We start from the raw sequence: 144,179 nt of genomic DNA, 5'->3' as shown, positions 1-144,179 counted from the left end.
TATTTTAGGACCCCAAATTTTGTGGTAAGCACTTGGAAAAAACAATGTCTCTAGATTGGATAAAAACCGTCCATTTTTAGATGGTGAGATCTAAGTGTTAAAAAGCTTAAATTTCAATTTTTTTTCTTTTAAGAATAATCATCTAGTGATTCTTAAGTGGTTCCCAAAATATCAAATATCTTAAGCAAGTCATTCGACCAAGAGGGTAGAAGTGAACTGTGCTCCTGAAAGAACAAAGTATAAGTGCTCATAGGAAAATGTAACAGACTATTCCAAAAATATAGATGAAACCATTCACACTTACCGGTATCTCACAAGAATACAATGTAGATAATATGATTAAATGGATCTTTCAAATATGACACATTTATAAAGAAAAAGTTTATATAAGGTGTCAACCTTATACCAATTGAATAAAGTGCACTTATTATTATTTTAGTCATAATATCACCTAGTGTCTATCAAATGGCCGGTTGGGATAGCTTTAAGACAAGCTTTCTATGTTTCCCCTACAACATAGAATTTTTATCTTCCCCCTTATCCAACCGTCCACTTATCCAACCGTCCATTCTGAATGGAGGGTTAAGATTGTCCCAATCACAATGTCACGTCTCTACGCTATTTTATTTTTAAGTTTTTTTTATAAACTATGTTGACACCAAATTTTGGACGTCCATTCCTCTATTAATCTCGCATTAGTGAAAATATATATATATAAAAAAAAAATTCAATAAAATAAAATGATCAAAATACCTCTGAAAGTTTCAATGGGTTTTTTGATCATTATAATTTGTCGAAAAATTATTTTTAATATTTTTAATAGGTAGCACGTACCTATTTTAATAGGTAGTACGTACCCAATGAGAAGATAGTATGTACCAAATTTTATATTCGTATAATTTGTATAAAAAAAAACTAAAAATACAATACTTTGAGACGTTGAATCTAAGATCAAACGGTTAGTGGCTCTCTTGATCAAAATTGGACGGCTGGATGGCAGGGCGAGGATAGAACTTCTATGTTGTAGGGAAAGCATAGAAACCTTTCCCTAATCATAATATCACACCTAATATTATTTTATTTTTAGAGAATGGATACAAGGAAAAAGTTTATATAAGGGTGAGGCCCTACATAATCAAATTAAGGCGCACATCAAAATTTTACTAGAAGAAATTATTTTATTGATGAAAAACCCTCAAATTCAATCATCTCGACCTCAAAATGTATAGACATGAGAAAAAATAGATTTCAAGTTTTGTAAATAGTGCATATTGTAATGTTATATCTAGACTATTATTTTTTAAGATTTTAAGTGATCGTAGATCTACTCGATCTAATATTATTTTAAATATTTAAATTTTAGAGTGACTTGTAAAGCACCTTTTAACATTTATTACACTCACATTATTTGACGACCAAAGCTAATATGAAAGGAAATTTTATTAGACTTTTAGCTTAAAAACTTAAAAAGATAACTAAAAAAAACGAGGGAATTTTGAATTTTGGCCAACGACTCTATCCCCTCTTTGACACCCCTCTCCTCTCTCTCCCCCCCTTGCCTTCCCCATTCTCTCTCCCTCTTCTAACTCTCATGCCTTGCCATCCCCCATCTATCTCTCCTTACCATTCTTTGTTAGTGATCCAAAAGCTTCAGGCCTTATGAGAGAGCACCATTTTTACTCACTCTCTCTCCCCCCTTGCCCACTCCATCCCCTCTCTCTCTCTCTCTCTGAGCCTTGCCCTCCCTGATCTTCTCTCTCTCCATTTTTCACAAGATTAAGACGTTGTTGATGTTCTGCTGTTTGGAGGTCTCCTGCAATTGTTGGTTTTCTTATTTTTCACAAGATAAGGGGGTGAGAGTGGAAGATATGATGCTAAAATGAGAGATGGTCATGATACCTAATGGAGCCCCCGGTTAGTATATGAGCATTTTGGATCTTTTCATAAAGCAAATTTTGTTTTTGGTTGCTATTGCTCTTGCCATAGAACCCTATAGAACAACTGACTTTTTCATTTGAAACATATAACCACTAAATCAATTTATTGTTTGATGCATTGTACCCACTTCAATTATTGACTTGTTTGTAAAACTTGGTGAGAAACGATACGTTTGAAAAGTGTTCAATAAAATTTCCAATAGAGCACTAATGGATAAGCACTTCTATAAAAAAAAGAAAAAGAAAAAAAAACTATGTTGATTAATCGTGAAAACATCCTAGATTCTTAAGAAAAGAAAAAAAAGGGCAAAAATTTCCTTGTTTGGGTTTTATATATTACATCCCCATGTCAAAGTACTTTTATGCATTTCGCTTTTATGGTGAAAATGTCATTGTAGCTGTGCACATCAGTTTTCTCGACATTGTGAGAACATGTCTATGTTCATTTGCTTTAAGAGTGCCGATTTGCTTTATGGAAATTGTGAGGAACTCAATATGATAGCATATGCTTTACAATGTGATCTACTTCCATATTTATTCACATAAACTAGTAGCTTATCCATTTTGTATGTTTCTATGAAACATGAACTCTCATGGGAAGTTCAGGAATTTAGACATATTGTTGACATTTTCCTTTTCCTTTTTCTTTATGACGACTTGTGAATGCTTAACATAGTAATAATAAAACAGCTCTGTTTTGGCCCATTTATACTTCTTACAACGGTAAGTAAATTTTGTGGCCTTGTGTTGTATTTTTGCATGTGCTCAAGATTCCTCTTATGTGTCGTTGTTACACCCTCAATCATGGATTTTTTATTTTTTTTCGAAAGGAAAGAACTTGGACATGCATGTCAATGCCATTCTAATGTGGTTTTTGGATGAGGGGCTATTTAATTATTATTTTATACCTAATGTGGTTGTGCACATCAGTTTTCTCGACAATATGAGATCACATCTGTGCTTGTCTAATTCAACAATGTATATTTGCTTTATGAAAATTGTGAGAAAACTAGTAAGATTGTATATATATATTACCAAATTGTGAGGAAACTAGTAAGATTGTATATATATTACAATGTGATATACTTCCCTATTGCAATAACATCTTTATTTAATTCCATAGGATTGGTTTGGCATGAGCAAGATGTTCAATGGTACAGGAGCCATAGAAGAGTTGTCGTGAAAAAGTGATGATGAAGATCTTAGAGTTACAATTAGTATCAAGAAGCCAAAGTGGTGCATTTTGAATCGGGAACAAAGATAGTTTGTATGGGATAACAAGAGTAGGAGGAAGATATGGGGTTTCAAAATCATGAAGTCAAAGGCCCGAGACCTTTAAGCATATGTATTTTCATGGCTAAAAATTCTTTTTGGGAGAGAGAGAGATGGAACAATGTTGTAATCATATTATTTGAATTTTATATGAGCAATGTTAGTGGAGATTTTTCTAGTAATTCATATGGAATTATCACATGCATCTCTCTCTCTCTCTCTCTCTCTCTCTCTCTCTCTATTCTCTTCCTTATTTGATGGGTAAGTTCTGGTTTGAACCTTCAAGTCTCTCTCTATCTCTCTCTCTCAAATTTCAAAAATAATTTGATGTACTTTATCTTTGTGTCCATATAAATAAATCTTTTCTTATTTGATGGCTAAGCTGTGGTTTGAACCCTCAAGTCTCTTACTCTCTCTCTCTTATGCCCATGTAAATTATAGTTAATTAGTTATTGCCCAAGGCGGCAATAGTACTCCAATTATTCTAGTTTGAGTGGCAATGTCACCCAAAGAGAGTGAGAGAGCATAAACAATACCCCAGTGATGTGTTTTGGTTTTGTTTTAATTTTTAAATAGCAATTTTGTGGGTCTTAAATTTCAAATAAAAGAACGAAATACCATGAAACAGGTTTCATGAGTCTCTTAATCACATCCTATGTGCATTTTAAGTGAACTTGTTGCATTTTTGTATTGGTGAATTTGTTTGCTCAATGTTATGTGTGTTGTTTATTGATATTCATGAGTTTTGAGATGTTGTGTTTGCTAATGGGGCAGCTTAAACTCTTTCTCACATATTTTTCAACCCTTCTCCATGATATCTTAAACGTGATTAAGAGATAAAAAAACACCACCCACCTTCAAGTACTCTATTACCATGCTTCTAATATACATTTTACATAAAGTAGAAACTATCCAATCAATCATTCATTGATTTCATTCACCCATGCTGTTATTTTTTGGCTCCTTCCTACTCATTGGGTCAAGCGTGGTAGCTTCTGATTTATCAACATTCTTCGAAGATTTATTTCCCGCTAAACACTGTTGAGAAACAACCTTTTCATCATTTACAGTCTCCTTCAACTTTTGAGTTGCTTCCTTGCAAAGAGGCATGTGATTTTCGTTTACAGTTCAAGAAAGAGTTAAGGAAGGTTCTTTTGGTCAGGGACAAGGGACAGACTCCATATCTAACAAAAGCAAACAACACATTTGCATTGATATAAAAAAAAATAGACCGATTAGAGATTGCAAATTAACCCCAGGTACTTTCAACTTTCAAGAAAAAAAAAAACCTTGAATTTGTACCAAGGTCCCACCATTTTCTACACTGCATTCAACTCCAGGATGCGATTGATGGTATCCCTAAGTGTCTCATTAGGGAGTAGACCATTTGCCATGACATTCGTAGCACCACATACGCACATTGACTTGGAAATGATATAGTCCCTTGTACCTGATAAGGAACATCAGATAAATTGGGTTGATCAAACATTGCTTCCCCAAATGCCTTCAAAAGATACAAAGAGATGGACAAGACCACAATTAAAGAATAAATTTTTTTTTTGACAAATGTTATCAAATTTATTGTCAACTAAAATGCAGTTACATCACTCGCTCATTACATCATTCAAAATAGAAAAAGAATCCATAGCAACACCTTGTTTAGCAAAACCATCAGCAAGATCATTCTATTATCTACAGACATGATGGAACGATAAAGATAATTCCCTTTCCAAATTCACTACTTGAACTCAAAACAATCGTAGCAACTAGGGAACTCTTTATTCCTTTTTGCACCACCTAATCACGTTTTGGGAATCACTTTCGACCATTATACCGTGACCCAAATTCATGGCTTTAATAAGGAGTAATCCTTTGAGCAAGGCTCTAAACACAACTATGTTAGCCGTGGCAGTTCCAATAGGTCTTGCATAGGCAAAAATAATTGACCCAGTCCAATCACGTACCACACCTCTTATCCTTGCATTACCCGGATTATCGAGGGAGCTGCCATCAAAGTTTAACTTTAACCAACCTTGTACCAAGCGTATCCATTTACCAACTGGTCTCGTCTTAACTCTCTTAGAGACCACCAAATAGGCTAGATTAAGCCACACATCGATCTCGCTAACACCTCTCCCATCCTCAATGGCTAACACCCAACACCATATCGTATAAATAATACGCTGGATTAGGCCTTCACATGAAAGACCAATTCCTTCAAAAGTACGTCTGCTCCGTTCTTTCCATAACTCCCAACACATAGCTCCTTTAACAATTTGCCAAATCCTTGCCCCCAATTTTGGTAAAGCTAGAAATACTAACTGAGAAATGATACTCAAGACACTTTGAGGAAGAGCTGTACTGAAGCCTAGCATCCCAAAGAAGTAATACCATATATATATTGCATATTGACAATGAAGAAGCAAGTACGAAATCGATTCCTCATCCTCTTTACACATCAGGCAAACATTTTGAAAGACATTTCCTCTTTTAATGAGATTATCAATGGTAAGAACATTATTTTGCCTAGCCAACCAAATAAAACATTGGACCTTATGAGGAATAGGTCATTCCAGATTTGGGAAATCTGAGGCAACGACCACCTGTGGCGATCATGGAACAAAAGAGAATACATGGCTTTAACGGAAACAATGTCATCCTTATTGTGCTCCCAAATTACCTCATCATCAGTATTATTGGACATTACCACCTCATGTAGCTGTAAAAATAAGCTCGAAACATGCGCCACAAACTGGTCATTTACTCAATTATAAGGAAATTGGATATCCCACACCACCTGCTCTCCAACAACTTGATAAGTTTCACATATCAGAGCATTTGGGGAAGAGGCCTTTGAGAACAATTCAGGGAATGAACTCTTCAAAGGGCAATCCCCTAACCACTTATGGTGCCAGAATGAGACTTGAGTGACATTCCCCACACACCACCTAATATCTATATGGAGATAGGCTTTGAACAGAAAAATATCCTTTCAAAATATAGATCTGGATGTACTTCTTCTACCACCTCCAATCCACACTCCAAATCTATCAACACTGTATTTAGCAGTTAGAATTTTTCACCAGAGTTGATCATTAAACAACAAACTGTGCCACGACCATTATGTCAACAATGCCTCATTCATCAATGCCACTCTTCAAATACCAAAACCTCTTTTACATTTAGGGTTACACACTCTATCTCATCTTAACAAATGATATTTCCTATTCTCCTCAAAAGACCCCCATAGAAAACATCGCGTCATCTCCTCAACTTTCTTAACTATAGCTACTGGATTTTCAGGAGAGACATCTAATAAATGGGTAGGTTTCCAAGCATGATTTAACCAAGGTCACATGTCCCCCAAGCGACAAATACTTTGGCTTCCATAAATCCAATTTAGTTTGAGCTCGTTGAATCACTCTATCCCATACTGAAATAGGAAACCTAGAATCAGAAATAGGAAGCCCCAAATAAATTATGGGGAATTTATCCACTTTGCATCCAAATATTAAAGCAAGTTCCTCTGTCAGTTCACTGCTGCAATTAACCCCCACCATAGAAGTTTTTGCAATATTCACTTTTAACCCCACCGCCACCTCGCAACACCTCAGAAATCTATCAATATATTCAATATACTCCTTGGCCTCCGAAAAGATTAACGTATCATCTGCGTACTGTAGGTGAGAAATATAGGTGAGAAATAGAAGGAGTATCCTGCCCTACCTGGAATCCCATGAAATTGCCCCTATTTACTACATTAGATATCATCAAGCTGAAACACTATGTATAAATGGTGAATAAAAAAGGCGACAATGGGTCCCCTTGACGGAGTCCCCTTGAGGAGTTAAAGAAACCTTTGGGGCAACCATCAATAAGAATAGAGAAATATGTCAAGGAGAGGCAACCATAAATCCATTTACGCCATTTATCACCGAACCCCATACATTTTAAAATTTCAAGCAGGATGTTCCATTCCACTCTATCATACGCCTTTTCCATATCCAGCTTTATAACAACCCCCAGTTCCTTGCTTTCAGTTCTGAAGTGGATGCACTCTTGAGAAGTTAAAACACTATCAGTTATTAGTCTATTCTGAATAAAAGTTGTTTGAGGACCTGAAATAACATTACTCAACACCTTTTTCAGACGCATTGCTAGGACCTATGCAACAATTTTGTACAAGTTGGTCAGTAACGAAATAGGTTTGATAACTAAGAGTTCCTTGACAACTGATTTTTTTGGAGTGAGAGCAATGAAAGTAAAGTTAACACCTCTAAATAATTCACGTCTATCTAAAAAGCTTTGTACCATACCTAGTAGTTTCATCAAGAGCATAGACCAGAATCTATGGAAGAAACACATAGGGAAATCATCAGGTCTTGGTGCCTTATCCCCTACCAGGGAGAACACAACCACTTTCAGCTCCTCCATAGATACCTCAGCTTCTAGTTATGTCGCAGAAGCCTTTGGAAGAATTTTAAAGGGAATACAACTCATGCTAGGAGTAGCGCATACTTCTAATGTGAATGACTTTCAGAAATGTTCATTAATTGCCAAATTAAGGCTATCCACGTCATCCTGCATTACTCCTTGGATAGTAAGCCCTGAGAGATCATTCTGCCGCCTACGTGCATTGGCAATAGAGTGAAAAAACGTTATGTTCAGGTCGCCCTCCTTTAGCCATTTGACTCGAGACCTTTGTATCCAATAAATTTCCTCAGACCGCCGAAGTTCATTCAAAGCATTAATATTTCCAATTCTCTCACTAGCATGTATCTCAGAATACACCCCTCCACTTTGTACAGTTTGGTCGATCCCCTTAATATCCTCCAAAAGACTGTCAATCTTAGCTCCCAACTGATACTTATTTTCTTTCTTCCATTCTAGCAGCTTATGCTTCACATATAGTAACTTTTTGTGTAGCTGGAAATCCGAGCCAAAAGTAATAGAATTTTCCCAAGTCCTCCTTATAAGATCCATCACACCCGCTTCTTCCAACCATCCAATCTCAAGTCTAAAAGGCCTTGAACCTCTAAGAAAAGAACTAGAACAAAGAAGAAGAGGTGCATGGTTCGAGGATATCCTAAGCAAGGCTATCACAGAAGCTAATAGAAACCTCTCCAAAAAATCATTTGAAACCAGGAATCTATCAATTTTAGTCATGATGAGATTCCCAAGACAATTATTGGTCCAAGTAAAAGAAGCTCCTAGCAGAAGTAAATCCACTAGATTGTGGTTTTAGATAAAACCATTAAACAATCTCATCGAAGAGTTAATCTGACCTCCTGAGGAAGAATCATCAGGTCACCAAATTAAACTGAAATCAGCCCCACACAAAAAGGAAGATTCAAACCAAATAAAACCCTCGATAAGTCATTAAGAAAGTCAACTTTGAGTGCTACATTGTTTGGACCATATACATTCACAAGACCCCACGAGAAATTGGGCTTAAGGCCATTGAAAAGTATAGCTAACCCCCTATCCCCTTTTAAAATCTCAAAACTTTGCAGAATCTGAGGATTCCACAAAACCCACTGCCCACCCGAAGCCCCAACAGAATCAATGCCCACAAAACACACCGAACTCGAAACCCAAACTTCTCAAGCACCCACCATAGAAGGGCTGGGAAGTTTGGTCTCTTACAAAATTAGAACATTTGGTTTATACTTCTTAACCAAAAATAAAACATCATTCTTACTACTAGCACCCCCTAAACCTCTAACATTCCAATTTAAAATAAACGTCAGTAAATATTGGAAGAAAAACCTGGACCTTTATCGTGAGGCCCATGTAAAGACGCATCGAACATGGTAGCATCACCATCATCGCCAGAAGACTCATCGGAGCTGCCTACACTCGGAGCATCCACAATTGAACTCAGCTCCATGATCACCACATTAGCGCCTCTGGAATTCAGCGTAATTGAAAAGCTGGAGGGAGCAGCTGACTTCTTTTCTTTAGTTTTGAGCAGCATCGTCTTCTTCCCCTTGCTCTGAGGAACAGTGCCAGGGGGCTTGTCGTAATCTTCAGTCTAAAGCTTTTCCATAGCCTTCGGCTGCGTCGCATTAATTGTCACAGATATAGGCACCTGCGTCTTAATATCAGCCTCCATTTCATCCATTCACATTATTTTTAACGAGCTTTCCCGTCAACTGAAATTCCTGGGCTTCACGCTTCTCTGCTTTCTCCTTTTTCTTCATAACCTGAAGGATCACAGCAATAGGGACCTCATAATCTAATCCCATATCTTCAAGAATTCCCTGATAAAGAGCGTCCTCTCCATCATCGTCAACAACTCCACTCTTTGCTTCCGGAAGAGTAGTAATAGGAATGACAGACTCAACTAGCACCATAGCGGACTTTAGATCAAAAGATTCTGCCACTCCACACTCGTTAGTTGCCCCATCCATAACAGATTGAATCGTCTTCATAGCAAGCTCCCTTGTTTCCTCATCAGACTCCAGTAACAAAATCACCGCCAGTTCATCTACTGCCTGGGGATCAAAGCGCGGCCTCTCCTCTGGGTTAGTCCTCTTCTTCTTACTTCATCAGCAAGGGAGAAACTTCAAACGATCAGCCATGAGTAGTGCACACAACAAGATACCAGTTAGCTGTTTGGAAGCAGCAACGAGCAAATTTTCCGACACCGGCCACGGGGAAAAATACTTCCTTAGGCCCTGCACTTCCACCTTCCCGATGAGGCGTTTTTCAAAGCTTATATTCCCGAAATCTTTCCTGAAATCTTCTTTCATGGTGTCATGTCGTGCCGCCTCAACCGATGCAATTTGTGCCACAGATGGAGCCAGTGTACCTGCAGGGTCCACCGTCATCACAATGTTACCACGCTTCAAAGCATTGGCCGAAGTCAACCCCACTAAAGAAGAAGCCAACTTATAGGAATCTGGGAAACGCCTAACTGGAATCCACCTTTTCCAAACTTTTAATTCACTCGTAATCGTATGCCGTTTCACCACCTAGCTTTGGCGTTCAATATTCTTTCCGGCCCAATTTAAAATTTTGTGGTTGAATTTCACCGGCCTAGCAAAACATGCACCCTTGTTCCAAATTTTCTGGTGAAATTTCACCAGAACCTGTTTTGCAGCCCCCTTACGTATCAGTCCATTCCTCTTCAAGACTCTGTATCTCACATAGCTGAGCCATCTGGTCACTTTTGTGAAAATTATATGTCGTCGTACAATTGCTCTCCAAACACACATCTATCAAGAACAAATTATGGGCCACCTATAGTCTTATATGTCTCATGCAAGGGACTCCCAAGAAACGACTGATTTGAACTCTAACAAAAGAAACATTGGGCCCAACTAAGAGCTTAATATCAACAACACGGTATTCTCCAAAAGGATTGACAATCTTCTTAAAGACATACTCATTCCAAACATGAAGAGGAACACCCCATAAGTGAATCTAGGTAAGTTCCCTCTTCACAAAAGACGAGGGCATCGAAGGGCTCCATTCTAAGAGAGTCATCAACGAACCTCGAACTCTGTAAAATCTTTCCTTCCATGCCCGAGCCACATCTTGGTCGGAGTAGTAAAACAAAAGCAGCCCTACCTTTGCCCAAAGAGAACACTTCAGGCAGATACAACAGACCCCATCCTCGTTTCGCCCAATTATTCAAACTAAAAGTAGCATCTAGCGGGGAACAAAAGGAACCTACTAAAATCTGTTGTGCCTTCCTATCAAGTTCATTCAACCCTCCAAGCTGCACCTTCGGAACATCGGAAAGGGGCCCATCAATTCTAAATGGAAGATGTCTCCCTATCTCCCTCATCTCATCCTTGACGTATCTTACCTCTACAGCTTTCCTTAGGGTTTACTTTTACACTGACAAAAGGCTTCCAAAAAAATCATTTACTCAAGACTTATCAGTTGTTTTGTGTCATGGGACAACCTTGGTCAACTAATCCCTGACCCTTTCTCTCTCTTCAAACTACTCAAGACTTAAGGTCGTCACTCTCTTCATACTACTTTCTCTCTCTTCTCTCTTCCATTTGAAACCTACTCTGCATTCTTATTCCAAGCAATCCACCCACTGCCACCACCCAAAATCCATGCCCGTCGATGATGAAAGACGCCTGTTAAGTACCTTTACATAAGAAGCATCCGAGAAAATGCATCGTTCCTCTGCTCAGATCTACAGCTGGCCTCTCCAAAACTCCAATCTCTGCCCCTTGATCCGCAGTTGCCACTTTCACAGTTAAAGAATAATTACAAACTCCTTTCAAGATGCATTGCCTATGGTATCATAACTGGCCCTACATATCAAGAAAACAAAATTAAAAAGAAAGTAAAATAATTAAAAAAATGCATCGCTTTTGGTATTATAACAGGCCCTTACGTATACGTAGAAAAATCTTAAATAAAAGCAAAATATATAAGACTACTTTGGCAATGGGGATGCAATGTATGAAAATCACTAGGATATTTTTACCATTTTTTTTTATAATTTAGGGTCAACATAAAATCCCACTCGGTAACAATCTTGAGGTAGCTTCTCCAATACTGCCTCTATTAGGAATTTTGTTCAATACTTTGCAAATGTGTTGGATCTCAACAAGATTTACAAACAAGTCAATAATTGCAGCAGCTACTATGAATCAAAAACTAAACTGGGTGATTCTGATTTGAACTCATATTTTTTGGGGGGGATTTTTAAAATTATATATTGACTGAGATAATTCCATTTTATATCAGTCGCTTGGGTTTTTAGCATTGGAGTTACCTAAACAAATATAAATACAGTGAAAAATCAAAATAAAGAGAGAACCCCACACCAAAAAATCAATCAATAAATAGATAAACAGTGTAAATTATAGAAAAAACCCAGGATTCAAATGAAAAAAAAGCACGGTCATCAAGTCCATGTTTTAGTGGACCTATAAATGCATATTTGAGATGAACAATATGCCCTAGAGAGAGGGTAGAGAGAGAGGAATTATTAGCTTTTTAATTCTTCACCAAAAGTGAATATATCTCTTAATTATTAATCCATACCTTATTCAAAATCCAGATTTTGAGAGTAGCTTTGAACTTGAATGAAATAATGGGTTCTCAAAGAGGCAATCCTCCATTCAATCTTCAACCAAAAAAAAGGATGTCTTCCATCATTACCATTACATTCCTAACAGAGGTCTTGAGAGAGAGGGAAGACAAGGCGTGAGAGATTGGTAAGGCTAGAGAGAAAGAGCATGGGATAGTGTCATGCGTTTCCTATGAAAGAGTGTGTGAACCTAAGTTTTTTTTTTTTTTTTTGGAGGGTCGTTAACTCTAGAAAATCCATGTGTGTGAGTGTAAGTTTTAAGGGTATTTTATTTATTTAAATTTATTTTTTTATTTCTTACAAAATATATTATGTTGAGAAATATGGACTCTCAAAATTTGAGCTATATCCTATGTATAGAAAAATGAATAAAAATTTAAAATACGATACGTGCTCTAAAAAATATGGGACAAGAGAATAAATATAAAATATTGAGAACGATTTTAAATTTTGAACAATATAGGGGATACTTATGTGAGTTTCCCTTTTTTTTGTGAAAATTTTCCTTTTAGATCATTTTAAAAAGAAAACCGGACCTGTTTGGTCCGGTAGATTTTTTTTTTTTAAAAAAAACATAGGTAAAAAACCCCCCAATAAAATTTAAAAAAATATATAGAAAAACATACATTAAATATATAATATCTTATAATCTACATTTATCTTTAAAAAAAAAATGAAATAACTTGTTGCTGAAAATCTTCAATCAAGCTTTTAAGTTGTTGAAAATCTAATTTTACCTGTTTTTTTAAAGTTATTATTAGTGGGGTGGTGTTAGTGGTGTAATGAAAACCATAAACCAGCAACTACAGTTTAAAGGTGGTGTTTCAAAATTAACTCTATTGAAATAGTAAATTAGCTTACCCTTTGAATAGAACATCATTTAGACTTCTCCCTCCAAGAAAAGGCACCAAATAATTGGAACACCTCTCATGCAAGAGATAACATCGAAAAGGACATAAATTTGATGGGTCAATATGCCCTAACCACAAGCCAATAGTTCAAACCAGGGTTTTAAAAAACGTCGAGTCAAACCGGACTCGTCCAGTTCGACTCGGGAATCATTCGAGGACGCGTTGGTTCTGCACATAAAATGGGAATCGCCCGTGTCTAGAGAGAACCGGGCGATTCCCAATAGTAGATTCGCGATTCCGTCCGAGTCACCGGGAAGAACACGGGTTGCACAGTGTTCTTCACTGGATTTCGATTTTTTTTGTCATTTTGTGATCGATTTTCAACGTTTTCAGCCTTATGAACGAATCTTACAGGCTTTAATTCAAATTTCGAATCATTTTCACTCGATAAAACGAATTAAAACCACTATTTTTTATCAACAAATTTGGATTGCCGAGTGAGTTTTAGGGTTTCCGCCATTTCAGTGATTTCAATCGAAATAAAGCTTCATTTTTTGTAAAATTTCAGGCTGAGTGATTGTAAGAGTGTTGGTCAGAATTTTGTGTTCATAATTTGTGATTATCTTGGAGGAATACATATCAATTTTGAATTTGAAGGCACGAATGCACGAAGAATAGGTAAAAACTCTGTTTTTTTTTTTTTCCGCCATGCGATTAAATCCAGTCAATATTTTACAAATCATGCATTAAATTTATAGGGTTTTGATTCTTTGTAGTGTTGTTTATCATTACATATATTCAATTTAATTATATTTATTCAATTTGAGTTGCATTATATAGAAAATAAGAGTGATGTCTGTTAAAAAAAAAGTGGACTGTTTTTTTTTTTTTCGCCATTTGATCAAATCCAGTCAATATTTTACAAATCATGTATTAAATTTATAGGGTTTTGATTCTTTGTAGTGTTGTTTATCATTAGATATATTCAATTTGATTATATTTATTCAATTTGAGTTGGATTTTATAGAAAATAAGAGTGATGTCTGTTAAAAAAAAAGTGGACTATTTTTTTTTATTTTTTTTTCCGCCATTTAATCAAATCCAGTCAATATTTTACAAATCATGTATTAAAGTTATAGGTTTTGATTATCTGTAGTGTTGTTTATCATTAGATATATTCAATTTGATTATATTTATTCAATTTGAGTTGGATTTTATAGAAAATAAGAGTGATGTTTGTTAAAAAAAAAGTGGACTGTTTTTTTTTTTTTTTTTTTGCCATTTGATCAAATCCAGTCAATATTTTACAAATCATGTATTAAATTTATAGGGTTTTGATTCTTTGTAGTATTGTTTATCATTAGATATATTCAATTTGATTATATTTATTCAATTTGAGTTGGATTTTATAGAAAATAAGAGTGATGTTTGTTAAAAAAAAAGTGGACTGTTTTTTTTTTTTTTTTTTTGCCATTTGATCAAATCCAGTCAATATTTTACAAATCATGTATTAAATTTATAGGGTTTTGATTCTTTGTAGTATTGTTTATCATTAGATATATTCAATTTGATTATATTTATTCAATTTGAGTTGGATTTTATAGAAAATAAAAGTAATGTCTGTTAAAAAAAAAAGTGGATTGTTTTTTTTTTTTTTTTTCCCGCCATTTTTACAATTTCAGTAAATATTTTGCAAAGAATGTGTTAAATTTATAGGGTTTTGATTCGTTATAGTGTTGTTTATCATCTCATGTATTCAATTTTATCTGATTTATTCAATTTGAGATTGATTTTTGAGATTGAATGACTGATGTTTGTGAATAACTACGCTTTTTTTTTTTTTTCCTCAATTCAATCGATTTTATTTAATATTTTGATAATAATGTGTTAATATCATAGGGCTTTGATTCCTTATAGTGTTATTTATCAAAACATGTATTAAATTTGACGTAATTTATTCAATTTGAGGTGGATTTTTTAGTTGGAATGACTAATGTTAGGTTGGTCTGTGAAGCACTGGTTTTTTTTTTTTTCATGATCAATTTTTTTGAGAAATCGTGATTTTTCGAAAAATTGTTTTTGATTATCATGAGGAATTAAACAATATTTTTAATTTTTATTATTAAATTTCTAGTTCAAAAAATTGCATGTTGATAGATTATTTATGCAAAAAAATACATGTTATTATATTTTTAATGCAAAACTGTATTTTTTAATTTGTTGTTAATGCAAAAAAATACATTAACAAATACATGCTGTTAAACTGTATTATATTTTTAATGCAGTTTTTCATCAAGAAAGAATTTTTAATTTTTAAAATTTTTAATACAAAAAATACATGCTGTTAAACTGTATTATCATGAGGAATTAAAGTGAATATCAGTGTAAAATATCATGTATGATAATTATATTAGCTTGCAATTATCAGTTTTATTATTAAATTTTTAATGCAAAAAATGTATGTTCTTGATAATTGAGTTGTAGGCATGTTTGAAGCTTGCTTTTTTTATTATATTATCTTTCATATTTGTAATTGAGATGTATGAATATTTGGCATATGTGACTTATACAGACTTTTTTTTTTCTTTAATATTGCATAAATATTTTTTTTTTCTCAATAGGAACTAATTCATATTTGTCGAAATGAAGATTTATGACAAGTCCATATGTATTGGCATTGTGAATTACTATACTATTGTAAATATATTTTTATTGATACTATATCAATGTAAATTTATTGTTCTTTATGTAGTGGTTGATATAGGCTATTTTTATCTATAATGTTGCATAAATAAATTATTTTTCCCAGTAGGAATTAAAATATTATTGTCAATAGAAGTATTTTGCATTAAATAACAAATATAACTTCATGAACTACCCCTACATATTATCACTACACATGGTGATTATAACTACCCCTACATATTATCGAATTAACGAATTGTCAAACGAATTGTCAAACGAATTCAATCAATGGCACCAGCGTGATCAAGAAGAAGAATGACGTCGTCTGTCATTTTATTTTTAGATCGTATGTAACTGATTGTATGCTTTATTGTAGTCCATGTACGTTGATATACTTATTCCATGATAATTCTATGTTTATCCTTTTGTGTAATGTAAATTAAATGATAAATAGTAGTTCATGCAGGAAAGGCATATCAATATTCGCATATTCATGGAAAGAAATGAAAATTCTTAATGGAGTACTCTCATTTCTTATTGAATTCCTAAAAAAACAATATTTATAATGAATTTTAAAAAAAAATTCGAATTTTTTTGAAGCTTTAATCTGACCGATTCAGTCGATTCCCAATCCAAATCGTCGATTCATTGATTCGAATCGATTATTGAGGTGCCCGATCCAAGTCACCGATCCGCTCTTTAAACCATTGATTCAAACCCTAAGTTAACCACCTCATGAATAGACGGTGATTAACGCCCGTACAACGGCATGTCTTTTCGATGTAAGCCATCCATCATACAGCACTTTTGAGTTAATGGTGGTACTTCTGCCCCTCGCATTTCATTGTGCATAATAATAAATGATGGGAATAATGGGAAGGAATCAATGAACCAAATAATGATCGGCATTGTATACAATGAGATGGTTTACTTTTAATACAGTAATGTCCCAATTATTTATGACATGGGATGGAATCAATGAACCAAATAATGATCGGCATTGTATACAATGAGATGGTTTACTTTTAATACAGTAATGGCACAATTATTTATAAGCATGTGATGTGAAATCTGATAGTTGGGTAAGTCATGAAATTTAAGAAAATTTATTCTGAAATTTGAGCTTATTCAATGGAATAAATAACGCGACCCAATTTTACATCCAATAGTCAAGATTAGTTGCGACCACTTTGTATCAAAAGTAAATGGCCCCATTCTCTATTTTTCTATAATAATGCTAATAATAATAGAAATTATAATATTTTATTTTTAGAATTTAAAACTATTTGGGTTTTTTTATTACTTAGATCTAACCAGCCAAAAGTTGGACGGTCTCCATGCAATCTTGATATATTATCTTTTTCAAATGAATAGAGAGTGCAATTTGGATTTTTTTTTTTTTTCAATTGAGGTTAGTCCATGGGTTTAAGATTTTACATCCCCAAAATTTTGGGTCTTAAAATCACTCCTATACTTGTTTTTACCTGAGGGCGTAAATGAACATTATACTCCTACAACAACATAAAATATTTTGGCTTTAAAAATAACCCCATTTCAATATTTGATGTTTAAGTTCTACTTTTGGAGAGCATATAATATATTTAAATTTTCTTTTATAAAGGGAAAACGAAGACACAAATGATAGAATGAAACCATATAACATGCCAAAGGACTTATACTCTTGTGGGAGTATATTGTCCATTTACTCCCTTAGGTAAAATATTCTAAGAATAACTTTACGACTCCTTGGGTAAATAACCTCTTCAATTCATAGACCAACCTTAATAAAAAGATATGAAAATTGTTTCATGTGGGTTGGACTACATGATTACATATGCAGTCCAAAATCTTGAAGATGGATGCAAGTACGTATTGTAGGGTTCTCGGGAAACCCTAACTTGCATAATCGGGAATCCTAAATGCCAGGATTCCACCTAAAATTGTATACATGATTGGCTAAATGTGAAGTAGATGAATACTACTATAAATTGAGTGTGAGAAATAAGACAAACAATAAAAGCCACACCACCACAACACATGATTTACGTGGGTCACCCTGTAGAGCTACATCCACAGCCTCAACAAGTCGAAATCCACTATCACAATGAAGAGTACAGTTTTGGGTTACAAGACATAGTAACTATCTTTAAACATTGGTAAAAGATCATCATTGATCTTCTTTTCTAAACTCGCTCTCCCGACCGAGCAACATTGTCAATCAATACTTTTTTTCCTACCGCAATACTACTACCGAAAAGATAATCTTGAGAGCAATTGAGAGACTTTCTCTCTCTAGAAGTGGAAGCCTTAGCCAACCCAAAACTCATAAGAATACTACATCTCCCATGGAAGTGATCTCTCTCTTTCTCCTGAAGACCCATCTCTATATTGGAGATCCATTCTCATAATCCCTAAAGGGATGACTCTCAAAAGGATAAGTATTATGCTTCCTTGATCTCCTCTTATAGAGATCACTTGAGCTTCTTTCTTGCTCCCTAAGAAAGTCCATTTCTTTTTTACAATAATACTCATAATCTTTAGAAAAAAATATGGGTATTGTGATTTGGCTATCACCAAATCCAACAATTTCCACCTTGATAACAAAATCACCATATTTGCCTTGACAATCTTCATTAAATAGATTTCTTGATTTCTTCTCACTTGCCTCCATTATTGAATTTTCACAAACATTTTACCTCCATATTTCTCCACCTCAAGCTATGTATACATCAAACTTCGCCATTCACCTTTTTCTTAATGCAAGCCTTAGCCCCATATACACCTCATACTCTGATACAATTAACCTTATACTCTGATACCAGTTGTAGAGTTCTCAAGAACCCCTAGCTTGCAGAACCGAGAATCTCAAATACCGGGATCCCATCCAAGATCGTATATATGATTGGCTAAATACGAAGTAGATAAATACCATTATAAATCAAGTGCGAAAAATAAAGCAAACATAAAAAAACACATCACCACAACACATGATTTACGTGGTTCACTCCGTATGACTACATCCACGGTCTCGACAACTCAAAATCCACTATCACAATGAAGAGTATAATTTTGGGTTACAAGACATAATATCTATATCTAAACATCGATAAAAGACCATCACTGATCTTCTCTTCTAAACTCGCTCTCCCGACTGAGCGACACTGTCGATCAATACCTTCTTTTCCACCGTAACACCGCTATCCAAAATATAATATTGAGAGCAACCGAAAGACTTTCTTTCTCTAGAAGTAGAAGACTTAGCCAACCCAAAACTCATGAGAATACCGCCTTTCTCTCAGAGGTCATGTCTCTCTTTCTTGGAGACTCATCTCCATATTGGAGATCCATTATCATAACTCTAAAAAGGGTGACCCTCAAAAGGATGAGTATCATGCTTCTTTTATGTCCTTTTATAGACATCATTTGAGCTTCTTTCGTGCCACCCAAGAAAATTCATTTTTTTTTTACGATAATACCCATAATCTTTAGAAGAAAATATGGGTATGATGATTTGGCTATCACCAAACCCAACAGGTGTTCCGTCTAAAAATAATGGAAACTAATGGTCCGAATGTTTTCTTACTAGAATTATTATTTCTAATTTTAAAATTTTATTTATTTTTCATATTCATAATGTCCATATTAGAGATTACATGTCCTTAAAAATTAAGTCCAAAAATCCATCTCAAAATTATATTTGTTAAGAGGCCCGCATTTCTACATATGCGGACGTCGTTGCATAGAAACGGGGATATTCCAAATTGCACTATTTATGTACTTATATGTACCAAGAAAAAGTAAGGTCTCAAGATTGAACACAAACTGTCCAATTTTGGAAAGGTGAGACATGAGTGGTAGAAGAATCAAAATTTAAATTTTTTCTTTTGAAAATAATTATCTAGTGATTCTTAAGTGGTTTTAAAAATTTGAGATCACAAAGATTTTCCTACTAGGTCTTTTAACTAAGGGAATAGATGTACAGTTTACTCCCACAAGAGCATAACATTTGTGCTCAATGACAATTATGTAGTTATTAAAAATATTTTGGATGAAAAGACCCAACTTGGCAATAAGTATGAGAGAACCTAGCTCTCTTTAGTTTTTATGAGAGCTGGAATCTTCCTCTCTTTTGTAGATGGAGGTGTATGATGGGTGTCTCAAAACAATTATAAAAATTTTATTCAACTTAGAAATTTTTCTCAGGTAAAGTTAGGACCTCGACCCGGCTTAAAAAAAAAAATCTCACTCTATTTAATTATATTTAAGTATATTTCATATACTGGGACTAAACAATTATTACTGGATCTGGACCCAAATCCGGATCCAAACTTGAATAATGTTCGGTTCCAAGATTTGGATCCAAACCCAACCGATCAGGCTCAATTTTTGGACACATACCCAGGTAGAGTCCAGGTTCATTGCCACCCCTACTTATAACCAAGACAAAGGTTTTAATCCTAGAGAGAAGCTTGGTTATGCAAGGATTTATGAGGGCTTGGAAGAGAGAGAGATAGATAGAGAGAGAGAGAGAGAGAGAGAGAGAGAGATGGCGCTTCTTAGGTGCTTCTAATTTGTGAGTGTGTGTACATACGCATGTGGCTGGTTTTGGGTCATGGATAAGATTTGGCTTTGGCCCAAATCTTTGCTTGCTAGATCCTTGTTATCTCTTTGGCCACACATTTATAAAGAAGGCGAACATTATGTATTTAAGTCTTCCTAAGTTGGAAAGGGGCTGGGTTGTGGTGGTAGCATCCCCACACTTAGTTACCACATCGTTGTATCTTTTTTTACGGCTGACACCTCCAATTGACACCTTCAAAATATAACTCTCTAACATATTGAAACAATTAACACTTTCAAAATGTAACTCCCAAACCTATTGAAAAAACGGGTAGGGGCCTATCTTCCCCACTGAATTACCCACCTTCAAAATGCAAACCTTCAAAATGTAACTCCCTAATCTATGGAACAAATTACCCACCTTCAAAATGTAACTCCCTAATCTATTGAAAAAACGGGTAGGGGCCTGTCTCCTCTGTTGAATTACCCAAAAATGAAAAAACGGGTAGGGGCGTATCTTCCCTGTTGAATTACCCAAAAAAAAAAATGTCTTTGTAAGCTTTTGGAGTATTTCTCTAAAGTTAAAAAAAAAAAAATTAACGACTTTTACCCATAGTAAAGGATTCTTTCTCTCTCATCATGGCCCAAGTGCTCTACTATGTCCGAGACATATGCCACTCTCTCTTGTTACATCTTGATGCATGATTGCCATATGTCCTCAGCCGTTTCAAAAATTAATAAATTTTTATCGAGATTAACATACTACCCACCGATAAATACCCCTTTCGAGATTTCAAATTATTCCTTCTCTTTACTGGTTCTAACAATAATTCTAAAAGTTGAGCATTTTGTTTTGAACTATGTACATTGCCGTTGGAGGAGACCATTTTGTGGACTTCATGCTCCTTTAAAGAAAAAAACATTTTAAAAAAACGAGCATGAAGTTTTATCTATGAATAGGAAAATTTTTTTCAATTGTGATAAACATCTCAACGACTATTTAAGTGTACCTCAAGAATAAAAGGAGGGTGTGATTTATAAGGGTGTGGTTTCTATAAGGTTGCAACTTTAAACAATCCAATTAAAGCGCACCTTAAAATTTCATCATAACATGTAATTTTGTTTCCAAATTTTTTTATATTATCTTAAAATCTATTTTCATATCTAATTAGAAATTTTTAAATTTAAAAAATAGTTAAAATTAAGTAGATCTATAAATATATGAAAATCTTGAAAGTGGACGGTCTAGATAATGTGTTGCTAGATGCACTTTTTTCGGAACTCAAAAACTTTTTTTTTTGCATATTCATACGTCTCGAAGTCGAGATGATTGATTAGAGGGTTTTTTCAACATTAAAACAACATTTCCAATAGATTTTTAAGGTGCATATGTGATTCTACATTTTAAATTGCAACCTTACATAAACTTTTCTCATAAAAAAAAGAAGAAAAAGTTTGTATAAGGTTACATCTTGTTTGCACAAGCAAGGTTGTAGTAATTTATATTATCAATTTTATTTTTTGACGGTTCATCTTTGACAGTGTTTCAAAAGACATTTTGATAATATCCGAAGAAACCTCCACCCCTCAACTTGATAAACTATAATTATGGGCTCTCCCTCTCTGAGCAAAGCTGGGTTTCTCTCTCAGTCGTAGATGTTTGGGAAAAAGTCCCTTTCCAAAAGTACAGATATAGATTTAGGATCCGAGACGCATCTTAAATCACTTTGGATTTTTTTTCACTTTTTTTTTTTTTTTACCTTCTTTAGGGTGGGCCATTGTGGGAGATGAGCCGTACCCTTGATAGGAATTGAACTAAGGACATAGCGTTGTAAATCGTCAACCGTCAATTAAGCCTAAGCTCCTTTCCTATGCATTTTCACTTCAAATACATGATTGCCCAAATTATAAAAAAAAAATATCTAATGATGTGTGTCAAATTATAAGGAACATTTCAAACATAGAGTTTAAAATAATTTATTTTAATATTTCAAAACTTATTGTCTAAAATTATCAGCCTTCAAAATTAGTCTAAGATTTTGGATTTCTATTGGGCACCACATTTGAAGGGGTGAGTCTAGGGGTGGCAATGGATCGGGACCCGACCAGACCCGACCCGAGACCCGATGGGGGTATACCAAATCTGGGTATGGTATGGGTCTAAAAATTGGACTCGACGCATTGGGTCCAAGTCCAAATTTTGGACCCAAACACTATTCGGGTCCGGGTCCAATAATATTTTTTGGTCTCAATATATGAAATATATTTAAATATAATTAAATATACAAATATTTTAATTTTTAGATCGGTTCCAAATTTGGGACTTATGAATCGGGTCTAGGTTTGGGTCCCATATCATTTTTTCAGGTCCGGCCCCAACCTATTGCCACCTAGGGGGTGGCAACAGGTGGGGTATGGGTCGGGTCCGGCCGGACCCCAGCCCAGACCCGAATGTATTTGGGTCCAGGTTTTGGATCCGTACCTGACCCCGTGGGGTCCAAAAGTTGGGCCATACACATACCCGTCGGGTCCCGGGCCTTGCCACCCTCACTATGAGCTTCCTTTTTTTTTTTTTTTTCCATTTCTTTACCATCATATACCCAAATTATTCGCAACAAGGTTACAGCCCGTCATTAGATTTCAAGCTGTCTTATTTGTTATTTAATAGCTAAAGATGATTATCAATTCTTATTATATACAATCCTTATTGCACCCAAACGAATAGGGCTTGAAGTATTTTATCTCTAACAGTTTACAGGTACTGGCTGGGTCCAACCAAACCCGGACCTGAGTAGCGTTTAGGTCTAGGTTTTAGACCCAAACTCGACCCGCTGGATCCAAATATTGGAACCATATCCGGACCCATTCGGGTGTACCTGGCATGTCCCGATCCATTGCCATCCCTATAATTGAGTCGGTTGATACACTACACGCGTACCATAGATAACTTTTTTATGATATTGAATAGCAATTTCTTTTTTTTTCAATATCATATTGAATAGCATTTCCCACGTTTCATAATTTATAGTTTTATTCATTATTCCGAGTGAATAGCACGTGCAAAATACTTATTTATTTTTTATATAAAATTTATGCCATGACGTGGTTTCTTGAGCCAATTTAAACCTGAAATGCTTGGTTCCAATGATGCAAAAGTTAAAAAGCCTTTATTTTATTTTATTATATAAACGTAATAGTTAAAAAACGTGTATATTGCTAATTCTCTTAAACCTCTGAAAATTTGGCTGCCCCATGCATCTCGCGTGTGACATAGCAAACTACCTACCAAAATGCTAAATAAATAAATAAATAAATAAAAGAAAAGCAATACCCAAGGGTGAACTTATCTACATTGGACTATAACTAGGAATGGGCTGGGCGGCTTAGCCTGTCCTTTTCTGAAAACTAGGGCTTTTTGGCCCACGAGTAGGGCCTGGGCTAGGACAAGGTCAGCCCAGCCTGGCCCGGTAAAGACTGGCCCTTCTTTTCTTTCTTTTTTGAATGTATTATGTCCTACCTGGTAAACAGCGTCGCCGGGCCTGCCCTAGGGCCTCTTCGGCTTGGCAGGCTCAACATATGCCCTATAGAGGCTAGAACCAGGCTTGGGTGGGGCGGGGCAAGCCCAGCCCATGCATAAGCCCATCCCTACAATAGACTACATCAGTAATTTAAAAATCCAAATCTGGATTTGGATGGCTAGAGGTTTTATTCCCAGTTTGCCCTGTTTGGTTCAAGTGACTAGTAAGTCGGATCGGACTATAGTAAATAGAAAATAGCATAATCAAATGGTAGGAGTTTTGAGGCAATTTTGGGGTTCTTTAAGCCAAAAACACCCCTAGCTTCTAATCCCAATTGAATTCCAAGTCAGATTGGGAATTTTTAAGTCATTGGTGGTCTTTTATATACGATTAGGATTATGTGCTGAACTTGTGATGCAAGGGAGTGTGGAAACAAAATAAATAAATTAGAAAATAAAAATAAAATTAAAGAGATAAAAGATTATATCTTTACATGGATATGTAAGGGAGTTTACTCTAGAAAATATATCTTTACAAGACCCAAAAGAAACTCTTTTTCTCCTCTATATATTTTTTAAAATCCAAGAGATATATTTACAAAAGAAAATGACCCAAACACCTAACTTATTCCTTAATAAACCCTAATTAAATCCTAACCCTTTATATATATGCAAGATTTAGCTACCAACTATACCCTCAATTCTCTAATTCTAAAAAAGATAGAAATACCTTAAAAGAAACTAGAAACCTAAAATAATCCCAAATCTAAAATAAAAAAAATAGTAAATAAAAAAATAAAAACATATTGCATCATTCTCTGTGGTTGGGAGAAGTTTGATATTGAGTATCTTGAGGAGTTGGTGATGAAATCCCATCATTCGCTTAGGTACTTTGTCTTCTTCAATACACCAATTATTAAAACACTTCAATGGGCAAATCATAGTGGAACTTAGGGGTGTCGAATGTTACTTTAAATTCTCTTTCACAACTTCTATAGTTTCGGGCAATATATCATCAATTGCAAGAGTAGGTTTTGGTGGCACGATGATTGATGAATCTTGTAAATGTTTGATATTAATTGCTGCAGGGAAAGAGGAGAAAGTAAATAAATAAACCAAAATAAAAAGATGAAAAATTATACCGTTTCTCAATGTCTTCAAGAAAATCCACCCCCAAAAGATCTATTCACAAGACTTAAAACAAGCTCCTAAAAAAGATCTCAAGACTCAAAACAAACTCTTATTTTCATCTCTATATTTTTTTGTAATCCAGAACTTAACATATTTATAAAAGAAAACAAACCTAGAACCTAACTTGAACCCTAAGAAATCCTAATTAAATAATAACCATTTATTCATTTGATAAAATATCCCATATATGCTCAAGCAACTTTCAGTATGATTAAATAATATTTTACAATGATAGAACTGTACAAGGATTGAGGTGATAAAGTACTTCAACATCCTACATCTCGCATGATAATTTAGATTATATCAGAGTGAGCATGAATCGCATATGCTCATTGTGCTTTTTGTGTGTGCTTTTTTTTTATAATTATTTCCTTTTTCTGATAAAGTTAATTTTTTAAATTATTGAGAAATTTGTCAAAATGTACCTAAAATATTAGCTAATAAACATTGTATACATATATTTCGATTTAATTTCAAAATACACAAGATTTTGAGTTAAAATAGTAGAGAAAAAAGAAAACATTAAATATTTAAAAAGAAAATCTATTGCCTAACATGGTAGTAAAGACCTTCAACGAGCTTTGAAATTGGTAGAATTTTAGAGGCTGTTTGGATACCTGGAAATATATTGTTTGTGAAATATATTACGAGCGTAATACATTACTGCACCTGCAAATGGATTGTTACTGTTTGGGTAGTATTTAGATGCAACTTGGGAAATACATTGCTACTGTTTGGCTATGTCCAAAAGAAATATGAGAATATGAAAAATAGGGCTATGTTTGACTAACATGATTAGATTTTGGTTTCAACATGATTTTGGTTTCAACATGATAAGTCATTAGAATAATATGATTGGAATAACATGATTTTATTGTGATAAGCCTTATTATTTATTTTTTATAGAAGACTTTCAAATGTCTCTTTATATATAATTTGAAATAAGCAATAAATTTATGATACCAAAATCAAAATCTTTATGGTGCAAGTTAAAAATAAGAAGAAGTTTGATTAGTAAACTAGAAGGTTTGGGAAGAAGTTTGATTAATAAATTAAAAGGGTTGGTAAATGCACTAAAAAAAAATTTAAGCATTAGAAGAGATTAAAGAGATATATTATTTCAATCGAGCTTTTACTAATCTCTTATGAGGATTATGTTGTGTGAAATTTTTTATTATGATTGTGTTGTGTAATTTCTTATCGATTACTAATTATTATTTTTATTATTTTTCTTTTTATATGAGAGCTCATGGCAGGTTACAATCCAATTTGGAGATAAAAGGACGGACGTAGAAAAGAAAATTTTTTAGTATGATTGTAGTAAAAAATTGTCTCTCATCAAGTTGCACAGTTGTTCTAATCAATTTAGATTTCCCTTTACTTTTACTTACCACTTATTAAAAAATTTTGTTTTTACATGTGAGTTAGATGAGAGCTACAACCCTTGCAGTAGAAAATCGTCCTCGTATACCTATTCAAATCAATTTAGATTCTCTTTTCATATCCCTTATTCTCACTTTCTACTTATCTTAATAATTATGCAATGCGCATAGGGAAATATTTTTTTAAGTGGAGATACGCGAAAGATTTCCAAAGATTACTTGGTAATATATTTTTCACCCCTCACTGGGTCTAATGGATTTCGTAATATTTGGGGAACTATCTAATAATCTCGAGTAATGTTTTCCATTTTTCTTACTATTAAAATGTATCCAAACAATGTAAATGTCATATTTCCTTGCAATTTATTGTCACGTAATAGATTTCCATATACCCAAACCGCCCCTAAATGTGTTTTGCGTAAAGAAATATTTCAACCAGAGGAAAATACTTAAAAATCAAAACTTGAGAGAAAATGGGCTTGGAAATATAACGCTTTAAAATGTCTTTCACCGGTTAAAACTTGCAAGCGTAACAAACCTTAATACTGATTTAGATGCTGTCAATCCATACCCTAATAAACTGGTGCAATGGATTTTTATTTTTAGATTTTAGATTTGAGATTATTTAATGTTTTTAGTTTTTTTTAGGGGTATTTGTATCTTTTTTTAGTTATACAGAATTGAGAAGTATAGGTGGAAGTTCAATATTAAATAGAAGAAAGATTAAGATTTAGTGATAGTTTCTCAAAAAATAAGTTAGGTTTTAGAGTTGTTTTCTTTTGTACTAATGTAATAGATTTTTATAATTTATTTTACTTTTTCTATATTTTAAGTTTGGGTATATCAAACTATGCTATAGTATTATGGGAAAATATGGTCCATACATATTTTTGACAAATTTTAGACAATGCAAAGTGCTTTATGCATCGGGGACAATCGGACACAGTTGCGTCCCTTAAGGTATCTCACATCGATCTTAAAGATGGATGAAAAGGTGGTTGTCCCTTCAAAAAAAGACAAAACATAGTTGGTTTTTAAATTTTTTTTTTAAAATATTATTTTAAATTTATTTGCATATAACAATAATATTCATAATTATATATAAGGTTTATGTTAGGGTGTTAGCACTATAGAACATTTTATAATTGTATTTAATAAAATTTGCGTCCCTTAAGGTATCTCACATCGATCTTAAAGATGGATGAAAAGGTGGTTGTCCCTTCAAAAAAAGACAAAACATACTTGGTTTTTAAATTTTTTTTTTAAAATATTATTTTAAATTTATTTGCATATAACAATAATATTCATAATTATATATAAGGTTTATGTTAGGGTGTTAGCACTATAGAACATTTTATAATTGTATTTAATAAAATTTGGATATTTATATACACTTGTTTTGTGCATGGAGCATATTTGTAGTAAAGATATTTTTCATCATTAAGAGGGATGTGCCATCACCACACAGAGTACATTAATGACATTTAATGCTTCATGTGGGTTATGTCGCACTTCATGTGAATGATATCATACCCCTCTTAATGATCAAGAATACCCTTACTAAAAAATATTATATTACAAAACTTGATACATAAACGTCTAAAATTTGGTGAGTATAATTATAAATTTTTCTATAATGTGAGCATCCTAACATAACCCATATTTGAAAATTAAGTTCAAATCCATCTAAAAAATAAATCATGAAAATTGTCCTTAAAAAAAAGAAAACCGTTTCTTGCGGGTTGGACCGTATGACTACATATACAGTCCAAAAAGTGTAAAGCATCCATCTTAAAGATGGATGCAAGTGGGTGTTCCATCTAAAAACAATGGAAACTAAATGTTCAAATATTTCTTCCTAGAAATATTATTCATAGTTTTTAAAATATTATTTATTAAAAATGTTATTTATGGTTTTTATAATTTATTTATTATTCACATTTATGATCTCTATCTTAGAGATTATATGTCTTTTAAAAATAAGTCCAAAAATCTATCTAAAAAATAGATTTATTATTTAACCCGCATTACTACATATCCGGATTTGGCCGCATAAAAACCGGATGACCGAATGGCCACCGACTACATTGTAAGGGGCCCGTACAAGTGACACACGTGATCCTTACCGTACGTGTCAAAATACGTCTGATGATGATGATGATCGGCCACTAAAATTTCACAAACAGATTTCACCGCTTTCTCTCTAAGCCACACGTCCCTCTCCCTCTCTCTCTTCTTTTAAGCGACCTTCTCTTTCTCTCTCTGCCCACATCTCTCCACAATGCTACTCCTTTCTCTCTCTAGCGACATCTTTCTTTCTCTAGAATGCCTTTTTTTCGTATAAATTCCCAAAAAAGTAACCTTGAAGGGAGAGAAGGTTCGTTCAGGAATTCATGGCTGATCAGTAGTCTTTACATTACTTTTCTCTGTGGTCCCCCTGAGAACACTTATCACACCAGCTGAATCTATGACCTCTTCATTCTCCATTTCATCCGCAATTCGAAGAAACCTCACCCCATATTCTTTATAAAATCCCTTTCTCTCTTTCTCGCTCTAACCTTTTTCTTCTTCTTTTCCCTTTCTCACCACTTCCCTCTCTCTCTCTTAGAGAACCCAGCTTTGCTTTGCAACTCCTCTACGATTCTGGAACCATATCTCCAGAAAAATCTATACATTTTCTGCAATTTTTGTGCAGATCTCTCTCTCTCTCTCTCTCTCTCTCTCTACTTCTCAAGGTTTTATGTTGCACATGAGAAAACCCAGATCTTGAGAGCTCAGAGTTCAACAAATTTTGGAGTGTGACGGGAGGAGCAAGTGATGAGCCAGTGCGTCCCCAGTTGGGACCTCAAGTCGAAGCTCGGCCTCCATGTGGATGAAGATGATTTCCAGAACCTTTACGACCCATTGTACAGTTCGACACTCACTCTCTCTCTATACTTTCATCATATTTTTTAGAGAGAGAGAGAGAGTGATTCTGACATGGTTTCTGAGTATTTACGAATGTATGTGCGTGTAAGAGAAAAGTGGCCTTGCAGACTAGAGAGAGAGAGAGATCTTCTCACGTGTGATTCTCATAATTTGTGTGAACTTGTGTGTGTGAGGGTGAGAGAGTAGTTAAGAATTATATAGAGAGAGAGAGTGGTTGAGAAGATCTGCATGTGGGATTAGGGAAAACCTTTTTTTAATCATTTTTTGCTTTTTTGATTGAATAAAATAAGATTTGTACCTTTTACCTTGGTTTGTTGTGAAGTCTTCTTATGATAAAAAGCAAAGACGCCTTTTTTAGAACGGAAGTAAACCTAGAAAGATCTATTTTTGCCCCTCATCATGAGGATGCTCCAAATATGGTTCCGATCTAGAAGATTATTGAGTATCCGTGGTTTAGAACAGTATTTGCAAAAACTTGGCCGGTTTAACTTAGAACTAGCCGGTTCAAAGGAGCCACGCACTTGCCGTTTTTTTGTTTGGCCAGTTTTTGGAGGTTCAGCATTGCATTTAATAAATATATATATATATAAAATGTTCCTATAGGACCCTCCCTCATCGTTGTGTATAAGTCTAAATGATCATGGTACCTATCTTTATAAAAGTTATCAAATAAAAGTGAGACTTTACTTTTCTATAGGTTCCAATTTAATGACATCTTTTGGTTCTTTTATATATATATATATATATAAAAAGTGTTTTGGTCATGAATATTTATTTTTATATTTTTTTATTTTTTATTTAGAAAATATCAAAAGCAACCTAGGCGCAAACCTATTTTTTAGAATGTATTTTTCATTAATTTTGAACTTCATTTGGACTTACTTTGTTTAATCAGGTTTTAAATGTACTTTTCATATTTTTTAGTTATGTTTTATATTTTTTATTTTTTAACACTTTTTTTTTACCAGCCTAGATTTGCCCGGTTGGGCCCGTCGACCGGCCGATTTACCCCTTACTCAGAACCAGCCATTGATCGGTTTTTGAGTCCGGCTTGATGTTTCCGACTATAGTTTGAATAATGTATTACAAGAATTGCCTCTTTTAGGGCTTGAAATTCATTTTTTTACACTGAAACCAATATAATCATTTCGAGGGTATTTCAGCATTCTCAACTATGATTTTGAGTGAAATAGCCGTGAGTGCTTGTATTAACCTTCTCCTTTACTGTATTGTGGAAAGGCAGAGTGAAGTTTGGCAAATGTGTGGTATTTGCTAAGATGGTTTAGGCCTTAGAGGGACGATGAAATTGGTCTGAGATATTTGTTTGAGCAGTGGTTCTAGTGGTGACTGGTCCTAATCATTCTAAAATCCAAAATGGCTATCTCTCTCTCTAATGGTGCATCTTGGTTGTGTCCTTACTTTTTAGGGTTTGTGCAGTAGTGGTGGTAGTGGAAATGATTCCAAGATATCCAACAGGAGAAGTGCATGTACATAATATAGCATGTAAATGGTATCTATGACCTCTACAATGCGTTTTCAACGGTGATGGAGAAGACCTTTATTTGTGCGATGCATATGAATCGTTCATTTGATTGCAATCATTCATTATCATTCAAGCAAAAGAAGGATTCATCTCCACAACTTTATAGTGGAGATAAAAGATTACTATTCTAAAGATTTTGATCCCTCTATATCTCTCCATGTGCTTGCCTGTGGATATGAATGACTATGTAATTTTGGTAATCGGGGTCGGGGTCGGGGTCGGGGAGTAGTTGACTATAAACATAATCTAGAATTTCTAAAATCAGAAATTGTGTTTCTGTATCTGAATTCCTATGTCATCTTACTGCAGGTTAGAATCGGACTACCAAGTCGCAGAATTAACATGGGAGAACGGGCATCTGACAATGCACGGGCTTGGCCCTCCAAAGCCCCCCATCAAGCCAGTCCAGCGGTGTACATGGGAAAAACCCCAATCCGGTGGTGGCGGAGGTGGTGGCAGTGGCGGTAGCGGTGGCGGTGGCGGTGGCGGTAGTGGTGGCGGTGGAGGTGGAGGTGGCGGTGGCGGTGGCACACTAGAATGCGTGGTTAATCAAGCCAAACGTGCGTCCCATGGCACCCTTGTAACCGTTGAGGAGCCTACGACCCTTGCCCCTTGGTCAGTGGATGCCCTTGTACCGTGCTCTGACCCGAAAGGCCCGGCACGCGCATGTGCAATAGATCACGCATCTGCCACATGTGCGAACGTGCCTGCAGTTCCAGGGCTCACGCCCAGCCAAAGAGGGCCAGGCACGTGTGTGGCATCATGTTCGTATCCCAACATCGTGCCTTCTCATTTCCAAACTCTTTTAAAGGCCGACGAGGGGACCTCGAAAAGAAAGAGGGCGAGAAGCATGCACGTGTGTGAGCCAATGTACACACGTGTGAGCGGACAAGGGATTGATGATAGCAAGAACAGGAGCATGCGCATGGGCACGTGCGAGAGGAGCTTTGATCTTGGGCTAGCCTCAACATCGATGGGATCACAAGACAAGACTAGCTCTGCAAGGCGTCTTGCAACTGAGGACCACGATAGTGCTAGCCACAGTAGACCACAGGTAAGTGTTCACCTTAGAGGGTGTGTCTGGTGCAGTTGGCAATTTTTTTTTGTTACTAAAAGATTTTATGCTTGTGGGAGCATATTGTAGATGCAGTTCGTGGCGGAACCCTAATTAGAAGAATTTCTATAACCCCAAGTTTTAGGCATCAAATCACTACAACCAAAGGACCAACCTCAAATAAATAAAAAAATGAAAAGAAAAAAAAATCACTAGAAGTAGTTTTACAACCCAAAATTTGGGGATGTAACTACCGCAACTTGGAGAAAAAGGAAAGTCACTACCTTATGTGACTGCAAAAAATAATGTCTTAATATTGAATAAAAAACGGTCTAATTCTCGAACGTTTCGCTCAGTGTTAAACAAACTTGAAATTCAATTTTTTAAATACTTATTTGTAATTTTAGTTTGGGACATGGTTGGAAGTAGTGAAAAAAGATATAAGAACTTATAGCCTCCATGAAAGTACGATTCGAAAGATGAATCACGATTGTGGCCAACCCCAATTAGTTAAAAAAGATTTTGACAATATTTGAAAAAAGCTTTGACGACAATGATGATGTTTGCAAGTTTAGTTTGGATTCCAAAAACATATGATCGAAAAGGTCCTATTCATGGTTTTGCCCTAGGCTGTATATGTACAATGTCTTCTGTCGTATGGAAGGGTCCTTGAACTTTTCTATTCAATTCTATACCTTTTTCCTTTTTGTTTTTTTGGGTACCTGTGTCTGTACATTTTATTTGGTGAATAACTTACATGTTTGCTTTTGTGTAATTTTCTTTATTGGGAAATGAAGAGGGAGGACGATGGTGAACACGATGAGAAAAGGAAATGCCAAGGAGAGAGATCCTCCGTTTCCACAAAGAGGAGTAGGGCTGCAGCCGTACACAGCCAGTCTGAACGTGTAAGAAACAAAACTCATCATTTACTAGGAAAAATATATAAAGAGACCATTTACGGTTACAATGACTCTTATTCGTCATATTTCAAATCGGGTAGTTTTAAGTGTGTCATAAACTGCTAGACTCAAAATTCAAGAACTTTTTTTTCGAACTTTGTAACGTACCACAAGCCATCTAATTTGACATCTAATTATTAAGAGTAAATGTGACGTTTTTGTAACAAAAGATAAATAGTCTCATAGTATACAATTCCATTTATTAAAATTGGTATTCATAATTGGTATCAATTCACCATTATGAATTTATCAGTTTTATTGGCATCAATGTAGGACAAAAAAAAATTTGGACCTAATTTTTCAGGTATATATAACCTCTAGCATGGAACTCATGAATGTGTAAAAAATAAAAGAATTTTAATAAAAGAATTTTTTCGAAAGAAACTCTTAAATAATTAATTTTCTCTTTTATAGAGGGATCACAACCATCAATGAGAGAGTAATTCAAATAAGTTCAGTATTTTTGGAGGTGACCCAAAACCCATGTTTCTTGAAAATGGAAGAAAGCCCCTTTGAGAGGAAAACCCTACTACTAAAAAAATGCATGAAAGATCTATCACATGTATGATGCCTCAAGGGATGCAAAATGGAGTTATGTATCCCCTACACATAAACAACTTTTCCATTAATTTATCATGACTTTATCACTCCATCAATTTATTGCTATCATATCAACATTAACTAATCAATTTTTTTTGTTATCAAAGTATCATTGTATAATCATGAATTCATGGAGGGGGAAATTATTTGCAGAAAAGGAGGGACCGAATCAACCAAAAGATGAAAGCCTTACAAAAGTTGGTGCCCAACTCTAGCAAGGTCTCCCCCCACTCTCTCTTGAACTAATCGAATGCATGTTGCTTTTATTTTGGGAACACCATCTCTCTTATTTGCCTGACTTCAAATCAGGTGATTAGGAGTATATCATTCACTAGACTCTTAATTTCAAAAGAAAATATCTTGAACTTTGTATCACACCTCAAACAATCTAACTGGACATAGTAATTATGACCTTCTTGTAATAAAATAAATAGTCAATCTTTTATGTTTTAGGTGGATTAAGCATTAAATGCAAAATAAAAATTATAGATTATATATATATATATATATATATATATATATATATATATATATATATATATATATATATAGAGAGAGAGAGAGAGAGAGAGAGCACAAATTTATAGAGTTTGGGTATCTCTCCCTTGAGTCCTTGACTCTCTTTTCAAATTATTCTCATATTAGATTTTGGAAGATTTGCATTAATTTTTTTTAAGATGTGATTAGGTTAATAGCCCTTAAGATTTCTCTAGAAATCTCTCTTGTACTATTTCTACATTTGGCTTTGATTTGAGCATTAAAACCTAGATTGGTTGGATAGATTGTTCACCTAAAAATATGTATCGGATTGTTGGATCAACAATCTGAATCAGGTCTGGATCGGTCTGAATGAAATAAAAATAAAACTAGGGATTTATGGGGTGAGGAAGGGACCTATGAAAATATTAGGCAAGTTACAAAAAAAAGAAAAAAATATTATAACAGGCGAGTTTTAGGGAGAATCGCGTCGTGACTTATACCATTCTAAAACTGATTCCCGTTTGAACTAATTCCCATCTAGATTTGCGATCTTGGAAAGAAATTGCTAGAATTTAAAACACTAGATTAGAAAAAGGGTATGAAGAAAAATCTCTCTCTTTCTAGGTCACCTAGCTGGGGTTCAATTTTCATTGAATAACATGTGTCCTACACTTAATGCCACATGAGATTTCCAATGTCCCCCCTTCAAAGGGCAGTTTGATATATGTACATGTAATATATTTGTTGATTAGTACTACGTTTAATGTCACATGACATTTCCAATGGCCCCTTCAAATGGCGGTTTGATATTTGTACATGTAATATCTATGTGGAGTATGTAATATCTATGTGGAGTATCTATGTGGAGTAGTAATAAAATGGGTAGGCGTTGTCATCCCATTGATTTGCCCCCAAAAAAATTAAAAAAAAAAAAAAATTGTGGATCTCCATATACTGAACGAAAATAATATTAAAAATCAAACTCTAACACAACATGCTGGCGGTCCATATTGATCAGATTCTCATAGGTCATCTAGTCTTGTTCCATAGGGCAGGTGGCTCTCCAATAAATACCTATTTCTAGGAAAAATACATAATACTTCATCTAGTCTCGTTCCATAGGGCAGGTGGTTCTCCAATGAATATCTATTTCTAGGCAAAATACATAATATTGAAAATGTATATAATGAGGCCATTGGCCACAATTATCATTGACCGTTAGATTTGAGATCGAGTGATTGATGGTGTATCATTGTGGTGCACAATGTGCAGGACAAAATTATTTGAATGTTGTGACCCAATTTCATCTTTTCGATTTCACATCCAATAGTAAAAAATGATTGTGACTTCTTTGTACAAAAAAATAAATGGTCTCATAGCATACAATTTCAACTATCCGGGTCCAACCTTATTCTCGAGCACTAACTCTGTCCGTTTTTTTCATTATTTGATTTTATTTTTTTTGCAGACTGATAAAGCATCCATGTTGGACGAGGTGATAGAATACCTTAAGCAGTTGCAAGCTCAAGTACACATGATCAGTAGGATGAACATGTCCCAAATGATGATGCCCATAACCATGCAACAGCTTCAAATGGCCATGATGGCCCAAATGGGCATGGGCATGAGCATGGGCATGGGTATGGGCATGGGCATGGACATCAACTCAGCCATGAGACCAGCTGCAATCCCCAATGGCATGCCCCCCATCATCCATCCAGCATTCCTCCCGTTTCCCATGTCGTGGGATAATTCCGGCGATCGTCTCCCGGCTTCCGGCAATGTCATGGAGGATCCTTTCTCAGCCTTCCTTGCATGTCATCCACAAGTATGCATAAAAGTTCCTTAATTTTCTTTGTTTTTATTTTTTATTTGTTTTTTTCTATTTTTATTTTTATGGTTTTTTAATATACAACTTTTTGTTAATTTTGTTTCTGGGCGAGTAGGATGGGATGCAAACTTGGTTTTTCCATATTCTTTTTGTTCATTTGTTTTTAAGCTAATTCTTTTTGTTCATTTGTTTTTAAGCTAATTTTGAATTACAACATTCACATGCATTTATATAAGGGTGCGGTTTGTATAGAGCTTAGGCTCTAAACAATCAAATTAGAGTCTACCTTCAAATTAGAGCCTACCTTCAAATAGTGTCAAGAAATATGATTTCAATATTAGAAATTTTGATAGCCTTAAAATATATTTTCATCTTTATTTATAAATTTTAAAGCTTCAAAAATAGTGTAGATCGAGAGATCTATGAAAACTTGAAAATCTTGAAAATTGACGGCTCAAAAATGCCTTACAAAATACACTATTTCCAAAAATTGAAATGTATTTTTTTCTCATAGCCATGTATCTTGATATCGAGATAATCATTTTGAGGATTTGGGCATCAAAACAACGTGGTGAAATTTTTGAGGCAGGTTATAATTTGATTGTTTTGAGCTTCAGCTCTATGTAAATTTTGAACTTCAGCTCTATGTAAACTTTTTCGTAAAGTACATGACCATTTAGCTTTGGTACACGAACGTTATAATCATCATTAGCTATCAAATATATAATGTAACATTAACGGGAAGGCCCGAAAAAACCTTCCTCAAACCCTGTATAGAGAAACACCCTAGCCCTCCAATTTTACATCTGATTGCTTAAGCCGCTTAGGACCATTATGTAACAGTCTCATTGTATACAATCCCAAAACATTCTTGCCTTTCAGGAACAAATGGCAGTGAAATTATCGTTTAGAAATACTGGACGTTTTTTGTGTAGATAATTCTCATAAAATTATCGTTTAGAAAATTTCCAAATTTACTTCTTATTAGTTTTAAACAATAAAAATTTTATCTTCATTTATAAATTTTATTATCATTTTTAAAATTTTCCAACTTTATTTCTTATTAAATTTATAAAACTAAAATTTTATCTCCATTTACAATTTTGTATATCAATTTTTCTTTGTTGTTTGTTTTGCAGTCGATGACTATGGATGCATATGGTAAAATGGCTGCCTTGTACCAACATCTCCATCAACAGCAGACACCACCAAACACCAGTGTCTCTCGTGACTAGAAAGAAAATATATTTTAGTAAATGAAGTTTTAATAAATGCTATATTTTGTTTCACTCTTTGTATAGTTTATTTGTAATTAAATTTAGGCCAGTATATTTTTTTTTGGCACATGCATGTATGTATAGTGCACGAAGCATTGAATATGTTTTAGATGATTTTTCATGGAGCGGAGTATCCGTAGATAATGTCTTAGCTTTTTTGAACATTGTAGTCAAAAGAGAAATTTGTTCGTGTATATATATATATATGTTGCAATTAAAAAAAAAATCCTTTTTTTGTATATTACATACATCTCTTTTTTGTCCTCATTTTTTTCTTTTCTCAATTGTACCCTAATTCTGTCACAAATCACTTTGGATTTTCAATATCCATAATCATATTATTATTTTTTCAAAATTTTCAAGATAAATTTAGAAATAAAAAAATAAAGTCAAGGATATTGAAAATCCAAAGTGAATTTCAAATTTTGGATATCCAATATCCAAAATTGTATGGAAATAGATTTCTTTGCAATTTTGAATAACCAAAATCCAGAGGCCAAAAAGTGAGTTCTTGATTTTCAATATCTGAAGTGACTTCAAATTTTACCTAATAAATGTATTTTACATGAAGGACAATTACATCGTAAGATATTTCACTTTTTTTACGTTTAGCATGAAAATGTCTTAATCACCCCTAGATGTAAAATCTAGAGGTGAGGGATGTATCAATGATTATGCTCAAAGTCTGAAAAAAAAATTTCAAATCTTTTTGACAAAACCCATCCACCCAATTTTACATATGACGGTTAAAATAGTTTGCAACATCACAACATGTCGCCCATTCTTTTATGTCCTATGTTACATGTATCAGTTAACATGTATGCTACATGTTAACGGCAACTTCTATTGCAAGCAACGTATGGTTAGGATGAAATTTTCATCTACCCAGCGATTGACAAATAGATAATTTATTAGTTTACGTTACTCTTTGTATTAGATGGTTCGAGTTGTATCTCTTCAATTGGCTTCTGGAGAATTTTAGAAGCTTATGAAGGCACGTAAAAAAAGCCCCTACGATATACCATTTACTATAATTAAATGAAAAAAAGAAAGACCTTATGACATTTTTATTTGTTATTTAATCAAGAGGAATCTATCAAAATGGGTATCGACCATTTAACAATTTATCTTTTTTTAATTATTTCGTGTATTTTGATGGGTTTATGAAATTTTAAAAAAAAAAAGAAAAATGTGTTTATATTATTTTTTAATATTAACATTATTTCTCATACTCTACTACGTTCTTATTTCTTTATTTAATTGTGTTTTTGAATGTGAAGCTTCTTTTTTATTAGTTCTTTAAAATTTTTACGAAAATTTTTTTTAATTCTTTGTTTTTCGAGTAATTCGGTAGGCAAGACATGCTCTTACCTATTTTTTCAAATAACTTAATAGTTAATTTATTGAAAGTGTTAGCAAGGTGATGTCAGTGAAAATGAAAATTACATGCCGCTGACCAGACTGTGGAGGTGCTACACCATGATGCTGAGAACTGAGTTCACGACAACGTTGAGAACTGCGTTCTAAACTCGATTGAACTAAGTTGGGTGAGGACCCACGCAATTATTGATTTTCTTTCCTCCCATCTTTTGTCAATGTCAAGGGTCCTTTCATTATTTAATTCCTGTCTTTATCAGCTTCATTGACTAATTCCATTCAGGTGGACCACACTATACAAATTTCATATGCCAAAAAAAGTCTGGTTGTTTTGAGTTTGATGGGTAACATGGTGTGTCCACAAAAAGCTAAACAATTGATATGACGTTCGCCAAACAAGGACTAAATCTTCACCACAAACTCTAGTTGCCAAGTGATCACATAAGTGGATCTTTTTTCCCTCTTGGCACCAATCATTATTCATTGGGAGGAGATAAGTGAAACACAACATGTTGTCATGCACACATACATCATCTTGTTTGGACCCTTCTTTGAGTGGTGTCATTCAATTAAGTCACAAGAGATTAACATGTATCATAAGGCCTGTCATTTGATTGGAAGGGTGTTCTCCTTTTGTTTTGTGGGGTGAACTGAGTTTTGAAGCTTGCACTACATGATTAAGGCCCTTGAGTCATGATCAATGATCAAGAGGTGTTCTAGGACAATTATAATCCCTTTTCTTCCTCTAATTTATTGAAGGGGAAATTTTTTTATTGTGGTCCTTTTCAAAAAATCTACAAATGGATTTAGACATATGGATATAGAAAAAACAATGAAGGATTTCTAATCCTTAAAAGAGTGGATCATCTAGCACGTTATTTGGGTCGTCCATTTTCTTGAGTGTCAAATTTTTTATATTTGCTCAATCTCCATCATTTTTGGAGGTTTAAATTTCATAATTAAGGGTAAAAATAGGTTTTTAGGCCATCACATGGGTTTTTGGCGCCAGAACTACATTTTACACTAAGGTTTGGAGGTGTGATTTAGATTGTTTAAGGCTTCAGCCTTAAACAACCAAAGTAAGGTGCACCTCAAAAACATGTTGAAAGATGCAATTTCGATGTATGATGGTTTGAATGCCTATTTTTACCCTTTATTATGAAATTTAAAGCTCCAGAACTTGTGAATATCGAGTAAATCTATAAACCCCTGAAAATCGTGAAAATGTATGATCTAGATAATGTTGTTACAAGAGGCACTACATGTAGGACTGGTAATATTTTTTTACAAAAATATACATACATCTCAAATAATCAATTGGAGGGTTTTTCAGCATACAAACAATAGTTTTCAGAGGGATTTTGAGGTTCACCTCACTTTTATAGTATAAGGTGACCCACTATATAAATTTTTTCCTATGTATTTATATTTGGCTAGCTAAATACCATAATCTATTTCTTTTGTTTCTATTTATTATCTCTTTTTGCTTTTATAAAAGTTAGATTTGAAAAATCAGTGAGATATTTTAATGAAAGAGTGATATGACTTTTGTTCTTTACACACATTTGAAAGTCTTTGGGGTATTTTATATTATAAATTAACTATTTGTATTTTTTAACATATGCACTATAGTAATTGCTAAATTTGAGCTTAATCAAGTTTGGTAGAAAACAAAATGAAAAGAAATTAGAATACATACACTCTATCATCCAATCAAGATTAAATGAATGAAATTTTTGTTTTTAAATAAAAAACAGTAGTTCTGACGTCCAATGTTTGAACTGCTCACTTGGACTAAATAAAAGGACAAGGCGCACGGTTAAGACATAAGATGTACGAAACTACCCACACGTGTCATTCATACACGTGTCGATGGTATGGATATTGGTGTCCAATGTTTGAAACACTCACTCTTTAAGTGAAATAATGGTTCTACAACCCAGTTACGAAAAAAGGGATTTAGACATCCAATTTGAGAACTGCTTTCCATTTAAACCCAAAAGGTAAGAATAATCTTGATGTCGAAACTGGGGGTATGATAGAAAATAAAAAAACATAAAATAGGTAAGACTTGAGTATAAAATATAACTTACATGAAATAAATTTTAAATTTTGATATTTATAAGAGAACGTATTTTTAATATTCACTTACGATTTAATAAAACGAAAACCGTTAGGGGAGACTATCATTAAAAGAGGACGACTAACATCTCGTGGATTTGTTACATTGAGCCAGAATCAGTTGAAATTTTTGGTGAGTCATGGGAACGCTTTCTATGTCACCTCACACACATATATAATATATGTGATCTCTAGTCTCAGTCATCAGATCTAAGTAGATGGCTAAGATGGCTTGAGTCACAATATCACAAATTGACTTTTAACCATCAGATTTTGATCGGACAGTTCAGAGTTTTTATTTTTTATTTTTATTATATAAATCATTTTAAAACAAAATTTGGGGGATGCATAAATCTGACATGGATGCACATGATAAAAATAACAATAAAATATTTTTTACAATGAAAAGTTACCAAAATACCCTTAAAATGTTAGGAGCATTTTGGTCATTTATTTTTATAAAAAATATTTATTTCTTTATTTTTTACCAAGTTCGCCCTAATTTTATGAAGGGACGTCCAAAATTTTATCCAAAAATATTTTGTAAAAAAAAAAAGATAAAAAATAAAACAGTATTAGGTGTGACATTAAGGTATGACAAGCTTTCGATTCAAAACGAACGGCTAAGAAGTGGGGCCACATGTAACTTATATGTTGTTGGGGCCACATAGAAACATTTCCCGTGAGTCATAGTGGCTAAAATCCTAGAACTAAGCATAGAGATTCAAGTCTTGCATTTGCCATGATCTAATGAGATTTCGATAGCATAGCGAAAAAATGTACCCTCCATGTCAATGTCAGCATTTAAAAATCGGATTCGGGACCTAAACATCAATTTTGGTATAGACTCAGCCGGTCCAACCCGGTCAATTTATGAGACGAGTTATGCAACAGTAAATAAATAAAATTACAAAAACAGAGAAACCAGGAGAATCAGGGCAATTCTGGGGTTCTACCACCCAACTGTTAATTCTTATCTAGATTGGGTAATATCAAATTGGATCAGCGATTTCCTCTGTATTGCAAGCCATTTCAAAGAAGACAATAACAGGGTCGTGTGCCGAGATTTGCCTGGGCCAAGGAACTCACCCCCACCCCCTAGCCGAGGCGAGTTACTCGCTGTATATGGACGAAAGGCCCTCAATAAATCGAAAAAAATTCAAAAAAACATAAAAATATATTACACGCAGAATACGTAATACCAATTAATTTACCAATAAATCAGTTCCTTTCTACAAACATTTCATTTAGTACCTCTTTATTATTTCCAAAAAAACATGCCCAAATCCTCCATTCCATATTTGAACCTCAATAAGAGAAGGCATTTTGGTCAATATTCTATTTAATCAAGCCAAATTAACATGTACTTTTTAGTAACAAATTTTGTTATCCGAAACAAGTAAGGGTGTTTTCATCTTTGAGCTAGAGTGACTTATTTAAGGCAAGTTTACCAAAATATTGATGCTTGTTATGGGTTGAAACTCAAAGAAGTAGTTTCTTAATGAAAAGGCATATCTTGAGTTTGTAGCCCAGAATAAGTAATGTTACTTGCCCCATTTGGCAAAAGTGACTTAATTATGTCAAAATTTTTAATTATCCTCACTTGTTTAGAATTACAAACTTCAAATGAGGGCAATTTGAGCAATTTTTAACAAAAATTTTGTAGATGTACCTAACTGGAAGAGTTTTTCAGAAACAACTACATTATTAAGAATTGATTAATTTTACCACCTCATTGAATTGCCATAAAAGATGAACAATTTAAAACCTTACCCACATATTTTGATGTAATTCCAAATACCTATAAAAATAAGTAAATAAATATTAAATAAGGGTGCGGTTTGTATAGAGCCTAGGCTCTAAACAATCAAATTATAGCCTACCTTCAAGTTGTGTCGAGAATTGTAGTTTCAATACTGGAAATCTTTGTGATAGCCTTAAAATATATTTGCATCTTTATTTATAAAGTGTAACGCTTCAAAAATAGTGCAAATCAACAGATCAATGAAAATTTGAATATCTTGAAAATTGATGGTCCAAAAATACGTCACAAAATACATTATTTTCAAAACTTGAAATCTATTTTTTTCTCATGTCTATGCATCTTGATGTCGAGATAATCAATTTGAGGATATTTGAGCATCAAAACAACATCTTCTAGTGAGATTTTTGAGGTAGGCGGTAATTTGATTGTTTAGAACTTCAACTCTATATAAACTTTTCCTATTAAATACTGAAATTGTATACTATAAGACCACTTATCCTTCTTATAAGGATATAATTATTTCTTCCTATTAGATATCACATTTGATGGGTTTGGGATTTTTTTTAAAACGATTTTTTAACTTCGAGTCTAGTCAATCAATGACACACTTATAATGACTAAATTTGAAATTTGAGAGACAAAATGATTGTATCCTTCTTATACTAAATGTAAGTGGTCTCTTTGTGTACTTTTCTTTAAAGAATTCATCTATTATCATTATTGTGATGAACTTATCACTCAGTAGTGCCCTTTTCTTGAGCCAAACTCTCTTGAAACACCTACCATGAATATCCTTTTCATATTTATTAATGATAACAATATATTAGAAAATGCAAAGCCTGTCTTTTATCATCTTTTGAGAAGCCATGTCTATTTTCCATGTGTCCAACTGCATCGATCTCATCCTTAGATTTTAGAGTTCAGCAAAGGTTCCACGTTACATGGAAATATACAACGCAACAAGTGAGGCTTTTCATTGGTCATTTAATTTTTGGTCCCTTCCTTCTTCATTGCTTTGAAGGTCCATTTTGAGTTTTGGTCCCAAACATCATTTTCATGCCTCTGTTTGGATAGACACGGAAATGATTGGAAGCCCTTCCAACGCTTGGAGTTAGAGCTATCCACAGATAAAAAAGGAAATGCTATCCAAAATTATTATTATTAAAAAAAAAAAGATTTTATAACTATAAACGGTTGGCAGCGTGTGGTAGGTGGGAATGATCTGACTTGGCACAAAGGGTATGATTAATTGCAACCAAAGTTCTATAGAATATTTAAAAAAAAAAAAAAAATTAGTTTCTTATTTCATATTCTACCAAAACATAATTTATCATTAATACGTGTGCATATGTGGTGGGGAAGTAGTGGGTTTTTTTTGGCTAAGATAATACTGGACTCAGAAAGGCCACTAAAAAAACCACAAGGGGTTTGTTGGTCCAATCTCCAAAGCCATTAATGGATATTTTATTTTATAGAAACTGGCTCTCAAAACTCAAAGCTGCCTTAAATAGGTTAGAAATGTATGGAATTAAGGTAAGATGCATGTGAAATGCCCTAATTCCTTCTCATTCTGAAGAGAAGGTAACTATGTCTGTTTTGACTGCTAGTTAGTCATAAAAGGAACTAGCTGTCAAAACATGGCATGCAAAAACAATGCTCAGATGAGTACAGAACTCTTTCTATGGCATGAAATTCAGATGAAAACTAAAGAAGTTCAGTTTTCACCTGTTTCGGTAGCGCACCAATCCCAAAAACCACAATAAATACACAAATTATGTTGATGGACTATTCAATGGCCCCGGGGATCAACTCCGAAAGGCCAAGGGATCTTGTGGATAACAATAAACCCTCAAATTTCCAATTTAAATATGTTTAATTTGGAATACATTTGAGCTGTTGGAATTGAAATACATTTGTCGTGGATCACAAAATCTTGACGATCTTCTCTATCTAATCAATGGAAGAGTCCTTTTGAAATGGTCCATCTCGCACCCACCCGAGTATATAATTCAACAGGGCATTACACAAGGCTAAATTGATACCATAGGAATGGATCTGTCCATCTGTAATGGGGATCACATTGGTGGGGATATAGGCCAATACATCTCCAGCTTGTGTTTCAATGATGGGTAATGCGGATGAGCTACCCGCACCTGCCTGGTTTGATCATTTTGCGGCTCTTTCTAAGAGACAGGAAATGTAAATGGAAAACATCCCTTGGGAAAGCGTCACGGCCTAGTAGTTGGCATTAATAAAATAATTATACTCTGACTAATTTTATTACATAAATATAATTGTACAATTATAAATATTTAATATATATTTTAAGTTCCTGCCAAACATTAGTTAAGTATATTTAAAAAATTGTTTTTACTTTTTAAAAAACATTAGTTAAGTATATTTAAAAAATTAGTTTTTACCGATAAAAGTAAGTCCTCTTTTTTCATAAAACTTCATAAATGATGTGTACAACGAGTAAGATGTAAAAAAATAACAAGATTAGACTAACGTCTACACCTTCAAATTTATTTGTTTATTTATGGGTAAGTCAGTCCGGAAGAAGGCTTCCTACCCATTTTTCATTACTAAAATATAAAGGAGAAAACATGTCACTACTTTATAACCCCCACAATAGGACAGTTGTACCAAATCATGAAGTAAAGTTGAAGCCTAAAGTTTCACTATACACTTTATCGCTTTGAACCCAACACGGATCAGTGCCCTAGATTGGGCACCCAAAAAACCCATCCAAATCGGTGAATCGGCGTTTTGGATCCAGAATCAACCGAATCGGTCGGATTCGGCCTTAAAAAAAATTTAAAAAAAAATAAATCATTATAAATCCAATAAAAAATTGGGGTACTACATTAAGAACTTTTATTTTTTATAAGATTAAAAATAATATTATCCTATATAAAGTGATATTAGTATCCAATAAAACATTTATTAATTCTTTTTACTAGTCCACAATTATCACAATCTAACTAGCAATAATATTATACATTTAAATTGAAATGATTGGGTTATATTTTATAATAATTTTACTATTCATATGAGAATAAATTGGAAATTTGTCTTGTAATATTATATAATTTTAAAATCTAATTTACAACTATAACAAAAAGATACTAAATTATATAATTTATAATAAAAATATATTAATAAATAACAAATAAGATTTTGTTATCAATATAACTAGTATAATTATTAATTATAATATTATACTAAACGTGATTCAAAAAACAAGATGGCTCTTGTATGTATATTTTGAATTGCTTGTATATTTTTTATAATAAATGTAATTTATTATAAAAGCCTCGCTCTATTAAATAAATATTTTTTTATAATAAACATAATTATTAAAAGATCTATTTTATTAATTTAATAAATACTTTTTATAATAAACTGCATTCCATAAGAGTTAATGGTTATAAGCGTATGGTTTAATTGCTATTAATGGTTTGCATGCTAATATGTTTGTTCTCAAGCTGCTACAACGGGAATTGTCCAACATCAAAACTTCAAGGGGATTTCACATCTATAAAAGGCCTGAGGACCATCGTATTACTTGATGACGAATGAATGGGACAAGGGGCCGCGTGATTGTCTATGTGGTGACATCAGCTCAGCATGGTAAAGTTCTCTTATTTTGAAATATAATATCCCAATTGCCCTTGCAAAATTTGAAAATAAATGTATTGTTGAGACAATGTGACGTGTCCGGTTTTCTAGCAAAACTCGTTGATATATGACATCATACTATGTAAAAACGTCAAGTCATGACATCACCTACCGATTCTGTACATTGACTCGAGCGGTTCACTGTAGAAAATCGCCTGCTTTTCTCTATAACTGGGCGATATAACATTTTTTACTGGAATCGATAATGGGTTATCGATTCCCGTGTTGACTCGTCTGAGTCCGTGCTGACTGAATGATTTTTAAATCACTGATTGGAAGTATTATAGCCTCAATGTATTATTCCCTATCTCATTGCTCTGATATCCCTTGTAATAATGCCTGATTAATTGCAAAACCATCAATTTTAAACCCCTCTTGACTAGCACATGTACCGCACCATTCCTCTCTATATTTTGATGAGTCGAAAAGTAACATCCTTATCATTAAATGTCTGGTGAAATTCATCCATTACATATCTTCAAGCCCAATGTTTATTCTCTATTCTTCTAATATCACATAATCACATTTGATGATTCCCTTCAATACTAATTTAGCAAGGAACCTGACCTTGTGGTAGACTTCCCATGCTTACCGGACCTGGGTTCCCTTTTTTAAGAGTTTCACCCACATGATAGAGGAGGCCCCCAAACACTTGATTTCACTCTTTATCTTTGCACTTGCTCCCTCATGCATTTCACTCTTTATCTGTGCACTTGCTCCCTCATGTAAAATACATATTTCAGAGGGTTTTCTTGAACCTAAATGATAGGGTAAGCAAATGGTAATTCCAAAAATATAAATAAAAAAATTGATGCCCTTAGAACCCCTAGTTCAAACTTCGGACCGTCCAAAAATGGGATCGTCCATGTTCAATCTAGTGGTGTGATTTTTCATCATATTCAAATTCTTTTTCCTTTTTTGGGGTTGGTGGCTAGTTTCAATAGGTTAAATCTCCAATATGGATCTAAAAAAAATTCCTAGTCAGGGTTTTGCCCATAGGAACAACTATACAGTTTGCTTAATCTTATTCCAACTTCTTAGTTCTAGTATACAAGGTACTGTTGATTTTGACACGGTTTCTATAAGTCCATGTAGAAACGAGTACCCTCTTAAAAATCTATTTTTGAGATGGATTTTTGGACCCAATTTTTTAAGAATATATAATCTCTAATATGGAGATCATGAATATGAAAAAATAAATACTTTTAAAATTAAAATTAATAATTTTATGAAGAAAACATTTGGACCGTTAGTTTTAATTGTTTTTAGATAGACCACCCATTTGCAACCGTCTTTAAGATGGATGCTTGGGGGACACAAATATAGAAATGCGCAAATTAGGTGGGGCCCATTATGTGCCACAAAGGGTGGCACGCCCCACCTAGGTGGCTTTCTATTTTGAAAGAGCATAAGCTCTTGACTTGAAAGATAAGGAACTTGTGTTTTTGGAAAGCTTGAGCCTTGTGGTAATTTTGAATCAAATTTTAGTATGTATGAGAAGGCTTGAGCACAAAATAAAAAAAGATAATATTATCATAGATTAATTTCTTATTTGAATTAATTGATAGGAAAATGGTTTAAGAAGTGAGGGATAATGGTTCTAGCACCTACATGGAATAATTGTCCTTTTGATTTTTGTAACTCACTAAGCTTAGGACCAAATTTCAAGTTTAGTTGCTTTAGTAAATGAGGATACTTCCATCCTTTTAACTAGGGTTTGAAAACTCGGCGAGTCGAACTGGACTCGCCTAGTTCAACTCGAAAACCGGTACACCCGTGTCGGTTCCACTGCAATACCAGGAATCGCTCGTGTCTATAGAGAACCGGGCGATTCCCAACAGTGAATCGCCTAGTCGGGCCGGTTCTCAATAGTGACTCGCCCAAGAATACGGGCTGCACAGTGTTCTTCATGATTTTCATGGTTTTTTGTCATTTTCTTATCATTTTTCATCTTTTTCAGCTTTACAATCGAATCTTACAAGCTTTAATTTAAAATTTTCAGCCATTTCAATCAATAAAAGGTAATAAAAATCACCGATTTTGATCACAAAAATTTGGATCTGTGAAGAACGAAGCGTAAGTTTTAGGGTTCCGCCATTTCTCCGATTTCAAGCAAAAGAAGGCATCATTTTTTGTAAAATTTGAGGGTTATTGATCGTAAGAGTGTTGTTCAGAAGTTTTGTTCAAAATTTATGAGTATTTTGGATGATTACATATCAAATTTGAATTTGAAGCTACGGGTGCACGAAAAATAGGTAAGAACTGCGTTTTTTTTTTTCCTGCTATTCTATCAAATATTTTGCAAATAATGTGTTAAATTTATAGGGTTTTGATTCCTTATAGTGTTGTTTATTATCACATGTATTCAATTTGATTTTATTTATTCCATTTGAGCTTGATTTTTGAGAAAAAAAGACTGATGTCTGTGAAGAAAAAATGAACTACGATTTTTTTTTTTTTTCCGCCATTTTATCAATTTTTCTTAATATTTTACAAATAATGTGTTAAATTTATAGGGTTTTGATTCCTTATAGTGTTGTTTATTATCACATGTATTCAATTTGATTTTATTTACTCAATTTGAGCTCGATTTTTGAGAAAAAAAAAGACTAATGTCTATGAAGAAAGAATGAACTGCGGTTTTCTTTCTTCTTTTTTTTTTTTTTTTTTCCATTCGATCAATTCTACTCAATATTTTGCAAATAATATGTTAAATTTATAGGGTTTGATTTCTTATAATGTTGTTTATCTTCACATGTATTCAATTTGAGCTTGATTTTTGAGATTGAATGACTGATATCTGTGAAGAACTGCTCTTTTTTTTTTCCTCAATTCAATCGATTTTATTTAATTTTTTGATAAAAATATTTTAATAATATAGGGCTTTGATTCCTTATAGTGTTGTTTATCATAACATGTATTCAATTTGATGTAATTTATTCGATCTAAGGCGGATTTTTGAGTTGGAATGACTGATATTAGGTGGGTCTGTGAAGAACTGCGTTTTTTTTTAAAAAAAAATTGATGATCAATTTTTTTGAAAAATTGTAATTTTTCAAAAAATTGTGAAAATCATGACCAGGTTTTGATTATCGTGAGGAATTAAACAATATTTTTAATTTTTATTGTTAAATTTTTAGTGCAAAAAATTGCATGTTGATAGATTATTTATGTAAAAAAATACATGTTATTAAATTTTTAATGCAAAACTGTATTTTTTAATTTGTTGTTAATGCAATAAAATACATTAACAAATACATGTTGTTAAACTGTATTATAATGCAATTTTGCATTAGAAAAGTATTTTTAATTTTTTAAATTTTTAATGCAAAAAATACATGTTGTTAAATTGTATTATCATGAGGAATTAAAGTGAATATCATTGTTAAAAAATCGTGGCATATTTGATAATTATATTGTCTTGCATTTTTCAATTTTATTTTTAAATTTTTAATGCAAAAAATGTATGTTGATACATAAATTGTATATATATTCTTGATAATTGAGTTGTAGCCATGTTTAGAGCTTGCAATGTAAGAAAGCAGATGACGATAATTGAGTTGTAGCCATGTCTCTAGTAATGTAAGAAAGCAGATGACGATATTTCTCAAGGCTACCAAAGGTAAAAAAATTGCAAAGCAGAGGATGAATGAGGAGATAACTAGTTTATTTATGCCATCAAGTGGGAATGATCCAAAAGAGCAATATAATAATGACTTGAAAATGGCCACAAGAATAAGTTTACAGGAAACATACCAGAGGGAACGCGAGTTTAAAATGCCGGGTGGTTATGATATGGGCATGCATGGTGGGCCTAGCTCAGACATGCATGGCAGGCCCAGCTCGAGCATGTATGGCGGGCCCAGCTCAAATATGTATGGAGGGGCTGGTAGCAATATGTATCAAGATGAATCAGACGTTGAAGAAATTGTTTCTAGCTTATCTAGGAGTGCCAGTATTGCAAGTCATGGTCGTATAGACTCATTTCTCTTAAAGCCTAAGTCACAACAGATGACCCTTAAAGGCATGGTGAAAAGTACGAGGAACATGTTGGACAGATATGTTGGTAAATGGTTCTACGATAAAGGGATCTCTTTTGATGCAGCCAATAGCCCATATTTTCCACCTATGGTCAACGCAATCTAGAGAGTTGGGCTCGGGATAAAGCCCCCGGCAGCATATGAGCTCAGTGGGCCAATCTTAGATGAAGAGGTGGAGGAAGTTAGAAAGTGGATTGAAGAATATAAACAGAATTGGCCACGAACAGGCATTACTCTCATGAGTGATGGTTGGTTGAATAAAGTTACAAAAAAGAGTTTTTAAACTTCTTGACCCATTCCCCAAAATGTACAACTTTTTTGTCTAGCAAAGACGTATCAAGGATAAGGAAGGATGCAAACTTCTTGGTACGACTACATGATCAGATAGTGGAGGAGGTGGGAGATAAGCATGTAGTCCAGTTTATTATGGACAATGTGCGTGCATGTGTTTCTGCGGGCAGCAAGTTGATGGATAAGAGGAAGCATCTAGTACGGATCCCGTGTGCTGTGCACAACATCGAGCTTATGTTAAAGGAGATCGGTGATATCAAAATTCTGAAGGAGACTCTACAGGAAGCGAGGTTGGTGTCAAGATTTATATATAACCATTCTAAAATTTTATTTTTGTTCAGGAAACAGTCTAAGAAAAAAGAGATAATCAGGCCTGCCATAACCCGCTTTGCGACAAATTACTTGACTGTGGACTCCATTCGAGAATCTAAAGGTGCAGTAAAGAGATTGTTTACCAGTGACGAGTGGTTAAATGACCGCCTCTCGAAGTTCAGTACCGGGCTAAAAGTGGACAGCATAGTATCAAATAGGAGGTTCTGGTCTTGATGTTCCAGTGTCGTAGAGGCCACTGCCCCTTTGGTCACGGTGTTAAGAATGGTGGATGCTAACAAGAAAGCTACCATGGACATCCTTTACGAAGGTATCGAGAGGGCCAAATCAGCTTTTGAGGAGAAGTGTAGTTTTGTTAGTAAAGTGATCGAGATTATAGAAAAAAGATGAAATGCCAAATTTGGAGGTATAATTCATTATGCAGGTAAATATATATTTATATTATTAGAATGTTTCATTCTGTATATTTTCTAGGTTACTACTTCAACCCAAATTTTTTCTATTTGACACCTGAACATCCTCACAAGATTATGAAAGGGGATACATTATTGCCAGGTTGGAGAGAAGCCATTGAAACCAGGTAGCAACAATATGAGAGGCATTATTTAATATTTCGGTAAAAACTAGATTGAGTTGTTATATTTGTGAGGAATAAAGCACTAAAACAAAATATTTTGTTTTAGCTTGCTATATATAGGGATGTTATAGGATCCTTCGGAACTAGACTTACCAAGAATTCTCGAACTAAGATGGATCCAAGTTATCCCCTAACTAATATTTTGTTCATTCATATATTAAATCTTATGAATTGTTCTTGTCCTTACAATGCTTTTTGCATTTTAATCCAGCTGAATGGTGGGAGATATATGGTAGTGACGCAGCTCACCTAAAGAGGATAACAATCAAGGTACTCTCCCAGACATGTTCTGCTACTGGGTGTGAGCGAAATAGGAGTACGTTCCAACGGTTGCACACTACTAGGAGGAATCGACTCGCTTCGGAGAAGCTTCATAAACAACTTAAATCTCCGAGAGACAAATAAGAAAAAAGCTTGAAGACTATGAGCCGATAGACTTTGACACAATATTTGTCACAGACACAGCAGAATAATAGGTAGTAGAATAAGATGAGCAAGTGTTGCACAAGAGAGCATTCATTGAGGCTATCGGTGAGGAAGATCTTGAAGAAGGTGATGAGCAGCATGAAAGAGGAAGTGGCGCGCCAACATATCCACAATTAGCCGGAGATGTCGGTGATATTGCACCTAATGAGGGAGAGTGGGAAGGAGGTCTAAGGGAAAATGAGAGAGATGATGATTCAGAGGCCACCTAATCCCAGCCAAATTATTCACATATCGAGTCCCAACAACAAGAGGATAGGGACGAGCACGACAGTGTAGGTGAACATGAAGGATGGACAAGCTTCGAGGATTTTGGATTAGGACCACAACAAAACACTAACACTCAGGGATTTGGGTATAATCAGGTGCCCTCTAATTTGGATGATTCATTTTAGAACGAGTCAATGAATTGTCACGTGAGCAAGATGAAGAACGACGTCGTCTGTCATTTTATTTCTAGGTCGTATGGCACGAATTGTATGCCTTATTGTAGTCTATGTATGATGATATACTTAATCCATGATAATTCTATGTTTATCCTTTTGTGTGATGTAAATTAAACGGTAAATAGTAGTTCATGCAGGGAAAGAACATATCAATATTCGCATACTCATGCAAAGAAATGAAAATTCTTAATGGAGTACCCTCCTTTCTTATTGAATTCCTAAAAAACAACATTTATAATGAATTTTAATAATTTTTTCAGATTTTTTTTAAAGCTTAATCCAATCGATTTGGCCGATTCCTCGATCTGGATCGCCGATTCACCGATCCGGATGGGTTTTTGAGGTGCCTGATCAGGGTCACCGATCCACTTTTTAATCCACTGCTTTTAATTAAGTCCAACAGTTAGAAAAAATACCGTGCATATCATAGTTTTGGGATAGACCACTTGCTAGTGACATCAGCTAGTAACCCATGTTGAAGGGAAAAAAAGAAAATAGACCAAATAAACCCACTCTTTGCAAAACCTTCTCTCTCTCCTTTGCAACACCCTGTCTCTTTTCTTTATGAAACCTTCTCTCTCCTCCATGCCTTAGTATAGGGGTGGCAATGGACTTGACTTGGGAGCCGAGGGGGTAGACCCGATCTGGATCTGTGTATAGGTCCAAAAATTAGGTCCTACGGGCCGGGTTTGGGTCCAAATCTTTGACCCGAACACTATTTGGTTCCAAGTCTGGTAAAATTTTTCGGGTCCCAATATATGAAATATATTCAAATATAATTAAATACATAAATATTTTTAATTTTTGGGTCAGGTCGGTCGTCCTACACTATATTTTTAGGTCCGGCGAATTCAGGTCCGATCGGGTATGGGTCCCGCCAGATCTGACCCAACCCGTTGTTACCCCTACCTCAGTTTATAAGAAGCTATAGCTGGGACTTGGTACCTAACAAATGAGAAAGCGGTTTTTCGGGGAGAAAGTTGGTTTTTGGTGAAGTATTTCGACAAAAATTGATTATTCGGCAGTGAAGAGCTGTAACATAACATACTGTGATGAGCTACACAAGATTTTTGTAGGCAAAAGTTGGATTTCGGCAAAAAAAAACAAAGGAAGCCATCTTTTGCCCAAGAGGGAGAGAATTTGGCCAATAAAACCCCTTTATTTTTTAATAGAGATTTTTTGTTTTTTTGGGTAATTCAGTGGGGAAGACAGACCCCTACCTTTTGTTTTAATTAGTTAGTGGTTTTTGAAGCTGTTAGTGGAAATGGAAGCTACAACATACAACTGAGGTATGGAGTGTGCTACAACCATGACCTCAGCCCCTTTCCCGAAAAAGTGGTAAGTCAGTGGGGATTTGGACCTCTACCCTTTGGTGAGAATGAAGTTTGAGACCTCACTATAGGGCTCAACAATACTACAACCATTAGAGAAATTTATGATAAAAACATATGAATTTTCAGGCAAAAAAAGTGCCACACAAAATAAAACTACTGGATTACATTTTCAGGTGAAAAACAAGTTGTCTAACTAATCGTATCATTTGGGTTAAATTACCCATTTCCCCATAAAAGCATTGTAGACACCCCATTTTGGATAAGGAATTCATAAGTGCATGATACCTAAACTTATGACCTAAACCCTAGAATTGCTTACTCAAAATCCAGAGATTACCAGGATTTCAAAAGGAACCCGGTTTTTATGTGGCTAAGCCCACATACGTAGAAATGCGGGCCTCTAAATAATTCTATTTTTTAGATGGATTTTAAGACTTGATTTGAGGACATGTAATCTCTAACATGGAGATCATGAATATGAAAAATAAATAAATTTTAAAAATTAGAAATAACAATTCTAGTAAGAAAACATTTATACCGCTAGTTTCCATTGTTTTTAGATGGAACACCTACTTGCATCCATCTTTAATATAGATGCTTTACACTTTTTGGATCGCATATATATTTATGCGGTCCAGCCCGCATGATACAAATTTCCTTTCAGAATTCGAAACTTATAACCTAAACACTTCAATTGAACAAAATAAGATCAAGAGTGGGGCAAAACCCCAAAAACTTCATAGCTTAGATTTTTCAGATATATTCATATAGTTATGACAAAAGATTGACTCAAAAATAACATGCCTCCATCATCCAGAAATCGTTGGAAAACAGGAGAGAAATAGGAAAATGCTGGATTGGGCACGAAAAAATAGAAAAAATATCTAAAGTTTGTACCTTTGATTTCATCAATTTGGGCAAATATTATGTACATAGCTCATAGAGGATTCAAAATAAAGAGAACCTCTCTCAATCTCATTGAAACTCCTTTTTATGCAAAATACGACATGTCACCGATTCCCCGAGAGACAAACTTGCTACCCATTCCAATATCAAAGCTTCTCAGGTGATTTCGATTCAGCTCAGCGATACCTAAAACACCGATGATAATAATATGTCAAGTTTGCCACTGCTTAATGTGATTGATGGAGCGGCAATATGAATTAAGATAGAACTAGCCAAACACCGAAGGAAAATTTTCTGTATTTTTTTTTTTAAAGAAAATTCTCTGTACTGTCCGTAAAATAAGAAAAGTTTTAATCATTGAAGATTCCATTTACTATGCTACTGGATAATACAATAAATTGAGTTTGATGACAGCCAAATGAAAGTTTCATTTAACATGAATAAGAGCACCTAGAAACATGTCAAGGACTATTAGAAAAATACAAGGAAAAAGTTTATATAAGGCTGCAACCTTAAAATGTAGAAATAAAGATGCATCTAAAAAATCCATCGGAAAAGGTTGTTTTAATGTTGAAAAACCTTCTAATTGATCATCCCGACATCAAGATGTATGAATATGAAAAAAAAAAAGATTTTGTGCCTTAGAAATAGTGCATCTTGCAACATGTTATCTAGATCGTCCATTTTCAAGATTTTCATATGTTTATAGATCTACTTGATTTTAACTATTTTTTAAGTTTAAAATTTTATAAATAGATACAAAATTAGATTTTCAGATTATCCTAAGAATTTTTTACATTAAAATTACATGTTTTGATAAAATTTGGAGGTGTGCCTTAATTGGATTGTTTAAGGTTGCAACCTTACAGAAACCACACCTAAAATATAAATATGGTTGCAATTGGGATCAAAGGGAATTAAAAAAACAAAAGATCTGGTTTATAAAAGTCACCCACTTTAAACAATACACACCTCCAAATCCTGCGAGAGGATATAAGTTTGGTGCCGAAAACTCATAGGAATTCTTAAAAATTTATTTGAAAATAAATTTAAAGCCTAAAACCTTGTGCAAATTAAACGGATCTATAAACAATTTTGAAGATGGAATTTTCAAATAATATGTTATAAGATGCACTATTTTTAAGATTTGATTTTGTTTTTTCATATCCATACATCTCGAAGTTGAGATGGCTCACTGGGGAGTTTTCCAGCATTAAAACAATAGTTTTGTGTGTTTTTTAGATGCACCTCCCTTCTATGGTATAATGTTGATGCCTTATGTAAGCTTTTTCTAAAAATTAAAAATAATGTCTTATTCGATATCAGATTGTGAAAAGGGAAAGCTTGCTAAAATGTGCAAAGTTTTTTTTTACAATAATATTAATATGAAATGGCTTTACAAGAGGTGAAATGGACTTTTTGGGATATAATTAGTTAGGTATCATTCATTCTAAAAGATATTATACTTCCACGGAAATATAATTTCTATCATTGCCTCAGGCAAAAGCTGGCTTAGGATTAATTTTAGGACCCCAATATAACCTTTTCAACCCATATATTACCTTTAATAAAAAATATCCTAATTGTATCCTCTAAGCATGTGGAAAAAACGTTTCAAAATTGAATAGAGATGATCCGATCGTTAGAGGGTGAGATGCAAGTGTTAAAAAACTCAATTTTCAATTTTTTCTATTGAGAATAATCGTCTAATGATTCTTGTAGTTCCCAAAATTTCAAATTGAAAAAAATCCTCCAAAGACAGTCTTCTGACCAAGGAGTAAATATAAATTGTGCTCCTGCGTGAATATAATGTATATGCTCATCATTTACTATATTTAAGCAACAATGTAAAAAAAAAAAAAAAAAAAACAAAAACAAAAACAAAAACGAAAACAAAAAAGACCCAACCTGCCATCCTCTCCAAATCTCCTTCCAATACAAATCAACTAATTAAAATCACAAAATTCTCAATCGAAAATAAAAGAAATGATTAACTGAATCAAACCCACATCCCAATAAACCTAAACACCCATATTTTTCACCTCCACTGATTTGAAGCTCAAAAACATGCAAAACTTAGAAAAAATAATTTAAAAAAGGCCAAAAAATCACACCTTTATGCAACCTATTGTTGATTTGCTTTTATTTGATGGGGACATTTGTTAGGAAACCTTCCTAGTCGCTGATTTTGATCAAATAAACAAAAGCTTCTTAATTTAGCAAAACACGGGAAATTTATCAATTTAACAAAATATCCATGAGATATGAAGTATTTAATAATTCGCCTATTTTAGCTATTCCAACTCATAAAATATGTCTTTTCATGGAGTTTTGAAAATAAATTAAAAGATATGGATATATTGTTAAAGATTGTGGTTGTAGTTTACATAACTAACATGTCAAAATTAAAGGATCAAAGTAAGATGCGCGACAAAAGTCTATCAATAGTTGTAATTTAGGTGGTCAAAACCCTTTGGATGGCTTAAATATCTAATTTTAAAGCTAATTATAGAATTTAAAACTTAAAAAAAGTATAGATTGAGTATATCTATAAACATTTGGAAATCTTGAAAATAATTGTAGTATTTTTTTAGACTTCAAAGCTATTTTTTACTATCTTTATACATCTCCAGGTCAGGTTAAGATGATAAGGGTTTTTCAACGTCAACAAAAAATTTATTATTTGAGGTACACATTATAAAAAAAGTGTGATTTGTATAAGGCCGAGGCCCTAAACAATCAGAATAAGGTGCACCTTCAAATAGTATCGAAAGATGTTGTTTCAGTACTAGAAAACATTATGATGGCCTAAAACTTTATTTTCATTTTTAATTATAAAATTTAAAACTTCAAAAATAGTGTATATCAAGCTGATCTATGAAAGCTTAAAAATTCTTGAAAATTGACGGTCTAAAAAATGCATTAGTAGATACACTATTTCTAAGACTTGAAATCAATTTTTTCTCATGTCTATACATCTTGAGATCGAGATAATCGATTTGACGATTTTTACGCACCAGAACCTCCTCTTTAGTGAATTTTATAGATGCACACTATTTCCTTATAAATTTGATGCGTTATCTAACCTATATTGTTAAATAGTTCATCTCCTCCCCAAAGTCCGCAAAAGGAGGGAGTGACTATCTTATGATCCTATAGGAGTACAGTGTACAATAACTCCCTAGAGTAAACAAGCTACCGGATAGACATCTTTTGATCCAAATTTGTAATTCTTCCAAATATCATAAGATGATCATTTTCAAGGAAAAGAAAATGGTGTTTGAGTTTTTAAAAACCTTGCTTTTTCTCTCTAAAAATTGGATGGTCCTTGATCAATCTTGAGACATCATCTTTTTGAGACCGAAATATTTTATTTATTTATTTTTGGACACGGTTTCTATGAGTCCATGTAGAAATGAGTCGCCTCTTAAAAATCTATGTTTGAGATAGATTTTTGGACTTAAGTTTTAAGGACATGCAATCCCTAACATGGAGATCATGAATATGAAAAAATAAATAAATTTAACATTAAAAATAATAATTATATTAAAAAAATATTTTGACCGTTAGTTTCAATTGTTTTTAGATGGACTACTTATTTGCATCCATCTTTAAAATGGATGCCTTATACTTTGGGACCGCATATGTAGAAATATCCAGCCTGCATGAAACAATTGTTCTTTCTTTTTTGGATCAGTTGTTAGGCGTCCTAATACCCCCAGAATTTGGATATTCGGAAGCCGAAGTATTTGTCAAAGGGAAGGAGGGTGACTCTTTTACGTTCATGTTCGGCAAACTTACCTATCTATCAGATGTCACTGCTAAAAATGCCCCAAGAATGTGGTTAAAAAGATAGAGCATATGATGTGTAATTTTTTATGGGGTCCATTTTTAGATGGTAAGAACTATCATCTTCTTAGGTGTGATAGAGTTTGCACTCTGAAGAAGGAAGGTGGTTTAGGGATTAGAAGGCTTGCTCTAATGAATGATGTTTTTCTCTGTAAGTAGTGGTGGAGAAGTTTTAAGTCAAGGGATTAGCTTTGGTGTCTTGTTCTAGGTGCTAAATATGATTTGGATCGATTTGGTCTATGGATTGGAGGGGGGAGTGAAAGATTGATATCTATTTTTCTGAAGGATATTTTTCTTTGTAAGAATCTGGTTCAAGGAACATTAGGTGGGTGGTTGGAGTGCGTGCTGAAGTTTCCTTTTGGCCTCACAGGTGGATTGGAGATGTAGCACTTAAACTGTCTTTCTCGGAGTTTTTCGAAAAAGGTGGTAAATCCAAAGGCAATTGTTGCTGAGGTCTATGATGTTGTAAGATATAATTATTTGGGATGTTGAAATGGATGGCCAGTTCACAGTTAAATCAATTTATTCTCTCCTTTTTCATGACAGGTCCATACCTCAAATAACTTTAGAGTGGAGATGGCCAATTTCACACAAGGTGCAGGTCTTCATATGGTTGGTTGCCCAAGAGAAGGTGCTAACAGTTGATAACCTTATTAAGCGAGGTAAAATTCTGCCCAATATCGGTTTATTCTGTAAAATGGATGGAGAGTCATGCTCTCACTTATTTGTTCACTGCCCTTTTAGTACAAAGATATGGAATGTATTTTTGAGTCGTTTGGTTATTAGTGCAGCTCTACCTCAACATATTGAGGGCATTGTGACTCACCTAGCTTTTCATTGCTTGTCAAGTGTTGGTGGTCTAACATGAAAAGTGGCGAGAGGGGCATTTCTTTGGGAATTTTGGAAGGAAGGAAATAGTAGAATATTTGAAAGGCTTGTCTTACCTCTTGATAGAGTACTAAATAACATCTTTCATTCTATTTGGAGCTGGTTGAGTGTTACCAAAGAGTGCCAAGGTATTACTCAGACAAATATTTGGTTAAACCTCCACAATCCTATCCATCAAAAGGCTATCAAGAGTAGACTGTTGGGTAGATGGGTACCACCTATACATGGTTCTTTCAAATTGAACTTTGATGGGAGTTCTTATGGAAACCTACGCGAAGCAGGGATCAGGGGTATTGTCATGACCCCGCCCCTAACCCCCATTCCGTACTCGACGGAGGATGATCGGGTGCGGGTTCGTGAACTCTATGTAGCGTACGTCACTCAGGTAGGAGTGAGCTCAACGCTTTTATAATACGGTAAACGGAGCAAATCATGAAAAAGAACTAAAACAATCATACAAAGGCAGATGAACATAGAAAATCCCATACACCAAAAATCCACTATATAAAATTCTTCCAAAATATTACACTTCAGTTTGAGACATCTAGGCCCAATATTACATATTTCCACAATAAACAAAAACTCAGGTCTAAACTGCCTAAATACATACAAGATCTAAGCACCTTCCTCAATAAATCTGCTTCGACTCCCAGCTGCAAAATACTAACTCCAGGCCCTGAACCTGTTGCTATCAATCTACAAGGAGGAGAGAAATAGTGAAATGAGCTATAAAGCCCAGTAAGTAGGTCTAGGTACAATGCATCATTATTGAGTCTATCCATGTATCAATAAATTGTTTTCTCAATGATAAGTTATCACAGTATAACTATCATATAAACCATAAATTTCATCAATGCATCTATCACATGCGTCATTTCAAGTATCGGAATTCTCATTCAATCAATACACATCATTCACATTCACAATGCAGATATTAAATATCATAAGAATTAGCAGTTCAGAAAACCCTTCCTTTGTGAACACCATCATAATTCATAGCAGCCATGCATTGCACACTATCGCGTATATATCTATAACTGAACATGGTTCATGACAATGTTCTTATCACAACAGAGTATACCCTCATTTTATCATAGAGCATATTATCATTTCACAACAATCACAAGGTTAGGTCACACAATACGCCAAAGCATGCACCGTACTGGTATCAATCACATAGGCAAGTCTTGCTATACTATCAAAGCAGGTATCCCCCAACATCAATGTTTGGTCATACGATACGCCCAAAGCATGCCAAAGAGTTCTCATAGCATCTATCACTTCAGTCGCACTACCAATGGGTGTCCCAGTACGTAGTGGTCAATATCACAGTATCATAACGGAACAGTACCCATTACCATTGGGTGGCCCATTGCGTAGTGGTCAATATTACTGTATCATGACAGAACAGTTCACACTACCAATGGGTGGCCCATTGTGTAGCGGACAATATCACAATATTATAATAAAACAGTCAAGCATTAATTTTTCTCGTACTTAGTCAGTACCTTATGACGACAATTCCAGTCTTATGGAAAAATCCAAGCCTTATTCAAAAATATACAACTGCCATGTACACTATGCTCCTTAACATGAAACATCCATCATAAGAGAGCTATCCCATGGCGCTTACACTTATCATTTAGCATTCATAATACTTTATTACATCAACGCCACAGCATTTACCACGTAGCATTTATCATAGAGCTATCACATGACATTTGTACTTATCGGTCATCATTCATTGCACGATCACATAGCATTGTGCACATAGCATCATGGCACTTGACATGCAGCATTCATCACATGAAAACTATCACGTAACATTATATTTAGCAATTATCACTTGTAACACTTGTCGTTCAGGTTGATTAGTAAACTATTCAATTAAAAGAGTGTACAATTTCACTACATTCATCACCAGGGTATTCTTATGGCAAAAAAGCGTCATTATCAAACCGTGGAGGGTTCCAGTGTGGTTTTAAAACCAATTTCGGAATAGACTTACTCATGATTCATATAAAAGTGATTTGAACACAATTGGGAAGGGTTTTAGCATAAAACAATTTATTTCTCAAGACAGGTACAAAGCTAAAAATCTTGGTCACGAGTGGCAGTGATGTACCATCTTCTTAGGGGCATAACTCCCAATTAGGGAGAATTTCAAAAATATTAAAGCACACAACTTTAAGTTTAAACATGGATCTTTAAAATTGTGGTAGTTTGAAGATGTTTGGATGATATTTGATGGGGTCAAAAGCTTGGCACAAAGTGAGTGAGAGTTGCTGGAATTTCTTGCAACTGTGATCAGTGATAGACCCTCACATTTTGGGGCATAATTCTCAGTCTACAAGGAATTTCAAAAAGAGTTCAACATGTAACTTTTCGTACACATAGATCTTTCAAATAACAGTGTTTTGGGAGCATTCAGACTCTGTTTGGTCAGTCAAAACTTATGACAATAGAGGTACCAGTTGTGAAATCCAGCGAAATTTGCTAACAGTAACATATATGCATCATTTAAAACATAGCTCATTATTTAAGAAGAATTTGGGCAAGGTTAAAACATAAACATCATAGTAGACACATGTATTTATTAAATGGCGGTGATTTGAGAGCATTCGATAGGCCAAAAGTTTGGTACAAAAAGAGTGACAGCCCAAAAATTTTCTGCAATATTTTAACAGTGATATACTCACACATTTTGAAGCATAATTTCAAATCCATGGGGAATTTCAAGATAATGTAAAACACAAAGTTGAAGTAGACAACTATATCTTTCAATCAAAACTGGCTTGGGTCTATTTGGACGCCGTCTGGTCATTGAAAGATCCGATGCAAAAACAATTATAGTTCTGGAAATTATCATTCTCAAATTTAACATGCTTTAAAAAACACTTAATGATTCACAACCCATTACAAATCTTCATACAAAACCTTGTTCATATTAAACTAGTATTACAAGTAATTTATTTCACAAATTCTACCACTAACAAGATCATTTACATTGCTCAAACAATCATGGCACATAGAGGCACAAATCTGGAATTTCAAGCTCATTTTAACGCATTCACATCTATACATCATCCTACCCTTTTACCCACTTCCAATACGTCAAATTGATTTCTCCAACATTTGTTGGTGCATAGATGCTAAACCTACTTAGGTGATGCTCATGACGCCTTCAAATCTCTACTCATAGACCACTTCAAGCTCCAAGCAATGGCGTTCCAATGGCAGCAGTAAAGAACTCTAACCTTGGGTTCTAGAGAGAGAAAGTATGAGAGAAGAAAAGAGGCAAAATCGCCGTGAGATGGAAGGGGATAGGGCTTTAAGTACCTAAGAGGTGGGTGGGATCCACTGTGGCTGACCGGTTCGGTGGAGATCACTATAGCTGACATGCACGACACTGACAAGTGCGGCACTGACACATACGACAACAATACGTCTTTTCCTTTTTTCTCTCTTTCTTCACTGCCACGCGCACTCCACCGCACGTGCTTTTCATTTCCATTTTTTCTCTCTTATGCCGTGCACACTTCTCTCTTCACTGCCGCACGCTCTTCTCTCTTGACTACCTCACGTTCTCTTCACTGCTGTGGGCGTTTTCCATTTCTTCCTCTTCACTGCCACACGCACTCCGCCGCGCGTGCTTTTCTTCACCTCTCTCTTCACTACCGCATGCACTCTGCTGCGTGCACTTTTCTTCTTCTTATCTCTCTTCTACACACATGGCGCTAGGCCTCTTCTACACCCTATTGTCGTGCGCGTCTCACACCCAGGAAAATTTGTAGTCCTTACAGGTATAGTGAGAGATTCATTTGGAATGGTAAATTTTGGTTTTTCAGGGCCTCTTGGTCATGTTATTGCCAACCATGCTGAACTAGCTGCACTTTTATAAGGGCTAAAGCTTTTCAAGTCCAAAAATTTAGGCTTGTCTTGTGTAGTAGAGGGTGATTCATGAAATGCAACCAAATGGTGCACAAATGAGCAACGAGTGCCATGGTCCTTAAAACGTCTGTAGTGCGAGATCCTTGATCCGGCCGGAGGGTTGATGGTGTCATTTCAACACGTCTACCGGGAAGCAAATGTTTAGGCTGATTATTTAGCTAAGAGAGGAGTGAACTTGGCTTTCCTTTTGGTCATGACGATGTTAATCAAGTCTAATCCTCCTTTAGATCGATAAAGTTATTGACATTGGTTAAAAAAATCCCTAGAATATGGGTCCAAAAAGTAGATGGAGTTGAATAATACTTTAGGTAGCAAATACACAGAATGCTCACGTGAGAGCAGAAAATCTTTGGCCCCCTCTGCTCCCCGTAAAAACAGACCTCGGTCTCATGGGTGGCTCTGCGGAACAGGGAAGCCCAGGAGCATCAGCCGCGAAGTAAGAGAGAGGGAAGCTTTGAAGCAGCAGCGACGAAATCAGGGGGAGATAGAGAGAGGGGGTAGAGAGAGAGAGAGAGGGGGTAGAGAGAGAGAGAGAGAGAGGGAGGGTAGAGAGAGAGGGGGAGGGTAGTGTCGGAGCAGTAGTGACGCAAACTCTGAGCAGCGGAATGAAGAAGGGAAAAGGAGTCCAAGTTCGTAGTCCTCCTCCTCCTCCTCCTCCTCCTCCTCCTCATCACTCCCCAACCGTTGATTTTGATCACAACGACGACGATTTTCCTCTCCCCACCGCGCGATTTGCTTCCCGAAACGCTTCTTCCAAATACGATTTCGTCAAGGTCAGGATTTCACAGAGAGAGAGGTTTTTTGGGGTTCCTTTTCTTTTGTAGATCACTTTAATGCTTAAAAATTTATAGTCGATTGATTTTATTAAATATTGATTCAGGTACGAGTATGGCTCGGCGATAATGCAGATCATTACTATGTATTATCCAGATTTCTCCTCAGTCGAATGCTAACTGTCACTAAGGTGAGTATTGAATTGATTCTTTAGTTTTCTTGCTCTTATCTTTTTTTTCTATGTAATTATTCGTACGTTTCTTTTCTGTTATTTCTCTAATACATGTAAATATAAGTTCATGTTATCGTATTTGTCTCTATGATGATTGCACCTACTTGTTCCAATTGATTGACTGCAAGAATTAGTCGCTGTGATCTTTATGGAAAATGCAGGAAAAACGTTAACGAGCTACTTTATTTGTAGAAATACTTATTAATTATTAGTGACATTGGTTTACTTTCTCTTTATTGTTGTTGTTATGGTGGTTTATGCTCAAGCATATATTCTCAATGAACAATATGAATTTTTCTTTTTGGGATATCCTTTCAATGTTGGGTATTATTTTTATGAGAAAGTTGAATTGATTATATGGGTTGTTTCAGATTCCCAATCATGTTGCCATCAAAATCGCTCTTGAACTCAAGAAGCTCCTTATAGACAATAGCCTTCTAGATGTGTATGTTCTCTTCTCTCGAGCTTTCTCTTTTCAATCACCTTTTCGATTCGTTGTGTTTATATCTTAATTCTTTCTAATTGTTTGGCTTTGATATGTTTGTGAATTTAAAGTTGTTGGAGAACTCCTTAGTATCGTTTACTCATTACTTGGTGGGTTGATTATGTGCAGTTCTCAGTCAGATTTGGAGGCCAATTTATTTAAGGTATCATTGATTCAATAGAATTTCATCTTATTGATTGTTATAAGCATTAAATGATTTTTTTCTATGTATTTTTCGTACTCTTATGCTTAATGATTATAAGCATTTTATGAGATAAATTTTATTTTCCTCCTAGAAATGATTTGTTTCGAATATTTATCAGTTCAATTTCATGTTACTTCTTTTAATAATGTACTCATCCTTTCCTGCCCATGATTTCCTTCGGTAACTTTGGTTTCAAAAATTAAAATTGGTTCACACAAAAATATCAACATCCCATTTTCTGCCAATTCTTTATGCTGACCCTAGATCTGTGTATTGGTCCTAAGTGTGAAGTGGCTTTCATTGAAGCATTTGAGTCCTCAATTACTCACTTGGTGGAGAACCCAACTGACTTTTCTTATTCTTGTGAAGCTATGAGAATTCCTTTGGTTTTTATCATTAGGAAGATGATTACATGATGTCTTCTTTTCGTTTTGATATATAAGATTTAGTTTGCAGCTAATGGAGCGGCGTGGCTATGGAGAGGAGTATATAAATCGTTATAAGATGATGACCAGGTTAGCATTTACTTTGTCACAAATAAAAATGTTAAAACTTATTTGAGTATGATATACCTGTCTGCAATTTCTTTGGACTTTTTGGCATGTAAATCTTCGCAATCTCTAGGGAAAACAAGAAAATAAAATATTCACAATCATGACATTCATGTATACCATGTGGAAAGTGTATGGAATGCAAAGATGAGCATTGAAGCTGCTAGAAGCTAAAAAGGAAATGATCTTATTGAAGGTCCAATTGTTGTAGAATATTACTCGTAGTGATTGACTGAAAAGCAACTTCTGGGTAAAAGAGACCTGTGGAAATAGCTTATAAACAAAGGGAAACATGCTTAATTTTTTATGATAGCAAAAAAAGAACATGCTTTACAATATGAACATCATCATCATCATCCAAGCCTTATCCCAATTATTTGGGGGTTGGCAACATGAATCATGTTCCTCCATTCTTCTCTATCAAGGGCCATACCCTGAATAAGAGCATGCTTTACAATGTGAACATGCTAGAAAATATTTTTAACTGTCTAATGATGTTCTTTGTTGGTCTGACATTAGTCAACTCATTAGCCTATTGATTTGGATCAGTGTAATATTTCCTTTTCCCAATAATATTGGTTTTTGATGCTCTACAAAGAAAGAAAAAAAGGAATCCAATAGTTCCTTAAGTTCTTCTAGGACAAGTTGTATCCTCTCCATGGGTACACCAAGTTCTAGGACAAGTTGTATTCTTATTTAAATTGTCCTGTTATTTCTAAAGTAATCAGAAGCAGGAAGCTGAATTTCCTACAGGACGCCAAGGTTGGATTAGTGTTTTTTTTTTGTTTAGAAAACTGTTACAATATATTACTCATATAGAGTTTACAATTTTCTCATGAGAGTTGAGTCTCGAGCATCCGACAAGCCAGGGGCTCTGCACAAAAATAATATGCTAAAAAAATGGTATATTGCGGGCCCCAACATGGGTGCTTCAACCTCATGAGACCAAAAAAGATAAGGTCGCAACCTATAATTCGGGTGCTCAAACCTCAAGAGACAAAAAACAAAGGCTGCACCCCACTAGCTGGGTGCTCAAGCCTCCTATAACAGAGGAGTAGATGGCAGCCCACAAAATGGTTGCTTAAAAACTCCAAACCTTATCAGAGAAAGGAGAAGAAATGAGAGTGTTCTATGATAAGTATTCCATGATGAGAACTTTCTCAAAAAAATAGAAAGTATTCTATGATGAGAATGTTGAGATTGTTATCTATCCTACATGATAGCAGGAGGCATGTGTGATGCGTGTTCTATTATTGTGATTATCATCTCAAGCTGTTAAAACTGCATAATTTTATTTAAGAAAAATAAAATCACTAAAAAAATTGAGGATTAGGGATTAGGTTTAAGTAAACAGTCATCAAAATAGGACAGGATCTCTCTTTGTGTTGGAACATCCAAAATATTTGCTCCTATGTTTGGAAAAATATAAATATTTATTAAAGGGAGAATTTCATACACCATTTACATTTCTTATTATATATTTCAATTCAATCATCAATGGGTGCATTTATTGTAGGAAGAAATTGAGATTGAATTAGATAAGAAAGTAATTTACGCTAAACTCCCAGTTTTTATGGCTCTCCTTAATAGATATCTTACCTTAAAGCCTCTCCAAATGGTGTTACTCTAGTTGAATGTTATGTGTCCCTACCCTTGTCTATGGCTTAATATGCTTATATTATATATTAAGCTACAGTTGAGGGTAGGTACGCTCAGCATTGAACTAAAGTAGGACCCTTTGGAGAGAGAGGCATTAGGGTAGAAGGTTAGGTTAATGTACCTCCTAATCCAATTCAATCTCTATATCTTCCTGTAATAAATAGTTCCTCTAGTAATTTAATTGGAGATATATAATTCAAAATGTAATTGGAAAAGGAAACTCGCCTTTTAATAAATACTTTATTTTTATCTGAACTTAGAATTAGTTTGGATGTATGTACACATAAAGAGAGATTCTTTTCTATTTGATGATTATGAACTTTGTTGAAAGCCTAATCCTAGTTGTTAAGTTTTGTGATATTGTTTATTGGAAAAGAACTATGCAGTTTTACCATCTTGAGATTGTAATAACAATAATAGAATCATGCATCGCATGTACCACTTGCTATTGCTTATTGGAGTGTCTCTATTCTATTGATGTGATATGGGTGGAGGCTTAGCCTCTCCTTATGGCAGATTTGAATTTTTGACAAGCAAGTTCAATTAGCCCATGGTCATCATGGAAGAGCCATCCAAAAATTACTTGTTGGGCCAAGGAGGATTGTCCCTTTTTTTTTTTGTAATTGTGATTTGATGGCATTATAGATGAGAGCATAATTTGTTACTCAAATAATGCTCTACATGTACTTCGAAATTGGGAAATGGAACCATCCAAACATCATTTGTTAGGCCAAGAAGGAATATCCCATTTCTGTGTAATTGTTGGGCATGGGGGTGTTTAGTCAGAAGCTGAAGTTTCTATTGCACTGTAGTATTTCCTGGTTTGGCAATTGGGAAACTAGGAACTCAACAGTACAAACTTCTCATTTTCTGATAAGTGCACAGTTCTCATTTCAATAGTAGTCAAACTCACCTAGATTTACATGAACAATTTATTTATTTTTAATTTATAAAAATCAGAATGAGATAAAAATTTGAAGTTGTGTTCACCTCATTGGGGTACATTTGTGAAATTAACTGAGGAAAAATAAACTGACCAAAATATCCCTAAAAGATATAAGGTATTTTGGTTATTTTTAATTAATTTTTGTTTTTATTACTTTTACTGGTACGTAGGCTGAGAAGTATATGTGTCCAAAATTTTAGCTCAATCTAATAAATAGAAAAGATGAAAATGGACATACTTTAACACGTTCTTAACCATCGGGTAAAGATTGGAGAGTTGGGATTGATGGAGTTGTACTCGTGAAACATAACCACATTGAGGTGGTAAACAATTACCGCAGTTTTTATTTTGCCAAAAGTTATTATACTCCCATGGGAGTATACTGTCCCTTTACTCCCTCAGGAAAAACCCCACCTAGGATTAATTTTAGGACCCCAAATTTTGGGGACACAACCTCTGCAACCCATAGATTAACCTCAATAAAGAAAAAGTTCCTAATTGCACTCCCTACACACTTGCAAAAAATAATGTCTCAAGATTGAATAGAGACCGTCAAATTTTTAGAGGGTGAGATCTAAGTGTTAGAAAACTCAAATTTCAAAATTTTCCTTTTGAAAATAATCATCTAGTGATTCTTAGGTGGTTCCCAAAATTTCTAATTGAAAAAATCTCCTAAGTAGTTCTTCTGATTGAAGGAATAAATGTAGCATGTTGTTTTCTTTTTATGTGATCTGAACCATCCCATTTGTTAGACCTACTATGAGTGAGCTATGATTTCAAAATCTCATAAATTTAACAAATATTGCTCTGTCATCAATGAAAGCCACAATGAATGGTCAAAATGAGTGAATTTCCAGTCTTCCCGTTTACAACATTCCAAGTTCAATTAAACATAGTTTTCCAGACCCTTACTAGTACTACTTTTGAGTATTTCAAATGTGTAACTGCCTCTAAATGTGAAGCTTGTGAAGCATGCATAAACTGGCTAACCCTGCTATCTTCATAAGTGATATCAGGTCATGTAATGGTTGGATACATGAGGGGAGCAACTAACCTCTAGTAATGCCCACATCACTGAGGTCCTCTCTTAAAGTTGCATCCAACATGATATTAGGTTCAAGTGGATAAGAGGTTTAGCTGTTGTTTTCCTGATTTTCTATCAGATATCAAGGGTATATTTTTGCTACAAAATAAATATCTCGTGCTTGGAAGTCACAACGTCTATGCCTAGGAAATACTTAAGAGGCCCCAAAATCCTTGATGTCAAATTCTTGGTGAAGGTGCTTCTTGAGGGATAATACGCTGTCCTTAATACCCCCTGTTGCTACAATATCAGCTTGGAGGGTAAGTACCTTGAGGTCTTCTCTTTACAATGAAGGGAAAAAAAAATAGAACTGCTCCTGTGGAATCCAATGGCAATCGTTGCCTTACCGAGTTGATTGGACCACACTCGCGGTGACTGCTTTTGGCCATAAAAGCATTTGATGCTCAAAGTCTTTTGTACCTGTAAACCCGAATTTGGCCTTATCCTCATAGACTTGTTAGGCCAGTCACTTTAAACCCTGGACTCTTTGTAAACCCTAGACCAGTCCTGCCCTCTGAAGGAGACTTCCACAACAAAGCCATTCTCTCTCTCTTTTAATTGGACCTCTTGTTATGGTCCTTTCTTGTGGCTCTTTGACATGGAGAAATGATTTTTCCGCTACCATGTTTGAAGGACTAACTTCTCTTTATTCTTCTAATGGCCTCATTGTACTTAATGAATATGTACTACTTTGCACAAATGGTGACTGGTTTCTAGGAATTCTTCTGCAGTTGAGGAGCAATTGCTGGATCTTGATCTGTTACAATTGGCTTCAGTTGGTTTCCATTCATCAGCTCAAGCTATTTATCAAATAAATCATTTATTGTTGTGAAGCAACAATCCTAAAGATATGGTATTAAAATGAGGTTTTACTCTAAAAATTGTGGCAGAAGGCATCCCATATGTTTTTTTCCCTCTAATCATTGGCTAAAAATTTACTACAAAGGTCAAGAGATGTCAAGACAACATATCAAGATTTGAACAACATAGAGTGATTCAAGAAGAACCCCTTCATTGGCATGGGCATCAGCTCCTGGTTGACTCTCCTAATAATGTGCATAAAGGCTGTGATACAAATGTCGAAGATCTCACCTTATATCATAACAACCCCATGGAATAGAGGACTCTTCGGAGGCCCATCTTATGTCATTGAGATAATCCCCTCCTACTATCGGTTGACTCTTTAAATGGAAGAGATAGATCCCTAGAACTGTAAGACATGCACGAGCCTTTGCTAATGTATAATCACATATCCTAGTGGGCCTGAATAGCTTTTAAGCTTCCTACCTTCTTCATGTTTAAAAATCCGAGCCATACCTGCTGGTCTCAAGTTATCCTATTCGCATCCATCAAAATATAGCTTTCTAGTACCCTCCACCAGAGCAACTCAATGTAAGGTCAAGGGTGGAGAAGGCCAAAATCTGCCAAACTGACCTAATGCACCCAAAAATATCCATAATGCTCAATTGCTAGAGCACTTGACCCTAGGTAGGATTCTCACAAACCTCACCATATGGTCCTTCCAAGAAGCATGGGTCACTTGTTGCATGCCAAAGAGAATATTGGTCCCCATGGTCATAGAATACCTACAATGACTAAGAAGGTGGCTTGCCATTTCGTCTTCCGCTTGGCATAAAATACACATGTTGGGAATCTTCATAGCCTGCCTTTGAAGGCGGTCAAATCATTAATATATCCCTCCGATAGAACAACCATCCAAAAGCTCAGACCTGTGTAGGAGCATAGACCCTCCAAACAACCCTCAGACTAGATAAGTAGCCATCAGCACTTGATAGAATCATGTAAAAAGGGTCTAGCAGGAAAGTATCTTTGACTGTCCCAACTCCACACCTCCCTATTTACCCCTTCCATTGACACATAAACATCTTCCAACGCAGATAAAAATCCCTCTATAACTCTTCCACCTCATCATCTCGAAGATCCCTACAGAAAGCCAGACCTTGTCACTGTACCCACCTAACCCCTGGAAACAATCAATCACCCTGTCAGGGGGTCACTAATGCCTGATATCTGATCCTTGGTGTGGTATCCCCTTACCAAATGTTTGGCCAAAATCGTTTTGGTGCTCAGTTCCCATCACAGTCTAACATGTGTAGTTAGTGGATACTCCATAATCACATGCCTAACTGCAGAAACCCTACGTGTCTAATTGTATCCTTGGATCTCTACCTAACTCAGATAAGCCATATTCGCATCAAATAGCCTCTCTACATAATCCTTAACTCTCCTAAACTAATTGCCAGAGCTACTTGGCCAAAAGGGCCTAATTGGCCCACCTAATCTTCCACGTACCTAATTCCTGTATCATGTTGGTTGACATAGCTATTCCCAACGAGGAATGTGAAACCTATGCTTCTCACTACTCCCCCTACAAAGGAATTTTTGTTGCAATATCTCCAGCCTATTGGTCACATTGTTCGGGATATGGAAAGAGGCATTGCCAACATGGCTTTAAGAGTGTAATCCTCGTCACAAAGGATAGCAGTTTGTCTTTCCATGTTGTCAAACCTCTCCACCACATGGCCTCATAAACTCTTACTTGGCTGTCCACTGCAAAGTCGAAGGCCCAAATATTTTCGAAGCGAAATGGAAACTGAACCCCTAGTCTATCTGCCAAGAGTAACATTTCGTCCTACCTTATAGCAACCTCCATCAGTGAACTCTTGTCCAAGTTAATTTTAAGAACAATTACAATATTATAACATCACAATATGAACCAAAATCTATCAAATTGATCCATAGATGCATCACAAAATACAAGTATATCAACACTTGAGAGTAATTGTGATATGCTAGGCCCACCATGAAACACGAAAGTCAGAAATCTCTCCACAATCCAATACTCTTTTGGAGTAACTTGCTGAAAACCTCTGCAACCATTATAAACAAAAAAGGTAGTTAGGGATCACCTTCCCTAAAACCTGTAGGTACTCGAAAGAATCCTTGTGGCGACCCATTCACCACCACTAACAACTGAGGATGGATCAAATATGTTGAAATCCTTCTCCTCCATCTCTCCGCTAATCATATTCTCCTCTTTGCATTATCCAAAAAGCCCCAGTTAACATGACCTTAGGCTCCTTCATGACAACTTTACATACAATCCTAGGTGCACATCCCCCGTATCCTGAATCAATAGTCAATGCACTCATGGGCAATGGGTGCGTTGTCCAAAATGTGCCTACCCCTCGCAAAAAGATCCCCACTCTGGTGAGATAACATGTCCCAGAACCTCTCTCAATCTAGATGCCAACACAATTGCTAATAACTTGTAAAGGCTTCCCACTAAACTAATTGGCTAATGATCCTTTATCCAATGGGCTTGCTACCTTCGGAATCAAAGTCATGAAAAGTTTCTCTCATTCCCTAGTGAATTGTGGTTCTGTCATGCGACTCATTAAACTTAAGAACCAAATCCCCCTACACGAACTCCCATAAGTATTAAAGAAAGGCATGGTGGAACGATCGGGACCTGGTGCAGTTTCAGACCCCATAGCAATGACTGCTGCCTTTCTCATCCTCAATAAAAGGAATTCGAAACTATGTCATCTCCTCGTGTAAATGGTCAAACTCCAAGCGATTGATCCTTTGTTGAGAGAAGGGAACTCTTAGTTTAAGTGGTGTCAAATATTATCACACCCCAAAAGTACTTGTACAAAATTCATGACCGACCATCACTCCACTGGATATTAGTCAAGTGGCCTTTTTCAATGACCTGACTGTTATATACGAAGGATGGATTCTTCATATGCATATGATTAAAAAATTCATCAAAACCTGTGCTTCTCTATTTTAATTTTGATTTCTTTCGAGTACCATATATATGATTTTGATGGTCTTGCTCCAATCCCAACGTTGCTTGGTTGACCTGCCGACTTGCATTAAATATCCATCATTCTGGGGGATGGTTACCCGAGTTGAATCATACACATTTATAATTATGTGGATTACATAATGTCTTATTTTTATTTTATTTTTGATAATTGTGTGAATTCTAGAATGTTATGATGTGTCCATAGGAGATATACTTTCTTTGGTGTCTTGAGGATGATGCTGCTTCTTTATGCAACTCATAATACATCCACTGGTATTCTCTCTTAGCTTACAACTTGTCCTTGCATCCAACCCTCATTTGCACCTCCGTTGCTTGTCATGTTTCTTTTCATGTTTACCATGCTTTGACATACAAATTTTCAGGTGATAACTAAGATGTCTTTCCTTGATAATGAATGTACCCCGTTGAACATGAGCCTTGCACAATTGGCATATTCAGTAATCAGTATAATATATATATATTGAGAATGTTAACCTTAAATTGATGAAAGGGGTAGAGTATACAGAGGAAATTGGTAAGGGTAATTAGTATAATATTTAAGTTCACTTTTTTTGGATTATACCCTCATGTGGGTCATTGCTTCCACCTTTAGTAATGACAAGCTCCTCCATTAGAGGATTAACCTTCTCCAGTGAACAATCATTAATTTGCATCCATGGTTGTATTCTCTTATACCTTTTAACCTTTGAATGAGATAATTACATAATTTAATTTCAAGATAAAACATTAAAAAGTGCATTACATTGAAAGTTGTGGGAAGGTTACTAGGTATGCACAGATGTAGCAAGCAGATTCAAATTCATGCTCTAAAAACAATCATGGCGACACAGGGATTTAGAAAACGGATTAGTGACCCAAATCGAGCACCCTCAAAACCGGTCCGGAGCACCGTTTTACTGTAGAGAATCGTCGTTTTATTGTGCGGAATCGCAGGTTCCTTTCTAGACTCAACCATTTTCCTATATATATACGTAGAATCGGAATGGGGTGACCGTTTTCAGGGTTGGATCGGGCAATTCCATGCCGACCCAGTGTTTTTTAAATCACTGCATAACACTATATTAAGTCCTAAGTGAATAGAATAATAAAAAACTGAGACATCTGATATCTCAATTGGCAGTCCAATACTTTGTAAGAAAGTAAACATCAAAAGAATGCATTACACAATGTTTACAACAATGAATGCTACTAACTAAAAAGAAATACCTAGCCAAAAAAGTTGATCTAAAATATTTTGAATTCTTTTATTTTGTTATTTGTTTCGAAATATTATACAACAAGGTAGCCCCTCATACATATTGGAGCTCAAAATCAACTAAGAAATAATAACAAAGAGGGATCTTTGAAGCTTCAAGAGCTCATAACTTTATTAAAGAAAAAAAAAAGAAGGCTTGAAATGCTCATTTCCCGTATTTGTCAAAATAAAATCAGCAAAATATTTGGTATTCACGATCAAATTGTACATGTGGTCCCATGGGACGTTAACCATCTAATTATATGGATGGTCAAGTGTCCATGTGAAAGAAGCTACTTTGGGAAGGGAAGCAACCTTTTCTCACCAGTAAATTTATGTGTTTATGTGCCTGTGCTTGTATACTGTTTTATAGTGTTATGAGCCATGCCTAACACAATTGTGAACCATTTTAGATGTTTTACAAGGTACAACTTTATAAACCACTACAGTTTATACTTGGAATTGCATATGAGCTGCTTACTGACGTCTTTCTATGTTTAATTGTTTTATGATTAGGCCCTCGTTTTTAAATTTTAATCTTTGGTTGAGTATTTATTGCTATTGGTGAATGAAATTATGATCGACTTTTTTTTTTCCAATGGTTAACCATTCGCATTTGAACATCAGATACCTTTTTTTTTCTACAATTGTTTGCCTCTTAATTGTTTAAACTGTATTTGTTATACTTATTGTAGGTTTCACCACCAGAGAGTTCCTTTGGTAGTTCTTGTGTGTGGGACGGCATGCTCTGGGAAGAGTACAATTGCCACCCAACTTGCTCAGCGTTTGAACTTACCGAATGTTTTGCAAGTGAGACATTTTTATTTCATATCTCAAAACTTTGTGTTTACTTTTAATTTTCAGTCATCTTCTTTGCTTTCATATTTACTGTATGATTTGTGAAACCATTATGCAGACAGACATGGTCTATGAGTTGTTACGCACGTCTACCGAGTAAGTTTGTATCTGCGCCTATCTTTTTCTTTGTTCCTTGTGGAGATTTAGTCATAATTTTACCTAATAATTATATTGCAATTTACAAGACAATGAACTAATGGCAGCACTGATAGATAATCTGTGTGTCAAACCTTATGATTGTAGGGAAATTTCATGGGTTGCTATTCATATTTTCTATAGTGCGTATGTATCTTAAAGTGAGAAATGTTGTTATATTTGATAAGTTAGCAAGTTGACACTTAATGAGTTTTTTTACCCTTAATTTCCTGTGGAACAAAGTGGTAGAGCAGGCAATGTACGTTGGTATCATCTATAGAAATTCCACTCTAAGATGCAGTTTAAACTGTGCCCTAGACTCAACTATGATCTATCTGTTGTTATCTCACCATCTAGGGATGATGGTTGGAGCTAGACAGTAAACAGAGTTACTTTTAGATCCCTTTTCCAAGATCTAACCATACTGGAATATGCATGTATCAATGGGTGAACATACATGACAGATTAGTCCTTTACCTGGATTACTTTTATTTAATGCATATGCCATCAAATATTGTTAGTTGAGGTTTGGGGGGAAAATTGAAGTCATTTGTTGAGGAGTCTAATGCATGTAACAACTGTGCTTAATACTTAAAGTTCTGTTGACTTCTTGCACCTAACGCACAGCAAATCATGACATATGCAGTTAAACAAATTTTAAATTGTACATGTGGCATGTTATGAGGGTGGTCTAGCATATCTGTATGTAGGAATAGGACCATGGGCATTTTCGTGGCATGTGGGAGGAGTGTTTTTTAGTATGATTTTACCACGAGCTGTGGTATTTTTTGTCATTTAGTAAAGTCCCTTATTGTCAAACAGTAATTCCACGTTGAATATATCAATTCCCAAATTCTCAAGATGCCTTCAAATGATAAGTGACCAATACATTAGCAACGGCAATGACCAAATTGCAAGGCCTTGATGCGAGGTAAGAAACTTAAGTTGTAAATTGACTGGACTCTCTTTGCACAATGCATGCATATCTGTGTGCATTCCATATAAATCATATTGGATGGGATGCAACTATTTGTTGAGCGGGTATTTATCATCATCATCATCATTGAAGCCCTAACCCAATTATTTAGGGTAATATATGCCTTTTATAAATGACCAAGGGCTAGCATGGGCCATACCTTGCAACATGTGTTTGTAAGTTGGAAGTGAATTTGTGCTAAATGGACATGTGGAGTTGGATGACTTCAAATAATGCCTTCCCTTGGTGGTATGATGAGAGTAGCGAAGGAAAGAATGGGAGCAAGATACTGAGGACATTACTATGTATTTGTCAGACTGAAATATTGGTAGTGGCTAAATGACCTGTTTTAGGAGTTAGGGTGGGTGAGCTTGTTGAAGTTTTGGGTGTGTTTGTATGTGTGTGGTCACTTACATATACTTTCCTTTACTGAAGCCCATTTTGGAATATGGATCCTATATTGGACACGTTTGTAATTGAACGTTTGCCAAAGGGCATATTTCTCATTCTTTGATGTTCACTTGTATGGGCCTCTGAGCACTATGAAAGAATATGCTAGAAGATTACTGAAGCCTTTGTCATTCTTTTGCTCAACCCCCAAGCATCAGTGTAGCTGTTTGATAATTGGAGGACCTATTAAGCTTGGAGATGTTAAGATAAGGCTCAGATGATGATGATGACGGCGACGATGATGATGATGACTAAGCTCCGAGGCATCCAGAGTGCGGGAGTCTTGGCTCCCTTCTTGAGTTTGGTTTACCTTAAGCTAGTTCTGATAGACAAATGTAATTCTCTACTTATGTTAGGAATGGTGCTGGGTCTGTGATATGGTTGTTTAGAGGAGTGCAGGTTTGGTTATACTTTGTATTGCAAATTTTTTTGCAATCATGGATTCTAGAAGAGTCGAAATGTTGGCTTTGAAAAATTCCCTTTTGTCTTTGTCTTAGCGAATTTCTTAATTCCTTAGACCTGAGGTCTCTTTACGTGATTCAGGGTGTATAGTCTATGTCTCTTGTGTTGGAGCTCAGGAGCGGCCCTGACCATGGGTCCTTGTTCATGTCATTGGGAATTTTTCAGCCCTTGTTGTTGTTCTCATCAATCTCTTGGTAGAGCAATTTCTTCTGCACTTTTTGTATCGAAGCCTCTATGGGCTCAAAAGAACAGAAAGACAGTTAACTAATTATCAACTATTATAACACACACAGTGCCTCATCAAAAATTTACCTGTGATGCTGATGCGTCAATGTTGCAAATGGGTATGCCAGTAATTGAATATTATTACCTCTTTGACAACAAGAATTCATTCATTTAAGCAGTTTTCAGAACTCTTGCACGAAATTTGGCTGACATTAGGTACCTCATAGACAACATCAGTGATGTCATGCGTCAGAAAGATTATTTATCATATTGTTAATTTTATTTGCAGTGCTCCATTGACTTCAACTCCAGTATGGGCCAGAGATTTCGAGTCCTCTGAGGAACTCGTAACTGAATTTTGTAGAGAATGCAGAATTGTCCGGAAAGGTATGTATTGATTTTCTGTCATTCTTTGAATTTGATTACTGGCTATTTTTCTCTAATTAAAGCTAGTTATTAATTGTCTCTTAACACGATCTTTATGTTGCTTTTTGAATAATTTGGTTAGGTTTGGCTGGGGATTTAAAAAAAGCAATGAAAGATGGGAAACCTATTATAATCGAGGTATGGTTTGAGCAATTTAGTCTGTGATATATGTGTTTGAGCTTGTTACTGGCAATTTACTCCTTTGGAAGATCAAATGTGCATGGAAATGTGCTGTGGGGTTCAATTTCCCTGGTAATTTTCAGATCTTGTAATTCAAGCATTCAGCCTCTTGTAAATTACTTATCCAAATGAATGGAATGAAATATAGACTAAAATTTCATTCATCCTACAATCGAGCCTTAAGGCATATTTCTTAATCTCATGCATCTTAAGTGAACAGAACTTTGTAGTTCTATGCATCGACTAGCATTTACCATTCCACATTGAGACTTTGTCAGGTGTAACAGAACTTTCCTTCTACTCTCTCTCTCTCTCTCTCTCTCTCTCTCTCTCACATGCGCGCACTCACTAGCTCTCTCGGTCTCTCTCTCTCTCTCTCTCCTCCATTTCCTTCTTTCTTCCCCTTTTTGTCCTTTTTATTCATTGAGTTAGGACCTTGGACAATCTTGGTTTGCACTTTTCAGTTATATAGCTTGAGCAATGGTCTACTTTTACAGGGAATCCATTTGGATCCGAGTATTTACTTAATGGATGAGGAAAATCAGGAGATCAATGTGAATACAAATGGTAATTGTGCAAACAATGTATCAGAAGATATCTCTGCAGCTACAAATGGAAGTGTTCCAGGAGTTGCTTCTGACGTCCAAAATGTTAGTGAGGCAGAGAGTGAGAAGCCCTTGCCAGAGACTTTGCGCACAGAAGGAAAATTGTCTGACCAGGTTTCAGAAGTTATGGGCAATCTTGAATCTCTTGAAATTGTGGAAAACTCATTTGAATGCCAAGGTTAATTATTTGGTACTGGATTTTCTTTTGTTTTTCTTTTTTCCTCTACTTTCTCATGTGTCTGATAGTTGTTTGTTGCCTGTGATAACCTTAAGGATGCCTTCTAAAGATATTAGGAAGAACAACTTGATGTCAAATAAAAAATATGATTATTCAAAAAGACATTGCAAGATTTTCGAATGCACATTAGAAAAAAAATTGAAGTATTTATTTATTTATTTTTTGTGTTTGGAACTCTTAAATAGTTGGTTGTGTTTTCTAAAAGTCTTTTTTTAGAATCCCCCTCAACCCCATCGAAAACGTCTTCTTGTTTCCATTGAATCTTTCTCTGTAAAACCACATAAGAAACATCCACAAATTCCCCAAAAAATAAAATGCCACCCCAATTCAGTGAGGCAAGGCATGGCTCTTGCCAAACCCATATATATATATATATATATATATATATATATATATAGAGAGAGAGAGAGAGAGAGAGAGAGAGAGAGAGAGAGAGAGAGAGAGAGAAAGAGAGAGAGAGAGATGGCCATGGCCATACCCTTAGACATATATGGCATCCGCTTCTTTGCTTCCTTGTCCTCACATTGCTCGATCTTTCTTTTCACCCTTCTCACTCCCTCGTCCCTATCTAACTCCTTTGTGTTTCCTTTTTTCTCTACTTCTTTTGTTTCCGTCCCTTCTTTTTCTTCAGCCTGGTTTATCTGCATCCATGGCCGTGGCCGTGGCAAGAACCGATCGAGTTCGTTTTCGTTGCACCTGTCCTGCAAAATCAAGATCTCAAACCCTTCTCAAAGTCTGGATTCAGAAAGAGCATTTGGTTTTCATTCAAGTACACCTCTGGTTCACAAAAATCCATTCTCACTTTAGGGTCTTAATCCATTTGCCCCATGGCTTCGATACTGGGCTCTCTGGTTCTATCAATGTCTTCTCCCTTCTCTCTCCACCAAAATTTTGGGTCATGGCTACAAAGTGTGTGATCAAACTAGTGTGCATGAATCTGGTTAGTATGCAGTTATAGGCTATAACAGGTTGGTCCATTCAGCTAACTGAATGGATGATGGGACTAGGGTTTCATATGGAAGAATCCTGTGAAAGGGGAAGTTGTGATGAAGGTTGTCTTCAATAATGCCATTAAAGATGGTGGTGCTATTTCTAAACTTTTTCTCATGGTAGTTGTAGAGAATTCATTAAATAATCACAATGCAAACCTAGTGTTGAGGATATATTAGGGTTTTAAGTGGACCATGGAGATTCGTAAACAAGGATTCAGGTGCAATGGGCAGAGAGATAGAGTGCATGCCATGTAGATTTAGAGGATTTTTTTTTTTTTTTGGGGAGAGAGAGAGAGCACATGGTATGTGTTTGGTCCTCAAGGGTCATCTGAAAAAATTCAAGTGTGACTTGAATATTTTCATGTGAGATGTTTCCTTAGTAGGAAACCCTTCTAGATCCCAATCTGAAAAACTTGCTATTGTCCAAACTGCCCAAATTGCTTATCACTTGATTTTTGGACTATAATCCAAAAATCTGCTGGTTTTGGGTTCATTCAAACTAGCAATTTGCAGTGCCTGGAGAAACTTGCGTAAATCAAGCTGGTGCTCCATAAACATGATTGTCAAACAGTGACTGTAATTTTCTCTTCTTTTTTTTTTTTAATTACTATTTTAGTGAAATCTCACTTGCGTGACATTTCTAATACCATATCAGGAACAAAATTGTTCTTTAGGGAAAAAATTGATGGATCCCTCATTGTTCTGGGATGCCATGTTTCTAAAGCATGTGTACTATTTCTGCAGGTTTCCAGGATTTGTTTTGAAACTTCCCAATACATTATAATGTTTTACTTATTGAGATTTCAATGTGATAATGTTCTCTAGGGTTTGTAGCTGACACAGCAAGGGTTCAGGAATCAAAAACAGAAAAGTCAGGAAAGAATGGAAAGCCAGCTGCTGAGCCAGTAATCATCCCCATAGTATTAAAGATGGCTGATTTTGATCACAAGGTCAAGTATTGCATGCGTGGATATGTTTTCAGCTCTTCTCCTTTACCTGTCCTAATTGACTGGGAGCATCATTATTGTTTTTCTGATTTAATTAGCACACTGACTCGGGCTTGGACGCGGGTAGGGCCAGAGACCAAGCTCTGCCGAGTTTATACAGGGATTGTCTGAGTCTATGAAAAATTAACACAGTAATCCCATGAATTGTGAAACTTGGTGCCTTGCAGAGTCTAAGTGACTCACGTGAGCCCGAGTTCGCGAGTTGTTATTCGCTGGTTCATGATATATAATCTATTATGAGAAGAGATTTGATTTTGCACCATAGGAAATACTCTTTTTAGTATGATGGGAAGGGTGTTAGGGAATTTTCCAGCAATTGATGTATCCAGCAATTTTTTGGCATAAGCATCTAACAGGGCCATGGAAACTCATGCTCTTGGAAAATCAACACCATTTTTTGTCCAATTTAGAGCTAGTTTGGGGAAATTGAGTTATAGATAGCACCAGGGCTGTCCTGAAAGTGGTCATGCTTTCGCGTATCTTGTATGACCTACAAACATCACCACGTGTTTATTTTCCATTGTTGATTGTGTTCCCTCTGGTCCAAGTCATCTATGTTGTATGCTTCCTCTTGACATCACAGGATATGATGTGAAGCCAGTGGACCAGTGTTTTTTATCTATTTCATTAATACATAATTTAATTTTTTGCTTTACTTGTAGGCATTGCTTGAGGAATGGATATCCGCTCGAACATTTGGGGACAAAGGTCTAGCTCAGGTATGACATTGACAGGAACCTATTCAGTTGGCTTAAGAAGAATGTCTGCACTTAACTAATGGTGCTAAATTATGATTTTCACAAAGCGCTTTTTTTGTATATATCTTTGATAGTGGTAATCTGGTCGCATTATCAAAAAAAAAAAAAAAGTTGGGGTGATTTGATGGAGACCTTTCTAGTTTTCTTATACTTCCATTTTATACTGTAACTTCATATCTTGGTGATCTTGAGAATTGCACCTGTCGTATGCTTATTAACAAGTATCATACCGCCAACTTGTCCAGGGTGACCTTATGAAGCTGATTAGATACTTGGGATAAAATGTGTAATGGACCTATAAGTCTATACTGCTCTTGGATTACCAAATGTTGTACTATAGTTTCTATTAGAACAATTTATATAATATTTAAACTTGTTTTTCTCTGCTTAGTGCCCCTTATATGCAATTAGATGTCCGGCAGTGTCCGACTTGATTATGTAATATTCTTTTTTTGGAAAATGTGACTGTATTTATGTATTTGGAATAAGAAATTTACATAATTTTTTAAAAAATTATGGAAGAATTTGTATACAATGTCAACCTTATCATACTATAAAAGTAAGGCACACCTCAAAAAACCACCAGAAAAGGTTATTATGACGTGGAAAACCCCAATTGATCATCTCAACCTCGAGATGTGCAGAAATTGGGAAAAAAATAAAAATAAAAATTCAAATCCTAGAAATAGTGCATCTTGTAACACATTACGTGACTTTCCATTTGCAAGTTTTTCAAGTATTGATAAATATGCTCGATCTACACCATTTATGGAGCATTGAATTTCATAATTAAGGGTTGAAATAGATATCTAGGACATCATAGGGGTTGTTGGCACTGGAACTGCATCTTTTGGCAAGGCCTGGAGGTGCGTCTTACCTTGATTTTTTAAGGTTGATGCATTACATAAACCCCACCAAAAAATTATATAGTATTCTTTTATGATTTAAAAATGGGGTAACGTTCTTTCATTGTCATTTTTTCAGGACCCGGATGTTCTTATAAGCAATTTGAAAACTATTCAGGACTACCTCTGTTCATTTGAATCACGGGCAAGCATTTTTATTTGCTTATTTAGTGTCACAAATTGAAGTTCCAACCTAGACCTTTTTTTATCAAGAATAAGTGTGATAAAAATGCTAATTCCCAGGCTTTTGGCGTTTCCCTTATTTATTTGGCCCGAGTTGTGGTTGCAGGGTATGACAGTGGTCAACATTTCTGCAACAACTTTTCCTCAAACATTGGATTGGCTGCATGGCTATCTTTTACAGGTAATATTCTAAATCTTTCTTTTATTTTGATGAAAGAGAAAAAGGGAAAAATGATATCTTAGGCATACTTCTTGAGATTATTTGGGCTCATTTGCCTATATCGGAATAGGAAGGGAAAGGAAAGTTGTAAACCACACTCTACTTAGATGTATAATATATCATATAACCAATTTGCACTGCTGGTCGTTTGTGGCGACTGACAGAGGAGACTAACTGGCTGGATGAATGTTTAATAGGACCCATCTAGTTAATCTCTACTGCTCATGCTTAGGGAATGGATGGCTGATGTGTGGTTAACATCATTCTATCAAATGCTTTGGTTTTTATATGATATCATTTTTCTGTCGGTTTTGGGATTCTAGCCCTCATTCTTCTTTGGTCCTTGTAAACGTTTTTACATTCATATGGGAAAAAAAAGGAATGGTTTTTTTTAAGATTCTGACTATTAACCTTCTTCAGAGTGGAGCAAATTTCTTTGTTTATGGTCAGACTTGGGTTGTTTTTGTCCTCTAGAAACATGCTTGTTTGTGTGCTTGTGCACCCACAGGAGACACACACACATATGGTTGGGCGGGTTTATTATTATTATTTTTTTGGTGGTGGGGAAGGGGGGGAAGAGTGGACTTTGTGTTTGTGTGAGAGAAATAGTGTATATAAGATTTTTCTACATTGGGTTCTGGTACTGCTAAGGGCATATTGTTTCTTTAACTATCAATTTCTGTGGCAACCCCCCGCCCCAAGAACCCCAAAAGAAAATATCACCCAACCTTTATCTTGGCAGTCCCAAAACCTGTCCAATGCTCCTCTTAGACTTTCTTGTTTGACATAATATTTTCTTCTTTGGATCTTCCCCAACTCGTTCAGTTTTTTCTTTTTGGTTTGTATTCTGCTTTCGTTATGTTAACCTATCTTTCTCCATGCATTTATTTGGAAAGAAAAACAACAACTAATTTATTGGTGCAGCGCATCGAACAGGGTATTTCTCATGCTTCTTCTGATAGAAACCCGGTATCTGAAGCCCATTGATAGTGAAGCCATGCAACATGAGTTTTTCATCAAAAGTGATACGATGTTGAATATTCAGGTAACAGTTATTCAGTGTAACATTTAATTGTCATGGTGAAACCCTAATTATCACTTAATAAAGAAAAAACATTTGTAACAAATGGCTCCTTGCTGCTTATCACTTAAAAAGGGAAAAATAAGGACTATATAGAGGAGATAGTGAACTAGAAGAAGCAAGAGCTATTGTAGTGTGAGCTGCTGGATATTCATAGGGTAGGCATCAGATTGGGGTCCAAAAAATGACCTTTCTGCAACTACCCTGTAAAGAGCCTCGGTGGGGTGGAAGCCATCCCAAAATGCGTAAGAATTCCGGTTTGCACAGGGAATTGACGATGGTACACAGCTGATCTGTCCCTTTCCTTCTCCGACCTCACAACAACTTTTCAGTGTCACTGAGAACCCTGTGAATATAATTAATTTTCAACCCCATAAGCACAATAAAGGAGATATATATCATGGTTAGCACTAGCTAATGTTACCATTTGTATTAGGGGAGATATACTATGATCCGAATGAGGTGGTAACAGTTTGCACCTGAAGTCCATCACTGTCTGATCAATGGGTTGGATGGTTATGTATCATGAGCTAAGTGTTACCATGATCATATGGATCATTTTATATTTTTGCTTGCCTATTCTTTCAGGGAAAATAAGAAAATCTTGGGAAAGATTCTACAAGAGGGTTCTGGTTGGGTTTCTACGAACTACCATGTTGAATACTACTGCTGGTATTACCACCACCACCTTGTGTATGTTACATGGTAGTCAAGTGAAGCATTCAGTGTCCATTCTCCATGGTGAGCAATGGAGATGAACCATGGTTCATCTTCACGGACTTCACCATAATCTTGAGATTGGATGGTACATTTCCTACCTGTGTATGACATCTTGTGTCACCCGCGGTGTTCCTTGATCAGGATGTGTATAGTATACGTTCCCTAATTATTTGTAAAAAGCATGGGCACTTTCATACTATATACATACCATAGAGGTAGGGGTTGATGAGGATGTCAGACATGATGCCAAAAACATCAACAAAAACAAAATTTGCGGAGGGAAGGCGAGAATTGAGGTTGATGAGGAGGGTGCGGAGGGCAGAGTTGAAAAGGACGACCATTTCGTTCACCCTCTCCACACATTGGGCCCCTCCACTGGAGTGCACTTGGCTTGGGGTGCACCCTAGGGGCCCCACCGAAGACACCACCAGCTTCCTTGCTCCCATATAGAACAGAGCCTGATGAGAAACTGTCAAGGAAAAGAACAGTTTGTATACTACAGTAAGAGTATGTATACTGTAGTATCTGTTTAGTCTCAAAACATTACACTAGCAGCTCTACGACTGTCTGATATCGACAAGATGACAATGGAGTGCCATTCCAAGTCTGTCGAATTCAATCAGAGTGACACATCTTGAGCGTCCATTGTTTGTATCAGATTGAGGAGCAGTAAGTGTGCTGTTTGAAGACGTACAAATACTACACTACACTTTTTCCAAAGAAAATAGCTGAACTTCTTGACCAAGTGTGAGCATGGTGCTAATACACCCTAAATTACGAGTGGGCAGTGTCCCTTGTTGTGTGGTGCCCCTATTCCTAAATTATACTTAAATAAGAAATGGGCAAGCTTTTTATGCTTCCCCTGCAACTTAAAACTTAATGTATTTCCCCTTATCAAAATATTCCTCCAATCACATTGTCACCTCTGTATACCATTTTATTTTAAATTTTTTTCTATAAACTGTTTAGGCACGAAATTTTGTGTGTCCAATCCTCTATCAAACTTGCACTAGCGAAAAATATATATAAAAAAAGAATTTCTAATAAAATAAAATGATCAAAATACCCCTGAAAATTTCAAAAGGTATTTTAGTCATTATAATTTATCGAAAAATTATTTTTAATATTTTTTATAGGTGCACCCCAATGAGAAGATGGCATGTACCAAATTTCATATTCATACAATTTGTATAAAAAAAATTAAAAATAATATACTTTGAGACATCGGATTTAAGATCAAACGGTGAAATCAAAATTGGATGGCTGGATGGTATGGGAAGTATAGATCTTCTATGCCGTAGGGATAGTATAGAAACTTTTCCCATAAGAAATTATAAATATTGTAGATGTATGAAATTGATAGGAAAATCTATATATATTGTTTTCAGGATGCTGTTTTTATAAGTCCTAGGACTCATATGTAGACATGCGATCCTTCTTCATGATCTATTTTGAGATGGATTTTAGACTAAACGTTTTAGGTATATGTAATCTCTAACACGGAGATCACTAGTACGTATAAAAAAAAAATTAAAAATTAAAATTAAAATTGGACATGATAATTATTCGAGAAAATCTTTCTAGTGATGGTTAAAGATTGGATGTCTGATGCCTCGGGGGATGCAAATATAGTTACGTGCCCCCTGACACATATAACACTTCTCCTTGTTTATATGGCTTTTCTATTTATTTTCACTAAAAATAGAAATGTAGGGAGGATATTGTAAGTATTGTGTAGGGAACCTACTGACCTACAGTTGACAGCAGTGATTCAAAAATCAGAATTGTATTCCCATTTTTTCTATCCAACTTGGGCAATACCTAAAGTTGGACGAGGCTATATTAAATGAATAGATTCTTTAAAAAAAAAAAAAGTAGAAAACCCTGAGATTCAGGCGATTCCATGGTTTCTCTGATTGGAATCGCCAGCCGCCTGATTTTATGTTACTCTGGTGATTACTAACTCAGAAATGTCAATCAATGTCTGTTCTGTCCAATGGTCTAAACCTTCGACAATCCACACTATACTTGTGGGATACCTTTTTTTTTTTTTTTGACAGAGCAAAAGTTATATTAGATCAAAAGGAAATTACAAAGTCAGAGACAAAATTCCGCCCCCTTTAGAAAGGGAATCCGTATACTTGTTGGATACTTCCTGTCCATATTAGAAGGTCCACAATCCATGAGAGGGAGCTACAATGTCATCCTTTAGGTTTGCTTTTGGTTCCCTTCGTTGTTCTCATAAGTTTGCATGAGATAAAGAGACGGACCATCCATGAACTTGCACGCAGAGTTTATGGGGATTCTTTAGGGGGAAAATCAATTATATCATTTTGGATCCCAGAGGATATTCTTCTTAGTCCTCTTTTTTAAATAGAAAATTGTTGTATACACCCCCCCCCCCCCCCCCCCGCACCCACCCCAAAGCATAAAACATCCATCTTAAAAAAATGGATGCAAACGGGTGGTCTCTTAAAAAACAACAGTTCAAACCAATGGTCTAAATGTTTTCTTCATAAAATTAGCATTTTCATTTTTTAAAACCTATTCATATTTGCATATTCACAATCTCTATATTAGAGATTATATATTCCTTAAAAATTAGGTAAAAAATCCATCTCAAAAATGTATTTTTACCAGGAGCCTTTCTACATAGGTTTACTAGGACTCACAGAAACCGCGTCCTTGTCCTTGTCCTTTTTAATTTCCAAGCCACCCAATATTAATTAATATGGGAAAAGTTTATATAGAGCCGAGGCACTAAACAATAAAATTCGAGCCTACCTCAAAACTTTCAATAGAAGAGGTCGTTTTAACGTCTAAATATCTTCAAATTGATTATCTCGATATCAAGATGCATGGACATAAGAAAAAAATGGATTTTAAGTTTTGAAAATAGTGTATTTTGTAATGTATATTTGGACTGTCAATTTTAAAAGTTTTCAAGTTTTCATAGATCTCGTGATATACACCATTGTTTGAAGCTTTAAACTTTATAAATAAATATGAAAATATATTTTAAGGTTATCAAAAAATATTTTCTGTATTGAAACCACATTCAAAGCTTTAAACTTTGAATGAAGGAAGGTTCTAATTGAGTTGTTTGGAGCCTAGGTTCTACTCAAAGCGCAGCCAATTAATATCAACGGTATTAAATACCAACCGATCTCATTTATGATAGATGCATTATAAAATAAAATTCAAAATTCAAAATATGGGATGACAATCAAATAAAGTAAGGTCCGTTTGGGATGGGTCAATATAAATGCTTGTGAAAGTGCGCTGGAGAAGCAGAGGCACCGAGTTTCTAAGTACACCATTGAAAGGACAGAAATGCCCCTCGGAATAAAATTGAGCAAACTATCCTTAGTTCCTTACTTTCTTTAAGTATTGGTGGCAACAGATGGGGTCGGGCTGGACTTGGACCCGACCGATGACAAAAGAAATTAAAATATCAATGTATTTAATTATATTTAAATATATTTCATATATTGGGATTTGAAAAATATTCTTGGACCCGGACCTAGACTCGGACCCAAATAGCGTTCGGGTCTCATATTTGGACTTGGACTTGACCCACTGAGTGCACTCATACCCAGAGTTGGATCGGGTCTACCCCTCGTGTCTCGGGTCAGGTCCAAGTCCATTGCCACCCCTATCAATAAGGGAAAAGAAAAATTAAATGAGGTCCTATTCCCCTTTCCAACTGTGTATCTTAGAGGGTTGGGTCGGGATCCATTGCCACCACTATCCATAATGGAAAAGAAAAGTTAAATGATGTCCTATTCCCCTTTCCAACTATACATTTTAGAGATGGATATATGTTTGGATTCATATTTTTGTTTTGGGATCTTATATTAGATTCTTTATTTTTGGTATAAAGATGTGACAATCGTTTTTAGTGTCATTGGACATAAAATCCTTTATAACATTTGAGAAAATTTATTTTCGATTTTGTGCCAAAATGACAACACATCTTTAACCACATCATTTAAAACTTAATGATCAATGATGATTGTGAGTTCTCTATATCAAAAGTAAATGGCCCAAGACTTTGGCGGTAGTATTGCCGGCAAGACTTTGGCGGTAGTATTGCCGAGCTCTGTATGGAAGTGTTTGACTCTATTCTCACCAAAGGATAAGGGCCCAAATCGCCGCTACGGACAAACCACTTTGTGATTCACCCAAAAAAAATAAAAGAATAATTGAAGATCTGATTTTGCAACTCAAAAAAGCAGCGGAGATCCGATGATCGGTAAAAATTTAAAGAAAGCAGCCAAAGCTATATTTGAAATAATCTATTTTTAAGGCTTATTATGCATTTTTTTTCATTTTCATGGTCGCGATGGTTGATGTTATCGACTTGTAAAATTGTAGCCCCAAAACCATTTTTGAGATAGATTTTTGAAGGAGACCGCAGATGCACCAAAGCCCTAGTCCTTTACGCTACAGAACTAACAAATGCATTTAAAAATTTAAATGGAGCTGGAGAAATTACCAAAATACCCACCATGAGCTGTTGGGCGAGCTGCCGCACTAGCATGTCGCTGAAGGCTAACGGCGTAAACTGTGCGCTCGACGAATATAGCTCCGGCAGGAGGTAGTTGTTCATGTAGTCGTTGCTTCCGATGGCTATGATGAACACGGACTTAGCGAGATGGGCCGAGAGGGTGGTCGTGTTCTGGTTCACTATGGCCAGCATGTTTCCGATGCTCTCTCGAAAATTTTCAATCTGTTTGTTCATGGGGATTCTAGCAATCTATCATGCAGCAGAAATGTGAAATTTTCAGTATGCATGATCATGTGTTTGAATGTACATATCAGTCTCTAGTGAGACAAATGCTTGAACCCCGGAATCATCCATATTCTTGAGTTTCTACCATCTTTTTTTAATTCGTTTACTAAATTAGGGCTGCCCTTTTACCTGGCGTAAGCTTTAATTTTTTAGGGCTTATTCATCATCATCAAATTCTTTTTCCAACTAATTGAAGTCGACTACATGAATCCTGATCCACTAATGTAGATTCAAAATTCACGAATAGTTTTGACAAAATTTCATGTTGGCTGCCGACCTTATCACAACCCACCTCTTTTACTTAAGATTTGGACGGGTTAAAGAGAAAGTTTAAGATGCCTATCATTTTTAGACCAATTAAATTTAGGAAAAATTTAAAGTCCTCACCCCCCAATTAAGTCTAGGGCTCATTGCTATCCATAATTAAATATAACTACTTCACCCTTAAAAAAATCTTGGGAATTTTAAGCACTTATAACATACGGAGAATCCATGAATTATTGAAAATTTTAGCGAATATGTAGGCATTATATGAGAGACAATGCGGTACGCACTAGGGAAAGTACTATAGCAATGCATTAAATAGTTATATATTGGGGTTGGATGGTGATTGGACCGATATCTCCCCAGTGAGATCGGATTGTTACTAAGTTATGATCCCTCGGGTCCAATCTCTAATGTCCAGCGAAAGTGTGGATGGTGGATGCTCATCATGGGTCATTTTGACAGAGAGAGAGAGAGAGAGATGTTACATAGTGCTGGCCAGAGAGAGAGAGAGATTACATAGTGCTGGCCGGTCTGGTCGAGAATTCCGGCAGCTGCGGATGCATAGTTAAGCCCTTGTAGGATCTTAGGTCCAACGGTGGCCGGGTCGGTGTATGGTGGAGGATAAGGCAGTCCTACGAACTCCGCTGTTCAAAATAATGTGTGTGAGAGAGAGATGGTGTCCAGAAAAGAAAGGAGTGTGGTATTCATGTATGTATGAGAGAGAGAGAGAGAGAGAGAGAGAGAGAGAGAGAGAGACCTAGGAGGTCTGGGGGGAGCTTTCCATTGGAGAATCGACCTGTGGGGCCTTGGGGGAAGTCGAGACCATAAGGAGGGAAGTTGGACTTCGCCATTGAAGGAATGTAGTTGTTGTTTCCACTATCCAACAAATCGTCTCCAAACACAAATACCGCTCCTGTGCTGCTCCCACTCCCAACCCCAACCAACAACACCACACTCACAACCCCCATCACCAACCCCTCTCTCTCTCTCATCCCTCTGTTTTTCGAATGATACCACTCTCTCTCTCTCTCTCTCTAAGAGATCCACACAAAGCGTATGCTAGAGAGAGATTGACAGAGAAGGGGAGAAGGAGAGAGGTCTTCACATTAAAGGGGAGAGAGAGAGAGAGAGAGGTCTTCACATTTCAGGGGAATGCTTTTCAGTTTCGAGTAAAAATTTGGTCGTTTATTTTAAGCCAAAAATAACGTTTATTTTAAGCCAAAAATATTTTTTACTTCCACATGAGATACTTTCCACTTACTCTCCCAATAATAACTTTGTAAGCCAAAATTTTAAGATTTAATCTCTACAATATCAACACAGATAAGCCTAGGTCTAAGCACTTTATATTTTTCCTTAACCCGTCCAAAGTCAAGATAAAAAAAGTGGGTTGTATCGACTAGATAGATAGTCACTTGTAAAACTTTGCCCAACTTTCTATGAATCTTAAATTAACATTATCTTGCTTATGTTGGTAGGACATTCCCCACAAAAAACCACATATGTTGCGGTAGGGCATTCCCAATGCACTGCGGTACACCCAATAAGTGATAAAAGACATGGGGACTTGTGACTCATTGAGGGTATGACTTTTGATAGAGCAAGACCAAAATTCGTGTAGCTAACCTAATACAACTAGAAAAATACTCTATGATGATGAATCCAGTGGCAAACCTCAATCAAAATTATTTCCAAATTATACTTTATAACAAACCTCAATCAAAATTATTTCCAAATTACACTTTATACATTTTCTTAGGTGGTTCTAAAATTTCATGTAAAAAAACATTTCTTCCTGAATAGGCCTTCTGATTGAGGGAATAGTTGTGCAGCTGAATATGTGTACAGTTTGCTCCATTAAATGAACGGCCTCGATCAAAGGTCGAAAAGCCACTAGGGGCCTAAGGGATTACACGGACCGTACATCGGATCCATTTGTGTTGTATTTATCGGCTCCATTCAATGTGATGAGTCAGACATATTTAAGACGCAAACGCATGGACGGCTAAAGTGCCACTCATTTTGGTACTCCTCTGTCCCCTTATTATACTCCCGTGGGAGCATAATATTCACATACTCTTTTGGGGCGATTTTTTTTTTTTCTTTCATTCTTGAAAACATCTAAAAACCATTGTCATCATCATAACTTTTTTCTAATTAATTGGAGTCTGCTACATCAATCCTGGTCTATTATTATGCTCTATTTAAAGTTATACTCTCACCGAGGTCATATATCTCCATATCTTTTCCGACTATTTCCAACTAATCAACCCCTCATTTTTAACCTACCCTTTGCTTTTTTCAATCTACTTAAACTAATTCGCATCTCCTAACAAGTATTGTATTGGGTCGATGCTACATATGGCCAGTCAACTTAAGTCTATTCTCTTTCATTTTATTGATTATTAATTTCACACCTAAACTTTTTCAAATATATTCATTTCGGATCCGATCCCTTGTTGTCTTGCCACTCGTCCATCTCAATATCCGCATATTTGCTATACTCATTTTATGAATATATTATTTTTTGTCTGCCCAACATTTTACCCCATAAAGAGGGAGCCACCTAAGAATCACCGGATGCTTATTTCTAAAAGAAAAAAAATGAAATTCTAAGTTTTCTAATACTTAGATCTCACTATAGAAAATTGGACATCATGTTTTCAATCAAGTGCATATAAAATGCAAATTACAAAACCTTTTTTTTGTTTATTCATTGGAGTTAGTTTATGAGTTGAAGAGGTTACAACCCCAAAATTTGGATCCTGAATTTCCTCCTAAATTGGGTACTAACCGAAGGAGTAAATGAGCAGCATGCGACCATTTAGCATTAGCGGAAAAATATTTAGTCCTTAAAAATGCCCTTACACACTCCTTATATTATTATGCCGGTATTTGTATGATATAAACTTTCACACGCGCCCTTTTCATCCAACGATTATTCTCAAGAAGAAGAAGAACAAAAAAAAAAGATTTTTGTACACGAGAAAATGTCCAATTGAGAGTGTTACTTAGACAACGAATTTAAGGCCATCATTTGGTGGATATTTAGAACTAGCCTTTTCTTAAAAATCCATTTTTGAGATGGATTTAGGACTTAAATTTTCAAAGATCATGAATATATAAAAGTAAATAAGTTTTAAAAATTAAAAATGATAATTTTATAGGGTGCGATTTCTATAAGGTTGCGACCTTCAACAATCCAATTAAGGTGTGCCTCCAAATTTTATCATAACATGTAATTTTGTTATAAAAAATGCTTAAGATTATTTTAAAATCTATTTTCATATCTGATTAGAAAATTTTAAAACTCCAAAAATGGTTAAAATCAAGGAGATCTATAAACATAGGAAAATCTTCAAAATAGACGGTCTAGATAATATGTTGCAAGAGGCACTATTTCTGAGACACAAAAACTTTATATATATATATATATATATATATATATATATATATACATCTCGATGTCGAGATGATCAAATAGAGAAAACAACCTTTCCAATAGATTTTTGAGGTGTATATGTAATTCTACATTTTAAGGTTGTGACCTTCTATAAACTTTTCCCAATTTTATAAGAGAAATATGTAAATAATTGGTTTTAACTTTTTTTTTTTTTAGAAGGACCGCACACATGCATCCATCTTTAAGCTGGATGTTTTATGCCTTGGGGAAGGGAGATGACGCGAATGTAGAGGTAAAAAAGAGTCCCCAAGGCCTAGATCTAATCATCCTAACAAAAATTGCCGATCCAATCCTGAATCGAACGATCTGGATCAAGTATCGGTGTACCGCTCCCTCCAATGCAGTATCAGTAAAACCGGGCCCGTTCGAACGATCTGGATCGAGTATCGTTGATACCGCTCCCTCCAATGCAGTATCGGTAAAACCAAGCGCGGTTCGTTTTTTATTTTCAAACCGGGCGCGGTTCCTACTTTTTTTTAATTTTCAATCGGGCTTTCTTTTTATGCACCCAACCTTGGTTTTTTTGAAACGTGAATGACAAATTTTCATGCCAGCTGGCAGCCCTTACTCCCCTTACTTCCCACACGTGATTGCCACCTTAAAAAAGCTTCCACGTGCAATACGCACGCTTCACATGGCCTAAAAACATTCAACGTAATCGGATCATTGGGTTTTTTTATAGTATTCATTCTTCTCACATCGCTTCGATGTGAGATATATATGTGACGCTGGCAAATATTATTAGCTTGGGATAAATTACAGTGAGATGGTGTATGCGCGATGGTGTATGCACGATAGTGTATCCTCGTCATGAATAAGAAAGTTGTATGTCCGATTGTGGCAATGAAATTTGATGATAAAAAAATAAAAAAATTATTAAAAATAATAATTAGGTGCCCATCACCACTATCTTTCACCAAAAAAATTAAATTTACTTACCAAAAAATATAAAAACTCTATTAAGCTATTATATCATGGTATTATTTCATTATATGAGTAATAATTGATTAATTAGTTAATTAGGATTAAAAAATTAGTACTAGCTCATAGGATAATAATAATAATAATAATACCAATTCTAATCTATTGGATATTAAAAAAATAATAATTTAGAGGATATTTTAAGATAGAAAAATAACACTAATTCTTACCACTTTAGAATTTATTTCAAGTAACTTTATCAATTATCCCACATTGCAAATATAATTTTTTTAATTTATTAATAACCAAAAAATGTATATTATTTATTAATTTATTTATATTATAAATTTTATAATATATTATTTTTTGTAATTAAGATCTTTTTAATTAGGTGATATATAAGACATTTTATATTTTTATTTGTATAGTAAAATAATTATAAAATTTAAAGTTATAAACTAACAACCTCAATGTCCATATATATTATTATAGTTAGTTAAGTTGTAATAATTTTGGATAAGTAAAACAAATTAATAAATGTTTGATACTTTGATGTGATACTAATTTATATGCGAAATTAATTTTTTTAATCTTCTAATATGAAACTGTTTGTAACTAGTTACCTGACATTGCAAGTATGAATTTATTTATTTACTTTTTAATTTTATTAAAATATTATTGTAAATTTATATTTCTAAATTCTATATTTCTATCCAAACTAATTGTTATATATTAGATTTATTTATTTGTAAGGGTCATACCATTGTTTTTTGAATCACGTTTATTATAATATTGTAATTAATAATTATACTAATTACAATGGTAATTAAGTTTTATATTTTATTTATTAATTTATTTATTTTAATTATACAAACATCCAGATAGAAAAACAGCGTCTCAATAATCACCTATTTTTACAAAGTAATGAAAATGCATAATGCACCACTCCTAAATTCATTTACAAATGAAAATAATATTATTTTTAGAGATTTATAGTGATTTTTTAAAGATTTTTTGAGACAAAAATCGTCGATTCTGCCCGATTCCTTATCCGAAACGCCGATTCACTGGTCCGGATGGGTTTTTGTGGTGCCTGATCCGAGGCACCGATCCATATTTTAAACCACTGGTCTAAAGATATGTGTAAAAAACAAATTTCCTAATATAGTTTTTGAAGGTGTGGTTTCATTATATTACTATGAAATTGCTAAATAGCTAAAATACCCTCGTTGTTTAGGGTTAGAAGTATGGAACTAGGGGTATTTGTAGTCATAATAGTTCCATATTCACAACTTGAACAATAATAAGTGTCTTTGCAATTTGGCTCGATCTACTTAACTAGGCAAAATTATCGAAATATCCCTGATTGCTCAGCATTTCCAATCTTGAATATGAGTAATTTATTTTTTGAACAAATATTTTGATGAGGTACCTTAATAATGACTTCGTAAATAATTTGAACATCGAAGAAGAATAGGAGAGGACCCTCCATTAATATAACGGGTGTGGTTTACTTCAAGAACCCACCTAAAACAATCAAATGAAGCCGCACCTCGTAGGCGGAAAATTTTTGCGATGACCTCAAAATCGATTTCGACTATTAACTGTAAAATTCAAAGCTTGAAAAATGGGACAGATCAAGCGGATCTATAAGCATTTGAAAAATTTGAAAATAGTTGGTCCAAATATTTTATTACAAGATGTGAATTCTAAAACTTGAAATCGTTTTTTTCATATCCTAGATCTTGAGGTCAAAATGATTAATTGGAGAATTTTCTAGCATCATAACCAAATTTTTAATTGCCTCCATGCTGTAATATAAGATTGAAACAATTTTTTTGTTTGCTTTTATAAAAAGGTGCGTATAAGGCGCCCATCTTAAACATCAAAATACGGCAAACACCTAGTTCAATGTTGGGAACTCTTAGGATGGCTTGAAAATCTGTTTCGACCCATAATTATGAAATTTATAATTGAAAATCTTGAAAATGGACGGTCCAGATAATATGTTTGAAGATGCACTTATTTTAAGATTTAAAATTCTTTCATTTATATCAAATATCTTAAGGCTAAGATGATCAACTGGAGAGTTTTTTGCCATTAGAATAACCTTTTTTTTTTTAACCATCAGAATAACCTTTTCCGATGGATATTTGAAGTGTTTTTCACTTTTATAGCATAATTATGTTGTATAAGGTTGATACCTTTTATAATTTTTTTTTGAATTTATCTTTATTTTTAAGAAAACTATACAAAGAGACCATTTACTTTTAATACAAATAGGTCACAACTATTTTTGTCCATCAAATTTCAAATCAGATGGTTGTAAGAGTACTTGTGACTAATCTCAAAGCACAACAAAAAATTTATTAAACTTCGTGATACACTCCAAACCATCCAATCGAACATCTAATGGCTAGGGCTAGTTGTTACCACCTTGTACTAAAGATAAATGGTCTCATAGTATACAATCCCTTATTTTTAAAGGTTTGTATAGAACCTACCTTCAAATAGTGTCGATAAATGTGGCTTCAATACTCAAAATATTTGTGATAGCCCTTAAATACATTTTAATTTTTATTTATAAAGTTTTAAGCATAAAAAATAGTGTAATCGACAGATCTATGAAAACTTGAAAATCTTGAAAATTGACTATCTAAAAATGCATTACAAAATACTCTATTTTCAAAACTTGAAATCTATTTTTTTTCTCATGTCCATGCATCTTGACGTCGAGCTGATCAATTTGAGGATATTTGGGCGTTAAAACGACCTCTTTCAGAAAAGTTTTTGAGGTAGGCTTCAATTTGATGGATTAGTGCCTGGCTCTATATACACTATTCCTTATTTTTCTAAGGGTGCGGTTTGTATAGAGACAAGGCTCTAAACAATCAAATTACAGCCCACCTTCAAATAGTATCGAGAAATATGGTTTCAATACTGGAAAGTTTTGTGATAGCTTTAAATTATATTTTCATCTTTAGTTATAAAATTTAAAGCCTAAAAAATAGTGTAGATCGACCAACTTAATAAAAAATTGAAAATCTTGAAAATTGACGGTCCAAAAATGTGTTATAAGATGCACTATTTCCAAAACTTGAAATCCATTTTTTTCTCATGTCCATGCATCTTGATGTTGAGATGATCAATTTTATGATATTTGGGCATCAAAACAACCTCATCTAGTGAAAGTTTTGAGATAGGCTCTATTTGATTGTTTAGAGCCTAGGTTCTATATAAACTTTTCCCTTTACTTAACATCTTTTATGGACTTTAATATATGGAAAAGTAGTTTACATAAAGCATCCACCTAGAGATAGATGTAAGTGATGGTCCCTCCAAGAAAAAGGTATAATCAATGGCTCAAATATTTCTTAATAAAAAATCATTTTTTTTGTTACACATTAATGATCTCCATGTTAGGTTTTGGTTATTCATTAAAAATAAGAGTCCTAATTTATTTTAAAAATGGAGTATTAAGAGGGGCTACATTTCTACATATAAGTATGGAGACTTATAGAAACCGTGCCCTTGATATCTCTATTTGGTTGACTCGCTCGCTTTTTAAACCTTGGGAGACTTGTTATAATAATGGACCTACCAAAAATTCTATAAAGCATGCTTGTTCCCTTGACATAAGGGTTAGGATAGGTTGATCCTCACCATTGCCTACGCCAAGTGGGAGGTCAACTTATGTGATAGTTTACCAAGGAGTAATTCCATGTCCTTATAAATTTGAAATAAAATTAGGGGTTTAATTAGAGTCTAAGATAAAGTTACGATGGACAAAGAGGATATATCAACGACTAGCATGGGTGATCAGGTTGGTGGGTGCGACAACATAACATCTTGAATTCTATTGTTAAAAGCAATGGATTCTATTGTAGGAAATGGATTCAAGGCATTAGTAATCAGGATAGTGGGTGCGACAGCATGACATCTTGAATTTCATTTTAGTCATGGGTAGAAGACTCTATTCCCAACTATCCACCATTTTTTTTTTTCAAGTACTTTTTGTTGTAAGGTTTTTAGCTAATTTTAGTATTTTATAGAACCCAATACATCATAAAAATAGAAATAATTATTGCTTCATTGTCCATCCAAAGAGGCCAAAGGACATTGATATTTAAGAAAAGCAAGTGAAACGTCGAGACCTTGGGTGTAGGGCTAGTGCAACACCATATCTTTTTCTTAATCCAAAACGTATATCGAATAATTTATTAGAATGATCCCCCTAATCATCTAGGTTAAGATTTATTTCTCCTAATTTAAAAACCAATACTGGAGTAACTTATATAAAGATGATCCCTAATAATCTAGGTTAGGGATATTCAAATCACCAATTTCGTAGGTGGGGAAGAGGGGCACTAGGATTGGTTTTTCACATGCACATATGGTCTATAGGGTCAAACCTACGGTCCTAATGTCCTTTTGATTTCTCATGGATTCTTCTTCATTTTATATTAACCATCAGATTGTGTATCTTTGTGAATCATATGAATTTGGTTATGGCTTCGTACTTTTCCAACTCATAAGTTTGTCATTTGGTAGGGTTTTAATACAAGAAGATCTTATTGTACTTTCCAAAGCATTTGCTGTATAAAAGAATGCCTTTGTCTCTTTTATTGAACAACCATTTTCGATCCAACCGTACTTGTCATGTTGACCTACATGGGGGAGGGCATTTTGCTAATTTATACTTCAATCATCAAGATGGTCCAGACCTAGGTAGGGAGGGGCAACGTGTCGGGGTCAGGTCCGACCACGGACCAGAAAATGAATTTATGGGACCCGGACCTGGACCAACTGGAACAAGTTATTGGACCCGGACTCAGACCTGACTGAAACGAAGTTATCGGACCCAGATGCATACCTGTTTGAACCCGACCCAAAAATAAGAAATATCTGTATTTTGAATATTTAAATATGGGAAAAGTTTATATAGAGCCACGGCTCTAAACAATCAAATTTGAACCTACCTCAAAAATTTCACTAGAAGAGTTCTGTTTTGATGCCCAAATATTTTCAAATTGATCATCGCGACATCAAAATACATGGACATGAGAAATAAATAGATTTCAAGTTTTGAAAATAATATATTTTGTAACACAATTTTGGACCGTCAATTTTTAAGATTTTCAAGTTTTGATAAATCTGTCAATCTACACTATTTTTTAAGCTTTAAACTTTATAAATAAATATAAAAATATATCTTAAGGCTATAACAAAGATTTCCAATATTAAAACCACATTTCTCGATACTATTTGAAGGTAGGCACTAATTGATTGTTTAGAGCCTAAGCTCTATACAAACCGCACGTTTTAAATATTATGTGAAATATATACATGTATTATTCAAATATCATAACTAAACGTATATAGCTATATTCATTTAAATATTATTTAAATACTACTAAAATATTATATATTAAATATTATTTAAATAATAACACTATTCGGGTAGTGTTCAGGTTGGGTCCATATGGATTCAGACTTGAACAACCAGGTCCAATTTTGGGACCCATACCCAGACCCGACCCGTGGTCGGATCTAGGTCCATTTCCACCCCTAATGTAACTAACATGGACATGCGTGTCCATAGTTTTGATGCGTCTCAACATACTACGGTATGTTTTTCCTATTTTAAAAAGAAAAACACTAAACATATATCCTTGATCATTTTTTTGTTTATGTGATATTGGAATATTTAGAAATGTTGTAAATTTAGAGGATTCATGAGAAATGGGTAGCCCAGAAATTTGTATAACTGGATAAATCATTTTCAGAGTTTGAAATCTATTTTTTTTATATTCACAAATCCTATCGTCGAGATGATTTATTTAAAGGTTTTTGAATTCGAAAACTACATTTTATTTCAAGATTTGAGACAGATTTATAAAGCCCCTTATGTTATATTTAATGAAATCTCTTTGGTAAGATCTGATGATGCGTCTTATGGGTTGTACTTAAACGTATGTCCTTTTTTTCTTGAATTAAACGTTAACAAATATTAGCTGTGATGTCATATCCAAACGATAACTATGCACGTTCTAAAAAATGTGTACCAATCCGTTATTTATTTGTGAAGCAAAAAAACTTAGGCAGTTTGCTTTCATTGGCTGCCCCATTTTTTATTGGACCGGCCAAAATCTAATTAAAAAAAGGCCATGCTTCTTTAGGAGCATAGTTTATTTTTACTTCTTCGGTTAGAGAACTTGGAATAAATTTTTTTGATCTGAAAATTTTGAAAACACTTGGAATTATTAGATGAATATCCTCAAAAAAAATATGAGATTTGAAGTTTCTAACACTTATATCTCACCATCTAAAAATTGGACAGTCTATGTTCAATCTTAAGACATTATTTTTATTCTAGTGCATAGAGGATACAATTTGGAGAATATTTTTATTGAGGTCAATGTATGGGTTGAACAGATTAAATCCCTAAATTTTGGGGTGTTAAAATTAATTATAGACTGGAATTTACCCAAAGTAGTAAATGAGAGTATCTTTTGGCATAAAAAGGTAAGTAAAGATGTGAAATTGAAAAGAATAGAGTATATGATCTAATAAAAAATAAGCAAAGGAAAAAGAAATGAGTAATTGATTTAATAAAAAATAAGTGAATATGTTGAATGGACAAGAAAGAAAAGAGTATGTGATCCTAGCCAGCTCCAAAGACCAAAACAGGATCTTCTCCTTGGTTACAACCAAAATCAAAGGCTTCACATGTGAGAGAGAGAGAGAGAGAGAGAGAGAGAGGCATGAATCTGATGGAGAGGAGTAAAGGTAACATATAAGACGACCCACACATGGTGACATTCAATATGTTGCTTATTCTATCCTTCCATATCCATCATATATCCCTAAGGAGATCCTCTAATGCCTCGATTTTCATTTATAAAATCAATCATCCACTACCACACACATGCCTCTCTATCTCTCTCTCTCTCTCTAGCACATATATGCCCCTCTCTCTCTACCACACACATGCCTCTCTCTCTCTAGCACATACATGCTCCTCTCTCTCTCTACCACACACATGCCTCTCTCTCTCTCTAGCACACACATGCCTCTATCTCTATAACCCATCTTCCACATGCCCCTCTCTCTCTCTCCCTCTCTCATTTAGAAGACTCGTCTCTCTCTCTACCATTTGGCATAGGATATCTCTCTCTCCCTCTCATTTAGAAAACTCATCTCTCTGTCTCTCTCTTTTAGAAGACCCATCTCTCTCTCTCTACTTTGTTTAAGTCCTGGAAACTTGGGCTAGGGTTTGTCAAACGATTTCCCATGCAAAAATTCCAAATCCTGTTAGTGCCCAGTAGATACCGAGCGCATTCCAAATATTGTTGGTACCCAATAGATACCAAGACCACCATCTCCTTTATTACTATTTTAATCAACCCTCGCACATCATTTTTGTAGTATATAAATATGAGGCCATGACAGTGTGGGAGTGAGTCTCAATATGAAGGCTCCTGCTGTGAGGCTCAGTTCAGGAAGGAAACTACCCCTCATTGCCCTTGGAACAGCAGGGATCCCCTATCACTCTCAACAAATTCAAACCTCCATTTCCCTTGCGCTCAAGGTAACCCACTTCTATTTTATTATCCATAAAAACCCCGACTTCACGGCCCGGAACACAATCCATGTGAACCGCCCCACTCCCATTGTCTCCATCATTTTTTTTTTTTTTTTTTTTTTTGAGAAATTTATATACGGACAATGCATTTGTCGGGCGGTTTTTTTTTTTTTTTTTCCAATTTAACTCTTGTCCGGTAAATCGAACACAGCTTATATTTAATACGGTAATTGAGAAGGCGGTACCCTTCCCCTTGCCCTTAAGCGTTTTTTTCCCAACTTAACCCTTGTCCGGCAAACACGTATACACTTGACGTGGTGACTGAAAAAAAAGAAGCTCTAACGGATAAAAAAAACAAAGTTTTTTTTGGGGGGGGGGGGGGGGGGGGGGGGGGGGGGGGGGGGGGGGGGGGGGGAAAAACCCGAATTAGAGGGCTTGCGTCTTTAGGGCAAAGCTTGGCCCATGAGGGGTTTGAAGCAACAAAGAAGTGAGTTTGGTTGATAAATGTAGAAGAAGCCATCACCATTGTTGCTTTTCTCTCTCTAAGTGCCGTCCCTAAGAACGAAGCCATTGTTGCGTTTCTCTCTCTACCTCTTTTTCTCTCTCTAAGTGCCGTCCCTAAAAACCAAGCCATTGTTGTGTTTCTCTCTCTACCTCCTTTTCTCTCCCTAAGAACTAGGCCATCGTTGCTTTTCTATCTCTATTCTCTACTTCCTTTTCTCTCTCTAACTGCCCTCCTTAAGAAATAGGAAAGAATAGTCAAGTGTCAGTTTCTTTAACAAGGGTTAACTCGGAAAAAATCCTTTTGCAAAGTGGGGGTGCTGTCGGTAAATTGGGATAAATGTGTTCCCATTTTGAAATTAATGGTATATAAATTTGTTTAATTTTTTATAAAATATTTTACCGACCGCAATTGATTAAAAAAATACTACAATAATGACGACAAAAACTTGACCAAGTCTCTAAGAGTCTCATCCGAGTCCGATTGCCTGACTTGGGCTCGAAACTCTTAGGAACGTGGACCTGAATTCTTGCTTTCTGGTCACTGTTGTTATTACTGTCTAGCTATCTGACCAACTGTAGACTGCACTTGTAGCAAAACTTGTGGCTTCGTCTATCTTTTTCGCGACCTTCTATCATCTGACTGGATGGTGATTTAATTATGCAACAATATTCTATGTCATTTATATAAGATGCCAATCTTAATATGTAGAAGTAAATTGCACCACAAAAATCTATCTGAAAAGGTTGTTTTAGCCCTACAATTCTTTATCTCAACTTTGATGTATATCTATATATATATAAGTATTAAAAAATAGTACATCTTGTAATATATTATCTAGAAGATCTATTTTCAAAATTTTAAATATTTGTAGATTTACTCTATTTACACTATCTTCGAAGTTTTAAATCTTATGATTTGAGTTGAAAACAGATTTTTAGGCCATCTTTTAACAAGATTTAGAGGTGTATCTTAATTTGATTGCTCAACACCTTACACAAACCGTACTCTTTGGTTATTGATTATTATTTTTCAAATATTTCATTATGGAAGCAATTCTTTTTTCTTTTTTTTCTTTTTTTTTTTGCAATTTAAGATCGGGTATCGGCATTTCGACACTGCAAAAATCTACGGTTCAGAGCCAGCAATAGGGAAGGCCCTCAATGAAGCATTTGATGAAGGCATTGTGAAGAGAGAGGAAGTCTTTGTTACATCCAAGCTGTGGTGTAGTGACCACCATGATCCAGGGGCTGCACTCAAGAGGACTCTCCAGTGAGTAAATTATGGTCTAGTTTTCTTTCTAAAAAAAAATGGAAGATAAAAGTGAATAAGTAAACGATATATGATCGTTCATTTTGTTTAAGAAAGAATTTTTTTAAAAGGAATCTCTTGCTTTTTTTAGTAGAGAAGAATATCAAATTCAGTAATTAGATTAAGATACTATAGAAACTTAACAGAGGTACATGGGACAGTATTGCCATTTTATAAATAGTGTTGGAGGTCTATGTGGTGATCCCATGGGACAAAAAGGTGTCCTTGGTCCTGAAAACCTCCTCAAGAATTTTAATTTTATTTATTTTTTGACAAAAACTTAAGAATTTTAATCTAGAATCTAAACTTGCTGTCCTTCACCCAGTCACCGATTTTCAAAAGAAAAAAAAAAAAACTTTCGAGTTCTTAAAACTCTAAATTTGTCTTGCACTCCACTAAAGTGAACTCCTCGAAATCAATTTTAGAAGAAGAAATGATTTGGAGTGCCCTTTTCAGCTCCATATCATTTGTTTCTTGTTAGATTGAAATGGTTTTGAGAGTTCTGGAGTTAATAAGAATCCCTTAACACAAGTGTTCTGCCTCCACGACTAACTGTCCAATTTGGTCCTGCAGGATTACTAAATCTTTTTCCATGATTATTATCTCCCTTCTTCTTCAAACCCCAAATTTTGGGAATGTGCCCTACCCATCCCAGTAATTAATCCTCAAGAGAAATTAGAAATAATAATAGAAATTAGTTTACACTCTATATAATTCCTAACCCAAAAGTTAAAATAAATTATCCATTTTCTGGAAAGCCAAATGAGAGTCTTATAGAACTCTTTATATTTTCTTTTAATAATTATTCTAGCAACTTTTTTTTTTGACTTGAACTAATTACTTGTGTCCTTTGGGTTGCAAAGTAATTTGAAGCTGGAGTACTTGGATCTATACCTGGTGCATTGGCCTGTAAGGTTCAAGGAAGGGGTGTGTTATGCTGTGCCAAAGGAGGATGACTTTGAAAGGCTTGACATGGAGCAGACATGGCATGCCATGGAGAAATGTGTGGAGTTGGGATTGTGCCATTCCATTGGTATAAGCAACTTCTCCTCCAAAAAGATTGAAGACTTACTCTCTCATGCTTCAATCCCTCCAGCTGTGAACCAGGTATATACGCCCTTGGCATGACTCATAACCAGTGTTTCAAAAATCGCCTGTTTTACAGCCTAAATCAAGAGGCTGGTTATTCCTCGCCGGGTAACTCAGAATCACCTAAGCCTTCCAATTTTTCAATATTCTTTTAATTGTAATTGTTAAAAATTCCTGGCCTGACTTGAGCTCGCTCGAGTCAGGGGAACTTGGGCTTAGACCGGTTGGGAGTCAACGCCCGCCCGATTGCGATTGTTTAAACATGGGTCATCATCATTGTCTTTTTTGTTATATCATTAAAAAATATTCACCTTTTCATTTTCCTTTCCTTTTTTCTTTGTTGTGTGGCTTTTCATTAGTAACTTCAAATTGAATCCACAACGTCAATGTTGCAGAAAGAATCACCTTTGAAACATTAGATTTGGTTGTCATTTCATATTTCTATTAGTATCAATTTTTTTCTTTTCCTCCTATTTTTTGTGCATTTATGTTTTTAGTTTGGCGCCATCATAGTTTTCGAAATCAGTCAAGACGACCAGGTTTCACCAATGAGACCGTTGATTTGTGCCTTAGTCGGTTTAGTCTAAAACGATAACGTGGTATGGTAAAGAACCATTAAAAATTTTAAGCTGAATTTGGACAATCAAACTATCCAGTTTTGACCAATTCGATGAGTTAAATAAAGTTGATAATTTTACTTTTTAATATATTTCATATTTTTAAATTACTAGTCTTATTTTTTTATACTTTTTTCAAAATGCATTTCAAATGATCTGGGTGATATTGAACCAATTTTAATTGGACTAGATCTCTCAATGATTCAGTACCAGGCTTGATCGCTATAAATATCTCTGGTGTGTTGTGTGTGCCAATTGTTCACTGCAATAAGAATAGTCTAGCACACAAAAACACATTGGTAGACATAGGTTAGGTGGAAAAAAAATTAGGAAAGTATTAATTCCAATTCTTTCCATTTTTTGATATTTGCGGGTTTCCCTTATTTAGTTATTTTCCCCCTTTCTTACTGTAATATAAGGTGGAGCTGCACCCACTATGGAGACAACATAAACTTAGAGAATTTTGTGCTGAAAGGAAGATCCATTTAAGTGCATATTCTCCATTGGGTGGTCCCGGGAGTCCATGGGGTTCAAAGGCTGTGATCAAGAACCCAACCATTGTTTCCATAGCTCATAAGCACCAAAGAACTCCAGCACAGGTGAATTCTCCACTCGCTATTTGAGAATTGTCTTCCACTTTTTTATTTTCTCCAAATATTTTAATGAAAGTTTTGGTATTATGCTCTTTAGTAGATCCAAATAAGGACCATGAAATCACAAAATTGTTTTGAAAGATCCTTTTAGTGGGAACCAAGATGGGCCATGAGACTATTTAAAAGTTTCTTTTCAGCAAGGGATTAGTTCCTGCACCACAAACAATTATTGCAAGATAAAGAAAAAGCAAGGGATTAGTTCCTACACCACAAACAATTATTGCAAGATAAGGAAAAAGTATACAAAGAGATCATTTACTTTTAGCATAAGGAGGTCATAATCACTTTTATCTTTTAAATTTCAAATTGGGTGGTTGTGAGCAAGTCATTGATTTGACTCAAAGTTACAAAAAAAATATTTTGCAATTTTATGACACACTCTCAATCATCCGATTTGATATCTAATGGCTATGAGTAATTGTGGCATATTTGGAAGAAAGATAAAATGGTTTCATAGTCTACTAGCCCATATTGACAATCTCTTGCTTTATTATTATATTATTGATGTGTGACCTCCTAGTCTTTTTAAAGATAACATAAAAGATTATATTCTCTTGCAAGGGTAAATTGTGCACTTGTCCTGTTGCGAAACTTTTATTTTTTACTATTTCATCATCATCATCATAGTTTTTTTTTAATTAATTGAGATTAACTACATAAATCATGGTTTGCTATTCAGCTCTTTTTTTAATGTTTTTAAAACAAAAATCTACTTAGAAGTATGTTGGACCTCACTTTTGAGTGACATAACTCAAGCATTCTGATGAACGAACTAAAAGAAGAACGTCAAATTAGATTCCAAAACTGACTGGAAAAAAATTTATTGCGAGAGTGGATACAAACTATCTAAGAAATTCAGGTAGTCAACTCTAGGACTTTTACAATCCTTATTTTTATTTTTTGTGATTATTCATCAAAAAAATGCTCATCTGGGTGTTTTTCCTATTTTTTGTGATTATTCATCAAAAAAATGCTCATCTGGGTGTTTTTCCCTAAGGAGCCCATGTACAATTTATTTTAGAGAGAGTAAGCCATACAAACCCTAAACATAATAAGATTTTCCACATCAAAACTGAGCTCTAATAGCTAACACTAATGATAAAGCTTTATAGAAAAAGAGATGTCATTACGTGGGATTGTTATAGAATGAGACCATTTACCTTTGATACAAGGTGGTCACAATTACTTATAGCAAAAATATAAAATGAGACCATTTTACCTTTGTTATAAGGAGGTCAGAACTAATCTTGACTATTGGATGTAAAATTAGGTGGCTTCATTTATTCTATTGACTAGACTCAAACTTCAAATGAATTTGTTTTGAACTTCGTGATACATCAGAGGGTTACAAATAATTATGACCTTCTTGTATTAAAGGTAAATGGTCACATCCCGTACTTATAACCATTTGAAATCTGATGGATTGGATGCATCATAAAGTTCTAGAAAATGTCCTTTGAACGTTACGCTTGGTCAATGCAATGATCCTATATATATATATATATATATATATAGGAAAGTATTCTCATGGGCTTAGATATGCTTAGTGCATCTGGATCGTCGAGTCTCGTGGACAATCTAGTCAAGTGATGCATGGATGGGGACCCACATCCAAGCAATGTATGGGCCTTTCCCTTATTTGAAGAACCCTAGAGACCTTTAACGCAAAGAAGTGACCATCCTAGTGTCCCTGCTACTGCACAGAAGGGCCCATCCTTCTACTCTGTATAAGTACATTGCTGGTAATCTGACCCAACATCGAGTTATCCACAATTGTAACTTCTTCAACCTTTAGATTAACCCCAATAAAAAGTTTCCAAAACATACTTTTTAGGCACTTGAATTTTTTATTTTTTTCAATATTGATCAAGGATCGTCCAACTTTTTAAGGATGAGATCTAGTTTTTAGAAAAATCCAAATTCAAACTTTCTCTTTTGAAAATAATCATCTGGTGATTCTTAAGTAGTTTCCAATGTTACATATTGAAAAAATCCTCTCAAATAAGTCATCTGACCGAGGGAATAAGTGTGTAATGTATGCTCCAGTGGAAGCATAGTATACGCCTTCTTTAATCATACACACCCTAAGAAATGAAGATTTTAAAACTCAGCATCCACTCATAATTTGTTGGAACACAAACGGGTCTCTAACCCACTGTTTAAGAAATAGTAGTTGGGTACTAATTTGGGCACTAGATGATCTTAGTAGGCTTGTCGATTCAGTGGGCCCGGCCCTAAACAATGACAAAAATAATAATAAAAAGCAAAACAACTCACCTGGGGCTCATGACTTGCCTGAGTCCCTACAGTAAATCCGGTGGTTCATCACACCTGGTTTTGAACAATTAAGTGCGATTCAAGACCATCCGATCCCCCAAACCAATCCGACTCACCAACTTTTCATCCACCTCCGATAATGAATACGTGAAAAGACAAAATATGCGAATTAATTAATAAAAAGGCAAGAAAATGACCCTCAAACATGTGCCTAATGCATCGCACGTGGGACCAGATAGCTCTACGATGGGCCTTAGAGAGCGGGGTGAGCGTGGTGGCGAAAAGCTTTAACGAGGAGAGGATGCAGGAGAACTGGGGTGTGTCAGACTGGGTGCTCGACGCAGAGGACCACTGCAAGATCAATGATCTCTCTCAGATGAAGTTCATGAGAGGAGACTTCTTGGTTAACAACACCACAAGTCCATATAAGACCATTGAGGAGCTTTGGGATGGTGAGATCTAAGTAAATCAAGAGCATTTGGAACAGGAAATATGTATTTTTTTTTCTTTTTCTAAAAAAAGAATATGTTTTTTATAATTTCTTTTGTGTGTGTTATTAGTTGATTTTATGCATGGTAAGAGTGGCTGGTTATGTCTTTCTTTAACTCTTTGTTTATTGTAATTATTAGATTATTGAAAAAGCAAAGTATGATAATTCTTTTCGTAGTCCACAGTTTTCTATGAAACGGCGAATTTTTCAAGTGAATGGATATTCTCTAAAATACACTAATAAATTCTTGAAACAATAACATCCTAGGATGGAATGGATGTTCTCTAATATTTAGACTATCATATCCAAGTGATCAAGAACTAAAAATCACTTTTTCCTTTAAAATTACTGATCTAAGTTTCTAGAGTGGATTTTAAATTTTCATATAGAAAAAATACTAGTACAAAGGTTTTTACTAGTAAAGTAGCAGTAAAATGTAATCCACAAGTAAAGTTTAAAGCTTCAAAAATAGTGTAGATCGATAGATCTATGAAAACTTGATAATCTTGAAAATTGATGGTCCAAAAATGTGTTACAAAATACACTAGTTCCAAAACTTAAAATCCATTTTTTCTCATGTCCATGCATCTTGATGGCGAGACAATCAATTTGAGGATATTTGGGCATCGAAACAACCTCTTCTAGTGAAAATTTTGAGGTAGGCTATAACTTGATTGTTTAGAGCCTTAGATCTATATAAACTTTTCCCTTAAAAGATAAAGGAAAATTGTTTCATGCAAGCTCGATTGCATTTCTACATATGTGGTCCCGAGGCATAAATTTTCTATCTTAAAGATGGACGCAAATAGGTTTTATTATTAGTCACATAATAGGCTGATGATACTTTGATCCTTTTGGAGGCAATTGATACTAATGTTCATAATATTGGTTGTTCCTCAAGCTTTACGAATTGATCTCTAGGGCCAGAGTTAACCTGGATAATCCAAACTCCCGGGTATTAATTACTCTACTCTTGAAGTTCAAGATTGCGCCTCCTGGCTTAAGTGTGATGTGGATGTGTTTCCTTTGAAGTATCTAGGGCTGGTACTCCTTAATTGCAGTGCTCCTAGGTCTTTATGGGATTGCCTCATTCAAAGGGCTCAAGTGATTCTGGATGGTTGGAAAGCCTGTTAGTTATCCTTTGTTGGCAGAACGACTCTCATTAATGCAACCCTGTCTAACTTTCCTATTTATTTCTTTTCTCTTTTTCAAACTCCTGCGATAGTTATTGCTAAGCTTGAATCTTTAATGAGCAATTTTCTTTAGAGTCCATCCGGTCAAGTGGGACTCTGTTTTTCAAACAAAAAATGATGGGGGCTTGGGTATTCATCGCCTCAGGGAAGTTAACAAGTCCCTGCTTACTACGTGGTGGTGGAGACTTTCCATTCATAGATATCAGCTTTGGGCTAAGGTGATTATCGATAAATATGAAAAGATTCATGATGGTCCATATGCGAGGAGATGCCCTAGGTTGGTTAAACTTTATGTGGTTTGGCAAGCCATTCAAGGTGTTAGACCCCTTTTTTTTTGGTCTATTCCAGGATGCTTGTGGGTGATGGTCATCTGACTAGATTCTGGCAGGCAAAATGGTTGGGGGATTACCCGCTCAAGCTTCTTTACCTAGATCTTTATAATAAGATAACAAGAAAAATAGCCATGGTGGCTAATTTGATTTCTTTCGTGGATGGCAAACTTGTCTAGGATATTACACTTTCCACTAAAAGGGTGGATCGGGCGGTGGAGATTCAGTTTGGGGCCTTGCTGGAGAGTCTCTACTCCTTTTGTTTCTACCCTTGCAAACAAGACTTTAACTGATTTGGTGCTTGGAACCTAGGGAATGTTTTTATACAAGGTCTATCTATAATGAGATTTGGAGAGATAGATATTTTGAAAACAAAAAGCATCTCGCTAAGTTTTGGAAGTGTAGGGCTCTTTCTCGTGTGGCTCCTTGCTTATAAGAGATTGCTCATAGTCGATCAGCTCAAAAGGAGGGGGATAATTATTACCAACGTGTGCCTTTTTTGCAAGTAGGATGAGCAGACTATTGATGATATCTTCCTCAGATGCAATTATGCTATTGAGTTATGGGGCTAGCTTCTCAAGCAAACTGATATGGCCATTGGTCCCAGGATGTTCACACCTTGCTTCATCAATTCTAGAATCCTCTTTTTGATTCATTGGGGCTGAACTTGTGGAGAATCACGGTTGCTGCTTCTCTCTTAGACTATTTGGAAACAGAAAAGCCTGAGAACTTTTTAGGATAAATCTGGAGATGTCCTAACGTTTTGGTCTGTGATTCAGCGCACTATTGTTTCTTGGGCTTACGTCTTTCTTCCTCTTACGTTTGTGTTGAGCTTACTGTTCTTTTCGCAGTTTAGAGAATTTCTACTTCTCATGAAGCATTGCCTCACTATTCATCGTGTTTGGACTAAGCCCCTACTAACATGTTGGTCCAAATTAAACTTTGATGGCAGCGTTAGGAGTGCTCGGTCTGGTTGTGGGGGCATTTTGCGTGCTCAGTCTGGAACTGCTATCTGGTCTTATATTGGGAGTTTACACCATTACGAGATTAATGAGGTAGAGCTCTGGGATTTAAAAATGGGGATCTCTCTCCTTGATCATTCCCGGTCCAAGGTGATCATTGAAGGAGACTCGGCTATTGTTATTTTGTGGTGTATTCACCCTGCTCTTGTTTCGTTAAGACTCAGTACAATCTTGAATGAAATCCTGTGGACCCTTAAGAACCGTGAGATTTCCTTCCTTCATGTTCATCGGGGAGATAATTCTGATACAAATTATTTGGCTAAACGTGCTATTTGCTCCCTAGCGTGTTCTTCTTATTCATTCTTGTTGTTCGTACTTGCTCCCTTGTCCCTTTATTTTTCCTTTCCCTTCTGCCTTCTTTCTTTTCTTTCTTTTTCCTTTTTTCTGTTCCCGTGTATCTTCATTATCTTAATGAATATTACATTTTTTCAAAAAAAAATAGGGACCAGAGAGAAAATAGGGATGAGAGATAAAATAAAGAAAAGTACATAGAAGTGAAAGATAATTATCTTAGTGGGTTTTTTTCTTCTAAAGCTTATTTAAATGGAGATGTCCATTCTTTGTAAAAGAACAAATAACGAGAATTGAGTAAATTTGATATTGTGAAAAGACTGTTTTTGGGGGTAGATTCCCTTGCATACCTCGAGAGAGGTATATTTTTTCAACCATTTTTTTTATTTTATTTTTATTGTTCGAGATTTATTTTCTCCCTGCATGAGTTGGTATTTTTGTTTGAGTACTATAAGAATTGAAGAAAAAGTGTTAAGGCGTGATGGGACTATATCTCCAACTTTCGAGAAGGCCTCTAAAATATTTAAATTCTATAAGCTCAAGGTCGAGCTTCTCCTAACCCAGGAAGAATGATGTAAATAAAATTGGGGTTGATTTAATATTTTTTAATTATTCTTTTTATTTATTTTCCTTAGGAATAGGAAGAATGATAAGTTAAAGTGGGAGGAGGGAAATTTTGGTGTGCAACTTTGTGTTAAGTGGGAGAAGTTGCGTGAGTTAAAGAGAATTTTGGGTATTAGATAAATCTTAGAAAGGTAATCTTGGTATGAGAATTAGTTAGATTTAAATAGAGAAGAATTTAGATAGGAGAAAGATAATGGACTTAGATATGGGGAAGATCAACCATGATAAAGATTGAAAAATATGGATGGCACGTGGAAGAGAAAAAGTGAGAAAAAAATAGGAACGATAAGTGGGAGAGAAAAAATAATGAGGAGAGATAAAATAGGAGAAAGTAAGTAGAAGAGAAAAAATTATCTGTGGTTCTTTTTTCTAAAGTTTATTTAAAAGGAGATATGTCCCTTGTTTGTAAAAGAACAAAACATGAAAATTGAGTAAATTTGATCTTTTGAAAATATCGTTTTTTTAATGGATTCCCTTGCAAACTTTAAGAGAGAGTATATTCTTTCAATCTTTTTCTTTGTTATTTTTATTATTGGAGTTTTATTTTCTTCCTTCATCATGTATTGATTTGTATGCTTATATGGTCCTTACCAATTAATCTTTTCTTTAAATTTGAAATTAGAAATAGAAATTTAATGTGTCTCAAATAAATTGAAATTTCCAATATTACATCTTTTATATATTTACATTTAAAATTTTTTATGTTTCGTATTTTCATTTATGATTCAATTTTTTTTTTTTTTTTTGAGAACTTATAAAACACAAAAATTGATTTTATTTTTTTTAGCAAATTTTACATGTTCTGAAAAATAGTTTATAGTCAATTTCCAAATATCGAAGCACGAATTTCTATAAACACTACAGGCTTCATGACTAATACTTTGGCATAGTTTTATGGAATATAAAATAGCGAGAGATATAAAGAGAGATAAAAGGTTTAGATTCTGGGTCCTAAGTAGAAAAAGCATGTATGCTAGAGATGGGTCTAAATAAAATATATATACTCTCCATTGCATATTACGCATTTATTAAATAAAATATATATACTCTCCATTGCATATTACGCATTTATTTCCTTTATCGGTTATTTATTTTTACGTGCAACGCACCTAATCCCACTACTAGTAAGAAGTAAAAAAAAAAGTATTTTAGGAGGCAACAGACTCACTAGCCGCTGACTCACAAACGTTTATCTTAACATGGCTATCCAGAACTAGAGATTCCTATCCAATAAATAGAAAAATATTTTAAAACTTTATTTTATGTATTTATGATCATTATAGTGTAGATCATGGATCTCAACAAATTTGGATCCAAGATGGATAACAAAAATAGGCGGTAGCAGGAGCCCGCATGAGAATACTACGAGTCGGGAGACTCATAAAAACCGAGTCCCAAAGCCTTTTATGTATTTTTTTTAAATTTTTCTAAAAGAAAATTATTTCATGCAAGTAGGTGTTCCATCTAAAAACAATGGAAACTAACCGTCCGAATGTTTTTTTATTAGAATTATTACTTCTAACTTCTAAAATTTATTTATTTATTCATATTCATGATCTCCATGTTAGAGATTACATGTTGTAAAAATTAAGTCTCAAAATCTATCTCAAAAATAGATTTATTGAGAGACCCACATTTCTACATATGCAAGCTAGGCCACATAGAAATCGGATCCTTTTCTAAAATTGTGGTTTGTATAGAGCTCAGGCTCTAAACAATCTAAGCTGAGCCTACCTTTCAATGGTGTTAAAAAATATGGTTTCAATACTGAAAATCTTTGTGATAGTTTTAAAATGTATCTTCATCTCTAATTATTAAATTTAAAATTTCAAAAATAATACAGATAAAAGATATTTATGAAAACTAAAAAATCTTGAAAATTGAAGATCCAAAAATGTATTACAAGATGCACTATTTCCAAAACTTGAAATTCATTTTTTTATCCCGTCCATCTTGATACTAAGATGATCAATTTGAGGGTATTTGGGCATCAAAAAACCTCTTCTAGTAAAATTTATAGTAAAGAGCCTCGGCTCCATAACTTTTTCTAAACGGTCTTTTTTAGAGTGAGAAAATGAGAGGTTGACACTTCTAAGAAAGAGAGACAGAGAGAGAGAGAGAAAGAGGGAGAGCGAATGCGTGGGGCTCAAAACCATTCGATCAAGAATCAGAGTTAGAGAGAGAGAGAGAAATTTAAGAGTGATTCCGGCTAGAAAGAGAGAAAAACAATTCGATCAAGAATCAGCGTTACAGAGAGAGAGAGAGAGAATGACGGTTGATAGAGAAACAGGGTTTGAGCATCTCTCACCTTGCCAAAGCAGCAACGAAGCGCATCTGCATAGAAGGAGAAGGCTTCTGTTTTCACCATCCAACATCCCAAAACAAGCAGAGGAGAGAGAGAGAAACGAAGTGAATGTAGAGAGAGAAAGTGTGGTTAACATGTTTTGTAAGAGAGATGAAGCTGAGATTACGACCAAGAAGAGGGATTCCACCGCGAGCTGTGCGGCTTTCAGATTGGGTTCTTCTCTCATGAAGAATCCCCCTGCTTCTACCGCTCCAATTTGTAGCCCCCAAAGCTCCATTACTCGCTCGTCATCTAGTGATGAGCTTTACTACTCTCAGGCTTCAACTGATTTCCCTTGCGATGATGAGGCAAGAAGCAAGACGGTCCTCTCTCTCTCTCTCTCTCTCTCTCTCTCTCTCTTCCATTCTCAAGTTCTTGTTCTTGTCTGCGTTCTTTACTTTTGATATTTGTGCTCAAAGACTCTTTGAGACTGTGAAAAGAACACCCATGAGGCGAATTCATGGTTTGGGCTCTCTCCCCGTTCCAAGAAACAGGAATTGTTTTCCTTTCTTTGGCATTAAATGATGATTCTTGTACATTGGAGTACATTGGGTACTCAAGTTTCTCTCTCTCTCTCTCTCTCTCCGTTGCAAGAAACAAGAATTGTTTTATTTCCTTTGGCATTAATGGTGATTCTTGTACATTGGATTAGGGCGGTACCCTACTTTTACTTAAACCGCAAAAGACGAAAAACTGGTGTTTCTCTTTCCCTGCCATGCAGTCAATACTCGGTACTGTAAAATGAAACCACCTCTTTCTCTGTTTGTCTCTCTAAAAAGGGTGATCTTGATTCTTGCTGTATGTCATTGATTGATGAAACCGATATCTTTCTCTCTCTGAAATGGATGGACTTGGCTCCTGTTATAGGATGGAATAATGAAACCAACTGTCTCTCTCTGAAATTCTCGTTATAAAATGGAATTAATTTATGTAATTTGGTTATTTTCTCTCACTAAACTGTAAATGATTTCTGAATTTTCAATTGTAGGAGTCTCCTGCTTCTTCAATGGCTGAGGGAATGAAACCAGAATTGTGTGAAGAAGAAGAAGAAGAGGGAAGTGAAGAAGAAGAAGAGAGGAGAGAGATGGTTGAAATTCTGCATCAGCAAATATTGGGAAAAACTGTCTCAATGAAGAGATTTGGTGGGAGGTCTCTCTCTCTCTCTTTCTAAAAAAGTGATTGACATAGCTCTTATATATGTTTTTGTTTTGGTTTATGAAGAGGGTGAAGAGGCAAAGCAAAATCTAATTTGGAGGTGCAAATCAAAAATGGCCAACTTTGTTTTTAATTTTGAAGAAGAAGAAGATGCTGATTATGATGAGATGATGATGCTGAGGAAAAGTTTGGAGAGGGCACACGTGAGGGTGTGGGGTCCTTCTACCAATTTTGACAACACTCCTCAACAACACCACAAAAAACCAGTGCCTGCCCCTGCTGAAGATGCCCATCTTCTTCACAATCCCCACTCTCTAGAGGTCTCATCAGGTCTCTCTCTCAGACAAACACATTTATGTAAAGTGAATAAAGGATCATTATATGTAGATAACGAAAGTTTAATGAAATTTGTAAAGTGATGTTTATGAGCGGATTGCAGGTTATTTGGCAAGCAATGACAGCATATGTGAGGCATCTGAGAGTACAAGTGCGAGATACAATCACAATTCCAAAGCCGAGAATGGCACATTGGACAACACAGAATGCGGCCAGATGGACATAAAACTATGTGCATGGAAGGAGTACGAAATCATGAAAATCTTCGCCAAGTAAATCTCTCTCTCTCTCTCTCTCTTGGGGTGAACCAATATCCATAAAGCCATGGTAAACCTGGGAGCATTTATGTGCAGATTAAACAGAAAGGAGAATAAAATCAATGATTGGGAATGTAAAAAGAAGACTCAAGCCCGAAACCGGTTCAATAAAGTTCAGGTATGACTTATACACAACTCGTACTTAAGACTCTCTCTCTCTCTACTTTTAAGTATTTGAGGTATAACTATTTGCTTATTGCAGATGAACTTGGATATTAAGAGACAAAAAGCATTGGAGGCCATGGAGAAGAGGACAGCTAAAATCGAGAAGAGAGCTGACGTGAAGAGGGTTAGAGAGAGAAGTAGGAGCATGCGAAAGACGTCAAGAATTGAAGCCGTCACGGGTAGTATTAGAACCACTGGAAATATCCCATGGAAGCTCTGGCTCTTCTAAGTTCACTTATGCCCCCAAGCTTTCTTTATATTCATTTTGGTTCTTTTGTGCCAAATTTTTCCTCCGATGGTAAACACTGTAACGGCATTTAGTACTGTGCAAATGAAAGAAAATTGTGTTGACCAGATACTGTAGTGTTCTTTAATGTTTCAATATTAGAGAAACTGAGCCTCTCACTCTCTTCCTCTCTGAACTAAAGAAACTAGAATCTAAGGAAAATTATCAAATAACCTATGCAATTCAACACTTTACCATCTATTTATAACAAGGTGATAGTACTCTACACTATCGATTGTAGATTTAACAAATCTTTTTAAACAATGTCAATACATGACACGTCTTTTTAGATAACGTCCAAAATAAATCTTGCAACCTTTTTTTTTTTGAACAAATAAAATTGCAACCTTATATAAACTTTTTCCATAGACATAAGTAAACAAAACTGCCGTCTCTCTCTCTCTAAACTCTCAACCGGTGGCATGCAGCAGCGTACTTTTTAAGTTTCAATATTGAATAAACTAACCTGCTCACCCTCTCTCCCAACCACGGCATCTCTCTCAGAAACGCTAACCGATTATCGAATACATGAATTATATTGACAAAAAAGGCATTTCAATGCACATTTCTTTCAAGAATATGACCAATAATAGCATCAGTAATGTCTATAACCCAGGGATAAACAAGAATGGTGCCAAGGCATGAAGAATGAGATACATAATGTGTTGAGTTAGCGGTTGGCCTCCGGTATTGAGCCAGGCATAATCCCACCACCCATGGCCTAGTTCTGAGGTACAAATCACGATCTCGCCACTGAATCAAAGACCCTCTATCTCCAGTGCAATCTTTAAGAAAAGATGGCTCCAGATATTGTAGCGAGGATTATGTGAACATAACAACCCATTAAATTAGTGATCCATGTATAAATGAGAAATTAGTGACCCACGTATAAATGAGAGAGAGCAAGTATGTATATGAGGTTCATATAAATAATTGGAGAAACCACACAAAAATGGATCTATATGATAGAGTGGCAGAAGGTTAGAGAGAGCAGCAAAAACGAATCATGAGAAATGGAACGCAACTCACTAACGACAGATCTATATTAGAGATATTGGTGGAGAGAGAGAAAAGGCCATGACATTTAGAACCAACTGGAAGCAAATTCACGAACGGTAAATTCGAAGTTCCAGAATAACTTTAAATTGAAGTGCCTGAAGAAGTTATGTGTTTGATAAACTCCATGGAAAGTTAAGAAGTTCTTGGCTTCCGTGTTTGATAACCACCTGGGAAGTTAAGAATAACCCGTAAACTACCTCATGGGAAGTTAAGAATAACCCGTAAACTACTTACATTCAGCACTGATGCATCTGTATCCCAGCCTAAAAAATATACACCATTCATAATTCAAAAATATATGTCATTCACAAGTCATGCACACAACATTTGTGTGCTCTCTCTCTCTCACTCGCTAAGATTATAATGGCCCACAGCGTTTGTGTGCTCTCTCTCTCTCTCTCGCTAAGTTTATAATGGCCACAACATTTGTGTGCTCTCGCTCTCTCTCTAAGATGCAAAAACAATAATTTTACAGCCCAAATATTGACATTTGAATAGAAAATGAGATAAGCATACCAAAGAGATAATGGTGGGCCACACGCATGGAGATCCCCATTTACTAAGACCACCATTGAAATTACGATTTGCATATGGTGCAAGGCATCAGATAACAATTTTTTTTGGGTATTACAGACAATAAAAATTTAGCGTACCATTCACAAAAATCACCACTACGAAAACACTATGCTTCTCTGGTAAAAAGGTTCCTTGTAAATCAATAAATATACCAAATGTATTTGCGACAAAGCAGGAACAGTTGTCCAAGATAATATAGAGCAGTTAGGACAAGCCTGAATGGCTTTTATATCGATGCATAACATACCATACAGATTTCTCGAATAATACCCATTATAGAGAGCAAGAAGGGAACTTAGAATAAAAATTTCGAAAGATAAACACCCTTGTATAAGAACAAAAAAAGCACGGAAAAAGAACACAAATCAGTAGGTAATAAAAATACACACAAAAGAAGTACAAACATAAGGATGTTTTCCATATATCAGACAATTATTGAAAGGGGCTGATACAAAACCACTAAACAAAATGGTATGCAAAAATCATAAAAATAAATCAAAATCACCGTAAAGCATAGATTTTCAACCAAATAAATTGAAAGGTGCATTTTTCTATCAAAATAGGGGCTTCAATCTTCCCCTAAGGAAAAGGGGAAAAGAAGAATGTGAGGATTTCTCCCACAGATGATAAACCAAATCAAGCATTTTTTGCACTAAAAAAACGATACCAACCAATATCACAGGATCTTAAAAGATCTTCACACAGAGAAACCCTAATTTTTCGAGCAAAAGAAATAGGTATATAAAAAATAAAAAATAAAAAACCATACCTGTTAATGGACGGTGGGAGGTTGGTGACTCGAAAAAGGCCAGAATGGAGCTTGACCTACTGATGATTCCCCCAAAAACTAGATTTTTTGAGCTCTTTGCGTGAGAGATGGCGAAGAGAGGGCTCTTTGAGAACTGCTTCTCAGAGAGGAACTAGGACTGCCTCTCAGAGATGGCAGAGAGAGAGCGCTTTGTGTGAGAGATGGCAGAGAGGGCACTTTGTGTGAGAGAGGGCGGAGAGATGGCGGAGAGAGGGCTTCTCAGAGATGGCTCTTGTGAGAGATGGAGAAGGGTGGACTCTGCGTGCAAACTGCTTCTTTAAGAAAAGAGGAACTAGGGTTATCGGGGGGGGGGTATCATAAAACAAGTTCTAGTTTTAAGTTCCGACCCTTGGGTCGGAACTTTTTTTAATGCGACATTGGAACATGAACCGAGCCTTGAAGTTTAGTTATGAAGTTCCATTTTTTATCAAACACAAATCTTGAATAGTATTAAGAAGTTCTCAACTTCCAGAAGATACTTCTTGTTATCAAACAGGCCCTTATAGTACCCTTCAATAGCTCAATGAAAGTAATGAGCAAACCCCATGGATGAGGCCGGCTGACAATCAGGCGTTCCATTAGAACTCTAGTTATCTACTCTTAAATAATGTCCTGCAAATTTTGGAAAAGTAAAACTCAATGTTCCGCAACATGAATCAATCATCCATTCGAGAATGGAGCTGGGGTCGTGGTGGTAGTACCACCTGAGCCCCAGTTAAAGGCCACGGCCTCAATTCTCACTAATACTTTCAAAAAATTGACTCTTTTAGAAAATGGGTAGGTACCTGTAATCCCCAATAATTAACTATATAATCTAGGCCATCTATTGTCAATATTTTCATGTGTTTATAGATTTACTTGATTTGAACTATTTTTGGAGTTCAAAATTTTATAATTAGATATGAAAGTAGATTCTCAAGCCATCCTAAGCATTTTTGGCACCAAAATTACATATATGATAAAATCTGGAGGTGCGCTTTAATTTGATTGTTTAAAGTTGCAATCTTATGTAAACCACACTCATATATATATATATATATATATATATATATATATATGAAAATGCTGAGATTAGCCCACTAGCTCAGGCAAGAAACCTTCCTTGGCACATTTTAAAATATCTGGATGTGTGTGTTATGTACATAATCAAACTGTTGATAAATTAAGTGTAAGAGCAAAGAGGTGTGTTTTCATTGGATATAGCCCCTACTCAAAAGGCATACAAATGTTATGATGTTGTGAATCAAAAAGTTATTATTCTCGTGATGTTGTTTTTAGAGAAAATGAACCTTATTTTCCTCCAAATAAGGAAAATCAGGTTTAGGGGGAGAATGTTATCTTGCCCAACATCACTATTGATAGTTCTGATGTACTACTTATAATGGTGAAAACAACAATCCTGACTATGAGAATGAAGGTGAAGATGCTGAAATTACTCAACAACCTCAAGCTGAACCTCACCCAATTCAGTCTCTCATGGCTCCTCCTTCCCCTGCTGCTAGCCGACCTAGTCGAAACACTCGACCTTCGAGTACGTATGATGATTTCTATCCTTACTACGCTTCCACTCATCCTATTGAAAATTTTGATGATTATTCAAATGTTTCTCAAGAATATTTTTCATTTCTCCGTTCTGTTTCTGCTAATCTAGAACCTACCAACTTCCAAGAGGCTTCTTCCATACCCGTTTTGGAAAAATGCTATAAAAGAATAACTTATGGGACTTGACAAGAATCATACTTGGGAACTAGTCAAGTTACCCCAAGGGAAGAAAGTTGTTGTTAATAAATCGATTTATAAAATCAAATATAAGAGTGATGGAACTATTGAAAGACATAAGACCAGGCTGGTTGCAAAGGGATTTACCCAAACCTATGGCGAAGACTATAAAGAAACCTTTGCACCTGTATCCAAAATGAATTCCATCAGAGTTCTAATGGAGATTCCACAAGGACATCCTAGGAAAGATTTTGGTCTGGTATGTAAATTAAAAAAGGAAATCTATGGCCCAAAGCAATCTCCTAGAGCCTGGTATGCCAAGTTGAGCTCTGCTCTGTGACTTAATGGCTTTATTAGGAGTTCGGCAGACTCTTCTCTGTTTATTAAAAGAAACTCAACTGGAATTGTTGTTGTTTTAGCATATGTTGATGACATTAGTCACCGGAAACAATGTTCAAGGGATCACTCAATTAAACAAATATCTTCATCATGTGTTTGATATTAAGGATTTGAGAAAATTAAGGTACTTTCTAGGAATCGAAATTGCTTATTCTAAAAAAGGTATCTTCCTTTCTCAAAGGAAATACGCTTTAGATCTCTTAAGGGAAACGAGCAAAAATGGTGCCAAACCGGTTGACACTCCCGTTGAATTAAACAATAAAATCACTGTTGACGATGGTGAACCCCTTCAAGCCATTGCACAATATCAAAGAATTGTTGGAAAATTGATTTATTTAACTATTATCAGGCCAAATATCACTTATGTTGTGAGTATGGTGAGTCAATTCATGCATGCTCCCAGAACATCTCACATGCATGCCGTTGACAGAATCTTAAGATATTTAAAATCTACTCCAGGACATGGAATATGGATGAAGAAAAATGGGCATGAAAATATAGAGTGTTATACTGATGCTGATTGGGCAGGTAATCCCTCAGATGGAAAATCTACAACAGGTTTTTGTACCTTTGTTAGCGGAAACCTTGTTACCTGGAAAAGTAAAAAACAAAATGTGGTGGCCAAATCTAGTGATGAGGCTGAATACCGTGCCATGGCTTCTACCACATGTGAACTTATTTGGTTGAAATCTCTTCTCCAAGACTTGAGCTTCAAGACAACTAAGCCAATTTAGTTATTTTGTGATAACCAAGCTGCTATCCACATGGCCACTAATCTCGTTTTTCATGAAAGAACTAAACATATTGAAGTTGATTGTCAGGGAAAAGGTCCAAGACAAAGTTATTTGTACCCCTTATGTTACAAGAGAAATTCAGTTTGCATATATCTTCACCAAAGCTCTTGGGAAAGACAAGTTTCTCTTTGATCTTAGCAAGTTGGGCACCCTCAATCTCTATGCACCAACTTGAGGGGGAGTGTTGAACGGGTCATGTGAGCTGGATTGCTTATCATCAAGGGTCTGTGCTGGAATGCCTATCATCAAAGGATAATTACACGCATTCAAGGATGTCCTTCCTATTGTACTCCCCTGTATATGGCATGTATTTGACTCTTATTTATATATATTGTAAGGGAGGTATTGAGAAGAGGATATAATAAAAAGGATACAACTCCTTTCACCGTGGATGTAGACCCTTTTCTGGCCGAACCACGTTAAATCGCTCTCCTTAACTTTCTTCCTTGATCCTTAATAATAAAGAGGATGAGAATAGATCATACCAATAGAGGATTAGAAAAGAAAGTCCAAAATACCCAATAAGCCTATGAGTATTGGAGGTACCACCACAAAAGAAAAATTCGAGCTATGTAAGAGGCAAGTTGATGCCTAAAAAAAAAACTTTCAGTGATGCTCTGGAAGAGCATAAGATGAGCAGCGCGAGAGAAGATCAAGTTTCGTTTACACAACCTTTCTCTCTCTAAAAGTAATTAGAGGAGTTCTCAAACATGACAGCGAGATTTGTAAAAAAAGAGTCCTGGTGGAAAAATCTGCGATTTGGTGGTAGTCAGAACAAGAACTTTTAATCGTCGAAAAAAATTTCCGGTGTTCAAGGATGTGGAACCTGGCTTTGATACCATATTAAGGACTGAGGAAGAAAGTCAATGAGAGCGATTTAACATGGTTCGGCCAGAAAAGGGCCTACATCAACGGTGAAGGAAGTTGTATCCTTTTTATTATATCCTCCTCTCAATACCTCCCATAGAAATATGAGTCCAATACATGCCATATACAGAAGAGTACAAATAGGAAGGAAATCCTAAAATGCGCATAATTATCCCTTGTGTAATTATCCCTTGATCATAGGCAATCCAGCACACACCCTTGATGATAGGCAATCCAGCTCACATGACCCAAATATTGATAGAAATAACTACACATTCCTCTCTCTTTAGATAAAAGTTAAGCATCTTTTACATTTTTCTTGTACATGTGACAATAATAGAGCAATTTTAAAACCCCACCTCACGAAATAACCCTCTCTCTCTCTCTCTCTCTCTCTCTCTCTCTCTCTCTCTCTCTCTCTCTCTCTCTCTCTCTCATGATTGAGAAAAACTGAATTCAAGACATCCATTACCCTCAAATTTCAGATAAAGAATACACTTTTTACATCATCACAAGAAAACAACACAATTTACATCACCTACCTTATACGATTTTTTTCATTGAAATAACCAGTACCACAAGTATTAAGGAAAACAACAAAAGAGAAACATAAACAATCAATATTACACTGAACATGAAGAATGGAATGAAAAAAATCCAGTAAAAATAATTTCCAAGAAAAATAAATTATCAGAGCATGAAATATCGTACCTGGATAAGCTCGTTCAGAACCGACTCATAGTTCGATTCATTCAAGTCACTGATCAAGAAGCCTATCAGGCTTATCACACTGGAAGCGAAAGGAATGATGATGCGGAATTTCAGAAATGACTTAGGGTTAAATTTTCGCAATAATTAGGGTTAAGGTTTTCAGAGAGCGAGGGTTTGGTATTCGCAGAGGAGCAAAGATTAATCGGCTCTCACTCTCTCTCTCTCTCATGCCAGCTCCTGGAACAAGGGTAAAGCAAGCACCCCTATTATATAGTCATGATCTTTCCTGTAATGCCAAAATTACCCTCTCAGCCACTTCGCCTTCTCAATTCTCATTTCCAAAAGCAAAAGTTCAATCTCGCGGGATCATATAGTCCATTCACTACCTTGGGTAAAACCCGTTGAAGTTTCGTGGGAAAGTTTGGGATATATTACTCGATCCAGCAACTCAGCTCAAAAGAATTAATTAAAACAAAATAGGTTGTATACTATGAGATGATTTATCAGTATTATAAAGACACCACAATCACTCATAACCATTAAATGTCAAATTTGATAGCTTAAGTAATATTACGAACTCAAGATTATTATTATTATTATTATTATTATTAACTTTAAGTCTAGTCATAACACATTTACAATCAACCGATTTAATTTTTGACGAAAAATAATGATTGTGACATTCTTATACTAAAAGTAAATGGTCTATTTATACATTTATTCATTTTAAAAAAGGAAAATCAAACACTATTTATGATCTCAAAAAATAAGATCGTGATATTGAAACAAATATCATTTATAAGCTTTTTTTAAATCATCTATAAACCTTTTTGATAACCAAAGAATAAAAATAAAAATAAAATAAAAAGTATATCATTAGACTTTTTATCATTGGTACAAGGTCATAAAATCACATTTAATAATAATTCTAAAATCATATCATCATAAAATAAACACAATTAAATTCATTAGAGATGGGATAAGGATCCATATGTTCTAGGAATAAATATTTTGGGGGACTCCACCTTCAACCGTGGACTACGGTCCACACTTGCTTTATCAACCGATCTAGTATTTCCCATGACCCATAGTCCAGGTAAGGGCTCATTAGTGGGTCACCAAAGTCTGATTGATGAGCCATGGGATTGTAATCTCAGATTGTGGATTTTAAGTTCTCTCCTAGAAAAGTACCAAGGTCACTTGGACTTGATGCAACCACAACTCATATGGCGCATAAGAGTATCTGTTGCACATGCATAAGCTTCATCCTAAAAGGTACATATATGAAGTTTTGGTCCCCGTCTCTAAAGGCCACCATCAAAAACAAAAGTCATACAATCCCCCGACTCACTCATCTGATTATATTTCGACCTCATAAAGGGTTGACATATTAGAACCCTTATCGGATAGTTTTCTATGCTCAGATAACATAGGTTTTTTCCAACCGACTAGCATAGACCGTCAAGCACAGTTCGGTATCAGCAAATATTATTTGCTTAGTATGGTCCACGAGGGACCACACTACCACTGAATTCATGTTCCATTATATTAAATGTTTCATTACAAGCACTAATAAAGCCTCAATGGCACACTTACCCAACATCTCTTACTTGGCCTTTGAATCATTACATTCTCTCTTTCTCACTTTCTCTCATCCACATCTCTCTCGCATGTCTTAACAAAACATTAGAGGCAACTCCTTCGGTTAAAGGATCTGCAATTATTAGATTTATGGATATATAGCTAATCTTGATCTCTCTCAGTCTCACCTCATTCCCCAAGTGTAGAAATATAGTTTTATGTACCTGGATTTCTTATGAAAATGTAGCTTATTTGATACGTAAATTGCCACCGTGTTGTCGCATAAAATCATTATTGTCTCACAACGAACGGGATAAAAATTGAGTTGATTAAGAAACTCATTAATCCATAAGGTCTCCTCGACCGCCAAACAACATGTCACATATTCTGCCTCCATGGTGGACAATGCCACCACATCATATATCTTTGAGTTTCAAGAAACTCCACTCCCTCCAAGCATAAACATATATCTAAATGTGGCTTTCACATTATCTAGATCCGCAAGATAACTTGCATCTGAATACCCATCAATTGCTATTTCAATTCCGCCTTTGTATGTAAGCACATAATTTATGGTTCTTTTTAAATATCTGAGGATTCTCTTAACCGCTCTCCAATGCTCCTCTCCAGGATTGTATTGGAATCGGCAAATCATGCTTATGATGAAAAACAAGTCAAGCATTGTTCCAGTCATGACGTATATAAGGGACCTAACTATGCTCCTATAAGGCACTCTCTCCATCGCACTTGTATCAATATCTTCAGTATGACACATCTTAGTATGAAGCTTCGTATTTTTTGGTATTGGGGTAGACATGGGTTTACACTTATCTATATTAAACTTTTTCAATATCCTTTTACAGTAGATTGCTTGAGAAAGTTTGATAGTTCTCTCATTTCTGTTTCTTAGTATCTTGATACCCAACACATATGAAGCTTATCTAAGATCCTTCATATCGAAGTGTTGTGCAATTATAGTTTTAGTCTCTACTACTAGGGCAATCGAGTTACTAACAATTAGTATATCATCCACATACAATAAAATAAATACCACATCACTCACACTAATCTTTTGATAGATACAGTGGTCCTCATTATTTATACAGAACCCCACAAGAGTTAGGGTCTCTTGAAAATTTATATACCATTGACGCGATGTTTGTTTTAGGTCATAGAGGGATTTGTTAAATTCACATACTAGGTTTCCCTTTCTTTTTCCTCAAATCCCTCGGTGACTCATGTAGATTTCTTCTTCTAAATCTCCATTTAGGAAGGCTCTTTGACATCCATCTGATGAACCTCAAAAATAAAATAAGCAACTATAGCTATTAGGATTCTGATGGATAGAAATTTGGCAACTAGGGAAAATGTCTCATCATAATCTGTCCCTTCCTTTTGGGTGAATCCCTTTGCAACTAGCCTAGCTTTGTATTCTTTCGTTTTCCCTTCCAAGTTTAACTTCTTTTTGAAAATCCACTTACATGCTATAGCCTTACGTTTCTGAAGGTAGTGACGCTAATTCTCAAGCATAGTTTTGGTTAATGAAAGCATGTTCGTCCTTCATGGCTTCTATCCAATAGTCTTTTTCAGGACAAGCAAGGGTTCATGGTAACTTTTGGGTTCAGAATATGGATCATCCCCAATTCTATCATAGTGTTCTCTTAGGTAGACATAGTATTCTAGGTATAAAGGTGGTCTACTGATTCGGTTGCTTCGTCTCGGTTCAAGTTCAGGCTCATTTTGAATTGAGGGTTTAGGTTCAGGCTTAAGTCTATTTGAAGTTTCAGGTTCGGGTTCTCTAAGCACATCCTTGTTTCTTACCTCCTTAAAGAGGTCAGCTTGTTTGTGACTCAATCTTGCTTCAAGGAATTCTTCCTCGAAGAAATGAGCACCGCGGCTCTCAATAACTGTCGTGGTTTCAAAGTTGTATAATCGATATCCCTTACCATTGTCTGGGAAGTCAATGAAAATGGTTTTTACAGTTTTGGGTTGAAGTTTGGTCTTATTTTGGTGTATGATTAGGACATGGGCTGAGCAACGCCAAACTATTAGATGATCAAGGGAATGAGCACGACCAGTGAATATTTCTTGAGGAGTAAATGATGTGGCTTTTATGGGAGTCTGATTAAGGATAAAACATGTCGTCAACACGGCTTCTCCCCAAAAATCCAAGGAGAGCATAGCGGGCCCCATCATCTTCTTACCATTTCAACGAAATTCATATTTCGTCTCTCAACAACACCATTTTGTTCGGGAGTATAAGGCATGGTGTATTGATGACTGATTTTGTTTTCAACACAAAGTTCTTTGAAAAGTTCGAATGAATATTTTCCTCTTATATTGGTTTTAAGGACTTTCATTTTTAAGTCAGTTTGATTGTCTACATTGGCTTTATATTCTTTAAACTTTTCTAAAGCTTCGGATTTCATGTGTATTATGTACACATAGCCATATCGCAAGTGGTCATCTATAAAAGGGATGAAATATCTTTTCTGGCCTTTGGTAGCTACATTCATAGGATCACATATGTCATTATGAATGATTTTTAAAACGTTAGTAGCTCTTTTTGCCCCGGTGGTAATTTTTCTTATTAGTTTTCCTTACGTACAATACTCACACACTTTCGATAAATCACCCTTATAATTTTGAAAAATACCATCCTTTTTCAATGTTTCCTTTCTTCAATGTTTCCTTTCTTTTGTAATTAATGTGTCATAACTTCATATACCATAGGATAGTATCCAAATCTTTAGAGGACGAGAATCATTAGGGGACGAGATATAAGCAACGCTATCTTTCATTTCAATAGTAAATAAATCATTCACAAGACATCCAATCATAACAACATTATTACGTATCTTGACTATCACCTTCTCTCTAATGAAAGTGGTCATAAATCCCACTAGAGTCATCTTAGGAACCGAAATCAAGACTTCCTCATATCATGAGCATAAAGTGCTTGCTTTAGGATCAAGACGCTTACACTCTTCAATTTAAGCTCAAAATCCCCAACTCTAAGCAATCGGTCTTCTGGTTTCTTCTCATACATATATGTTGCTCTTCCGGCCCCATAAGAGTAACAGAGCGGAAGCCTTTTTTGGTGTTTGTGATATGAGCAGTAGCACTCGAGTCAAGATACCAAAAAGCTCCCTTGGGGTCTGCTAGCAAAGTCTCAAATACCATACAAGCAAGTTCTTTGTTGGTCCCACCAAATTTATTGGATCAACAATACTTAGCTATGTAGCCCACCTTCTTACAAATAAACAAGTCCTAGTCTCTATCTTTCCTCTTTTATTTCCAAAATTATTTCTACTCTTTCCTTTCTTAGGTTTAAAAGATATGAAATTTTACTATGTGTACAACATCCCTTGAAGTTGATGTTAGTACATGCTTTGAGTTCCTCCTTTATTCTTCTCCTTTGATTGTCGTGATGAGCTCCTCCAACTTTAGGGCCTTCCTTCTAGTAGAAAGAGAAGACACAAAAGTTTCCCATGAGTTAGGAAGTGAATTCATGAGATAAATCACATGATTTCAATATATTTGATGCCGATGTCTTCCATTTCTCGGACTAGCGCATGAAAGGTGTGTACATGATCCGATAATTTAGTTCCCTCTGTCATCTTTAACTCATTGTATTTTTTTCATAGTCTGTTTCATGAGAGAGGGATCCGTATACTCTCTCTCAAGGCTATCATCTATTCCACTTATGATAAAAATTGATTCATACCTGGAAGCATATAAGTCGGTCATAATGCACAAAATGATGTGTTTATATCTCAAGTTCCTTCTCTTCTAAGTATCATACTCATTTTTTATTGCTTGAGATGAATCGTTACTTGGACGATGAGGACGACACTCATAGAGCATCTCATGCAAGTGTTCCTCATAAAGGACATATCTAATCTTTTTTTTCCAAGAGGTATAATTGGTCCCATCAAACCTTTCAATTTTTAGGATCTTCGAGATGAAAGTACGGGCAATTATATCTTTTATTCCCAAGCTAGTTCTAGACTCAATAAAGAGAAAAGACTCTTAATGGCAATAAGTAACTATGCTCTAATACCAATGAAAAAATGACCAACATGATCTTGTTGGGGAATATATATATTTTTATTATATTTTTCACCACTTTTTTTTAGCGACGATTACTTACAAGTGGTCTTGTTACAATAATTATTGCTTCAATAAAAATAAAAGTAAAACCAACAAATCCAAGATCTTAAAACATTGATGTCATTAATCTAATTTTCTTTAAACAAAGAAAATGACCACTACTTCTCATGCTTGGGAATGTAAAGACAATAAACTTGAAAAGGCAAGAAATAAAAAAGAACAAATGTCAGAAATTACCTCAACCGGGCTTATTACCACATCGAGTCACCACCATCCGATGGTGCGGGATCAACGATCAACCTTCAATCTCAATAGGAAAGCAAGTTTCAAGGCAAACCCTCTTATGGAACTATGGACTCCTCTTGATCACAAAATTTGACTTAGGTACAACTCATAAGACCTAGTTTAAGCAAGATAACATCTATTTGCTACTATCAAACCCTTTGGTTCATCAAAGTCATATGAGAGAGATAGAACACCATCTAGGTGGGGCGTGCCCCTTAGGTCAACCTAAAGAGAGACATAATCCAATAGGTGGGGCGTGCCCCTTAGTATGATCTAGAGAGAGAGACTTCTAGTGTTGGGTGTGCCCCCTATTGCTACCAAAGAGAGAGAGAGAGAGAGAGAGAGAGAGAGAGAGAGAGAGAAATATTTAGAGAGAAGAGAGATATTAGTGTGTAGAGACTTATGGGCAAGGGATCCTTTTTTTATATTGCAAAAATAGGATAAGGGTTTCTTAAGATTTCTATGGTTTTCCTTTTTCTTGTGGATTAAATATGAACCATTGATCATAGGTGACTTGTGGGGTGAGAGATTTGAGCCGTCCATTCTATAGATGAATCGTCAACGTGCTATGGAAGGTGCTAGAACCTTTATATCCTTTTTTTCTTTGATTATTATCCCATCAATAGAAATTAAATAAGATAACATTAATTATAATATTATGCTTTATCCAAAATATGCATAAGCCTTATCAAGGTTTTAAAGTTTCATTCAAATCTTCCTCAAGCCAAATCACATTTCCAAATATCATAATATTTGCAGGGACAAAATTATTACTCATATCAATTCAACCCTATAAAATAGGAAAATCTCTAAAAGTGGGGCGTGCCACCCATAGGGATAGCAAGCCCCTAAAATTGTGGCGTGCCACTCATGAGGTGGCTTTGTTGGCCCCACCAATTTAGGCCATGGTGGGCTCATATACACAATGGGCCCCCAATGCTATTTTAAATTTTTTAAAAATTAATAAAATATTATAGAATTACTTTAAATATTTAAATTATTGAAAAATCAAATTTTAGAATTATTATTTGAATTTTTTTAAATCTCTCGATATTTTATTTATAAAATTTGGATTTATAGAAACAAAGATATTGATTTTTCAATATTTTAAATATTCAAATTAATTCTAAAATATTTTATTAAGTTTTAAAATATTCAAAATAGCATTGAGGGCCCATTGTGCACATGGGCCCACAATGGCTTAAATTGGTGGGGCCAATACTGCTACCTCATGGGTGGCACGCCCCAATTTTAAGGCCCTCCTATCCCCATGGGTGGCACGCCCCACTTTTAGGGGTTTTCCTATTTTATAGGGTTGAATTGATATGAGTAATAACTTTGGCTTTGAAACCAAGTTATTATGAGATTTAAAAAGGTGATTGGTTTGAGGAAGATTTGAATGAATCATTAAAAGTTTGATAAGGCTTATGCATATTTTGGATAAAGTACAATATTATAATTAATATTATCATATTTAATATCTATTGATGGGATAATGGTCAAAAAAAAAAAGGGGATAAAGGTTCTAACACCTTTCATAGCATGTTGATACCTCGTCTATAGAATGGGCGGCTCAAATCTCTCACCCCATAAGTCACTCATGATTAATGGTTCAATATTCAATCCACAAGAAGAAGCTAGCCATAGAAATCCTAAGAAACCCTTATCCTATTTTTGCACTATAAAAAGAGGACCCATTCCTCATAATTCTCTACACACCAATATCTCTCTCTTCTCTTTAAATATTTCTCTCTCTCTCTCTCTCTCTCTCTCTCTCTCTCTCTCTCTCTCTCTCTCTCTCTCTCTCTCTCTCTCTCTTGGTAGCAATAGGGGGCACGCCCCAACCCTAGAAGTCTCTCTCTCTAGATCATACTAGGAGGCACGCCCCACCTCTTGGACTATGTCTCTCTCTAGGTTGACCTATGGGGCACGCCCCACCTAGATGGTGTTCTATCTCTCTCATCTTGCTTTGCTGTACCTAAGGTTGATGCTATCTTGCTTAAACTAGGTCTTGTGAGTTTATAGCGAAGTTCGAATTTTGTAATCAAGAGGAGTTCATAGTTCCATTAGATGGTCTGCCTTGAAATTTGTTTTCCTATTGAGATAGAAAGTTGATCGTTGATCCCGCACCATCGGATGGTGATGACTCGATGTGGGTATAATAAACCCGGTTGAGGTAATCTCCGGCATTTGTTTTTTTTTATTTCTTGTCTTTTCAATTATATTATCATTACATTCTCAAGCATGAGAAGTAGTGGTCATTTTCTTTGTTTAAATAAAATAATTTAATGGCATCAAGGTCTTAAGATCTTGGATTTGTTGACTTTACTTTTACTTTTTTTAAAACAATAATTATAGTAACAAAACCGCTTGTAGGTAATCTTTGTCAAAAAAAAAGGGTGAAAAGAATAATAAAAATATATATATTCCCCCGGCAAGATCACGTTGGTCCTTATTTCATTGATATCATAACATAGTTACTTGTTGTCATCAGGAGTCTTTTCTCTTTATTGAGTCTAAATCTAGCTTGGGAATAAAAGATATGGTTATCCGTACCTTCATCTTAGAGATCCTAAAAGCCAAAAGGTTTGATGAGATCAATTATGCCTCTTGGAAAATAAAGATTGAATATGTCATTTATGAGGAACACTTGCATGAGATGCTCTATGAGCGTCATCCTCATCGTCCAAGTAACGCCTCATCTCAAGCAATCAAAGATGAGTATGTTACTTGGAAGAGAAGGAACTTGAGATGTATGCATATCCTTTTGTAAGCTATGACCGACTCGTATGCTTCTGAGTATGAGTCAATTTTTGCCGCAAGTTGAATCTATGATAGGCTTGAGAGAGAGTATGTGGACCCCTCTCTCATAAAACAAGTCATGGCTATGAAAAAATACAATGAGTTAAAGATGGTAGAGGGAACTAAATTCTTGGACCATGTCCACACATTTCGTGCACTAGTCTGAGAAATGGAAGACATTGGCATGAAAATTATTGAACACATGATGCATCTCATGAATTCACTTCCTAACTCATGAAAAACTTGTGTGCCCTCCAATTCGGCTAGAGAAGGCCCCAAAGTTGGAGGAGCTCATCACGACAATCAAATAAGAAGAAGAAAGGAGGAACTCAAAGCATGCACCAACATCAACTCCAAGGGAGGCTGTACCATGGTAAAATTTCCACTCTCTTTTAAACCTAATAAAGGAAAGAGCAGAAATAATTTTGGAAAGAGATGAGACAATAAAAAGAGCGATTTTGGAAATAAAAGAGGCAAGAGAGATACTAGGACTTGCTTTATTTGTAATAAGATGGGTCACATAGCCAAGTATTGTCGATCAAACAAATTTGGTGGGACTAACAAGGAACTTACTTGTATGGTCTTTGAGACTTTGCTAGCCGACCCCAAGGGAGCTTCTTAGTAGCTTGACTCGAAACCTACAGCTCATGTCACAAACACCAAAAAAGGTTTCATTTTTTTGCTCCCATGGGGCTGAGAGAGCAACACACACACACACACACAGATATATATATATATATATATATATATATATATATATATATATATATATATATATATATATATATATATATATATGGCTTGACTCGAGAGCTACAGCTCATGTCACAAACACCAAAGAAGGCTTCAGCTCTTTTACTCCCATGGGGTCGAGAGAGCAATATATATATATATATATATATATATATAGGAAGAAACCAGAAGACCAATGTGCTTGGAGTCGGGGATTTTAAACTTAAATTGAATAGTGAAAGCGTCTTGATCCTAAAGCAAGTACTTTATGCTCCTGATATGATGAAGTGCTTGGTTGCAGTTCCCAAGATGGCTCTAGCGTGATTTGTGACCATTTTCATGGGAAAGAAGGTCGTAGTCAAGATGAGTAATAATGTTGTTATGACTGGATGTCTTATGAATGATTTATTTACTTTTGAAATGAAAGAGAACATTACTTATGTCTCATCCCCTAATGATTTGGATGCTGCCCTATGTCATATGAGGTTAACACACATTAATTATAAAATAATAGAAAGATTGAAAAATGATGGTATTCTTCAAAATTATAAGGGTGATTTATCGAAAATATGTGAGTCTTGTGTGCAAGGAAAACTAACAAGGACAAATACCACCAAGACAAAAAGAGCTACTAACGTTTTAAAAATCATTCATAGTGACATTTGTGGTCTTATGAATGTGGCTACCAAATGTCACAAAAGATAGTTCATCGTTTTTATAGATGACCACTCGTGATATGGTCATGTGTACCTAATACACACAAAATCCGAAGCTTTAGAAAAGTTTAAAGAATATAAGGCTGAAGTAAAAAATCAAACTGATTTGAAAATCAAAGTCCTTAGAACTGATATATGAGGGAAATATTCATCCGAACTTTTCAAAGAGCTTTGTGTTGAAAACGGAATCATCCATCAATACACCATGTCTTATACTCCCAAACAAAGTGGTGTTGCCAAGAGACGGAATAGGACTTTGGTTGAAATGATAATAAATATGATGGGGCATGCTATGCTCTCCTTCGATTTTTTTGGGAGAAGTCATGTTGACGGTAAGTTATATTCTTAATCAGACTCCCACAAAAGCCATTGCACTTACTCTTCACGAAATATTCACCGGTCGTTCTCCCTCCCTTAATCATCTAAAAGTTTGGGGTTGCTCAACCCATGTCCTAATCTTGCACCAAAATAAGATCAAACTTCAAGGCCATTTTCATTGGCTACCCAGACCATGATAAGGGGTATCGATTCTACAACCTTGAAACCGAAGCGGTTATTGAGAGCCACAATGCTCATTTCTTCGAGGAAGAATTCCTTGAAGCTTGACTGAGTCATAAACAAACTGACCTCTTTGAGGAGGCAAGAAACAATGATGTGCTCAGAGAACCCTACCTCGAAACTTCAAATAAACTTGAGTATGAACTCGAACCCTCAATTCAAAATGAGCATGAACCTAAACCGAGACGAAGCGACCGAATTAGTAGACCACTTTTATACCTAGAACATTATGTCTACCTAGGGGAACACAATGATAGAATTGGGGATGATCCAGGATTTGAACTTCAAACTTACCATGAAGCCTTGCTAGTACTGAAAACGAGTATTGGATAGAAGCCATGAAGGACGAACATGCTTCCACTAACCAGAACCATATTTCGGAATTAGTGCCACTACCTCGGAAATGTAAGGCTATAGGATGTAAGTGGATTTTCTAGAAAAATTTAAACCCAAAAGGGAAAATAGAAAAATACAAAGCTAGGCTAGTTGCAAAGGGATTCACCCAAAAGAAATGGATAGATTATAATGAGACATTTTCCCAGTTGCTAAATTTTCATAGCCGAAGTAGCCCATTTTGATTTTGAGGTTCATCAGATGGATGTCAAAGCAGCTATCCTAAATGGAGATTTAAAAGAAATATGCACGAGTCAACCAGAGGGATTTGAGGAAATAGAAAAGGGAAACCTACCCGAGGGATTTGAGGAAATAAAAAAGGGAAACCTAGTATGTAAACTTAACAAATCCCTCTATGGCCTAAAACAAACATCGTGTAAGTGGTATATAAAATTTCATGAGACCCCAGCTCTTGTGCATACTGAAAACTACTGTATCTATCAAAAGATCAGTGTGAGTAATGTGGTATTTATTTCATTGTATGTGGATGATATGCTAATTGTTAGTAGCTCGATTGCCCTAGTAGTAGAGACTAAAACATTTCTTGCTTAACACACTTCGATATGAAGGATCTTGGAGAAACTTCATATGTATTAGGCATCAAAATAATAAGAAACAGAAAGGATAGAACTATCCAACTTTCCTAGACAACATACTGCAAAAGGATAACAAATATATATATATATATATATATATATATATATATATATATATATATATATATATATATATATATATATATATATATATATATATAGTCTCCGGCGAGATCACATTGGTCCTTCTTTCAAATCAATGTAGAATCCTTGGAAGTAGATAGTAAGGATGACAAAGACAGTGGCAAGCAAGTTTGTTACATTTGGAAGATCATTCCTATAGAAAGTCTCTTGAAGGGTATCGACTTTGTTAGTTCGAGTTATCAAAAGACAGAACAAGGCAACAACAGCACCCTCAAATTTTGCTCCCCTTCCGTTGTTGATTATTATAGGGTTAAATGCTTTCAAATGATATTTTCGCTAGGCAGTCATAAAACATAGATAAGCATCATGTATATTAGTATGCAGGAAAGCAATTAGGTTGCAAACTTAAACAATCAAACTAAGGTGTGCCTCTAAATTTTGTCTTAATGTAACTTTGGTGTAAAAATTTATTGGGAGGGCTTGAGAATCTATTTATAATTAATTACAAAATTTTAAACTCCAAAAATGGCTCAAATCAAGTAGATCTATAAACACATGAAAATCTCCAGATAACATGTTGCAAGATAAACTATTTTTAGAATTCAAACTTCTTTTTCTTTTCAGATTCTTACATCTCGATATTTAGATGATTAATTAGAGGGTTTTCTAACATCAAAATAACCTTTTATGATGGATTTCTGAGATGCACCTTAATTCTACATTTTAAAATTGCAACCTTGTATAAACTTTTTTCATGATTTTGTGGTAAGACTTACCACATATTGGTGGTAATAAAGAGCGAGATACTAGAACCAAGGCCATATCCTTTCTGAAGAAGTTCATCCAAGCATAAGACAATGACACTGGCAAAAAAGAGTTGAAGAATTATGAGGATGGAATTCTTGGCACCAAGTTGGCTCACACTTCCATAATTTCCTGATAATACATAAGCAACTGCGTCTGAGAAGGCTATAGTGAAACCCAAAAACTTTTGTGTGGCATTCCTGGAATAAAGAAAAGAACAATTATAAGTATGGCACTTTCAAGAATGAATGAAAAATCAAGACATCTAAAGGAAACCATGTATAATGCTAATGTGATTAAGAATCCCTTTCAAACGATATGTCACTGGTATGGGTTTGCATAACTTTTAGTTGTTGTGAAGGAGCCAAGCAGAAGCAACATACTTAAAGCATTCATGATGTTGAAACGGAAAGAAGATTGATGATAATTTAGAAAATTAATGAGAACTTCAGAAATCTACAAAACTGCAGTTTTAAAAGCCAGTGGACTAAGCACCTCATGCACATTGTATAAAACACTCTTATTTGCCTTTATTATTGTTTCATTCCTCAAAAAAATAGTGCCCTGGTCCATAAATTTGTTAAATCTTTGATAGCTTAAATTTAACCAAAAGTAAGCATTAACAGAACATAGGTCACAGAAATTTTATCAATTTTTTTCTTGAAATACTCACAGAAGAGCACGACCTTCGCGCACACTATTGTCAACGTTAATTAACTTTGAACCAACCAATTGTTGCATCATTTAACCTGAAGAGGCTATTGGAGAGATTCCAAGCTCCATAACTGTTCAACGGCTTGATGCAAGAATCATACGTAACCACTGAAATTGATGCAGGGAGAAATAAAACCAGAAAATTAATAATAAAAAAAAGAAAAGATTGAGAGAATATACACTCTCTCAAAGATCTACAAGGGAATCCACCTCAAAACAATATCTTCACGATACCAAATCTCTTCACGAGACCAAATTTTATTAACTCATTCACCCACCTCAAATTTTAACTCAAGAATAGAATGTGGGCATGAATAACTAGGTGGGCATATTGTGTGTGTCAATTGAGATTGATCAATTGGTTAGTTAGTTTAAGAGTATGAATAGATAAGGTTAAATAAGGGAGGTTTATCTGTTCAACAATAAGGCGTGTCTAGGGAGAAGCTTTGGATAAAACGTGGGCTATCTAACCAATTTTTTAGCACGTGAGGTTAAGAGATAGGGATGAGAGAGAAAATAGGTTGAGAGAGAAATAGGGAGGAAAGATAAAATAGGAAAGTGTTTATCTTGTTTTTAAGTCGATTTAAGGGAGATTTTTTTTCATTGTAAATCAGTGAATGAGTTGAATAGAATTTGGTCTCATAAAGAAATTATTTTTGGGGTGGATTCCCTTGCAAACTTTCGAGAGATGGTATATTCTCTCAACTTTTTTTTCTTTTTTTTTATTGTTATTTTTTTTGTTTTATTTTCTCCCTGCATCAATTGGTATCGGAGCAAGTTAGATCTATAGAGAGCAAGTTAGATCAAGATATATTCAGTTTGTTTTACAATGCCACCAAAAGCTAATCAAAGGTAATCCTGCTCTTGCTCCTACTATGGATGATTGTTGGGGACAAGCTATAGAAATTTTGACTAATGTCCTAAAGGATATTCAAACTGAAGTATGTGAGATGAATCAAGCCCTAGAGGATGTTTGAACTGAAGTATCTAAGATGAATCGGGAGATGAATCAGATGAATAAGGGGATGCAACGGTTGGATTAGAGGTTGCAGCGGTTGGAGAACAATCTTCCTCGTGAAGAAGGTACTTACAACCACATTAATTTTGCATCAGTAACTCTACGACAAACCCAGGGTGTTGATTTCGAGCATAATGAAGATTACAGGCCAGATTCGCATCCTATAGAGCGACCACAAGATTTTGGTATTAAAGTCGATCTCCTAGAATTTCATGGTAAGCTCCACATCGAAGATTTTATTGATCATCGAAGGTTTTATTGATTGGTTAAGTGCAGTTGATAGTTAAACTTGTTGCTACCAAACTCCGCGAGTATGTTGTCCAGACTTCGTAGTGGAAAGTTCAACAATCCCGATTCGTAGTGAGCAGGTATGTTGCGGCCTGGTGGGGGCAAGTTCAACAATCCCGACTTCGTAGTGGAAAGTTCAACAATCCCGATTTCGTAGTGGGAAGGGAAAAATTACTGACTGGTAAAATATGAAAAAGAAATTGAAAGAAAATTTTCTTCCTGTGGATCATGAGCAAATTTTCTTTCAAGAACTTCAAAATCTTCGATAGAATGAAAAAAAAGTAGAAGTTTATACTAGAGAGTTTTATCGATTAATTGCTCGAAATAACCTCAAAGAGACGGAAGGACAAAAGATTGCCCGATATGTAAATGACCTTCAACCTACCATTACAGATGACATTTTTCTACATCGACCATGGACTTTAAGTGAAGCTTTTCAACGTGCTTTATGAGTAGAGACTAAATACCAAGGGAGCACCGATAAACGATTTTACACTCAGAACTTGCTCCCACCAGGCCACAACATAGCCGCGAAGTTTGATAGCAACAAGTTTAACCTTGCGTTCCTCTGGCAATTCACTCCATTCAAAATAACTCTCAATTGCACTTAACCAATCAATAAAACTTTCGACGTGGAGCTTACCATGAAATTCTGGAAGATCGACTTTAATACCAAAATCTTGTGGTCACTTTATAAGACACGGATCTGACCTGTAATCTATGTTACGCTCCAAATCAACACCCTAGGTTTGCCATAGAGTTACTGATACAAGATTAATGTGGTTGTGAGTACCTTCTTCACGAGGAAGATTGTTCTCTAACCGCTGTAACCTCTGATCCAACTGTTGCATCCCCTATTCTTCAGGAGGAACATTGTTCTCCAACGGCTACAACCTCTGGTCCAACCATTGCATCCAGAACAACCGCTGCAACCTTTGGTTGCATCCCCTTATTCATCTGATTCATCTCCCGATTCATCTCAGGTACTTAAGTTCAAACATCCTCTAGGGCTTGATTCATCTCACGTACTTTAGTTCAAACATCCTCTAGGGGCATTAGTCTCAGGTACTTAAGTTCAAACATCCTCTAGGGCTTGATTCATCTCACGTACTTTAGTTCAAACATCCTCTAGGGCATTAGTCAAAATTTCTATAGCTTGTCCCTAGCGATCATTCATAACAGGAGCAGGAGTAAGATCAGGATTACCTTGATTAGCTTTCGGTGGTATTGTAAAACAAACCGGATATCTCTAGATCTAACTTGCTATCTGTAGATCTAAATTTGCTCTGATACCACGGGAGAAAATAAAACTAGAAAAATAATAAAAAAAAAAAAAAAAATGAGAGAATATACACCCTCTCAAAAGTCTGCAAAGAAATCACCCCAAAAACAATCTCTTCATGAGACTAAATTATATTCAACCCATTCACTGATTTACAATGAAGATAGACTTAAAAACAAGATAAACACTTTCCTACTATATCTCTCCTCCCTATTTTCTCTCTCTCTTAACCTATTTTCTCTCTCATCCCTATCTGTGCTAAAAAATGGTCAGATAGCCCACATTTTATCCAAAGCTTCCCCTAGAAGCTTGCCTTATTGTTGAACAGATAAACCTCTATTATTTAACCTTATCTTATTTATGCTCCTAAACTAACCAACCAATTGATCAATATCAATTCACCTCCGCATGCTAAAAAATGGTCAGATAGCCCACATTTTATTCAAAGATTCCCCTAGAAGCTTGTCTTATTGTTGAAGAGATAAACCTCTATTATTTAACCTTATCCTATTTATGCTCCTAAACTAACCAACCAATTGATCAATATCAATTCATGCACAAAATATGCTCAAATACGCCTGCTCAAATATGCCCACTTAATTATCCATGTGCACCTCTTATTCTTGAGTTAAAAGATAAATTCAAAAAAACGAATAATAATAATATTTTATTTTTTTTTTTCCGCATCAGAAATGGATCGGCACCAGTGGGTGAGTGTATTCCGTAGAGCAGCAGCTAACTTAATACTAAATATATGAAGAGTGTTAATCATAGTGTATGGGACCTTCTCCCTGAATAATAAAACTTTGCAGTCTACATTCTGAACCTCGGGCATTAAGGAGAAAAATAGTCTAATAAGATGTAGCGGGCGAAAACCTCCCCCTGCCATTTTTACTACTGAGTGCGACACAAGTTACAAGCTTCAGCCAATCATGCATTATGGCTAGCATTAAATACAATTGACAACAAACATCACCATCATCTTTCGAACCTTTTTTCAACTATTTGAGGCGGGCTAACTGAAATCAAAACAAGTTCTCTTTTATGGTCTGGTTAAACAGATTTAACAGCTTATTTGCGCTCTTTTTGAAATGAATGGGACTCAAAATTGGACTTAGACAAGGAAAATTGTTTCATGTGGGCTGCACCGCGTTTCTATATATGCGGTCCAGAAAGTGTAAAGCATCTATCTTAAAGATGGATGCAAGTAGGTGTTCCATCTAAAAACCATGGAAACTAAAAGTTCAAATGTTTTTTTACTAGAATTATCATTTTTCGTTTTAATAGTTTTAAAAATTTATTTATTTTTTCATATTCATGATCTATCTCCTTAAAAGTTGAATCTTAAAATCCATCTCAAAAAATAGATTTATTAAGAGGCCCACATTTCTACACATGCACTAGTATTAAAATACTAATATTAAATACATTTAGTGGTCCAACCAGAGTTTCAAACAGGGCCACAGTATATAAACATTCCAAGCAGGTTCAAAAAGTGCAAACATAATTTGTCACCAACAAAACCGAGTCAAATCGCCTAGTTAAACGGCGAATTCAGGAAAAGCTCGACTAGTTTTTCAAATTTAGTAAAGAATTCAAAATAAAAAAGCAGGGTGTCCGCAATGGGATTTAAACCCAACTTTTTGCTAATTCAGAACTTCATATCTATGAACTCACTTTTGACACCCTAAAAGTTTTTGAACTTTTAACTACGAATTCACTTTGAACACTTGATTTTTGACTATTTTCAATTTGGGATTTGAAATAGTAATTTACAGTCATATCAAGTAAGTTAGACATTTAACTTCCATGTTTATTTGTGATTTGTTTATTTGAAAATAACTTGAGGAGAAAATTCGTAGATTAATCAATAAATATAGTGCATATTATGATAGTAGTGTTTGGCTAATTTTATTTTGCTAATGGGTATTTGATTTGGGATAGGTGTTCTACTGTATTTTATTGACAACTTAAAATTAACTAATCATTACTATGAATAACTATTATTATTTTTATATTCTTGTTAAATATCACTTAATTCATAATAATATATTCGTATGAATAATAGATTCTTATGAATAATTTATATACTACCATTATTTTCAAATCAATTAAAATAATGGAATGCAATGATTTTATAATATAATTAACAGGGAATATTATGCATATATTACGATATGTTTTAATTTCAATTAATATTATATAGTATTGTTCATACATTTTCATATTTAATCCTATTAAAAAAAATGGCAAAAACATATCTAGCAAAACAGTAGGAAAAAAATACAACTGTTTTCGATAATGATATACAACTTTTTTTCATTAAAACAAGATAATAAGAAAATAAACACACACTGTGCATTGAGAAAAAGAATATAACAAGAAAAGAAAGAAAAAAGAAGAAAACGATATACAAAGGTTCAAGGAGGGGGAGAGAGAGAGAGAGAAGAATGAAGAGAGAGGAGAGAGAGAGAGAAATAAACGCTTTCTTTTTCCCAGGCGTATATTATGCTCCCTCGGCAGCATACTGTACATTGACTCTTTTAGGTAAAACACTTTCTTTGGAGTTTTTTATTTATTTGGGATCCATCTAAATTATAATTAGATGATTATTTTTTAAAAAATCGATCTTGAGTTCTTAATAAAAATGTGAAAGAATAATACAATAAATTTAAAGAATCATGACGACACACATAATAATTTTTTCTAAAAACTCAAAAAAAAATATTGATTAAAGTGGATGTTACTTTTAGAAAGCAAATAAAGGAACCAGACCAAATTCTTTTTCACAAACCATGGGTGTCTATAAAGTTTGTGTTCAATTTTTTTAGTACACAATAGTCTCACATGTGTAACTCCTACTTTTTGCAATTAAGGAAATCGATTTGTTTTGAAATACCTCAAATTTTATAAGTAGCAACTTTGAAAATTAATCATAAATAGTTTTTTAAAACATTGAAATTTGTAATTCCATTGATAAAAATTCTAACTATTATGTAGAAATGCTGCTTAATAAATATGAATAAAAAAACTTCTATACTCAATTAGATGATATCTAATCTAGTTTTCCTATTTTGAAGCTTCTTACATCACCAAAAAAAAAAAAGCATTGAAGCCCTTACATGAATTTGCATGAAGAACTTGTATGATATTGTGCATGAATTATATACAAAAAAAAAAAAGGAAAAATAATATACCTAGTGAGGCATGAGGGAAACTTGAAAGAAGAGCTTTGAATAGGCTTGAGAACAAACCGTTTTAACCAAAAAAATAAGAAGTCGAGAGGTTCTATAGAACTTGCATGAAAGATTAAAAAAAGTGGCAAAAAGGAAACGTAATAAAAAAACATACCTAGGGGAAGATAGGCTTGAGAGGAGAACTTCAAATAAGCTTGACAGCAAATTAGGGTTCAATATGAAAGAGAGAATCTCCTATGAATGTATATAAATATAGAGACAGTTGGGGGAGAGAGGTCCCTAAAGATAAATATTGAAATATATTCCTAAGATTTAGAGATTTTGGGAAGATAAAGGCAAAATTGCTCTACACGACGGCGTAAACACCTTTTCAAAAGATCTCATGCCCCATATTATCTCTAAAGATAAAAATTAAATGTATTATCTCTAAAGATAAGATTCTTTTTAATTCTCGTAATACGTATCCATCTCTTAATTGATTTTTGGATTTTAAGAAGAGAAATCGATAGACTCCTTTCCACCCTTTAATTGATTCTTGGATTTTAGGAGTAAAAATAAATACACTTCCTTCCAAAATAAGAGATCTTTGATTTGGAATAAGATAAGCCACTAATCTTTCTTCAAAAGTTAATCTATCATGATATTGAGATAAAAAAAAAGTTACGCTCCCATGATATTAAGATAACAACCTACTAATTTTTAATTTTATAGATGAGCTAGCACCCTTCTTTATGAAAAAATTAATTTCCACGAATTTAATGCATGCTACCTATAGTGTTTTAGTCTTTGTCTTTTAATATTTTTAAAGGTGTTAATACATATTTTGTTGAATATTTGGTTTTTGTTTTGTGGATACTGGGTGTTTAATAAAATACGAAAAGTTTTACCATTATGATTGTTAAATTAAAATGAAAGTTTATTTTAGATTATTTATTTTATTTTCATTTTTTTCTTTTATGATATATGGGAACTCTTATCATCTACCTCAACAAAGATATCCACAGGAAGCTAGTGACTGATATTTTTCAATATTTTTTGTTCTGCCACCCAAAAAGATTTTCACTTGGGTGAATGGATTCTCCACCCAATTCTTCATAAGGTAACTTATTGTGATTCTTAAGAGTGGGATTCTCCCCCTAGTATCTTCAACATGGTAAGTTTTTATAGAGTTTGAGAAATAAATTAGATTAAAATTAAGGAAAAGTTTATATAGGGTTGCAGAAGTTAAAATGTGCCTAAAAAACCTATCAAAAACGATTGTTTTAATGTTGAAAAACCTCCTAATTGATCATCTCGACATCGAAATGCATGAATATGAAAAACAAAAGGATTTTGAGTCCCAGAGATAGTGCATATTGCAACACATTATCTTGAT

At 35.0% G+C, this 144,179-nt stretch overlaps 5 protein-coding genes, 3 long non-coding RNA genes and 1 pseudogene across 29 annotated transcripts; 5 read left to right on the top strand and 4 right to left on the bottom strand.

The window, feature by feature from the left end:
• The first annotated feature begins 1,519 nt into the window (after positions 1-1,519).
• Positions 1,520-3,391, top strand: LOC148778948 (uncharacterized). The gene is made up of 2 exons (XR_016048154.1): positions 1,520-1,914; positions 3,061-3,391. It is a non-coding gene; the product is annotated as an uncharacterized LOC148778948 (long non-coding RNA).
• Positions 3,392-4,088: 697 nt separating this feature from the next.
• Positions 4,089-12,420, bottom strand: LOC148778947 (uncharacterized). Of its 2 annotated transcripts, XR_016048061.1 has the most exons (4): positions 12,228-12,419; positions 8,985-11,488; positions 4,523-4,659; positions 4,089-4,393 (listed from the first exon to the last, which is right to left on the bottom strand). It is a non-coding gene; the product is annotated as an uncharacterized LOC148778947 (long non-coding RNA). The 2 variants fall into 2 exon arrangements; XR_016048060.1 differs by lacking the exon at positions 4,089-4,393 and having other exon boundaries at positions 4,395-4,659; positions 12,228-12,420.
• Positions 12,421-29,014: 16,594 nt separating this feature from the next.
• Positions 29,015-39,128, top strand: UNE10 (basic helix-loop-helix (bHLH) DNA-binding superfamily protein). Of its 2 annotated transcripts, XM_006838117.4 has the most exons (7): positions 29,015-29,365; positions 31,240-31,984; positions 32,782-32,889; positions 33,697-33,762; positions 35,492-35,851; positions 36,994-38,678; positions 38,792-39,128. In XM_006838117.4, the coding sequence occupies exons 1-6, from the start codon at positions 29,277-29,279 to the stop codon at positions 37,087-37,089; spliced, it is 1,464 nt and encodes a 487-aa protein (XP_006838180.1). In that variant the 5' UTR covers positions 29,015-29,276; the 3' UTR covers positions 37,090-38,678; positions 38,792-39,128. The 2 variants fall into 2 exon arrangements, with proteins under 2 accessions (XP_006838180.1, XP_020519681.1); XM_020664022.2 differs by lacking the exons at positions 33,697-33,762; positions 38,792-39,128 and having other exon boundaries at positions 36,994-38,321.
• Positions 39,129-63,614: 24,486 nt separating this feature from the next.
• LOC18428822 (P-loop containing nucleoside triphosphate hydrolases superfamily protein) lies at positions 63,615-84,002 on the top strand. Of its 14 annotated transcripts, none has more exons than XR_016048053.1 (15): positions 63,615-64,003; positions 64,111-64,194; positions 64,608-64,681; positions 64,850-64,883; positions 65,382-65,440; positions 74,951-75,065; positions 75,172-75,209; positions 77,651-77,748; positions 77,870-77,925; positions 78,465-78,762; positions 80,628-80,752; positions 81,472-81,528; positions 82,552-82,617; positions 82,762-82,836; positions 83,812-84,002. XR_016048053.1 is itself a non-coding variant. In XM_006838118.4 (15 exons), the coding sequence occupies exons 1-15, from the start codon at positions 63,836-63,838 to the stop codon at positions 83,860-83,862; spliced, it is 1,386 nt and encodes a 461-aa protein (XP_006838181.1). In that variant the 5' UTR covers positions 63,615-63,835; the 3' UTR covers positions 83,863-84,002. The 14 variants fall into 14 exon arrangements, 8 of the variants coding, with proteins under 8 accessions (XP_006838181.1, XP_011621370.1, XP_088712480.1 ...); XR_016048054.1 differs by having other exon boundaries at positions 83,800-84,002; XR_016048057.1 differs by having other exon boundaries at positions 65,375-65,440.
• LOC18428823 (GDSL esterase/lipase At1g71250) lies at positions 83,885-90,921 on the bottom strand. Of its 4 annotated transcripts, none has more exons than XM_088856358.1 (5): positions 90,496-90,921; positions 90,255-90,382; positions 89,175-89,435; positions 84,885-85,134; positions 83,885-84,302 (listed from the first exon to the last, which is right to left on the bottom strand). In XM_088856358.1, exons 1-5 carry the CDS (start codon positions 90,728-90,730, stop codon positions 84,082-84,084), a joined length of 1,095 nt encoding a protein of 364 aa, XP_088712484.1. In that variant the 5' UTR covers positions 90,731-90,921; the 3' UTR covers positions 83,885-84,081. The 4 variants fall into 4 exon arrangements, with proteins under 4 accessions (XP_088712484.1, XP_088712485.1, XP_088712486.1 ...); XM_088856359.1 differs by having other exon boundaries at positions 89,187-89,435; XM_088856360.1 differs by having other exon boundaries at positions 89,187-89,408; positions 90,496-90,893.
• A 10,191-nt stretch (positions 90,922-101,112) lies between these two features.
• Positions 101,113-108,827, top strand: LOC18428825 (NAD(P)-linked oxidoreductase superfamily protein). The gene is made up of 5 exons (XM_006838121.3): positions 101,113-101,713; positions 103,306-103,481; positions 104,384-104,627; positions 105,646-105,825; positions 108,392-108,827. Exons 1-5 carry the CDS (start codon positions 101,594-101,596, stop codon positions 108,617-108,619), a joined length of 948 nt encoding a protein of 315 aa, XP_006838184.1. The 5' UTR covers positions 101,113-101,593; the 3' UTR covers positions 108,620-108,827.
• Positions 108,828-114,300: 5,473 nt separating this feature from the next.
• LOC18428826 (uncharacterized) lies at positions 114,301-116,778 on the top strand. Of its 2 annotated transcripts, none has more exons than XM_088856351.1 (6): positions 114,301-114,757; positions 115,438-115,591; positions 115,671-115,934; positions 116,044-116,212; positions 116,294-116,375; positions 116,460-116,778. In XM_088856351.1, the coding sequence occupies exons 1-6, from the start codon at positions 114,374-114,376 to the stop codon at positions 116,649-116,651; spliced, it is 1,245 nt and encodes a 414-aa protein (XP_088712477.1). In that variant the 5' UTR covers positions 114,301-114,373; the 3' UTR covers positions 116,652-116,778. The 2 variants fall into 2 exon arrangements, with proteins under 2 accessions (XP_088712477.1, XP_020519654.1); XM_020663995.2 differs by lacking the exon at positions 114,301-114,757 and adding an exon at positions 114,856-115,180.
• Positions 116,779-117,225: 447 nt separating this feature from the next.
• LOC110006791 (uncharacterized) lies at positions 117,226-123,981 on the bottom strand. 2 transcript variants are annotated; one of them, XR_016048051.1, is made up of 3 exons: positions 123,642-123,981; positions 119,113-119,409; positions 117,226-117,934 (listed from the first exon to the last, which is right to left on the bottom strand). It is a non-coding gene; the product is annotated as an uncharacterized LOC110006791 (long non-coding RNA). The 2 variants fall into 2 exon arrangements; XR_016048052.1 differs by lacking the exon at positions 119,113-119,409 and having other exon boundaries at positions 123,642-123,886.
• An 11,610-nt stretch (positions 123,982-135,591) lies between these two features.
• Positions 135,592-140,856, bottom strand: LOC18428827 (protein transport protein Sec61 subunit alpha-like; annotated as a pseudogene). The gene is made up of 4 exons (XR_016047201.1): positions 140,259-140,856; positions 136,979-137,127; positions 136,278-136,505; positions 135,592-135,837 (listed from the first exon to the last, which is right to left on the bottom strand). The product of XR_016047201.1 is annotated as a protein transport protein Sec61 subunit alpha-like (transcript).
• Positions 140,857-144,179: the final 3,323 nt, after the last annotated feature.

The sequence above is a fragment of the Amborella trichopoda genome, chromosome 13, assembly GCF_054954075.1.
Source record: "Amborella trichopoda isolate Santa Cruz 75 chromosome 13, AtrichopodaSantaCruz75HAP2 v2.0, whole genome shotgun sequence".
Taxonomy (NCBI): domain Eukaryota; kingdom Viridiplantae; phylum Streptophyta; class Magnoliopsida; order Amborellales; family Amborellaceae; genus Amborella; species Amborella trichopoda.
The sequence above is the reverse complement of the archived record's forward strand: the minus strand, read 5'-3'. Positions and strand labels throughout refer to the sequence as shown.

Coding starts and splice junctions, on each gene's coding strand:
- UNE10 (XM_006838117.4), top strand. CDS start 29,277: ATGAGCCAGTGCGTCCCCAGTTGGGACCTCAAGTCGAAGCTCGGCCTC. Junction 32,890..33,696: donor TACACAGCCAGTCTGAACGT/GTAAGAAACAAA, acceptor AATTATTTGCAG/AAAAGGAGGGACCGAATCAA. Junction 33,763..35,491: donor TGGTGCCCAACTCTAGCAAG/GTCTCCCCCCAC, acceptor TTTTTTTTGCAG/ACTGATAAAGCATCCATGTT.
- LOC18428822 (XM_011623068.3), top strand. CDS start 63,836: ATGAAGAAGGGAAAAGGAGTCCAAGTTCGTAGTCCTCCTCCTCCTCCT. Junction 75,210..77,650: donor TTGTTACGCACGTCTACCGA/GTAAGTTTGTAT, acceptor TTTTATTTGCAG/TGCTCCATTGACTTCAACTC. Junction 77,926..78,464: donor GGAAACCTATTATAATCGAG/GTATGGTTTGAG, acceptor CTACTTTTACAG/GGAATCCATTTGGATCCGAG.
- LOC18428823 (XM_088856358.1), bottom strand. CDS start 90,730: ATGAGAGAGAGAGAGGGGTTGGTGATGGGGGTTGTGAGTGTGGTGTTG. Junction 85,135..89,174: donor AGCTCATGGTGGGTATTTTG/GTAATTTCTCCA, acceptor GTTTCTCATCAG/GCTCTGTTCTATATGGGAGC. Junction 84,303..84,884: donor CATCAACCCCTACCTCTATG/GTATGTATATAG, acceptor TTATATTCACAG/GGTTCTCAGTGACACTGAAA.
- LOC18428825 (XM_006838121.3), top strand. CDS start 101,594: ATGAAGGCTCCTGCTGTGAGGCTCAGTTCAGGAAGGAAACTACCCCTC. Junction 101,714..103,305: donor CCATTTCCCTTGCGCTCAAG/GTAACCCACTTC, acceptor TTGCAATTTAAG/ATCGGGTATCGGCATTTCGA. Junction 105,826..108,391: donor ACCAAAGAACTCCAGCACAG/GTGAATTCTCCA, acceptor ACGTGGGACCAG/ATAGCTCTACGATGGGCCTT.
- LOC18428826 (XM_088856351.1), top strand. CDS start 114,374: ATGACGGTTGATAGAGAAACAGGGTTTGAGCATCTCTCACCTTGCCAA. Junction 115,935..116,043: donor CTCTCTAGAGGTCTCATCAG/GTCTCTCTCTCA, acceptor AGCGGATTGCAG/GTTATTTGGCAAGCAATGAC. Junction 116,213..116,293: donor ATCATGAAAATCTTCGCCAA/GTAAATCTCTCT, acceptor ATTTATGTGCAG/ATTAAACAGAAAGGAGAATA.